General features: G+C 42.6%; 2 protein-coding genes and 1 long non-coding RNA gene across 38 annotated transcripts; 1 reads left to right on the forward strand and 2 right to left on the reverse strand.

Annotated features, from left to right (window-relative positions):
• Positions 1-1,383: 1,383 nt before the first annotated feature.
• EMSY (EMSY transcriptional repressor, BRCA2 interacting) lies at positions 1,384-54,071 on the reverse strand. 18 transcript variants are annotated; one of them, XM_074816458.1, is made up of 25 exons: positions 53,933-54,071; positions 52,730-52,838; positions 49,126-49,225; positions 48,412-48,486; positions 45,975-46,150; positions 44,648-44,800; positions 40,968-41,227; positions 36,213-36,486; positions 33,885-34,202; positions 31,629-31,778; positions 29,912-30,085; positions 27,522-27,658; positions 25,798-25,971; positions 24,692-24,890; positions 23,378-23,542; positions 22,965-23,120; positions 21,146-21,205; positions 19,951-20,105; positions 18,273-18,836; positions 16,889-17,401; positions 7,761-15,326; positions 5,777-5,893; positions 4,110-4,259; positions 3,180-3,207; positions 1,384-2,991 (listed from the first exon to the last, which is right to left on the reverse strand). In XM_074816458.1, the coding sequence occupies exons 2-21, from the start codon at positions 52,797-52,799 to the stop codon at positions 15,132-15,134; spliced, it is 4,068 nt and encodes a 1,355-aa protein (XP_074672559.1). In that variant the 5' UTR covers positions 52,800-52,838; positions 53,933-54,071; the 3' UTR covers positions 1,384-2,991; positions 3,180-3,207; positions 4,110-4,259; positions 5,777-5,893; positions 7,761-15,131. The 18 variants fall into 18 exon arrangements, with proteins under 18 accessions (XP_074672559.1, XP_074672563.1, XP_074672555.1 ...); XM_074816462.1 differs by having other exon boundaries at positions 16,889-17,257; positions 22,965-23,123; XM_074816454.1 differs by having other exon boundaries at positions 1,384-1,836; positions 22,965-23,123.
• A 7,643-nt stretch (positions 54,072-61,714) lies between these two features.
• Positions 61,715-63,838, reverse strand: LOC141919922 (uncharacterized). Its single transcript, XR_012622169.1, has 2 exons — positions 63,776-63,838; positions 61,715-63,688 (listed from the first exon to the last, which is right to left on the reverse strand). It is a non-coding gene; the product is annotated as an uncharacterized LOC141919922 (long non-coding RNA).
• Positions 63,839-64,121: 283 nt separating this feature from the next.
• On the forward strand, positions 64,122-108,227 carry THAP12 (THAP domain containing 12). 19 transcript variants are annotated; one of them, XM_074816477.1, is made up of 16 exons: positions 64,122-64,284; positions 69,612-69,732; positions 71,292-71,399; positions 72,416-72,452; positions 72,737-74,620; positions 80,638-81,003; positions 81,297-81,436; positions 88,775-92,928; positions 94,248-95,998; positions 96,644-96,734; positions 96,823-96,913; positions 98,699-98,797; positions 100,287-101,464; positions 101,708-101,882; positions 102,744-103,022; positions 103,146-108,227. In XM_074816477.1, the coding sequence occupies exons 1-6, from the start codon at positions 64,196-64,198 to the stop codon at positions 80,667-80,669; spliced, it is 2,271 nt and encodes a 756-aa protein (XP_074672578.1). In that variant the 5' UTR covers positions 64,122-64,195; the 3' UTR covers positions 80,670-81,003; positions 81,297-81,436; positions 88,775-92,928; positions 94,248-95,998; positions 96,644-96,734; positions 96,823-96,913; positions 98,699-98,797; positions 100,287-101,464; positions 101,708-101,882; positions 102,744-103,022; positions 103,146-108,227. The 19 variants fall into 19 exon arrangements, with proteins under 19 accessions (XP_074672578.1, XP_074672577.1, XP_074672580.1 ...); XM_074816476.1 differs by having other exon boundaries at positions 88,775-95,998; positions 100,287-101,186; positions 101,272-101,464; positions 103,146-103,327; XM_074816479.1 differs by having other exon boundaries at positions 88,775-95,413; positions 95,818-95,998; positions 103,146-103,327.
• The last annotated feature ends 35,952 nt before the right edge of the window (positions 108,228-144,179 follow it).

A 144,179-nucleotide genomic window follows, 5' to 3' on the forward strand; every position in this document is an offset into this window, starting at 1 on the left:
ACTGCCTTTGCAAGCGTAGCCTTGATGCTGGGGCCAGGAGGAAGGAAAATTAATGTTATCAGCAGCTAATAAAGCCCAATTGCTGCAAATGTTCCCCAGAGGACCTTGGCATCATCAGTTGCTGAGCCATGCAAACGACCGTGGTGCCAGGGGAGAAGCAAGGAATTGCTTTCATGTCCTTTCAGAAAGCAGTACGCTTAACCAATCATTAGCTGATGTACACTGCTCAAGATATATATATGCATTTAGATATATATATATATAAATATATAACAGTTGCCAGAAGTGCTGCAAACCTGGCTTCTAGCTAACAGCCCTGAAAAGCCCATATTCTCCTATAGTGTATGCATGTGCGCAATAATCTCCTTCTCATTTGAAAAATAAATCTCAGCATATAATTAATTGGAATTGAGGCTCTTGAGCAGGTTTCAACTAGTGTAGCTCTACTACTATCAGCACATGCTGATTGATGTACACCCCCGTTTGAACCCAGACAAATCCTCTTGCTTGCAGAACACTTTATCTCAGAACTACAAACCTTATACTTCACTCCATGGTAATATTCGTATAGTTGTAGCTATGACTTCTGAGGATTCTTCAGTCTAACTCATAATTCTGGCCTGGAATTAGGCAATAGAGATTATATTTTTATATATAAAGATTATCTATATGTATATATACGTAACTTAATGGAAAAATAAGGCTAAAAATGAGCACTGCTCATTATCAATGTCATAAGCTTCCTCTGAGGAGCAGACGGTGTGGGGAAAGCCCTGGAAGAGGACGTCAGTCACGTTTTATTGTTCAGGCATCACCCGGGGACCTTGCGGGGAAGGGAGGAATCATGCTGGAAGAGGGCAATGATTTGCCAATTAAAAGCTGCCAATTAGGGAGAGAAGTTGCAGGGCCCTGTGGGGAGCTGCTGAGCAAGGACAGTAGATGAGCAGCAGCTTGGGATAGCAAACTGGCCTGAGGAAAGACACAGCAGTTGGTTAATTACATGAGGAGGGCTGGAGACCAAAGGGAAGACTGTAGAAGACACATTTTTCTATTTATTTATTTTTTATTTAGCCCTAAATCCACACAGTATCTAAGCAACTCAGAATCACAAATGGATTTTATCCTTACGCTACCCTGTGGAGCAGGGAGATGGCCAAATGCTTGGAGAGCCAAGGCAAAGAGCAGAGCAAGTGATTTATTTGCCTGGGGTCATAGAGACCATCTAACCCAGATGATGTGAGCCTTAGATCAGCATCTTCACCACAAAGACATGCTTTCCCCAAAGAAGGGAAGCTGGTCAGCAATCTGCTGGTATTTGAGAAGAAAGGCCTGAAGATATGCAAAACACTAATAGAGGAGAGAGAGAAATTTCTCACACACACACACACAAATCACCTTGTATTTTTGCCAGTGGAAACGTTTTATAACATTATTATATATGTCCACATGCTGGGGAGAAGCTCGCAGCACACAGCACTGTTGGGTCAGCTCATGAAACAGGGTAGTGGGATGGGTCCTGATGAGAGGCAAGACATTGGTCCACTACGGCCATCCATGGGTTTTTTCCAGAGGCTTCATGAAAAAAAACTTCTGCATCCTTCCTGACCTGGAAGCCACAGGTTTCTCAGCTGTGCTTTGCATTATCTGAACAGCTTGGTGAGCATAACACATTTTCCCCAACACAGAAGCACTCCCTTGTGGTTTTTAGACTGGCTGCTTAGTACTGATACAAAGCTGACCATTTCTGGATGATCTCCTAGCCACTCAGATCCAGTACGGTCTTTCTTGCTTCAGCGAAAGGCTTCCATGCTTAGAGGCTCTATTATGAAAGTTCACCTGAAAAAGCAGACGCATCATCTATGCAAGAGTCATAATTAGTCCTTCTCCACCATGGCTGCTCATCCGCACTTCTTCATAAACAGGAGTTTTTAATTTTCCTCTCCCACCAACATTTTACATCACCCTCTGAAAAGTAAGCTGGATGGCAACCATGGAAATGTAATGATCACCAGGACACTAACCATGGCATCCTCATGACTCACAGCAAGTTTTGCATTGGGTTCCCTACAGGACCTCCCATGGTTTTGCCCTGCCCAGGAGTCTTCACCACCACCTCTCCTTAGAGACCATTAGAATATAACAAAGTGCAGTGGACTAAATACCAGGACATATTATCTTTGCTCAGTTCCATCTCTTGAAAAACTCTGTGATGTTCACCAGGAGAGCTGCTATACTAAGCAAAGTTAACTTGCCGTATACAGACAAGAAATTATGATTTCCCTAACTGCATTCCCTCCAATCCTCATTCCTCTTATATACGCTACTTTCAGTGGTTAACATAAGCACTTAATTCCATTACAGGAAACTACCATCCTTCCTCCTTCTCATCAGGACAAATAACTGAGGATTTTCCACAAATATTTTAACCAGTGAACTTAATCCCATTGCAGTTTCTTCAACTGTGGACTTTGGAGAACAGTCTCTTCAAGATGCTTCTGAAAAGAATAAGTTTTTGATTCCTATGCATATCACTTAAAGGGTAACATTTTATAAGAGTTGCAAAAAAACATATAAAGAATTAAACTGGGCTTTCACCAGAACCTTTTTTTGTTCAATCTTGGACATCACTTCAAGTGTCAAGGCATTAACAACAGAATAAGAAACTAAATGCAGATCAGTAAAAAGCATCATTTCTCTCTTCCAGCTGAGTGTGGGAAAGAAGCAAAGAATTCACATTTATAATGTCATGGTACATGGTGTGACCAGATTAAAGAATTTTTGGGTTTTCTGGTAGTAATTTGATTTTTTGAGCTATTTCCTTTGTCAAGTGATCATGAAGGAGACCAGTCTGCCACCAAGCTCTAAGAGCAACATAAAAAAGTGATTAAGTATTATTGTTCTTCACAGGAAACTGTGTTTACAGCGGGATGCAGTTTGTGCTGTTCCGGCTTGGGTTCGCTGTGAAACATCTGCATAGGATTGTTTATGTTCCTGCAAAACAAGAGCAAGCTTGCAGCATGGCTGCAGAAGCCTGGCTTCATTCCTAGAGAGCTTCACACAGGTGGCATCCGATAAAGACACCTGACCCTTTGATTTGTCTTTTACGTCAATAAGTACATGTTTTTGAGGGCGGGGGGTGGGGGGTGGAAAATCATATGTTTAATTCAAAACTCATGTACATTTTCTGCCAGCTCAGTCCTTCAGTATCTATAAAAGAAAAACACAAACATACAACATTATGGGCTCATGTTTCAGAAATGAAGCATCCAATTAAACGAGTCAGTCTTTCCCAAACAGCAGTCTTTCTCCACTCCCATTATAATAAAGTTCTATTATTTTGTCAAAACAATTTTTTTTTTTTTTTTTAATGAAACAATAAATTCTCAGTAGCTGAACCTAAAAGCAAACAGAAGTTGAAGTTGTGGTACAGAAACCCATGGAAATGCAAAGTAACAGTGGCCTTTAGTTTCTTGGTTTAACCCATTCACACTACACACGGCCCTGAGCTCCTCATTGTCCTTAGTGCATTAGAAATCTCAGGGACTCCTTGCTTTTTGACTACCACAAACCAGCAGTATCTTATGTAGTTCAGAAGAGACTGCTTCCACCTAAACAGTAATGGAAAACTAAAATTACGTGCTAATACAAGACTGTAGGGGAAAGGAAACAGGAGCAAGTCCCAGAGTTTATTTCACAAGTCACAGAGTTTCTTTTGTGGTGACTCCTCTCTGGATCAGATCAGCAGATGGATCCATCAGGATCAGCACAAGGCACTAACGTTAAGAGGAAGCTTTTCAAAAACGGATGGTTTATGGAAGAACAGGATGAATTCACACACACCATGACAGCAAAGTGGGAACATCACTGCCACAAACTTGGAGGAACAAGGCTGTAGCCAAGACACTATGCTCAGCATGGAGTGTGTTGTGTCAACACACAGCTAGGCTGGGTCCCTGCCAAGCCGACCAGAAGGTATCTACACTAAGCTCTCTTGGGTTGGATTATTTATGTTTTGGTATTAAAATCTGACAAATAAACCTAACAATATTTTTGGCAAGACTCCAACAGCAGCAATAGTAAGTGTTATGTTAACATAAGTTACTACTTACTACACTGCAGTTTGCAACACATCTGGTCACAGGAAGCAGAAGACAAGTCTGCTGGACAAGTCACCCCAGAGAGTGTGGATTGCAGGAGCGAGGCTGCTCCATTTCACTGGGCTTCTTGGAGTGGTTTGGTGGCAACAAGGGACACGCTCTCTACAACGAAGAGTATGATGAACAGGATGGGTGGAATATAATAAATGAAGGGCTCAAATCACAAGCATTTGCATTTTGATAAATCATCGAAACAGAGATTTAGAAACAGAACGAAGAAATCTTAAGTCTGTAGGAGAAACAATCACCATTTTTCACAGGAACAAAACCCAGGCTCTCCAGGGGCATCCTGGCATTCCCACTGCCTGTTATCTTCTAGGATTCATGAATGATCTCAAAAACCAATGAAGGAGCTGTCATTACTTTAAGGGACATTGCCACAGGATGCTGTGGCAAATGGGGTGTCTGGGAAAGGGTGAATGTTTTTGCAGTGCAACCTCATTCATTTGAAGAGAACATCACCAAAGAGCACACAGACAATAAACAAGGTGAAGGATGAAGGCACGTAAGATTCCTCACAGGAGACTCCACAGGTCCTTGGGAGCTGGTATCATTTCTATCTTCGCTATTGTATGGTAAAATTTCATCACATCCAGGACTCTTCGCACATCCCATGGGACAGTGGTAGTGATCGCATGGTTGATGTCACCACACTTCTCGATGGCATGACCGACAACCTGACATTTGCAAGCTCATGTGTCAATTCACCTGCTGAGCTCACCTGTCCTAGGCTACAAAAGAGGTCCCCTCCCTTCCTTCCCTCCTTCCTTCTTCTCAATGGCCCCATGAGCTTTATCTACCTGTGGGGTAGCTCATGCATCTCTATCAAGACAACACACACGTGCAACACAACATCAACACCTCTTTGTGCCATGCTGTCCACATGCCACACACACTCTTCCCAAATGTCCTGTCCCACAGTAGGCCTCTCTTCTGTGTGGTGCTCTCCAAGGTATGGGAATTTAGATCTTCTAGACCTATGGCGAGAAAGCGGCCTCATGTTTTTCCACAGCTGTCCTAACCAACTGAGCAATTTCTTGGTGATTTCCAAGGGGAACTTCACTTAATTTGACCTGAAAACCTCCATTCATTACATTACAGACATCCTGCTAATCTCTATGTTGTAGAGATTACTGTAGCATGACCAAAAGTCCGGCAAGAAAAGGACAGAGAAGGGAAAGGAAAACCATGAAGTCCTTTGGCAACCACACAAAGGACATCCCTTCTGTCAGAACCAAGAACAAGGGTGTGATTTATGATGAAAACAAACCTCACTTTCATAAGAAAGTTGTTGAACAGGAAAAGTGATTTTCAGTAGCTTTAAGAACGAAGTTGGGGAATTTAAAGTTTATTTTCTAGGGGTGGAAGGTGAGGAGGAATGAGGTAATGGGGTGCTTAGTCCACCTCAGTCAGGAGCTTGACAGTTTTGTTTTCCTTTGAGAGCTTTTGTAAGCTTTGCAAACAAGTGTGCCACCACAAAATCAACCATCTGGGTGCAAACCAGGACTAATCGTGTGTCACCGTAACAGGAGCTGCAGTTCTGAGTAGGGGATTTTGGTAGCTCCCCTCCAGTTGTCCTGCTGGCATCTGCATGCCATCATTTCCCACATCCCACTCACCATCTGTAGATACCACACATGTCCAAGGCAAGTAATTTCCCAGATCACTTCTCCTGCTCAACTCTTGCAACGGGACTAAAGCTCCAGGGCCCGAGTTGTCCTTGTGTCTTCCTGCACCTTGATTGAGAGAATTGAAATAGTCCAAGTTACATTTACCCTCAAGTTCAAAGTTTGCAACCCCCATTCCCCCAACTCCAGCTTATTTCAGCATGAGGTTCCTATTTTATTTCCAAACATGGCCACAATAATCTTCCATAAAGCAACTGTGCTAACCTTAACCCAACGGTAACTCTGAGCTCCATGGTACATTCACAGTGGCTGATCAGACCAGGAAAATGCTGAGTCCATCCACTAATATCAGTCTAACTTCATAACAATTATTTGTAATAAAGCCCTATCCTGTGCCCTCTTTACTCAGCCAGCTCTGGTTTGCAGCATCTTCCTGGGTTCTTTGTCTTAAGATGCTTTGGCAAATCTTTATTATTATTTTGGTCTCCTCAATCCCATCTATCTCAGGAGAACTCATCCATCCCTCAGGACAAATTCAGAGGGAGGCACTGAAGCAGTATCAGCAACCAAATGAGTTTGTGTGACCTCAAGGCAAAGCTAGCCAGGCTCCATCCTGTCCAAAATCACTTCTTTACAGAGAAGGCAGCCCTCCATTTCTCAAATTAGTCCTTCTGGGCTTGCATGTTGCATATTTGCATGGTAAGTTTGAGCAAAAGCCATATATCAGAGCTAAAACTGTGTTGCAGTCGCTCATGGATCTCCATTATATATTTTCATGCAAGAAGAGGAGGCTGCACAGCGCTCACTAACAGCTATTGCTTCCAACCGTAGATTGATGCAGTTGAAAAAAAACATTTCTGAGCACCCAAATCCTTCTCCACACACTTTTTCAATATTAAGAAATACTAGAAAGTGGGAGCTCACTACAGTGCTTTGTTAGTTCTCTGCGTCACCGCAGTCCAAACGTGGCTGCAGGGAAAATGTACGAGGAAAAGTCCAGAGAGGAAAACAAATATCCCTATTTCTGGGAACACTGCAGCTACGAAACTTTGTTCTCACTAAACTTGTGCTACTTCCTACTTCTTGTGGTTTGTTCTCATGCTGTTTTTAACCTCTTCTCAAACCAATATAGTATTTCTATTTCATGTCCAAAACAAACCAAGGAAAAAACAGAAAACACACCACATACAAAAAACAATTGAACTGAAACCTTTTCACTCCCAAAAGGATTTTAGCCACAATTTAGGTCAATTCTTTTCTTTTTTTCATAATGAGTTCACATGTTCCTATTTTAACTTATTACAAAAAGCAGCACCATAGTGCCTCTAAATAAAGAATAGGCTCTATTTTCCAATAAAATAACAAAAGTTGGTTTGGGGGAAAAAAAAAAAAAACACAAAATAAAACTGAAGATAAATTTCCAGCTAGACAGTCTGCTTTAAAGGTGATTTTTCTTATGTCATTTCTACATTCTCATATTAAGTAAAATGACCAGATGGGATGAGAAGGGGATGTCCCCCCACATGCTTTGAGAACCTGTGAAACCGATGTATGCAGAGAGCAAATGCTTTTTTAAGAGCTATTGAAGCAGCACTTCTTTTTCTTGACCCTTGACATGGGATTTTAATTTCAACCACAGTGGGATCCTACTCTTGCAGGCACCACGCACACTCCAAAGTCCCTTCAAGCTCAGTCCTTGTTAGGCTGGATGCCCCTTAAGGATGCCCTTTAATTCCTGAGTGCAGACTGCTTGCAGAATTTGTTAAGCATCAGAAGAGACATGGCAATGTAGGACAATAATTCCTATTATCGTGGACTATTGAAATAATTTCTTATTGCTCAAATAGCTGTTGAATAACTTCTACATTTTGATCTAAAAGCAACATGATCAAGTGAACGTGAACCAGCCGCATTCCCAGCTGTAGCAGTAAGACACATCCAGTCTTCACTGTGACAATAGAGGGAAATAACTTGCATTTTTTTCTTCCTGCGACCACCCTTCTCAGCAGATGCTAACAGGAGAAGGGCTAAAAACTGATGAAAGAAGAGAAGGTCTCAAAGGTGTAACTACAGAGGGAAAAGCATCATCTTCAACCACCTGTCAGGACAAGGAAAAAAGCAATCACAACAGAAAAAAAAATAAATCTCACTTTGGCTCAGGATCAGTAATGCTTTACACAGTCCCAGTGTCCAAAACAGCACTCCCCCCTCCCTCACAGTACCCCAAAATAACTGTTTATACTACAGGCTCTGCTTTTACTGCTTATTTCAAAACAAACCTTTGCCATTTCCTGACCAGAAAAGTTGCGCTTTTAATTCTGTGCTAGAGACTTTGAAAGTCAAGATGCTGCTGCTTTCCACTATAAATAGCCCAGGCTTGCTATGACATCTCACTGTGACATTTAGTTCAAACAAAGAAAAAAAATCTTGACAGGAAAGAAACAAACAAAAAAGATACAAAAAAATAAAAAAAAGAAAACCACACGATAAACCTGGGAGAAATTAATTTCTGGATAAATCCATAACCTTGAACAAAATCCTGTTTTTTTTCCAGTCTTTGGGACATGTAGACACCTCATAGGAAGTGCCTGATCCTGACTTTGGAGGAGGCAGCATCTTCTCCACGTGATACACGACAGGGAAATCTTATTCCAGCCTCTCTGGATACAATTTCAAACTATATCCTGGTGTTATTTTCACACTCCCAAAAGCCCATGGCTATCATCCCTCCAAGCTGCCTTGACAATGGTTATAACTGCATTTATTTCCCAGAGCCCCACAAGCAGCGGATTTTGCACTGCTTGCAGCTGAAATCCTCCCACCAGCGAGGACTCACATCAGAAGCTGAATATCCCAAGACAAGTGTTATGCCTTGGGCCAGCTTATTGAAAACTTAGAAGTGATTTCCTCCATGTATTTTATATCACTGGCTTTGCAACCATTCAGGTTTCTGGGCATAAGGCTGAACAGGGATCTCCTCCACTGATGGGGGTGTAAAGAAGACGGAGCCAGATTTTTTTCAGTGGTAACCAAGGAAAGGACATGAGATAATGGGCATAAACTCAAAACCAGGAAATTCCATTTAAATATTAGAAAAAAAAAAAAATGAATGAGCGTGTGGTCAAACACTGGAACAGGTTGTTGAGTTTCCATCATGGGAGATTTCCACAAGCCCAACTGGACATGGTCCTGATCAGCCTTCACCCACTGACCCAGCTCTGAGCAGCGGGGTTGGACCAAACGATCTCCAGAGGTTCCTGCCAACCTCACCGACCACGTGAGTGCACTGAGAACCGTTCCCAGACCTTTGGTGTATTCAGGTCTCAGGCACCGAGAAGTTTCTTGCAAGGAAGGGGTGCGAGCATTCTCATTCTCTCCAAGGAAATTATGGAAATTATACACAGCTTGATCTTCTTGCAAGAAGAATGGGAGATAGCAGGGCAGGTTACAGGTCTGAACTAAACTTACAGGGAAAGCAGCTTCCTAGGAACAAAGAGAATTAGGAAAACAGAGACCTGAAACAGAGACCGAGCAAAAGATACCCTTCATATTGGCTTGCTTTGCTTTTAAAAAAGGCCGCACTATCAAAGAGTAATTTGGCAAGTAAGGATTAACTAGTCTGCAGGAAAATTCTGGCCAGACCAAACATCCAGCTCAAAGGGTTTATGCTTACGGAGACAGCCAACAGCCATGGTGACGGCTACAGGACAGCAGTGACGGACTCACTGCCATCTCTAGAGACAACCAGCCTGTTATACAATCCATATGTACATATTTTTAAAAAGCAGCATCCTTAACAGCAATAAAAGCCTGTGCAAGAGACTTCGAGTCTTTAGTTGGCCTCTGGTAGAGACTGACGTGAAGAAAGTGCCAAAGTACTGGAGTCCTACGAGACTCCGTGACAGTTCTGGCTGATAGCTGCGAAAACCTGGATTTGTTACCACAAAGACAGCAATTCCTGAACAGTGCTTCTTCTAAGAAGTAACGAATTAGGCTCTCACACTAAGAATTTTCAAAGTTTTAGCAAAAGCTCCATCACAGAGGATTCATGTTGGGTAGTCTGGGCATTCAAGGTGCATGATTACATGCTCTTTAAAAGATCCCTTCCAACCCAAACCATTCTATGGAGTCTAAATCCCATACGAGGTCCATGAGAGGCTGGCTGACATGCCTACCACACTCTGAAGGGTTCAAGCATAACCCAAAGAGCCCATGGTCCTAATTACCCACCCCCAGTTAGGTGATACGAGTATCTTTTCTTTATGACAATAAAGGCAGGTACAGAAAATGGGATCCCAGAAAATTGTGAAACTCCTAAAAACTTACTGAGAGATGGAAAGCTGAGAAAAGCATCCAAGATATCACAAAAAATTCTGTTTTTCAAAAGCAGCCAAGTACTGGGCAAAACCAAAATCATGTAAGTTTTGAGTAGGCCCTGATCTGGAGCAGTATTTATTGGACAATTCTAACAGCCCTGGACTCCAGAAATTATTAAAGGCCATGGTGTTACTCTTCAATACTTAAAAACTTCTTATCTTTCCTGACTCAAATAATTCAAAGACCCTTTTCTCTAGAAGTGATGAACAAGTTCCCAGGTACTCATTATCTTATTTACAACACTTCAACTTTTTACCCAAGTGCAGTGAAAGAGAAAACCCACCACCACAACCCACCCAAGATCACCAATCACCTCCACTTGCCAGTCACAGCTCTAGCTGCCTCAAGGTACAACCAAGTACTATTTTTTTTTTTTTTTGCATAGTTTAAAGCCTTGCTATACTGATGCAACTGTCTAGTTTAATTGCCACTATATGAGATATGAGGTCACTGGATTTCAACCTGCAGCCTCTGTGCTCGTTGGAGAAAAAAAAAAAAAAAAGACTCCAAATGACAGAAAACACAACACTCCCTGGTAACTCTGATTAATTATCCTCAATCTTGGTATTGATTTTTCCAAGTTTCCATTTCTATGCCTCTATACCAGACTGAAATGCCCCTAATGACGATTTCTTCTTGCATAGGAACCCACAAATACATCTTAAGGTACTTCTTCCCTAACTTTCTCTTCGATAAGCTACGTTAAGCTCTAAATTTATCGTAAGATATGTGTTGCATTTCTATTAGAAGAAGCTCAATTCACAGATTTTCAGGACAGGGTAGGGGAAAAACCTCTTAAGTCCCACAGCACCGAAGGAAACTTTGCACAGGCTGTTCGCATTCTTCATGGTTTACATCAAACCTAGGGAGAGGAGCAAGTCCTGAGCCCAGCATAGACACACAGGCACTAAATACACTATTCTTCCAATAACAGCAAATCTCTAAATAGTCTGATTTTTCCAGTTCCTATCTTAAATTATGATCAGATTGAATATTGCCAAGGTGAAACCATCTGCTTTTGCAGGGCACCTTTGGGGATGCATAACCACCTTCATCTGTGAACCTCTTAGACTTCAAGAACTATTTATACACTAGAGACAAAACCATAGTCTTTAAGTTTCACAGAATCACAGAATCATCTAGGTTGGAAAAGACTTGAAGATCATCCAGTCCAACCATTAACCTAACATAGACAGTTCCCAACTACACCATATCCCTCAGCGCTATGTCAACCCTACTCTTCAACCCCTCCAGGGATGGGGACTCCACCACCTCCCTGGGCAGCCCATTCCAACGCCCAACAACCCATTCCTTGGTGCAACTTGAGGCCATTCCCTCTTGTCCTATCGCTTATTACTTGGTTAAAGAGACTCATCCCCAGCTCTCTGCAACCTCCTTTCAGGGAGTTCCCTGACTTTTGATTTTTTTTAAAGGTCTTGGGTGTTAGGGTTCTTAATTCCCATCTATTTAGTCATGCATTCTGTTCAAAGGGTCCTCGACATGTAAGACAGCACAACTGCAAGTAACTTTTTTCTATTTTGTCCTGAAATTTCAAAAGTTCATTTTGTCAATGGGAGAAAGACCGAGACTGAAAATACTTCTACACCAATGGTTAAATCTCTCCAGAAAACATCTGTCATTACACATCTTTAAAGTGTACATAACTTCTCCAATGCTTCAGTACTTCCTCTAACTTCATTTCACTTTACCATCCTTTTTCGAAAATTCACGTATGTACTACTGCAGTGCCAGAGCACATTTGTTAAAATGTGGAATTCAAAACAAGTCTTTAATGCTGTTTCACTTGCCAATTCATCCACAGCTTCCTGCCATGTTACAAGCTAATTTCTAGTACCAAAGATCACCATCACCACCATAGCTCACCCTTCTTCTATTCCAAAGAGGGACATCAAATTCATTTCAGGAGGGAAGATGCAGCTTGTTAGGGAGAAGGGATATGTAAACGTTATCTTAGATACTGATGTTTTATTTTTAGCAGCTCAGTGATATTTATAAGGCTGTGAGGACTGGATACATGGCTGCAGTAGGATGAAGTAAGTATCCCAGGGGCAGGTATGAAAAATCTGCCCATCTGCAGGGCAGGACAATGAACAGACAGTGCTGCCTGGAGTTCATGAAAAGGGGGAGAAGGCCAAATGCTCCAAGCATATCTTCTTACAGTTGTTCTCAAAAATCAAGTAACTAGGAAAAAAAAAATAACATCTTGACCCTAACTTTTAGTTCATCTTGTATATTACTTATTATTAAAGGTATTTATATGGTGAAGTCCTGGAACAGACAAATTAAGTAAGAAAATCTGAAAAAAATTTAGCTCAATGTGGGAAAGCATCAAGACAGGAGTTTCAAAAATGAGTGATTACTCAAAAATAATGATTATTCTAAATTTCTGACATGACCCCTAGATACCCCCACCATGTGCTTCAGTTTGCCAATCTGAAAACAATTACCTCTCATAGCAACACTAAAAGCTTTCATGTTTTTAAAAAGAGATTTGCTGACTTCAAGGAACCATCAAATAGTTCACTGTAGTTGCTCATACCTTTGCCGTAAATTCATCACGAAGATGAAACATAAAACATCAGAATAAATTGGACCAGAACTCAACAACACACTTAATGCATTAGGAGCATTGAATTCACCTTACGCCATTTCTTAGTATCCCTTTTTGGCTGGAGAGAGCATACACTTTCACCTAAACCTGACACCATAATTTAAGGCAAAGTTCTTGGGCAAAAACACTTAAGAGAAATCTTGCTCTATATTCTCATGGCCTTTCAGTCCTAGATATGCCAGGGACACTCAAAACACTGCAAGACCCCAGGTGACAATGAAAATCTGATACAAACCAGAAGAACTGTGTGTCATCTGCTCTGGGCTTTTCATAACTGCATATGGAAAACTACAGACTATGCCTTATGCTGGCATCTGTGAAGCACAACCAACTGTCCAATCCCACTGGCAGTAAAATCTGTATTAAATCACTTCTTGTCATTCTGCAGCAATGTGGAACTTTCAGGACTTAGATCATGGCTTGGTCACTCTTGTTGGTCACTGTTATTTCACTAAAACACAAGTAAAAAGCTCCCAAACAACTAGCAAAACCTGACCCACCTAGAATGGCATATTGGTAGGGTTATTTTTTTTACTAGAGAAAGAAATATGGTATGTTTCATTTCATATGTATTATTCTCTTCAATCCTGAGCACTAAGTACAGCAGAAACAAAACCAATACCTATTCCAACATAAATGTAACACGAAAGTAATTAGCTTCCTAACCCACTAGTCCCATATTTGTACACTGAATTTATCAGGACACTTCTCCACCGTAATAAAGTACATTATTTTGAAACTAATGCTGATGGAAAAGAAAACAGAAGGAAAAAAAAGTGTATGAAAGTCATAGGGACTTAGTTTATAAAATAACTGAGGGTAGATGAAAAAACAACAGCACCATCTACGGGTTACTGCACGTTCTTACACAGGTGGGTTACTCAGGACAAGTAAGAAAAGTTTTAGGTTGTGTATTTTTAGTTTGAGTTACTCTAGTTGGAGTTTTATCTTAACTACAGTATCAACAGTAAAATCACAGCTTAAAAAAAAGACTGACGCAAAAAGCTGTATTAGACTTTGGATGAAATCTACTTACAGTAGTACTTCAGCACCAAAAAGTGGGCAGTTAGGCTGATAGATGTATATACAATTAAATGATATGTCAAAGTCTTAAAATGCTTAGTTATTTATAATGAAATCTATACAAAACAGTTAAAAACGTGTTTTTATATACATTTGGGAAAAAAAAAAAAGTATTGTCTTCATTAGCAGAATGTATTAAAACTGGTTCTCTTATCCCATGTGAACCCAAACCTCTCTGTGGCTTGTAACCATCACAAAAATCCAATGTATTGCTTCAACAAGCCAAGTCATAAGGCTAATTTCTGAAACCTACCACTGTATACCAATTTAAGCTTTTAAACTCCCAAAATGGTCACTTTAAAAACAGCATGTAAGAGTAAAATACAGATTTTTAAAAGCCTTAGCTCACTTCTAAATTCTGAGGTTCAACTTAGAAAGATGCTGAACCACTTATCCCCAATTTTGAAAAACTGATTTATAGCAAAATACAGCCCCCCCACTATTTGTATCAGAATGAACACACCTGCCTGTTTCACAGGAACTTTTTAAACAGCTAGGGCTCACTTTAAAATTTATATTTAAATAAATAAGCAAAGATTAACTAGAGTAGATGAGCATTTCATGTGCTTATGGCACGAAGAAATGCCTCATACACCGTTACCCTACTTCTTGTAAAGCATGAAAACAAAAATCCACTAGCAAATCCCCTTTGCTACCACTTAGCGATTTTGCTTATTTCCAAACATTCACCAACAAGAATTTAAAAAAAATAAACTATGTTTTTAGGCTTATGAAAAAATCTTAACTCTAAGTGAGCACAAGTGCAAGAAAGCTAACCAATTCCAAAATTCCTGGGGCTTTTCCAGCACTGTCAGAGACACTTTTTCTCTCACATGCTATTTAAAAATACAAATATTTATTAAACATTCTCTGGTTTTGATGGTGTTTTGCTCAACAGCTAACAAAAAGACACAGCAAAATAACGATCCCTTTTCACTGAAAGCTGCTTCAGTATCTGGGCAAGGGCCTCAATAGCACGAGCTGTAGAATTCGCTGCAGATTTGTTTTTTAACAGGAGTACATTCCACTGTCACAGGTTTACTAAATCTTGGTAACTACACCTTTTTTTTCTTTTTTTGAAACAATTTTTAAGATGCAGCTTTTGCAATACCGTCTTGTTAAAACACACTGATGCTTCAAGGGTCCAATGAACAACTCTAATAGGCAAAGTGCTCTAAGACATCACAATACAAGGGCATCTTGGATACTCAAAATCCCAAGATATTTTAAAGTGCACTCCAGTGTCCCAATTCCTTAGGATTGTTCAGTAGAACTTCGAGAGGGGCTGGGCTCAGTGCCGTCCTCAGTGCTACTGTCCACATCTTGCTCCATTGCTGTCTCCTCATCGTCGAGGCGCTGACTGGTGAAGTTGTTGAGCTCCAGGAGCCCGCTGGGTTCCACTACCACATTGGAGCTGGAGTGACAAGGGATGGAATAGTGAGGGATAGTCTGAAAGAAAGAAAAGATTTCAGTTTTAACGGGCACAGTTCTCATAGGTAAAGGCGTCTGCGCAAGCGCAGGTACTCGTGGAAAAGGGGTATTTTGGTTTCCAAGAGCAATTTTCCCAAGCTGAGGCCCGCTGCATGTTACGTTACATTACCTAAAGCTTCAAAGCACCCTTTCACTGGATTAGGTTGTGAAAGATAAAATTTGAATAATCTTGCTCTGAAGGCACTGATCTTGGCCTTGGATCCCCACTAAAGGTCTGTGACAGCATAACCAACAGCTAAACCACCAATGCCCACCATCCATCGTTCCCCAACCACAAAGCAGAGATAATACTTTCTTCAGCCTTATCTTTTTCAGGCAAGACATTCAGGTATTAGGACTAGCTACGGGGTTTTTTGTATACAAGACAGTACAAGCTCCAGCCCTGCTCAGGAGCTGCAGCAGCACAGAGGCTAAGGAAACACAACGGATCTAAGCTATTTATTTCTGCTTATGCTTTCATAGGTTCTAGAAACTAAATCTACAACTTTATACAACTGAAATTCTGGACAGTATTTTACTTTTGAAATGGTTCGTACCATACCACAATGATAAACAATACAGATTCTGAAAATATACAGATTTGAAGTAAAATAGAAATCTACCTTTGTCTATTTAGGGAAATGAGGACTAAAAACGAGTACAAAAATGATGATTTCTACAAAAGCGAAGTTAGCTGCAATGAAGATTTTACAAAGTAGCATGAAAAATCTGAAAGCTCTGTACACAAATTATTTCCCACATGAGAAGCATTTTCATTGTAACACAAGTATGATACACAATAAAACCATTTCAATCCACGCTACCATTTGTGTGAACATATACCATGCCAACTTGTGTACAAAAGATTCATATTATACCACTATGAGTCCTCAGATGACTGAAACACTTCCTCAGTTGATATTCTGACCATGTATTACATCATAAAACATCGTATTTAAGACAGCAGAATCAATGAAAGTTATCAATCATCAGTTAGTCAATGACTCAAAGCATTTAGGCTAAAGATCAATAGTCATTTTATCTCCGAAGTAGTAAGACTGGTTACAAGTGAAGTTAGCAAGCTTTCTTCTGAATCCAGACCTTATTTGCTGCACTTTCCCAGTAAGCAGAACCCCACTACTTCATTTTTTTTGTGCTAATTTTATACTCAGAGGTAACATTAACAGATACTATAAAAAATTCTAGATCATAGTTCACATTTTAAAGGTCACATTTTAAAGCATTTCAAATATAAGTACTTTAAAATTAGATGAGCTTGGTTTGTTTTCTTAACAGGAAAAAAAAAAAAGGAAGACACCAAGGACACAGTGAATGATACAGTGCTAGAGAAACTCGAGTTCAATTTAAGAAGAATTACACACTTTGAGGTAGTAATCCATTACAAGCGTAAGAGTAGAAAAAGAACCAAAAACTGGGGAAGGAAAACAAAAATACTTGAACATCGTTCAGTTGCTATCATCATATTAGACACGAGTTTGCTCTGCTCAATCTTTGCCTTATTTGCTCTGGTCTTCTCTTACCTGGATAACAATTTCTGATGAACTCTCTTCAGCTTTCTTTTGTGATATATTCTGAATGTGTACAAACTGGTTTGTTGTAGGCATTCCTTGTGCATCGAGTTTCCTCTCTGTTAAAGTAGGACCAACAGCAGGAGGACTTGAACTGGATTCTGCACGTGTCTGTTGCTGGGGGATGGAAGTTGCCGTCATCCCTACTGCAGTCACCCTCGGCACCTGGGTACAAGGTGACGACTCTGCTTCGCTAGCGAGTTTACTAGTGGACATGGCCTTGTCTGGGGGATCCACTATCGTATGTTCTATGTTTGTATCAATCTGAGCTTCCACCATAGACACTCTCAAAATATCTGCTACTGCTGTCTTCACGGATGCCTGCATGGGAAATAGGTTGGTAACCGGCAACGCCAGTTTGGGCACAGAACTGCCACCTGCTACCTTTGAAACAGAAGGAGGCTGACGCCCCTCAAAAGTTATCTTTGTAACAGTGGATCCTTGCGTTATAATTGGATGCTGCACCTGAAAATCAAATTTTTGTTGTGCATGTTACAGCTAGATTATTTTTTTTTTTAATTGAAAATCTAATCAATATTTCCAAGGACAGTATGGCACAAACAACATACTTGCTATTAGGAAGACAGTTGAAACTCAGTGTTTTAACAAAGGAATTAGCAATGATATGGTAACAGTTAATTGAAGCCTGGGGAAAAGCAGCTTTTTAGGCTGCTAGATAAGGGTTGTAGCAGTATAATACCACAGCAGCCTCGTTTTCCTTTGGGATTTACATCCCCATGTGATGTTTGTAAACCCTCTTGTTTTCACATGTATTCCTGAAAGGGCCAAAGAAAAAAAAAACAATTGTACTTTTCCGAGTTAGATAAAATACGTATTTTTTTTGCCACGTTCCTCAGTCTTTACATTTTCCCCTCCCAAGGAAAAATCAAATTACTCCTGTACATGAAAGCCATATAACTTCAGGAAGATGTAAACTACAAAGGAAGACGTACAATGGAGAGCCTTAGGAGACTGCAGTGTATTCATCTTTATTTCCACAGAAATAAAAAGTGCTACGGGAACGGAAATTAATAACGTGTCATATCTAAAAATTAAAAGAAAATAATTAGGGACAAATTCCATGCACCAGTGGTGGCAGAAATTCATAAAAACTGTCCAACAAAACACGTTTGTGAGCTCTATGGATTTTTCCCCTATAACATGTGCTTCTCTCTCCTAGTGTCAACCTTCTGATGGGGTAATTAATACCAGCGGAATGAGGAGTTCTCTCTTGCCAGGACAAAACACTGCTACAGCGACAGGGTTGGTGTTTTGATTTTTTTTTTTTTTCCTTGAACAGCGACGTGTATTTTGCATGCTATCAATATTCCGTTACCTGGCTTGCTGGCTGTTTCTCTGAAGAGGCAGGTAGCTGCATTTGACTCTGGGGGGGTTGGGGTTGCACGTAGATTTTTTGTGCCGTTGGTGCCTGTTGCAGTTTGGGCAGCTGCTGCGTGGTTTTTACTGCAAGCACCTGTACTACAGTTTGCTGTGGCTGTGCCACTAAGGTAGGGAGTTGCCTTTCTTTGGCCATCATGTGGTGTGGGGGGTGCTGTGCATCTGGTTTGGTCTGTGCTTGCTCTTGCTGCAGGGGGGTTAGCTTTTGATGCCTTATAGAAAGCTGGGGCATTTGTGGGAGTTTGTGCTGGATTTGATCGGCCTGCAGGTGGATTGTCTGCTTCTGCTTAGTCTGGAAACACTGCAGAGTTTTCACTTGCAGTTGAGTCTGTTCCAGCTGTGGCTGACTCAGTTTTTGCTGTTTTTGTGCCTGCGATTGTGTCAGGGCAGATCTGTAAAACAGGCCAGTCTGAGGATCTAAGGTGTCCATTTCTTCCACTTCTCCTTCCTCAGTTCCAAGTTGTTCACTGTGTTTGGTAAATGCAGTGTGACTGCTTAAGGCCTTAATAAGAAGAAGTTAGAGCAAGTTAGTAAAGAGAAACATAAACTATAAGAATACACAATCTAAACATAATTTGTAATGTTTCAACTGGACTACTTCAACTGGACTACTTCAACTGTTACAGACTCCCAATTAATATATATAAAGATACCCTTACATGGAGATTCCAAAATGCGTGAGCAATCAACAGCTACTTTTATCATGCTAAAAATGTGGTACATCTCTACATGACAACATTAACTGCACAATTAAGCCTCAGCGGAGATTGTGTAGCCCTCGCGTGTGTCAGGCTAAGGTTCAAAGGCCCTAAGGTTGCATGGCAGTTAGATATGAAGCAGCAAGGATCAGCAGGTGGTTGAACCAGTAGCTCCTCATTAAAGCCAGAGTCTCTCTGCACAGTAAATTCTTGTTCTGCCTCTTGAGACCCTAGTCATCTTCTCCATGATTTTTAATGCAGCTCCCCATGTACCTACAGTCTACCCTATTTAAACAGAGATCCTCTCTTCTCCTTCCTTCCTCAAAATTTTATTGCAATTTTTCTTGGGCACTGCACAAATGCTGTTTGATTTTCTGCAGGATTTGAGGGAGCAAGAGATCTCCATTACTATGCTTTGTATACCATAGTATAAAGGTATTAATAAATGGCCTTAGCAAGATGAAGCAGCCTACCCAAACACCTGTGAAAATGCACTCTCTGAAGTGAGTTTATAACCCTAACACAGTACTGTCCTGTACAGTACCCTGTCCCTACACTAACACCAACATAATCTAAAGAGCCTAGGCCCGTGCAATACAACATATAGAAAAAAACCCACTTGTTGCTGTTGAAGAGATGACATACAGACAGCAAGAACTCATCTAGGAAGCGCTATCTTTTCCCCAGTGGCTGTTAATACCTCTTACTTAACAGTCTCAAGTAATCTCATTAACTGCTTCCCTTTTATCCGACCACCCTCACCATTAAAACAGGAAATATGAAGCGATTAATTTGCCCTTACACTTAGCATTTTTAGTGGCAGCAACATGACACATTCATTCAGAACAAGCCCTGGTCCTATAGAATTCATATAACCTACTGGTGTTTATAGACTGTTGGGAAAAGAAAGGGTACAACCTGCTGCATGATATGGGTAATTGCGCCTGTGGAGGATGCGGGGATAGATTTCACCACAACAGAAGTCTGCGTTGCTGTCTGCGACTGAGCCACATGCTGCAGCAGAGTCCTCTGGGGCTGAGATGACTGCTGGTGGGGCTGGGACCGATGACTGACTGAAAGTAAAGAGGTCAGTGGCACTTCTCCAGAACTAACTGCAGTAACTTCCACTATTTGCTCTGCATTTAAGCTTCAACTGAAAGCATATATGAGTGAAATAAAGATCTGAGTATGAAAAACATCTTTTACTGTATGCTAGCTTCAACCTTAAAGTGTAGATCTATTCTGAGAAGCCTCTTAAAAGTAGCAATTCAGGGGGTTTGCTTTTGTCTCTGTTTCCTAAGTAATCACGCTTGGTCCAAACCTCCTCTGGCCTCCCTCTCCCAACACACCAACTCTGCAAACAGAATTTATACTCTATTTTCAGCTGGGTTCTTTATACAGCACCAGCATAACACTGTAGAGCACAAGTTATTCTGTGGCTTTTACACTGTTAAAAGCACCTGCACAATTGACTGCAATTAAGAACAGCAAGCCTTGCTCACTGAATTTCTACCACTGATAAACTGCAAGAAATACTCTCCAGAGCATAGGCTAAATTTGAAAGATTAGCAATTAGAAAACAATTGTGTATCATGAAAGCAAGTGAGGTTGATCAGAAATCACAGGCCAAAAAATGGAGACCTCGCCATGGGTCTACGTCACTTTTTAGAACAGATCCAGTTATGGAGCTATGTGATGGCTCTGTAATTAAATAGCGGACTGACAGAGAAATTATCTTCTGCTGAGAAAAAAAACCACAAACCATTCTATATTGCAGTCACTGATAAGACATGAATCCAAATTACTTTATGCCTGTCCATGCTAATATGCAAATATTTGCTTTAATTAACTTTTTAGTTACAAAATAATCAATAACTGAAGGAGAACAAGCAAACTTTAAATTCAGTTGTAACATAACTTAAAAAGTTTCTAGTGACCTTCCTGAAAGTTAGAAGAAAGGTCATATTTTGATTAATATAATTTTACTTTCCTACTCCAAGAAAGGAGCTGGATAACATCAATACCGGCCTGCATGCTGTGCCAGATCCATCATGGATATCCCCCAACAGTTCCTGCACAAGTGAAAACTTCATTTAAAAATAAAGTTTCTAACCTATATGGTTGTGTAGATATTCTTCCGAATGTGAACCAATACAGTGTTGTCTTCCTGAGTCTGCAGACAGACAAAAAATGGTGACACTAAGATGTGTGAACTGCTCCCTTCATCTCACGAGGAAGCACATGCTGAATCCCAGCTCCCATATAGATTAAAGTGTGCCTAATCCTTTGGTCTAGGCGCATGCAGGAGATTGCACAACAGATTATGGACTGTTTACTACTGAATTTTTAGCAGAAGATATAGCTACACAGATTACTGATGAATCCCGAGAAGCACAAATTAAACCAGAAAGGAACACTCAGTTACCTGCATTCCCTGGCAGTGTTCACAGAAACTGGGGGAAGGGACAAAAATTTAAGAGCAAAATAACCAGTTTCATGCTGTAGCATAAACTGCTGCTCGTCAGCCCACAGCAGCCTGCACTTCTCTGGTAGATTCCTGTATATCAACTCAAGGTTTATAAAAATCCCAGTATTTCAAATAGTAATCACAGCTCAGGGAAATTTTCAACTTTTGTACTTTGTATGGCTTCTAAGCTGCAGAAGAGGACTTAAATCTACAAAGATACCGACTGTAATTTCCTATCTCCCCTGCAAAGGCCTCTATTTTACGTCAACTTTTACAGCAAGACCCAACAAAAACTAGAACTTTGACTAGAAGGACAGTAGTAACTGTGTCAGTGAAACTGACTGTTAACTGGAGATCACTTCACCACTATTTATTGTACTTTTGAGTTTGTTTTAAGAGAGATCTAAGGGAGCATGACTCAAACATTCAAAATTGAAGCCAGATACAGTAAGTGTTATTTAAAAGAATAACAATTAACATCCCCCCCCAGCTTCAATTTCACACAACTTAAATTTAGACCATACAAGGGATGGAAGCGAGGGGAGAAGGTGCAGAGCAGGCAAATGAAAAATGAAAATATCAGATTAGACTTTTAACACCAAAAACACTGGAGTTATAGATATGTACTTAGAGAATTTAATATAAGCAAGTTTTATTTCTCCTTTCAAATTGTGTATTTTCAACATACTTTTCCTTTCATTTTCCAAATAAAGTAGGGAGACCAATAATGTGGACTTAAGAAATTTAAATGGAAAATGGGTAATCTGATCCTCTCACATGTATAGGAAGTGGCTCGCACCTCGTATTCTGGGGTAGTAGGGAGCATCAGAGAGACGGGGGAGTCAAGGACTTAAACAAAATGAACAGCCAGATAGGAGGAGTCAAGAGTTTAAAAAGTTAAGAGCTGAATCCCAACGATAATTTCAATTTGAATAATTTGTTTAAAAAGTGCAAATTTATCAGTTCAAAGCCTTATAGCAAATGAAGAAACTGGGGACTACATAAGCATGCTAAATGCACATCTGCTTTAAAACCCACTTAGTCCTGGTAAGCAAGTGACATTTTGCAAATATGGATTAAACTAACTCAAAGTCTGACTCCTCTGGATATGTACCAGAAAACCAGTATACAGTCCCTGTAACTTCATCATCTGCTTTTGTCTTACTAGACATTTTCCTTAAAGACAAGTGGGACAGTCTGTCCTCTCCATCAGATCACGGAAGAGAAAAATCTGTTCAACTAGGATGTCTCGAAGCAACAACGCTCTGTTTCAGTTAGAAACATCCTCCACTATGTCCCAGAAAAGCAGATGCAATCTCTGTCCCCTGCACAGGGTCTCAAGAGTGGAAGAAAAGACTCATTTCCTCTACAGCAAATTATAGTGAAAACGTAAAAACAAAACCCTTTGTAAGAAAACTCCAAAATTAAGTCCCCAGACTTCAACTGCACTACCTTAGTCACTTACCAGTTGTGATATATTCAGCTACTAATTCTGACTCTACGACAGCAATTGAAGGACTTTCTGGAGAATGCCTCTTTTCTTGGGTCATCTGGATTGGGACAGCCATTTGGCTCAAGTCAATGGTAGGCTGCCGTGGCTTTGATTCTAACTTTTCCTTCACTGCTTTAGAAGAAAAGAAAAATTTAAAATAAACCTTCAGTATATAAACCTCCGTAATAAAATAAACCTCCAATATAAATGCGAAAGTTTAATTAAATAGATAGTGAACATTTTATAATAGATTCAAACAAACTGTTACATGATAAGAAGAAAGGAATCAAGCTGATTTGAGATAGGTGCTTTTTCAATTACAAAACTTTTTACAAACTGCTGCTTAAGCAGCACGAGTGCCTAAACAACCACATGTGTTTTCACACCTGTTGTCTGCTGAAGTTCCAGCAAAGCTTTTATCGTGGAAGTAGCTGACTGAGATTCACTGGATACATCCTGGTAAATTATTGTAGGGCTTGTGTCCACAGCAATTTCATGTTCCGACCAATCTTGACTTCTTGAAGCAATCACATGGACTACAGGCTGAGAATCTGTTTGCAAAAGAACAGAGGCACATCAAGTCATCCTAGAACCATTTTACATTGGAGGTCTCCTGCCCAACTTCTTGCTTTAAAGCAGGGCTATAGTTCAAAATTAGTCCAGATTACTCATTATCCATTACCGTTTTGAACGCTGCCAAGGACGCATACTTTCATTCTGCAACACTTTAGTTTTTACTGCAATTGACTTCTGAAGTAAAACACTGCTGATGTTATGAACAGTTTCCAGAAAAAAAAAAGATCCCGTATCTTAGCTGTTTGTGAAAGCCTTGGTTTGAATAATCAAAGTTCAGCAGGTTTCTTTGTAAGCTGAATTTGTCGTGGACTGAACTCCTTTTCAGAAGGTTTTAGCAGTTCAGGTGATCAACATGTATTCAGCATTCTGAATTAACAGCTCCTAAATTTTGATAAGTTTGTTGAATCTTCAGAACTTTTTAAAATTTTCTTAAAATGGCAGTATAGACCAACAGTTACAGAATTATATAGAAAAGGCGACTGAAAGGGACATAAGTACACATTTCACTGGGAGACATTTGCTTTTATTTGATGCAGTGATACACCTTATGGTGACTCCTGACCAAAGGCTGGTGTTATTTATGCTGTATTATTTATTCTCCTCTACCACACAGAGCTGCATCCGTATCATGGCTTGAAGCCATGGCAGTGTCCCCATCAGGACTGCATGTTTGATATACGTCCCAATGCACGTATATAAAAGCACAAAATTTATGTTGGTCACACGACAGCTTTCAGTCATGCAGTGGAGAGATGCTTCAATACACTCAGGAAAGAGGGTGGCAGAGCATGGGCTGCCAAAAAAAAAACCCAAACCACCACACCACAACAAAACCTACCTCTGGCAGACTCGCTAAGAAGAGGGAACAGGCTGCAGGCCACAAGCATTGTAATAGCAAGTCAGAGCCCAGCAAGAAACAATTATCCCCACTTTTCACATAGGAAATGGAGGCATATAGTAAACAGCTCATAAAAGATAAATAAAGCCATAAGGGAAGTGAACAATGACACTCACTGCTAACAGGTTGGGTGAAAACCTGTGCTAAAAGGAGACACAGGGAGTTATATGAAACTAGCCAGCATTCTTGGGAGACAGTCTGTATCTTCTGCGACACCAATACACACCTTGGGAGCTCTGGGAGGACTCTGTAGAAGAAGAGCTGCTATCGGTGTACGTTTGTGGTTCTTCTTTCACTTCTGGGAGAGATGAGTTTCCTGTCTCTGCTACCCTTGATGCCTGCTGTAACGTCTCAGTCACCAACTGCCTAGTTTGTTCACTCACAACTGTTGCCTGAAACGTCACTGGCTTTGGTTTTATGAGAACCTAATTAGAAAGACAAATTTTGTGTATATTAAGAGCACTCAAGCAAACAGATCTGAGCAATCAGTACAGGGTGCCACTAAGATAGATAAACGTCTAAGATCTATATAATATTAATAATTTACTGAAAAAGTCTACCTGTAAATTCAGCAGCTCTGATTATTAAACCATAAAGCCCAAGTAAATAGCAATGCACAAGAATGTACTTCTCAGTAATTTGGAGTACTTAACACAATAAACCACTAAACAGTAATTTTTCAGGGCTGGATACAACTATTATGTGACAAGAGAAAGCTACACAAGTGAGCTGGAACATGCACGGCACTGATAAGGACAAGCACCTCTCTTCCGCAGCCCACAACAAATACAGTCTTGAACAATCAAGACAGGCAAAATATTACATCTGATAAAAGTTTAGTTATTTTAAATACTAAGTGCAACCAGAGAAAAAGCTGAAACTGAAAGCATCCAGAAATAAGCCAGATTCTCTGTATGCAGCCCCACCAACTAACAGAAGGTTGCAGGAACAACTGGAACATACATTAACTGGAAAATAACTTCAGTAAAAAAACTTCAGATTTGATGGATGACCTATGTCCAGACTCTGCGTCTTTATTTCTCATGATCTAGCCATTAGCTGTAGGTCTTAAACAGGCATCTAGAGCCATGACCAGACAATTTCAGCTATGTAAAAGGCTTAGTAAATCCCTTTAGCTTGCTCTAGGCCTCCAGAAACAGCTAACAAATGCTCAAGAAATCAGAATCAAGGCCACCTCATTACACCTCTAAGTCTCATTCCCCATAGACATATATTAATCCTAGAACAAATGCGGCAACACAGTGAAAAATTATTTACTTCCCATTAAAATTTAGGGGTACATTTCAAGACAGAAATGGGTCCTCACTGTACCTGCGTTTTCCCTTGCTGACCATAAACAATTTTAGTTGGGATGATTTTGGTGGCTGGCTGGACCGTGGACCCTATTCCTTTTGGCTGTGTAACAATCATTTTTGTGATGGGTCTTGTGGCAGTGATGATAGCAGGTTTTGCTCCTGCTGGCACTGCCTGAATAGTTTTCTCCCCCTGTAGAGAATTCAAAGTTTACAGGTTAACTTAGTGAAATTCTTCAGAGAGACCCACTTCTCTAAAAAAAATACAGTTATAGGTGAGCGTGTGTACCATGACAACAACCTGCTCCTGCTGCTGCAACTAGACTTATTTGATACAAAAATCATTCAAAGACCAAGAACGAAAAACCTTACAGCTTTGAATGGAAAAGCTACCAAAATCCCCTTGTCCATTACTTTACCTTTTGAGCAGCTCTGAAGGGGTGAACAAAAAGGAGTAACTAAAAGACACTGACAGGTTTTTTGAAGTTGCTTCAGAGAATTCGCTTAAGTTGGAACTTTCCTCAAATCCTTTGCAAATGTTTTTAATACTCCTTACTTCTATTAACAGTAACTTTGGCAAGACACCTACAAAACTTGAATTGAGATTCTAAAAAGAAATTATGATCTTTATTATCCTCATGACCAAGACATTAATTACGTATAGACTTTTTTTAAAACTAAAAGTTCACCTAATAAAAAAAAAAATGCAGATTCACAGCTGTTTCACAGGAAACATTTGACTGTGGAATACTGCTGACACATGACTAGACTCCTGACAGCTTAAGACCAGCAAAGATATTGAGCATGCTTTTTTGTCGCTCTGCACAGTAACAAACCAGATGAGGAACAACATTAGTTGCGAATTCTCCCAGTATTCCTACCAATTCTCACCAAGTAGCTGAAAACCCCAAGAACCTTACTTGTTTCAGAAATATCACCACATTCCTGTGGTTCCTACTGTTAACATCACAAGATTTCCACTTGTGTAAAAATACAGCTTTAAGTTTTGTAAACTAGGAAAGTTCAGAATCTTAAAAAAAAAATGCTAAAAGATTTAAAAATAACCTCCCTACTCAACTCTGCTACTCAAGTAGACTTTTAAAGATTACGTGATTAATGCATTAAATCTCACAGTTCTATCTAGGAACATAAAGCACGTTCATCATTCATATTTACTAGCACTTATAGGTAAACCCAGTTGAAGCTGAAAACTTGATTTTGTTCTTGGGATGCAACAGGTTATCCAAAAAATAATTCAACACTATACAATACTCAGGAACAGGATGTTACAGTGTTACACACCACATAAATTGAAAGGTGGTACCCTTACTGTGAAGGGACAGTTTGGTTTTGCCCTTTACATCCAAAAGATAAATGGTTGGAGATGCAAGTTTATAACACAAGAGCCGTGGTTCTCACTAGAGCACAAACAGACTAAGATTCTAGTAATTTTCTTCTACTTAATCCCTTCAGGATTACAAAATCATTAATCATGGAACAAAGGCAAGCTCAAAAGTTTCTATTTTCCTTTAACTTTGAAAACATTCCCAGCTTGTTTAAGCATCTTTCATACCCTGAAAAACATACTTGCTTTTCAAACATCCCTGACATTAAGGCATGCTGTAGCTGTTAAGGAGCTCATGCACAGTTTGCTTTTAATAGGGACTTTAGCAGAATGAACGCAGCAGCCACCACACAGCCTGTCACTTGGCTATCGATTTGAGACCTTGAACTCTTACTTACCCCAGCGTTCAACAGCGTTGTGACAACATTTTTGCCTGGAAGCCCTTGAATTGTAGTTCCTTTTCCAGTAGTCTTTTGCACAACAATCACATTGGGTTTGGATGTCATTGGAATTGTAGTGATTTTGGTTGTAGTTCCTAAATTATTGCGGGAAAAGAAATAATGTGCAATTTGTCACATGTACATTTCCTTCCACTGTAGAAGTTGGTGAGCTATACAGGAATCACTGTATTTAAATCTGACAGCACATCAGAAAAAAAAAGGGCAGCACCTGGAATGGGAATTTATGTTCCTCAAGTCAACATATAAAGATTAGATGCCCACTCTACACATCTTCCACCTACAGTAAAAACAGGCATGCCCAGGACAGAGTAATTAATTTATTCTGTATCAGGACAGTCAGCCCTTTCTCACAAATTACAGGGGAGACTAATACAGCTTTCTCAGGCTAACATGTCCAACTTTTCAAAGGCTAGAATTAGAGGGGGATAAGGACACCACTAATGCTCAGCTCAAGGTCCTCTTTGCACAAATATTCTTCTACAGGTAACCTCTGCAGAAGAATCTACATATCAAGAATGTATGTCCTGTCAAGAGAAATACCAGCTCTTTCTGGCACTGAGCTGTTGTAATATGAGTGACGATTAGTGGATTGAAGGAAGGGAAAAAGAAAAATATGTCATTGTTACAATCAGTTCTTAAAAGTTGAGCTTAGAAGTGTGTGTGTGTGTGTGTGTAGGAGTGGGTTCTTTTTTGAAGAGCTGTGTTGGCTATTTCTGTTCCTCTCCCAGTATTTAATTAGTTCCATTCCCTGTATCAGGTTTTTGTTTACCTGCAGCGACAGGTAATTCTGCTCAGCCCTCCAAAGTCTATGTGACTACATACACCAGTAAGTCATGAGTTACCACACTGACATTTCAGTATCTACTCAGACCACTTTTTATCAAAACCTTCCACTTTCTCCTTGAAAAAAGTACCACTCAGTCACAGCAGAGCTGTAAACCCAAGGATTTCCCTCACGACCTTCTACCTATTAATCATGCCTGTAGATACTTCACTACATATTTCAGATTAATAATTCTAATAATTCTGGGAAAGGGAAGACATGCCGAGACAACATCATGATTTACTTAATTCTAGTGACTTCAGAGGCATCTAAAGACTGTTCCCTTAGTAAAAATAAAAAGCAAACAAAACCATCAAAAAACCCAACCCAAAAAACCCCACCATGAAACAGCAACAAAAAGAGCAGGCATCCTTTCCAAACTTTTGTTGTTTCAGGACAATCATTATCCTTATCAGGACCAGCCAAGTGTTTCCCCACATTAGCTGGTGCTCAGGAGAATAACACTTGCATTTGTGTATAAACTCACTAGTAGATCTAGACATCTTCTTCACAACTCATCATATGCACAACAGGCTAAAAAACTTACTTGTTCCCAAAGAAGCTACTGTATCAGCCCTAAATATCGTTTTGTAGAAATCAGGATCTGAAAAACTGAGGTACCTCTACCAGACTACACCCCAGGGTGGGTTTACTGGATTGCTTGTGCAGCACCTGCCAGTGACAGGAGCTGGCTGGTACCATGTCAGGTCTTTGCTGAGCATCAACAGCAGGACCTCTGAGTAATTTAAAGATATTACTAGACTAGGATAAACAGACCCAGCAGATCTTGCTGTACACGTGCACCTACCTAGGAAATGAGCAGACCTTCCCTGCATTAGCACTGTTAAAGTCCAGAAAAGATACTAAGAAACTGTGACTGGTGTGAGCATGCTTGGTTCTGATCCTAAAGAGACCAGGCTATACTGGCATCAAGGCTGGTCAACAGACTAACAAAGATAAGCAGCAGGGTTTGCATGATGTTGGGAGTTAAAACTTAGGTTAGAACACAGCGTAAGGGAAAGACAGGCTGACACTGACAAAAGAAGATAATGTGGAGACTTCACAGCTGAATTTAACATACGCAGTTCACTTTATTCTGGTTCTCTGGGCGTGTGATGGAATATAAAAGGGCAGCATCCAGATTATAAAATGCTTTCAACTGGGGCTAATACAGTTTTCTGATCTTTCTGCCCTCTAACAGAGGACGATATAGTAGTTCTCCTTCCCCACATTTCTCTTTTCCTCCCAGGCTTCCCTCACATTAGATATTTCCTTCTTAAACACAAGAACTACTGCAATCCTTAAGAACACTTTACCTCTGTAAACTTCTACCCATTATTTACTTCTTCACCCTCAGCCATTTTTCTTATGAATTAACTTCTTCTTCAATAAAGGTCCTAATAATCGTTTGAGCATATAACCCACAGAAAAGCCCTGAACAATTAGAGCAAGTCTAAAGTTACTTTTGAAATAAGTCTCGATATTAAAGTACTCATATGCCTACCAGAAACAATATTACTGCTGATAATCTTCCCTCCCAGCGTAGCCAGTGATTTTGGTACTACAGTAATGATGCTACCACTTGTAGTTTTCACATAAGTAGCAGCCCCTGGAGTTCCAGCCATCCGAGCCCCTATAGAGGGGCTAACCGTTGGCCGCGTATACGTTGCTTGAGTTCCTGTTTTGAAGAGAGAACAAGAAAAGCTCACTGTTAGAACACGATCCTCTACTAGTATTTGTGGAAAAATAAGTTAGTTTAGAAAAAAAGCATTGGATTTTATTCAAAGAGACCTCACAGTGCAATTTATTACCACCCTTAACTATTCTCCTAGTACTTTTTAAACCCACAGAGGAATACTCAAGTATATACCAACATTAAATTACCATAAGGTTCTTCTGAAGTATTTTACGAAATGATCCATGACTGCTATATTTTAATTCACGTCCTTGTACCTAAGATTTTAATTTTCAGTAGTGTTTAGATTTTGCCTGTATGTTTGCCGCTCGGTCCCTTAGATGCCCAAGAGTTTAGGCATCTGGTGACACTAGCAGAACTAATCTCATCCTTTTCTGAAGACACCTATACCCTCCCTTCTCCTGTACGATAAACTGTTTATAAAGAACACCACCAATGACCGGTCTAAATATCACTCTAAGAGAAAAATGTAATTTACAATGATGATGCAATTTTATGGATTTAGCATTTAGCAGTACAAAAGAAACCTCCCGACGTGGTATAAATGCTGCTGATTTTTCAGACCAGCTCCTCAGAATGGAAACAGAACTGAGTCCACAAAAGAAACTTGCTCAAAATAATAATACAAGTCAACAGCTACATGAACATTGTAATTCCACTATGCTTGTACTGCTGCAGATAGTGCACTACAGCCCTTAATCGCCAAAGATCAGAGCAAAACAGTTTGTTATAACAAGAATGCCATGTGTTCAAATCCAGGAGAGCACAATATAGGTTTTACCAATTAAATGAACTGCAAAACTGCTAGATTTTTTTAATGTACGTAACAAAAACATTAAGTACTTCAAAAGTTAAAAAAATATTATTAACTAATGGTTAATGCTACAATTCCCAACCCATGCTAAAAATTCAGGAAGCAAGTTAAGAGCTTTCTGAAAACTAGGATAAATCTGCCTTTCAAGTTTTCCTCATACAAGTTTACAATCTGAACAGCCTGCATTATTTCTGATCTTTAATCAATAAGAAAACACAAATACAATTAGATCCCCAGAAAAACACTGGGAGTTTAGAATTCAATTTACTGGCCTTTTTATAAATTCATTCCAGGACTATGAGCAAGTCACCTGTCCTTTAAAGTCCATATATGTAAAACAGGAATGATGCTGACATATCTGCTTGAGGTACCTAAAAAGTTAAATTAATGTAAACTGTCTAATACAAGGTGCTACAGAAGTGCAAAGTATCTGTATAGGTTACAAGAAAACTTCCTTTAGAATAAACCCAGTGGGGAAGGAACGATCATATTTTTGTGTACCAATGCAAAGAGATTGTAAGAGGAATAAAAGAGCACTCAATGCAAAAATCCTAATCTAAAATAATTATCAACAGGATTGTGAATGTGCTGTTGTGCTCACTGTTCACAAGAGAGAAGTGCTTTTTTTTTTTTTTTTACCCTAATAAACCATGTTTGATCACCTGTAAGTCTGGGTTTACCCTCCCTTCCCTTCTCAGAGCCATAACTTACCAGTGGGAGTAGTGACCAGTTTAGTTGTCATGATAGTCCCATTACTGCTAACCACCATAATAGGTGAATTGCTACTGCTGGGCAAGGTCGCTGTAACTGGTTTGGGAAGGATTTTACTGGGCTGCACCTGTTGAGTGATTATTTTAACACCTAGGAAAGGAGAAAGGTCACTGTTAAAATACAGGCACGAAAAGTTACTTTCTGAAATGCTTTCTCAGACCAAGCCCTAGTGGGCAAGTAGCCTCACAAGGCTTCTATTCTGAGCCCATATATTCTTGATCCTGAAAAGAATTTTTTGTTTGTTTAGGTTGGTTTTTTTGCTTGGTTTTTTTTGTTTGGTTTGTTTTGCAAATAACAAGACAGTCATCATCTTTGCCTTTCATGTGCCTGTTTCAATTCCTAGACACTCCCACTGAGGCATGGGATTGCATTCCATCACTAATTTGTTGTAGTGATTTTTAACCTTTTCTGGTCCATGATTCAAAAAATAGAACATTTCCCAGGAGCCAACAGGTTACAACCAATACTGAATTGGCTCATATACAATGAACCATCTAAAAGTGAAGTAGTTCTTCATCAATTTAGTCTGTAGATTCTAATGTGTCTTAATTAGCCTAGTTGAATTTCATCCCTCTGAATAAATTAAAAAAAGCTGTCTCCACAAATTATTAGTGAGTGTAAGGAAACAACTGTGACACTGACTAGGGAAGGCTGCTTTAAGTAAACTGCCCTCTCTCCTCTTGATTTATTGGTTATCTTGAAGTCACAAAGGAATTGGGCTGAAACAAGTTCTGAGCAGAACCAGCAAGAACAAAGGATGAGGACACCTTAGTACAGCAAGGACTCTGCTCCCTCTCTCTTGATTTGTGTAGGGGAATGGGACCTCTGCAAGATTCACTCCTCACCTGCAAACCAGGAGATTCATCTGTTCAAAAGTATATCCAGGACACCTGCATCTTATGGTTTGTTCCATGGAGAGGTAAATGAATTGCATTGTCTTGGTCAAATGCCATGAAACACCCAGACTGAATTAATCCCATCTAAACATAAGCATTTATATATTTGTACACAAATTATTTTTAGGTGAACAATTTGGTCCATTTGGGATGTGAAACATCCTCCAGAGATGTTTTCTTCTTTCTACATTCACTGCAAAAGCAGTATGGAGCAAGTAAGCTCCGTACTTAAATAATGAAGTTAGGAAAGAAAAACTGAAGCCTTTGTATCATCCAGACACAAAACTGAATAAAAAGCAAAGCCTCTGTGAAAACTGATTCACATCTTCCAGAAAGATTAGGTATCAGACAGTATTTCCAAAGACACTTTAACTAAAAAGAACATTGAGCCTAAACCCATGGTAGAAGGCAAGGAGTGAAGCTCTTATTGGTCAAATATTGTTCAGTGACTGGAGGATGGAGGCCTCTTATCTGTCTTCATTAGTGATAGTTTTTCAAGGACAATGGTCCTATAATCCAAAAGGAAGTTTATCAAAGGACAGGAGTAGGGCTGTTTACTTTTTCATTCTATGGTCTATTTTACTTTGATCTAAATAGTATAAATATAAAATAATATTTTTACTGACATGATTAATATAAAATATGGACATAAAAATACTTTGCACTTTCATAGCACTTTCTCCTTCGTAATTAGATAACTTTGCAAGCATTACTTCTTACTACATCTTATGGAGATAGGAACTATTCTACAGCCAACATAGAAAGATTACACGACTTGCCCAAAGTCAACTGAATGAATCAATGTTACAAAAAGAATCCAGTCCAACTTCCAGTCTCAGATCTAATTGTATTTGTTTTGACAAGTACCTCAAAAGTAGGTTTTGATTTCTGGACCCAAGAAAAGAATTAAAACATGGATTAACTTCTTTTTCCAGTTGATACAGTTGAACAGCTCTTGGATCTTCAGAAAACTGGTGTCTTCCAGGTTGCCAATCACTTTTGAAGATATTTACATACCTTTCAATCTCTAAAGATAAAACATTTATTCCTAAAGCATGGTCTGTATACCTGAACCAAACAAGAAGAGTGACAGAACCAAATTCTTCAATTATTGTTAGCTGAAAACATTAAGACATCCTTCACCATCTACTTATATCCAGGCTTAATGCCAAATCCTGTACTCAAGTAATCATGCCTTAATTATATCTCCCCATGCACAGTTTGGGACAGAATTCTGCCCTACCTTTCTTCAGTTGTGGTTAGACCTCACCAATATGACCCAAGATTAACTCCCAACTACCTGATTCCTGTTTGATCTGAATGGTGGGCTTGATGCCAGGTGGCAACTGAGATTGCTGTGGCTGCTGTTGAGCTACAGAAGACTGCACCAGCTGCTGTTGCTGCTGCTGCTGCTGTTGTTGTTGCTGTTGTTGCTGCTGCTGCTGCTGCTGTTGTTGTTGCTGTTGTTGTTGGGCCTGTTGTATTTGGTGCAGCTGCTGTTTGGGTGACTGCTGATGCTGTTTGGGAAACTGTGCTAAGATCTGAGTTGGATTCCCAACCAAACCTTTTGGGGAAGGTAGTCTGGTAGAGGCAACTTTAATTGCCGATGTAGACACACCTGTGAAAGAGTAAATGGTTTAAGATTGAACAGTGCAACACGAAAGAAAAATAATACAGTTTCTTAAATACTTTTGCATTTAAACTGCCTTTACTACTGAAAAATGCATAGATATACATGAATAAACAAAGCTCTCACATAGCAGAAGTGCTCTATTCAGAAGCAAGGGAGCTTTATATAGACTTTCAATGTGGCAGCAGAACAGCAGCTAATGGAAAGACCACAATCCCAGTCTACTTCCTGCACCTTTTGTGGTACAAGTAATTCACAAATATTTTCAAAGCCTTATCTTTAAGCTTCAAGCAAGCAAAATATTTATGGTGAAAATCATTACTACAAAAAGTTAGGGATACGAGGATGACAAATATCAAACTCATCAACATTAGAAGGGAGTATCTGTTAGTGAGCACAATGTTATTTTAAAAGCATGAATGCAGTAACAGTATGTAATCTAGAAAAGTGTAGAACGCACACTTTTTGTGCTGATAGGTGATCTTACAAGTAATAAAGTGATTAAAACAAGTTTGCAGTAAGATGGAAAGGCAAAGTTGCCAGATAAATCTTAATACTTATTTCTGTCATTCCCTTACATAGCTGTCACAACATTCTAAGCAAAATTTGGCTTCATCTAAAATTCTAAATTGCACATCCATAAGCAGCAAAAGAGACAAACATAATGTCCATGTCTTGGGAAGGCACTTTTTAACCAAGTCCCAGTTGTAGCAGAAAACAGAAAGAAAATCTCTTCTCTTACTTCTCTACATTTACAGATGGCAGTGATAATGATAGACACCATAATAAACTACAATTCTAGCAATCTAAGTAAGCAACCCTTTTCTCACTGCATCATCTAAGATTTCTCCCTTTCCTTGGTCAGCTGTTTTCATTCACGCATTTAACTTTCTTTGGAGTGATTATCAGTTACATCACAAAACATTTCACCAGCATCTTCTGCAATGACACCAACAGTCTTGCAAAAAAAAAAAAAAACAAAAAAAAAAAACCATTGTTGGAGAGACATTCCACCTAATATATTTTAGAATTATAGCCTCTTCCATGATCAAACCCAACTAAAAATCCACAGTTCCAACGAAATGAAATTCTGCTATAAGCCCTTGTGCTCTGTAGATTAGTATGTTCAAGACCTGATTAACAGAAGCAATATGGAAGGCAAAATACCTCCTCAGCCTTGATTTGGTTGCCCAACTTTTTGTGGAATGGAACAAATGAAACAAATATGGACCAGGAAAAACTGCCATGTGACACTTGTCATTGTTGGGCACAGTATTTTTCAAGTACTGCTCACTGAAGCCCTTTCATTCATCCACAGCTTCCCTTACAAATGTTAGCTAGTGGCTGTGGAGGTGAAACAGTCAAGCTGGCATACATAGCTGGAATTAGCAATCAGAAACCTAGGAATTTTAATCCAGGCCCACTCAGGTCTTAATTTTTAAGGATCTGAAAAGTGATATGCTGATAAAATACACAGATAAAAAAAGTGTAAACACTTCTCTACCTTTCAGAACTGTCATCAAGTTTAGTTATCACATGAAATGTTCTAAAGACTAGGCATGCCAAGCATAAATTATATTTATTTGATGTCAACTTTGCTGCTCTTAAAGCCTGATTTACAAAACATGCAATCATCTTCAAATATTGGAAACATCAATATTCCATGCACCAGAGTTCCTAAAGCCAGTCATTTTGAGGCTATACTGTTTTAATGCTGCAAGTAAAATCTTTTCAAAATAAAAATCTATGCCACACCATCTCACCACATTCTCTTTGAAAAGAGGATCTGCACATTAACTGTTGAAGCAAAGAGGGAAAGAGTTCAACAAGAACTTTTGTGGAGTCTCTTGCATTTGTTTCATCAGTAGACTTCTTTCACATCTCCTGTGCTTTACTCATCACATGTAAACATAAAGTGCATTTCTCCTATGTTATTCTCAAAAGACAGTTCAATTGATCAGTGAAAGACCTTTTATAAATATAATGTTATTGCCATACCTTGTGCTACTGTTGACATAACCACTGACGGTGTTGATGATACCACAGCAGTCACAGCAATAGTATTTGCAGTACAGGAAGGAGTGGAACAGCTACTGCTGCTGCTGCTACTGACCAAAGAAGACTGAGAAGCAGTTATAACCACCGGTTGCTTTTGAGTAGTTGAGGCAATGACTGATGTTGGGACAAGTTTCGTAACTGCTGCATAGTTGTGGGACTTTGAAAGGATGTTGGGTACAAAAGTTGAGCTTGGAGAGGTGGTTACTATTATCACCTGAAAGAAGAAAAAGAACAACAAGAAATTCATTTGTTCTTTGCATTTATTTAAAAGCATAACATTTCAGTAATATATCTGTCTGTATATTTATAAAGTTTTAGAGATACATGTTTATTAAGACCATTTAAGAGTGTCATAATCGCATTTGCTGGCAACAAAAAAATCTCAATTAGTGTGAAGAAGTGGTGATAAACATTTCCTTAAAATTAAATGGGTTTTTTTGAAGAAAACAACTGCTATCTAATTAAAGTAGAATTATCTCACATCTGAAGGCAAACAGACAGGAATGAACTGCTTGGCTTCATTAAACTGGGCCAGGAAGACTGAAGCCCATTTTAAATGGCACCAAAGGGATTTCCAGCAAGTTTTAAATACCATTCTCCCAAACCTTGCACATACATCAAGAAATGGCCATGAGAGAATAATGATTTTTTTTCTCTTTAACAATTAACAGTTGCCGAGTCAGTAACGGGAAAAATTTTTTGATCCACAATGCTGTAAACAATCAATATTTCATCAGTGAAAAAAATGATTTAGGTTTGAAACAATTTCTGCTTTAATTAGTGCTTTCAATAACAACAAATTCTTTCTTATCTGTCTGAAAACTATTTGTCTAAAGAGAATAAACATTACCCCTAGTGCGAGCTGCAATTACAACACCGTGAATCTGATCTGACATAGAAAAACATAGAATTCATTATAACATTGGAAGAGGCCTGTTCTTATGCAACTGACCTAGAAAACTACGCATTTCTTAAGTACTGAATATGGAGACTGTTTACATAAAGATTCCTTTTATTCTGCTTATATGTACCTCCTTATACTTACAAACACATAGTTAAAATAGAAACACACAGCACAGAAATACATCTTTTCAGATTACCATGCAAGAATATTAAGAAATTGTTTTAATAATGCAATTGTCCCAATAAAAATTTCATTTATTAAAACCTTGAAAATTTAAACTTATTAATGATTTGATGTAACAAAAGCAAATAGAAAAAAAAAGGTACAGAGGAGCAAAGACAACCTGGGTCAGCTCAAACCAGAAGTCTTACACTACCCAAGGACTACTGAAACCTTGTCTTACAGAGAAAAGAAATAATATGATAATGGCGCCAGAAACAGACTTAAGTGACAGATCAAGCAGTAAGAGACTAAGAGTTTATAATTTGTTTAAAAAAAAAAAAAAAAAAAAAAGAGAGAACCACATAGATAGAATAAAAGCATCAGACTTCACCACCATGGCTGCCTCTGCCTTTCCTTTTGCCCCACTGCTTCGTTTTATGGTCCCCACTACTTAGCTAAGCTGTTAATAACCTGATCTGAGGAAAACCAAAACCTTACCACCTCCATGAGCTACAGCAGGCTGACCACAACTGACCAGTGCCTGAAGGACAAGGTTTCCACATCCGCTGTTCTACCACTTCATTGCATTCTCCAGGGAGAACGTTTTCTCTGTGTCACTCTTATTTTTGCCTTCCGTCTAACCTTGATTTAATCAAAATACCCTTCTGAAATTGCTCTTAGGTTACAACCATGCAGACGATCTGAACACAACACAGTGTGATTCTGGTACGAGGCTTGCAGGTGAAAAGATTCTACGATGTGCCTCTGGAGTTTTATCCTGTTTCTTAAATAGTCAGTTAACACTAGAAATACTTCCCAAGGGTTTGAATTTTAGGGCTACCTCCATCCCACCTAGGATAACTAATTTAGGAATACAGTCAAGGGGCAACTTGCAGCTAAAAAAGGCAGATTATTCACATTAAACTTCCTATATAATCTGTAGTGCAACGGGCCAAGTTCAGCGACTCAACATACAGATATGTAGGATGAATCTGGGCATAATCACAACTTCTGAAGACCATTGTTCTTAATTCAAAGACAGGGATAAAACCATCAGTTCAAGATTATCACTTAATAACACTTTATTTAATCACACAAGGAAAAAAAAGCTTGTAAAGCATTATAGTTCAACAATGATTGCTGTCCTGTGACTAAGCAGGTTTGGGTGTCTATTCTATTTCACATGGAAGAACAAAGTTTAGTGATCTTCATGTACAAAGCATATCCAGAAAACAGATTTTTTTTGTGTAAAATTTAGAAGTATTAAAGCTCAAATCACGACAATTATATTTTTGAGATACTATTTTCTCACGTATGCAGAAATGATCAAAGTAACCTCATCAATGGGTACCAAAACTGTATCGCATCTTTTACAGCAGAAAGACTGACTGATTTGAAGTTGCTTTTTTGTTGTTGCTGATTTTAATTGTTACAGTAAAAACTAATTCCTAACATACACTGAAATTAGTCCTGTCAGTTCTATTTTGAAAGACATCAAAACCTAGCCCCTGAAGAAATAAAGGCATTAACTGCCAGAAGCTTCACTAGCTAGACTCCTTCTGTGTCCTAGTCAGAGGACTTTATTGAAAGAGAATCCAGAAATGGGAGCTGTGACATTATTAGTTGTTACGACAAATCTTCCTCCAACCTACTAAAATGTCAAAACAATTCAGAAAGCTGGCATGCAGAAACGAAGAATTTCATTCATATCCAACAGCTTCACTCATATCCAACAGCACTTGTTTAAAATAGTACATTTCCAATTTGAGTCTAACAAGTCTGACATTTAATTTAAAACTACTAAAAGGGATTTCTCCCACCAAAATGATCCAGTTATGTATTTTGGCATATCTAAATCCAGCAAAAGAGGGCAGTGTGACAAGTTCAGATGCAAACACTACTATGGCTCCCTAATGAAACAAGTGATGATTTTCCTATCGTTGTAAGAGTTGTAAGAGAGTCAAATAATACTATGCAAAGCACACCCCAAAATTGCCATGTCAGAACAAGCACAGGCACAACTGCAGAAAAGACCCTATCCATAGTCCACTCTCGTCTTTTTGGAGATTTAATACACTTCATCTTTAACTACCACGATATATAACACTCATACTTAATACAGCACTATAGACATTTACAGCAAAAAAATTCTTCCTGCACAGAAGATGAGCCCTAACAAGAACAACAGGATCGGTAGGTTAAGCTCTATCCTAGCTGTGGATTCACTGCATTGAATGCAGGACATTTTAGCTGATGGTTTATGCTCACTCACGGATTTCTATACATGTATTCAGAGATGAAACTTGATTAAAGACACTGTTAAAGAACAGTGAATCAAATGAAAGCATCAAAGAGCTCTGAAGTGGGAAAAGGCCAGAAAGCAAGTTCTTCATTGCACATTACTTCAGTTAATCTTCCTTGGTTTTAAAGTTTCCAAAAATCAGGACATGGGAACTCTGCTAATCCAAATAAGAGTCATAAAACAATTAAGAAGACTAATAGAACAAATACCGTGTGAAGGTTTGAGCTCAATAGTCACTCTCACAGTTGGAAAAAAATGCTTGTTAAGTGGCCAGCCTACCATCAGTCTGTCGGTATCAAGGCCAAATTAATTCCACAGACCACCACCACCCCCCAAGTCTGCCTTAATTAATAACCGTACGAAGAATGGACTTGGTCTGAGCCATTAATCTTTTTTTACATCTTAAGAACAAAAAAGTAGACACATCTGAAATGCTTCCTAAAGCATGGGAAAGTAGTCACACCATAGATCAGGCACGTAAAAATCTGAGTCCAGTACAAAACTTCAACACGGAAAACCTTTTCCACACACTGCATTCTGGTGAAAGCTGGGCACACTCAGCTGAAATAATGCAACTGATTTTGACCACTGCAACACTGTTAACGTAGAATGAGAAATGGCACACTGGTACTGAATGGAAAATAAAGCCCCCCAGCCTTTGATCAGCTCCAAGAATAAGCTTTATAGATCCCAAAAAACTAGTCTCTAGACAAAAGGCTTGGCAAAGGAAAGCCCACGCCACCTCTCCTGGAATTCTACTACTGCAAAGAATAATTATAAATAAGGAAAATAGAAATAAGAAAGATTACCTTTGACCAATAGTTGTTACCATCTGAAGGCTGTTCAGTGGCCTATGTGATCCAGTTCTCAGTGGACTAGTGTCCATATCACAAAACCCAACACCACAAATGGTACTAACTGGCAACCTTGTTGGCAGTCTCACCAGAGAGGCCAAGAATTGAATGAGCATGGAGACTGAATCCCCTCTCATCCCTAGAAGTGGTCCCTTCAGGTCAGGGTTGAGGCACATTGGTGGGGCAGTCTGGGGGAAGCTTGCACTCCCGCTGCCTGTGCTGTACCTGTTCTGTGGATAAAAAGAGGGCTTCAGTCTCCACGGCTGTCAATCCAGGTCCTTTCACACACAGGTGAACTAAATTCATACAAGAGTTTGGTTTTCTCTTTGTTCGCTTTAAAGAGGGATTACCTTATCCCCAGTGCAATCCTTAAAAAACAGCTAGACAGTTCATAGAAAGGAAGAGTCAAACATCACATCTTATTCATTGATAAAACCAGAATAAAGTAACATTTGGCAGCTTCCCCCACATACCTTCTGTGTTGTCGTGTTTGTTGTCTGTGTTGAGGGCTTAGTGAAGGTTATTTTCACAGGCGACATGTGTGGTGGTAAGGAGTTGGCAATGCTCTGCATTATATTACTCATCTTGGGGCTGCCACTTACAGGCACTGTGATAGTTTTAGTGACAGGAGTCACTGCCTTCGGGACTTCTTTCAGGAGAACAGGGGAAGAACTAGAAGAATTCGTTCGCCGTCTTTTGCGGGGCTTTTCATCATCATCTGAGCAGCTGACACCTGGAAAAAAAGTACTTTTTCTAAATTATACTTTTCCCATCTGTGGCTCTCAGTGCTTTCTAAAACACTACAAACTTGATGAGTCTTACACCCACTTTCGAGTAAGATAGAAACAAACAGAGGATAAGTTACATTTTATGGTCACAACTAACCTGGATCACACCACAGATGGTCTTAGTCCTTGATATAGACCACACTTACAGTGCCATAAAGAAACAAAACACCAAAAAACCCAAGCTACTCAGTTGCTGGGTTATTTCATTCAGTTTAAGAGATTAAAAGAACATAAGAGGCAGTACAGGGATTTCATTCTGCCTCCAGAAGTTTGACTAATGAGACTATACACACAAGGGGGTTGGGATAACGTTATGCATAGTTCAGTTTAAAACTTTACACTGCTGTTGTTGCTGCTGGTTTTGTTTACAGCAACTAGACTACCGAAGTTTATCCTCCCGCAGTCTTCTCTGATTTCAACCTTTGTACCTACTTTCATGCCACGCTTATCATTACAGTACCCTTCTCCCTTTCACCTCAACACAGCAGCTTGAAATCCATTTTTTTTATGACAGACTTTAACTATGGAGGTCAAACCTCACTTTATCAGCTTCTGTCTTGTTTGGTGTGTTTTGTGCAACAGATACAAACCACACAATCATAAAAAAAAAAAAAAAAAAGTCGTCCGGCCTCAGAGGAGTTCATTCTTCCTCACAATCATTTACTGCACACATATAAAAAAAAATCTGCTGCAATATTCAGCTGAGCAAAGGATAACAGCAAGATCAATGGATCTTAAATCCATATGAAACTTTCCAAAGTGGGCAATAGGTTCATAAATTGGTGTACATTACAGAAAAACAGTTTAATAACCTTGAAAATCTCTTACAGCTATTGAGTCACATTTATGTTTACCAAATTAGCCAGCATTAAGCAATTAAAAAAAAAAAAAATATAAGCTGAAAAGACGCAATGCCCCTATGCAGAAAAAGACTGAAGATCTTGTTCTGTACGCCTGGGGCTTAAAGACAAAAAACACTGTCACGACAAAAAGCAGTCTTGCTGGTGACCCAAGCAAACTTTGTTGGCAGTCAATCCCTAATTAGGGTCAAGATCTAATTACGGTCAATCTCCAGTTAAAATAACTAAATATTCTGGCATTCAGAAAGTGAAGACGCAGGAATTAACATGGACAAGAAAGTGCCCAGCAGCACAGCAAGTGATTTCTGAAAAATGGGATTCTCTCTTAGTACGAGTACCAGCTGATTTGCAGGTACACTTCAGAAGGCTGACAGTTGTATCCACACAAAGATGGGAAACTGAACTAGAGAAGCAAAGGCTCTATTTTAAGTTTGCTTTGAACTCCAGAAAATAGTTTTAGCTGCCTGTAGCAGTACAGACGAAGCGTGGATCTACAAGTCTGGATTTCAAAGGTCTAATCAACAATTTACTTTATGGCCCTGAACAAGCCTAACAGTGATCTCCATCTATAAAGCAGAGATTTGGTTACGTGACTTTAAGGTCTATTACGGACAGGCTTTTAAGTATTGCAGCGAGTGCACTATGCAAACTTGTAACTGTGAGGTCACTAATCACATTGAAAACGTGCAGGAATTTCAGAGTCTCAAAATCCATTTGAATCAAAAATTCACATGCAGCTAGGATGTCTGGACACAGCTGCTACTTTGGTGGGTCACCAAGAAATAGTGAAGAGAAAGCTCTTTGTTTGTGGACCTCATCCACAAAAAACACCACAAAAAAACAAAAAAACAAACACAAAAGAACGAACACAGAAGTAAGAAAGTAAGATTAAACTAGCAGAACATTATTTTATGTTAAATACAGCTCAATTCATCTCCTGTTTTCACTGCTGTGGTTCTGCAAGAAAGTTATTCCTGTAATTTCATGTTAGAAACTACATTTGTACAAAGTTTTCGACAAGCATTTAGCTAAAAGGTAATACAGTTCAACTATAACTCACACTTGACAAGCAATGAAGCAGAGGCACGGAGAGGTTAATGGCTCAATCAGACTGTGACTTGGATGAGGTCACACAACAAATCAGTGGCAAAGTCACGACTGTAACTCAGGACTCCTGAGTTTGCTCTTAAGCAGGCTTGTTAAAACTAACATGACTGATATATTCTGAAAGACACGATTCCTTAAAAAAAAAAAAAAGAGCAAAACGAAGCACGTGAAGTGGAGAAAAAAATGAAATCTAGGGATGGACAGAATAAAAATGAGAACCTTTCATCCCTCTATCGTGTGTCTAGACTAGTTTTATACTCATTACCATGTAACAATTCAATAGAGGTCTAAATTAAATTTTTAAGAGGTTAAGAACATTTTCCCCTGAATCTTTAAACTAAAGCTGAGTGATTAGTGCATTAAATCAGAAAAATGAAAAATCTTAATGTAATGGGTTCTGTGGGCTGCTATAGCCATTAAAGATGGTGGTTTGCAGGTAATGTTGTATTTATGTACAATGTGACATTTATGACTAGCTAGAAGTTTATAAAAACATGCACATATAGCATAAAGATTAAAATAATTTTTTAAATATTGAAACTATCTACAGCAAGCATAAAAATAGCACTTATCAACTTCACTATTAATCTGTCACCTACCCTCTGATAAACACCAAATAATGACATAAGGAAACACTTTTACTTATTAAATAAAACTACCTTTGATGAGCTGGGCCTATGTTATGAGGACATATTCTGCTTTTAGAACTAGCTTATTTATTAGCCAAAGAAAGAAGCGTGGCGGGGGGGGAGTGGGAACAAGAGAAAAAGACTGTTTCTAGATGTTATGCCCTGGGATTTCCAAATTTAAATACATGAAGATCGGTATCTGGTGGGATTTCCTATGGAGTTTTCACAGTTGCCTGGGAATGCAAGCCTCACTAAGCTTCGCTTCCAAATAAATCACAAAATGGCCAGACATAGTTAATGTAAGCATATAAATGCTTGCCAAAGTACTGTATTCTAAAAAAGCCTAGGTCAACTGTGAAAGTGGAAATGAGACACCTTTCCTAACTCAAATAAGTGACTATTATTCATTATTTAAGCAGAAGGAAGAGGGAAGTCCTCTGCAGAAGCAACCAGCAGAGCCACCTTAAAGACAAGTTCTGAACAAGCTGTATTAGAAACCCACTGATATACAGCAGTCCCTATATTTTCAAAATACTTTTCACTCTTGTCCTTGCCAGTACTGCTCCCTGCAGCATTTTACAGTGAGTGGATTTATCCTGAACACAATTTCTCTGAAAAAGGGAGGCAATAAATTCATTCTTTAGACTAAACGAAGGCATAAGGCATTAAATGACTTGCCCAAGGTCAGAGTGTTTAAGTCAGGCCATGCTTCAGCCACAAGACTGTCCCTTTCTTTCCCTTTTGTTAATCAGTTGCTAGTATCACTTACTTTTGACGTAAACAGTACTTCCACTTGGCAAGACGACTACATTGGAGGCTGGACTGGCAGGTCTGGGGGACTTCACTGTCGCTACACTGCCACTTGGAACAGGGGCAGATGTTGGGGTTGAAGTGGTACTTGTGTAGGAATAGCAAACCACCACTGAAGAGGAGAAAAGACACCTTCCATATAACTGAAGTGCAGAATCCCATTATTCTATCACTATTTTAACAATTGGATTGGAAGTCAAAGACTTATTGGGTCATTATCCACATCTTTGCCTCTGCAATCCTGTCACTGTTGAATACTCCCCAGCTTGTCCTAAGCATGGCCATGGAATTAATGGCCTCGAAAGACAACACAGAAGTCTAACCTCCCCTCCTCCCATCCCCAGAAATCTGTGCTGCTGAATCTACATTTTTTTATTTGTATTAATCTAATGTTTTATTTTACAATTTGTTATTTTTCCCTTTAGCATTCATTCAGTATTTCTATTGTTTTGCTTTTCTGTAAATGACCATATCTAGACTGGTAACTGACAGAAAATAGCTACTGCCTCTCCTCAACAGTGAGTGAGCTGAAGAAACCAAAATATACCTTCAGTAATGAACAACTGATTTTGCTAATCAGCTTTTTTGAACTGTTGCTTATAAGTAGTAGCACAACGATCCAGTATTTCTCACAAAACCAGAATAAAACAGCCTGTTTCAAGAAGTGTTACACATTCTCCAGTTATATGAAGCATAATTCGAGCCTATTCAAACAAGCTAGATGGAATGCACACTAGCATTATTTAAAAGGCATAGAGAAAGCAGAAAGCAATCCTTTAAATTGTTAACTTGGTATTTTTATTCTGAAGTAAAAAAAAAAAAAAAAATCAACAAAACCAAAACAACAAAAAAGAAAAAGAAAGTAAACCAACAAAATTTTCTTTACTTTCACCAAAACCTACTTACATTCTTAAGATATTCTGAAATATCTTTCATCACTCACAGAACTTTACAAAATCTTAAGCTATCAGTACAAGTTTTTATAGTTTACAGAGTTTAACAAGTTAACCAGTGAATTTCCCCCTCATTTCCTGGCAATTTGTTTTTTTCTTTTTATTTCAGTTGCTAGTGTGCTCACTAACACAAAGCTGTCAGATCTGTGCTGCAGATGCTACAAGAGCATCTTTTAAAAAAATTTTTTTATATATTTCTATAAATATTGTTCAATAAGAAAGATTCACAACTTTTTTAAAATATCTAACGCTTAAAATCTAAGATAACCATTTATACTGTGACATTATTTTTATATTCCCACAGACTGCAGTAAAATTCCAGCTTTCTCTCACCTTCTTTGTTTCCAGTTTCTGCAGGAACTGGAAGAGATGCGTTGTGCTGAACAGCTGCATTGGCAACAGCATTAGCCGTAACAGTAAAAGCTGTTTGTGGAACAAGCCGTGGCATCAGCGGCACCAGTCGACGACCTTCTATAGACCATTCGGAAGAGCTATTTGGTCCAGACATACTAAACAGAAATGCACATTCTGTGAGTATTCTGCCGAGTTTCCAAAATACTCAGTACACTTATTTAAGTGCCTTTTTTTCCAACAGTTGAAGTCTAAAAGGAAGTTTCTAAAGACATACTAGAGCAATAATCTTCAACTTCCTTCATTTTATGAAAGCCCTTACATTTTTCCCACCTGACGTAGAAATCCTCCCATAGAAAATTTAAGAATTGCTGCTTCTTTTACTGTTTTGTTTTACAGAGCCCTTAAAGGGCCAGATGTGTGTGGATGTCACACTCAAAACCCCCATATTAGTTTAGCTACTGTTCAGGTAGAGTTGGTATACTCTACTTCTGGATGACAAGAATACCTAGACATACAACAGATTTCATAAAAGACTACTGAAATGGATTACGTTACAGGGAAAAACCCTCAGCTTCTAATGCAAATCTTGTTTTACCTGAACAGGAGAGTTTCTCAGACTTATTAAAGTAGTCCCAAACAAGGTAACAGAACATGAAATGATTTAAATATACCCTGAGCATCTTCCTTAACAGAAACCAGCCTGCTTGCTCTGGTTTTCTCTTAAGGACTTACACAAAAACTATAATGCTTCCAAAAAATGCTGTTCTTATCTAGATGGAGAAGTGATTCTGTTTATGACTGTTTTACATGAGTCATTTGTCAAATCAGCAAAACCAAAATGGCAAATTATTTTTCAATGCTGTTATGCTCTTAAGCAAATCAACCCATTTAATGTATTAATATATTCTGAAAAACAACTTCTCACATGAACTATTGCAAGCAAGTTGCAGCAAAAGCTACCACAAATTAGTTTGTAAAATGCAGAGGATCTGCTCTGTTGTTAAATCCTGATACGCTTCAGCATTCTTCATACATATTCATATAGTACAAGCCGAGCTACATCAGCTGAGGTAAAAATACATTTTTAAAATCAAAAATAAGACTACAAATGTTGCATATAGCAAAGCTAGCAAAGTCGGCTTTCCTAATGAGTTAGAGAATTATTTAAGTCCAAACTGTATTACCATGACTTACAAAGAATTACGACAGGAAAAATAAAGAGATGCAGCACTTCACAATTGCATCTTGTCTGGATTATAATATCTCATCCATTCGAAGTTCAACACCTCAGGACAAACTTTATGCTTGTTCTGTAAAATGCTAAAAAGCAGAACTACTACTTAAAAAGGAGACTCGATTCAAGAAAAGAATCCTGATTTGACAATTAAATGCTTATTTTTCATTATTATTTCCCCTTCCTTTAAAGGAGTGTAAGAAAATTGGTGGGTTTTGTTTAATAAATAGCGTATTTCTAACTCTTTAAACTTGAACACTAAAACACTAAAACGTTAAATGTCCTTCTGCAGCACTAAAACAGTATGCTAATTTTGTCAAGTCTTGGATCAGACAACTGCTCACTCCAAGTGGCCTGCTATTTGTATGATTTCCTTTTTTCCTCCCCGTAACACCTAAGCTATAGTAGTCAAACTTAAAATCGGTGGTTGTAACATAGAAAAAGAAAAAAACACAGACACTTACAAGCCAGCTCTGTTTAAAGAGAGTTCTTAATAGTAAGACTGTTAAGTAACTATCAAAGATACATAAGCACTTGCCCTCTTGCTCCTCTCCACCTCTCAAAATCATGTGGAGCTTGCGAAAGCAACCGCAAGGAGGAACCAGCCCAGTTGATGCCAGCACAGCAGCCGCATCAAGCAGAGAACAGTGGACACTGATGTCATCAGTCAGCTTGCTGCAGCTTTTTTACTCTGACCATTTTTTCCCCTCTGTGCTGATACACTGTTTTCCACTAATCTCTGCCACCTCTTTCCCTCCCTTTGTCTTTCTATGTAGTTAAGTCCCTCTTAATATAACCTTTTCAAACGGATTTAAATAAAATCAAAGGTAAAACAGAAAATAATAAAGCTAACATGTTCATCCTGCTCATGGATTTCTCTATTTTCTCTACTCTCTAGTCTACCTATAGAAAGCTCTTCATGACAAAGGACTGTTTCTTATGTTGTACTGGGACACCTCCAGATGCAAAATGCAATGGTACAAAGTAACTGTTTCTAGCTCCCTGATGTAACTGTTTCTAGCTCCCTGATGTAAATCTGATACCATAATTTCTTCATCCATACACTGTTTTAACTACTGTTCTTTAAACCACCATCAATCTTCAAAGTTCTATCAGTTAAGGCATAATGGATTTTCCAAAAGGTACCTTTGGAAATCATGTAGAAAATGACCTGTAACTTACTTGTGTGCAATAGTCGTTAGTCGTTCATCATTTACTGCTCTTCGAACTTCAGCACGATGTCGCTCCGTTGAAATACTATTAAAAAAAACAGCAATACATTTTAGTCAGAGGGAGACATGAACATTTATCTAAAACTTCTAGCTAAAATTAAACATGAATAATCTACTCAAGAGACGAAAGGGAACAGGCATTTACATTTAAGAGACTGTCACTTAACTTTTGCTATCACAGTGAGAAAGAATGAATGTATTATTGTTCAAAATATTACTGAAGAATAAAAAGAACACTACTGTTCGCAGGGTACCCCTGCAAAACAGCTAGAATCCAACCTCCTAATGAGAGCAATAAATTTAAAGCATATGGCAGAAAAAATTGCACAGAACATGGAGCGCTTTCTTGATGTAACTTGGGCCCAAACCCCTTGAAGTCCCACCCTGACGAAACTCCAGGCTAGCACACACTCATGAGGTAGCTGTAATCCTTTTAACACTCAGTACCTCACAAAACACCAACAAAACAGTAAAGCTTCAACCACAGAAGCACAGTTGTTTTCCTTACTAAAATCTCCAAGCAGAATAGGAATTAAAACTCCGCAAGATGAAGAATCACTTCTCTGAATTAAAATTTGCTTTGTGATACTACTGATAGAAAAAGTATGCAATACTTTAAAAGAAAACAGGTCATTGGTTCTTATTTTAAAAATGCCAGGGTTACCTAAGCACTTTAGAGAGTTCTCCAAGAAGATCCTTCTTCTCTTTCGTAAGGTCTCCCTGTGCACGTAAGGCACTGATGACACCTGCGTATGCCTCCAGTTCTGAAGAATTAGAGCAAATAGTATTTCTATTTAATGCTCACAGCAAAGGGAAGAAAAGAAAGTTATTTTCAGTATTACTGACAGTATTCTATTAATTTTCAAAATCATTAAGAGGAACATGTCTTTCAATTATTTAGTGCTTTTCAAGAGAGATTGATGATTTAAAACTCTCTCAGTCAATTACTCTGCAGCGTACAGCTTTTCTATGAAACAACTGTATAATCACAGAGGATTATCTAGTTTATAAACCCAACCGAATATTTCAAGCTCCCCCTTAGCTGACAGTTCAGCCACAAAGCTTGAAGAAACAGTCCCCAAATTTGGAGAGTAGCTCAGAATTCTCTAGAAGCAGGAGAAGAAAATCTTTAATGCGTATCACTATTAAAAGTTCCATGAAAAAACTTGGCTTGAAAAAGAAATACACTATGAAATGAGCAACTGATTTTTTTGTAATGCCTTTCCTTAATTAGCATGGAAAGTATCGGCTCAAGTTTATTAAATACAATCATCACAATCTTTTATGCCCATTTACTTGATACGTACAACTGCTTGAATCTGAAAAGAATGCAACACACTCAATTAAACCTGCTCAACACAAAAGAAAAAAATCCAGCTATTCTTAAATGTAGAGCTATCATGGAGATTAACTCACAAAAATACAACTTTGATTTAACGTAAATTTTTAATTCCAGGTGACCTATGTAAATGTCATGCCATCAGTGTTTTAAAAAATAGAATAGTGAAAGGCTACTGAAACTTCTGAATTTTGTTCTACTCAGCTGGGTGAAAATACACCTAACGCAAATAATGGAGTCTGCTAACTTGCCAAAGAATGACTTGCTATTCTAAGCTTAGCACAGTTTAAGAAAACGTTACTGAAACTCCTGCTTTAAACCAGAAACACAAATTCCTTCGACACTTACATAGGTGCCTTTCATTAGGCGCCCCCATTTCAGCAGCCAACCCAAACCAAGCCCACAACAGATCCCAGTTAACCAAAAGCAAGAATAAAAGGGGCAGGCCAAAACCTAACACCTCTGAAGTTTGCTGCAAAAGGAAGACTGATGCTATTCTGAAAAGCTTTCAGTTTAGGATTCCAAAGAGCTCATTTACAAATCAAATCAAGGAATTGTGTTGAAAAGAAGTCCTGCTCTCCTGTCCTGATTAAGCAGACAAAACACAAAGCAGAGTCACTTTGGTTAACTATGCAGCCTGCACAGGGATGCTGGGTGACCTACAGAAGCATTTACAGCTTTAGTTATAAAACATTTGCTAATTAATGCAATGGTTATTGCTAATATCAACATTTATTTAGACAACCATGTGACAATATTTAAGATACTAATTATTTTCCTCTGTTAACAACATAAAGTAATTCTCAGATACAACCGTGTAATTATTTAGCAAGGACGGATTTTTTTTTTTTTCTCCTTTCTTCATTTTTTAATAGAGATCTTCTACACTAGAGCTTCAAAAATGCACATTATGGCCTTTTGGAAGCTAGTAGAGATTACAGAACAGCTGTAACTAGCTTACTCACCCTTATGTCTATGTAGCAATCACTAACTCACTAATCGGTGCCTCTCTTTCCAACACAAAACACATCAAACAGCCAAAACAGGTTTCACAAATATCATTATCTCAAGTGTAAGGTGCTACCATCACCCCCTTATGCAGTTATAAGCCACGAATGCCAGGTATCACACACCTCAGGATGCATTCCAGCCTCACCTACACCAGTGCATTTCACTCACGATGGAGTAACCCACTATCGCTCTACAGTCAACCAAGATGTTGGGCTGAGAGCTGGAAAAGTGGGACTCTATAAAGCAGAGGAATGTTGCTGGATATGACCGTTAGACAGCTATTCGCTCCCACTGCCCGTGCTCCTTCACCCTCTAGTCTTGTAGTGTGCGCATTTAAACTGAGAGCTTCTCTACCGGAGGAGAGACACGGCTGCTACAGGCGCTGATCCTCTGTTACGCTGGCAGGGCCCCCTTGTGGGGACACAGCTCATGCCAGCAAAAAAAAAAAAAAAAAAATTTATTTTTTTTTAATTTTTTTTTTTTCCTGTCAGCCTAGGTTATGTCATTGAAGGAGGTGTAGCTGCAGTTCTGTTTGGCTCAGCTGCACCAGCGAGGTTCTGCCAGCACACCGCCGTCAGCTGGGGTGGAAGTTTTTTTTCCACGTTCCTAGCCAGCAGAGCTACGTTAACAAAATTTAGTAGCACAGATCCGGTCCAAATCTTTTGGCATCCTGCACTTTCTCCTAGTTTTCATACTTCTTGAGCCTCACTTAAGACCTAGGGCTGTCACCTTAAAGGATGTACAGCTTAGTTGCAGTGTTGTGTGCAACATCTGTGTCACTGTTTCAACAGAACGCAAATCCGATTCCCAAGGAATGAAATAAAAAGGGCAAAGCGAGAAAAAACAAATTCTCAACTCTCAGCAAATAAAGTGGATGGCTTCATAATGTATGAGAACCTTGGCACAGTTAAGAAGTACAGCACATCATCGTTTAACATTCAAGTAAAATGAGAACAAGAAAAGCTGTAACTTGACGGTCACAGGAAGTTATAGGGAGTCTCAACTTTCCTCCTGACATCATCTCCTAGATTATGCTCCTCAGAAGAAAGTATGAAAAGAAATCTAAGGGGTTTTTTCTTCCCTTCTAGTATTATGCATCATTCAACTGGCCAAAAAATCTTAATAAAAAGAAATTCAGCTCTAAGAACTCAAAAACGACTGCGCAAGATCCGATCAATGGCCTAACAAAGGATTCTCTCTCCTGCAGTAGCCAAAACTGGATGCGTGAGGGAACAGCAAGTACTTTTTACCTTCCAAAATACAAAAGTATGTCTCCTTGTACATGTATATTTACAAGGACAGAGCACAAAACAATCTCCAATATGTATCTATTGGGCAGGGGTCTCAGATATTGAACTGCATTTGAAGCAATGCAAAATCCTGTTGTTAAGCGAGAACATTGTTTTCACATTTCCCTGATAATCTGTGTAACTGCAAACCACAACCCATCATAATATTTTCTTGTTTCAAGTCTTTACAATAGTACCTTTACTACTTGAACTCCATCCCACAGCACCAGTTAAACCAGGGTTCCATTTTTTTTTTTTGGTACAAAAAGGTGTCTAATACAGAACTGAGAAACAAATGAAGACCCTCCTCTCACAGAGTATTCTGTTGCATGTTAATAGCCGTAAAAAGAACAGCAATGCAACACTGCAACATCGAGGCAGAGATGGACTAGGACATCCATGAGAGATTCGACCAAACCGAAACAATTCTGCTCTATTCATTTTGCTCAGGCAGAGAGCATCTGCCAAACATCATTTTAAGCCAGGGCTGTCAAACCAATGACACATGCAAAATGCAGGAAATGACTTGGAAGTTGCCTGTAGACATATTAAAGTATTTCATGGAAGCAGCAGGCAGGCAAATCTTAAAAGGGCAAACATACAGACCCACAAATTGTATCTTACTGTACCCAGTTTGCGAAGGATCCTCTTGCATTCATCTCTGCTGAGATCCAGAAGAGTTGGCCACACCACAGGCATCTTTCCCTTGTATTTGTGCTCCCACAGAGCTCAGCCTCGCTGAAACAGGAATATAAATGCAGTAAGTGCAAGTCCATCATTTATCGATTTCCCAAGCCGATAGATATAAACTCTCCTCAGCCTGCTCACAACTCCACCGACACATCCCTCCCATCCCTGCTCCAACCTTTGTAATGGCATGCCTGCCATGCAGGAATTCAGCAGTTTCGCATGGGCACGGACCTCCTACACTCTCTTGCTCAGATTCATCACCGAAGCCTTTTTACCGAGTTTCCTATCTCCTTCTCAAGCCTTTTTTTATGCTGAAACGCTCTCCGAATTGATGTTCAAGTCTCCTCCCTCTCTTTATGCACAGAGCACCTATTATAAGAACTCCTCCAGCTAACCGCACGCTCCCCCTTCCCCCCGGGGAATGCATTTAGCACTAGCCTATTATATGACAGAACGGCAAAAACACCGTGAAAATTGGCTTTCCACGTACCAACACCAGCCCCCAAAAAAACCCAAACACGGGAACACCCCCTCGCCCGATCGCATCGCGGCGAGATTCCGGGGGTGGCGGGGAAGGAGGGCGCATCTCCCCGTTGCAACGAGGATAATAAAGGAAAAAGAGGAGCCGGAGGCGAGCGGGGCGAGCCGGCTTGGGCCAGCCCGCGGCCGCGGCGCGCTCCCCAGGCAGGGAACGGTGGAGGGGGGGTGGGCACCGGGAACAAAAGCCCCGGCGCCGTCGCACCTTCCAGCGTGGGGCTGGAGGGAGGATCTCCTACAAGGGCGCCCGGAGGCAGCCACCACCCGGGGACTCCCCGCCCGCCCTTCTCGGGGCCTCCACGGCCGTCGGCGCGGGGGACCGGCGGGAGGCAGCGCCGCTGGGTCCCCGCCGGGCTCGGGGGCGGCCCCGCCGACAGGAGGGAGGGAGGGAAGGAGCGGGCGGCGGCCGCTGCTTCCCCGCGCTGGGCGGAGGGGCAACGCAGGCGGCCTGCAGGTGGGGGACGGGGCGCTGCCCGCGGGCCCGGGCCCGTGAGGGGCCGGCGGGTCCCCGCCGTCCGGGGAAGGGGAGCTGCCCCTCTCGCCGAAGGGTAGCGCCCCGGGCAAAGCGGGGAGACGCGGCGGCGCTGCCGGGGAGCGGGACCCACCTGCCCGGCCGTGCCTGGCACATCGAAAGGCTCCTCGGCGGCAGAGCCCCTCCTCCCCCCCCGGTGCCGCTCTCGGGTTTGTTTAGTGGCGGCGGCGGCGGCAGCAGCGCTTCCCCGGGCCAAGATGGCGGCGGGACACACTGCCCATGCGCGAGCGCCGCGGAGTACGCCGGGAGTTGTAGTCCCCGCACCCCTCAGCCACCACCCTCTGCGAGTGGGGAGATGGAAGAAGCGGGTGCCAAGATGGCGCGGGGGCAGCGTCGCGCATGTGCGGCGGCGCGGAGCACGCCGGGAGCTGTAGTTCTCTTGGCGTTTGTCGACGCGGTGGGACGCGGCGCCGGCCGTCCCGCCATGGCCCGGCGGCCGGGTACGGGCAGCGAGAGGGGCCAAAAGTCCCGCGCGCGTTGCTGCGCCGCCGCTGCGTGAAACCGCTCAAGAGTGGCGTAGTTTAAGCGCATCCCCCCCGTACCCCTAAACTTTAGGCATTAACGGCTGACGGCTGCTTCTGCAAAGAAATCTGGCAGGGTTGACATCAGCCGTGACGTCATTTGGCCGTCTCCAGCTTTCTGACTGAAAACCGGCACAGGTTACGCGCAGTGCCGTGTAGGGTTGTAGTCAACCACGCTCTGTGCAAACAATAAGGTCATAAAATCCACGCCCTAAAGCCACGCTCGCAACCGCTTCGAGGTGTTTTTGCGCCTTGCTGTAATTTGTCGGCGAGCAGAGAAACCACCTACTCCCAAAAGCCACAAGTGCCGATTTCAGAGCCCTGGGCCTGGTAGCTATTTTATATATCACAGCAATTATAACTTTTTTTCTGTAGATTTCCAAGAAAAGCAGTAAGTTATATCTCTTTAAAAGTCCTCAGATCAGATGAGAAATAGAAGACATCTCCGGGATGTAGCTGAAGCTTAAAAACAACGTATTACCTGTTTGTGGCTGCGTGTTGCAGCGAGAAAGCAAAAAAAAAATCTGATCCATAAAACTGTCTGTAAGGTGATCGCTGGAAAATCGTACTAAAGCCCCTTCAGGATGAGCTTTTGGTTCTGGGTCTCCATCTCACAGGGCTTCATTTTTGCCGCAGGCACTTGTTTTCCACGCTTCATCTTGCACGCTTTCTGATTTTGCAAAGCAAACAGCCGCCCTGGGGACAGACAGTTTGATGAAGAGGAGGGAAGGGCTACTCCTTATTCTGCTCTCTCCCAGAAAATCCTATTTTATAGCTTGCTTTCACTACACCAGAAACAGCTGGACATTTGCTGAGGTGACGGCAAGGCAGATGGATGGTGTGCATTAAATCACAACACCTACTTCCAGATCTTCAACTGCTATTATTTCCACCTAACTATAAATAAAAATGTTTCTTCCCTGTGATCATTGATGAACATTTTCTCACTTGCAGTTTCCTATTGTTCTTCACAGTGGTATAAATCTCAAGTACTTGAAAACAATTATGCTGAACAGTACAGGAGAGCTAGTACAATTTTCCTTCTTTTTTTAATGCTTTCCTAAACAAAAACCAGCTGAAGGCAAGTAGCATCATCTCTGCATAGTACTACCTAATAAAAATAAATGCCCTAAGCTTCGCACAAAACTGAGGAAGATGCAGACCGGGTTTGTGCCAGAAGTTGAAGTTTTCCTTTGCAGGTCAGAGACTCCATTGCAAACTGATCTGGAAATGTGTCTTTTAGTTTGATTACTCTGGTCAATAGGAACAGGCAGGACAGCCTCGTCACTTACCAGAATAAAATAACTTCTTTGAGGTTTATTCATCAGTCATAACTGTGATGGTCTAGCAGAGTATCGTTTTTATTGCATCTGAGGTGTTTAACAGAATAAATCATTTGATGAGCAAGAAACTACCGAAACCTTTTTTTAAACAAAATTTATCTACTGAGGCGTAAATTTTAGCTGAATATTTGCTTCGAGTTTGTGTGTTTATTAACGTACTCTGTTCTCATACACGCTCTCCAGTGAAGTCTCTGCTAACAACGCAGCTCAGAGAGAGCACAAATACATTTTCTCAGCCCTGCTCAGCAGCTATATTCATTAAACCGCATGAGATCAATTTGGTATTTTTTTTAGATCTATTTTTTTCAAATGTGGATGAAACTGGCCGATGGGATCAAAAGTTATTATGGGGATCAAAGGTTATTATGGGCAAGGTAGACAGATGAGTATTGACACTCACGTACGTACATATGTATGTACTCAACAAAATGGTATACGCTTCATTTCCTTCGGCACACAGAAGAGAGATGTAAAAAATGAGCCAGTTATGTATGAAGTGTCTGAAGCTGCAATTGCTGCATTTGTACAGATGTTGTGAGATGACTGTAGAATGATGATTGGTGGCTTGGACGGGTGTACTTTTTGCTGGGTAAAAAACTGGCTGGATGGCCAGACCCAAAGCATGGTGGACAATGGAGTTAAATCCAGCTGGCGGCCGGTCACGAGTGGTGTTCCCCAGGGCTCAGTATTGGGGCCAGTTCCATTTAACATCTTTATCAGTGCTCTGGACGAGGGGATCAAATGGGATGGATTCACCAAGGTTGTCCCTGCAGAGAAGCAGAGATAAGTGCCAGCAGATGCCCCAGAGCTATCCCTGAGGCCAACAGACTCTGGTCAGGAGCATCTTCCTGAGTCAAGAAGGCCTAACCAGTCCCAGGAGCAGCATGGATCTTCCCATTTTACTAAATGAAGCTTATCTGGACTCAGGATGACTGCATGTAGCCAGCTTGGATCTTCTAGCCTAATCCAGGGAGGTCACCCGAAGGAGACTTGACAGCATTTCCTTATGTCTGATGAACAAATGTCAGGAGTGTTCCAGTTATAAACTAAAAAAATTAAAATAAAGACAATATGATTTAGGCTTACTCCATTAATACAGAAAAATGGTGAAATGTCCCACAGGGTAATTTTTTCAGTAAATTCATATAAAAGAAATGGATTCATTGTGAGTAAAGGAAGAAAATGCAGAATGTGAAAATGCCAGCGTTTTTTCCAGCCTTAGTTGCCTTCCGGATGTTAATCACTTTCTTAGTTCTGATTACCTACATCCTTGGTCCCTGAATCATCAGTTAAGGAGGATTAAAGTTACAGAGCACTTTCTGACTGTTCAGAAAGCAAAACGACAGAAAAACTTGTTGACAGCAGTAACATTTCATCATTTCCTAAGGAGGCAAGGCCCAATGGTGTAAAAAAAACACAAGGTAAAACTAGTTTGTAATAATCCATTTTATTTTGTGGTTGAAGTGTTACCTGAAATAAAGACTCTCAAAACCAGAAATTAGTTTAGAGAGGAGATACTGCTTTATTCTGCACAGGGTGGAAAGCATCCACAGATCAAGCACACCACACCAAAGAACTTCCAAGTATTTATACACTCCAAACTACGTGATTACATATTTTCTATAATGATTATTGGTTAGTTGCTTATCGCTCCTATCCCTTATTGGTTAGTAACATACAGTGGGTTTGTCAACTTTCTGCACAAGCTCGAAGGGTAAGGGCCTGTTATCCAGGCAGGTGTCTTAAGCATATTTGCTTAAAACAATTTTAACAAGCTTCCATGTCCCAGGATGTTTCTCGTCTTCAAGGACGGTAGCTCCTGATTAGAAGTACCTTACTAATTATTGCTGATGGTTTGAAGAACAGGCTGACCTATCTGGTACGTCCAATTTGTCCTTGTGTTTGATGAGAAAGACTTGTATGGATAACAATACCTACTAAGTGGCCTTGGGTGTGATGAGAAGCATTGTGGGGCCTGCAATGTGCGATGAGAAATGGTTTTGCGGCCTACGATTCCCAGTAAACAATACATTCTTTCCCATGGATAACAAGCACATACAGTTTAAGCAATTTTTGAATAAGGCCTCTTGTTCCAGCAGCAAGCACATAGAGTTGGAGCAAATCTGAACAAGGCCTCTTGTTCAGGGTAACAGAGGCAAGCTAAGAACTCACGTAATTAAAACACCTTCAAGCAGTAAATCACTGAATTTTTGTAGCTTGGTCACATTAGGCTGATACCTTGCTCTAAATGTGTTAACAGCAGCTCACCATTAGCCTTCCTGTTACAGTCAGCAGAGAAGAAACTGGGACTCATTGGGACCTGCAGTAGCCTTCATCTGATGGTGACCTAGCAAGCAACCCTGCACACGTCGTATCACTTCTCCTGTGGCTCCGCTTCCCACTTTTATAAAGAGCATTTTAAAACCTATTGACAGATGGTGATATACAAAAGCCACGCATTATTATTTAAAACAGCATTGCTGCTGGGTATTTTTAAGAATTTGCTCAATCATATGCATTTAAGCAAAATTTGTTCCTCCTTCCAGTAAGGGAAAGAAATATAGTGACCATCAAGCCCTCCTACTTTATGTTCTCCACGACCTGACATCCTCAGATCCGCCATCAGCTTAAATAATACAATTCTCATCAATTACATGCACTGGTCTAATTAATTCAACTTTCTGGGCGCTAACAGAATAATCTGTGTCTCACCACACTTCCTTCTATCCCTGAAGACAATGGAAGGGGAAAGACAATGAGCTTGGAAGCATCAGTGGTGGGATGGCCCAAGGGAGGAGCAGTGATTTTCACGGGGAGGTGGTGATTTGTATGCAGCCCAGGTCACCAGGACAAAGCTGCGCTTCTCGGCGTTGCGGGGGCTCGTAGGAAACGAACACAAGAGCCTTGCTGTGGTTCTTGCCAGTTTATTAACAGCATCTCCACTTGCATCACTATAATCTGATTGATAGAGACTCCAAAATATGCTTTTTCTTCTGAGCAGCCTCTCCCAGGTAGAAGACAGGCCCATCAGCGTGGTACTACATGAGAAACACAGCTACTGAAGCTGCTGCCTTTCTGCCACGAACAGTGAATTTTCAGCTTCCAAAAGACTTATGCTGGTAATTTCAAAAGTAAAATTGGAAAATCAAAGAAAAAAAAATTATTTGTATCAGCCTGCCAAGCAATTGAGAAAAGAAGAAACCCACTACGCTTTTATACTGAGTGCAACATTGTAGGTAATTTATATCTGTAGGGAATTTAAAGATGGTTTAAAGTACCTTCTATGTCTTGCATAAGAGAGAACTAGCCTAGATTTTTACAAAAGTTAAATTATTTTTTGGTCTTTTTTTTTCTGAGTTAACTGGCCAAACCAATGGAGTTTCCACTTCTCTTATAAGGTTATTCAGTGACTCGATACGCTTTCATGACACGAGCATCTCTATTTTAATTTCATTCTATCACCCTCAGACCACTCCTAAACTCTCTCTTCCTCCTCAAACACTTTCCCAGCACATTTTTATTCCTGGCTAAGAGCAGAAGACTCAGCAACGTTTAGGTGCTGGCAGCTTGCCAGAGGAGCCTTTTATATACAACCTTGTCAGATACAGGGATTGTCACCCAGGACTATTTGTATTTAAATCCATAAAGATATTTCAACTACTTTCACGAAGATAGCTTTGTATTGCCAGTTAGTAGGGATATTTTTTCCCCCATTATAAGTAATACATATTATATTCAACATACCTATTTATTTTACAAATCATAAGAGCTTCAGTGCTGAAAATACCTAAATTCAGCAAGGCTTAAATCCATCAAAATGCCACCGTGCACTGAGTTGAGCACCTATTTAAGCACTTTGCTACGCTGAGGCAAAAACTTGATTATATAACCTCAGATAATGAAAAAACCCCTCCATTGTGTCATTCTGCAGCATATCAAAGAGCAAAATAAAGTCGGAACCCTCTGCAATCTGGGGAGGCAGATGCAAACCTCCATCCTCTTTGTAGCTGTATTGGTGAACAATGTATAAACTTGAAGAAAGCAAAAGCACTTCTTGTTACAGAAAGCGTGGGAATAGGGCAAAGTATTGAAGTTACTGCCCCACTGAGCAACTATGTCCTTATCTATGGTCCCATATGCATATTACAAACCATCGGTAACTCTAGCATACATCTGCAATTCAAAGAACATATCCCAGATTAGCATTTAGCAGAATTCCACGCTAGGATCTGATTTGCACTGTATTTTAGGGGAGCTTGCAGGGTCTCCCTCGAGTTGTGCTTCTAACCCACCAACGCACTGCGTGTTGCTTCAAAGTTTGGGACAACTCATTAGTGAATAACTTGCTCCTGATTTTGACTAAGTATTTTTACAAGGATGGATGTGCTATAAATGCTGGGGAAGTGAGGGAACATACCAACTGTAAAGGATGTATTTGATCACTCTTACGGAGACCTGACAACAAAGAAAGGCAGCTCCACAGACAAGATAAACAGTTAACAATCATAATTACTTAACGACCAATGAAACTAGGCATTTGCTTATCTGGACAATCACCAACCTTGTTTTCCCAGCAATATCATCATTTATAAACCCTTTATGCCCAACTGTTTTTGAAGGATCCCATTGATTCTGGGACGCCTTGCAAATGAAAGTTTACTTAAACATACAGTATCGTTGCAGGGTGAAAACAGCAGCGGAGAAGGAAAGCAAGCTGGCACTGAGTTTGCAAAACAGAAAAAGTAACATTTTTGTCACTGCGCAGCCTTCACCGAAACTTTGGGAAAAGTTCACGTACTTTTATTTAAAAGGTTGGTTTTAACACCAGTGGTTAGCAAGGCTTGTGCAGCGAAATAGGGACAACCTGTCACTCCTGGGCTGGGGCAAGCGAATAGGGAAAATAAAAGGTGACTCAGATTCCCTCCCTTTAACTCCTTCATGGTGATATAAATGTCTGTCTTTCCGTTCGCACCCGCTGCCCACGGAGCAGCACAGTAGCCTGCCATCACCTCCTTGGGCTGGCTGAATGCTTGCAGCAGCTCGGGTGGAAGAGAGGACTAGACTGGGAGCGGTTGCTTGTAATTTAGAAGGCTGCTTTCCTGTGCAGGGAGGGAAGTAGCTGTAGGCCAGAATACAGATTGCTGAGTAAATTGCTTGGTACAGGTCATTTGGAAAGCTATGCCGCTGCACAAAACCACGTCATTTATTTGGGCAGACCCCAACATGAACAACACCCTCGTGTACAAGTAGAGTGCTGCAAAGCCAAGTGCTCTCTGGATTTCCTCATATTGAAGACCTGATGCAAAACTTGTTAAAATCATAGAATCACAGAATGGTTTGGGTTGGAACAGACATTAAAGCCCATCCAGTTCCAACCCCCCAGCCACGGGCAGGGACACCTTCCACTAGACCAGGTTGCTTAAAGACCCAACCTGGCCATGAACCCTTCCAGGGAGGGGGCAGCCACAGCTCCTCTGCATTCATTGAATTTGAATCAGAATCATAAAAAAAGATCCCAGTGAAACAGGCAAAATGCAATGGGAATTGGTTCCGATAACCCTTGAACATCATCACAGACATTGCTAACTTTCATTTGCAAAAAGTTAACCATGAGGGAGGAGCCAGGATGCTGCATTACTCCAACTTAGGGTTGGAGTTGTTGCACATTGGTCACTAGTACTGCATACTCAGTGTGCACTTGTGTGGTCTGAGGTTTGCACTCACACAGTGTGCAAGACTTTGTTAGTCCCCACCTTTGCCTCCCAGTTCTCCAGAACTCTGGGCAAGCCCTAGACAGAAACATCTTGTTTTTCATCCTGTCATTGCGAATTTCAGCACGTGCGGATACAGATCCACAAAAAGAATCTATGGGATTAACCTGATGTCCATTTAGTTCTTACAGACAGGTTATCCCAACAACAATGGGGCTGTATGACTTGCAAGAGAATGTAACAGTAGTAAGAGTCACAAAAGCATTTCAGACTTCAAATATTCTCTTGCAAATAAACTTTTAATAGCAGGAAACAGTACAATCAGAAAATAAGGGCATACCGACTTCCACCCTGGGAAAGAGACCTGCAGTTCATTTCCAGAAGTACATTAAAGGTTATTGTACAACTGATAGAGAATCCTGGATTTAAGATACAGCTGACATTGAAGACACAGCGGGGAAATAAAGCAATTAAAAAATCCACAAGAACACAGAAAACTCCATTAAGAATAATTTATCTGGAGAATACAGATTATCTGTACAACATTACTAATACAGTCCATAATCCCCATTCAATGTCAACAGACAATAGACAAGACACGCTTGGAAATACACTGAACAATACTTGGAGGATTATTCAAGACACAAAATCATCAGCATACAAATTATATACATACACTTCAAAGGCTACTCTGCAGGAAAAAAAGGGTTTTCGTGATGTGGTACTCTACAACAGAAGTTAATTTTTAGAATTTCCAACTAAGTAGTAATGTAAACTAATTTTCTTTAAAAATCATGTGCTTCTAGAAATATTGTTGGGTTTTGAAAATAATTAAGGTAATTTTCTTTCCATCATATAGGAATCACTTAAAAATTAGTCTCCCCATAAAAAACATCATCCAGCAGACTTCCATAAATTCACTTTATGCATAAGCCACTGCATTCATTTCATTAGGAAAGCTCATATGCAAACATATACACATTTAGAAGATAACGGCCATAACAGTCTTGTATAGTGATTCAAACGATGCAGTATCGACAGAAGCGTCAGTCAGAAATAGCAGTTCAGAGATATGTGCCATGGTTAATTTCTTTTTAATGCTGTCATAATGTTCTGCTTTGGCTTGTTCAGAACCCCGAGGAGGAGTTTCAGCACGCACGCGCTTTTGTTTGGCAAATCAATTTGGAGGAGAAAAGGTCCTTCAATCTTGGGCGAAATATATTTAATTAATTATTTAAGGGTGAAGAAGTATATTCTTCCCACTGAAATAGGGTTTAAGGGTTTTAAAATTCACACTACCATTATGCAGTCACTGCAATCGGAAATGATCCTGCTCTCGTGTTCTCTTGTGTCAGCATGAACATTTATGCAATCTGCACAGCAAATCAGACGGCAGTTACCTGAATTAAATCTAACCTAAAGGTAAATGAGTGTATTCAAAAAAGAGTTACTTATCTGATCAACTCTCTTATACAGTTCACTGTACACGAACGTTGGCAATTACCCAGTAAAGTGACAGCAGCCAGGTGCAGATAAACTTATCTTTAGCATTGGCTTAAATGACTATTCAAAACTACTTATAAGGAATGAACTCAGCTACATGCCCGATTTAGAATTCTGGAAAAGAATTAACACCAAATAAATCAATGTCACCGAAATTAGTCCAACGAAATATGCTTTGAGACTCCTAGTTTGAAGGGCCCTTGCCGACAATGTTTCCTCATGGAAAAGACAGCTTTTGTCCTACTCACATGAAACAAAAAAGCTTACAAGTTTTGAACCCAGCGAAAAGGAATCAAATGAGTATTTTTTTTGTTGTTGTTTTTCCTTCATGTACTTTTTGGAAAAGACACATACTTTGGCTATTTCATGTACTTGGGTTATGCTTCCTAAAGCCCAACAAATTTCCACGTCAGGACACTTTTCACATGATTTTTAAAGATGTATCACAACTGAATTCTTACACGATAGCACTATTACACCTGAAACAATTATCACTTGACATCAGCATTTATAAGTTTCACAGCGGCTAGATCTACTTCCTCAAACTACTAGCAGGCCACTGTTGGTGAATGAATCTTTTTCTTCTTCCAACTATCCAGTTTTCTGTTTCCTGTTTCTTTTATCTTTCGTTTTTACCTGTGACAGACCTAACAATATCTTCACGCTAGGTATACTCCCTGTTTGATTACTTTATTTCTTAGAGCGCTTGTGGTTTCTCTCATTATCCAGGCTGTGTAGTAACGACACCTTCCTAAAAAGTAAAACAGAAGAAAACAGGCAAAAGAAAAATATTATGACCTCGCTCTACACGCTCAGGTCATTTTTAAGGAAGACATACCCAATGTGCCACATGCATACTCGCTGTTCTCCACCCCGAAGCAGCCCAGCGGAAGACAGGCCCGCCCGGCCCTGCCCCCCGCGCCTCTGCGCATGCGCGGCGCTGCCGCGGGCCGCTCCCCCACGCGCAGGCGCGCCGTCGGCCCGCGCGCGCTCGGCGGCGGCGGCCCCGCCCCGCGCGCGCATGCGCGCTGTCCCGCGGCCGGGCGCGGTGCATTGTGGGAAGGGGGCGGCTCTCGTCCCGGCGGCCGGTGGCGGTGAATCCTCCCGGCCGCTCACAGCAGTGTAGAGCCGCTTCCCCCCCACACCCCCCTCCTCCCTCCCTCCCCCCCCGTCCTCCTCCTCCACCCCACATACACCCCCCACCCCCCTCCCTCCGGCCCGCGGATTTAAAGGGGCAGCGGCGCCAATCCGGGGGACCATGCCGAACTTCTGTGCGGCTCCCAACTGCACCCGCAAGAGCACCCAGTCCGACCTGGCCTTCTTCCGCTTCCCCCGGGACCCGGTCAGGTGAGACCCCAGCCGGGCACTGCCGGCACCGCCTCAGGAAGGCAGCCCGCGCTGCGGAGGGGCGGGTCGGGGGGGGGGCGGCGCGCTCGCCTCTCCCCTCAGGCCCCGCAGCCCTCCGCTCCGCCTGAGGGGACACCGCGGCGGGGAGGCGCCTCCCTCCCTCCCCCTTCCCCCCGCGTCCCCGCTCCGCACCTCCTCACCTAGGCCGGGGTGGGGGGGGACACGACCACCGCAGCGCGGGACAGGGAGGGTCGGCGGGAAGCGGGCTGTGAGGGGCCGGCGGCCGCCCGGAGCTGCCGCTCTCCCGGCGGAGGCCGCGCACGCTGTGGCGCCGGGGGGGCGGGGCTCCGCGGGACCCTCCGGCCTGCGGCGGGGAGGCGGGTGAGCAACTGCGCATGCGCCGGAGCGGCCGCCTCTTCCCCCCCCACACCCCCCCCCCGCCCCTTCCCTCCCGCCGGGGCTGGGGTGTGTGTGGGGGGGAGGGGGGGGGGTGTTGTGGAAAGGGTGACAGACGGCGGTGCCGCTCCAGGGGGGTGGGGAGTAGGGGGCTGCTGGGGAGTGAGGGGCTGAGGGGAGTGAGGGCCTACCTGGCTGTGAGGGAAGTGGGGGGCTGCCAGGAAGTGGGGGGGTTGAGGGAGTGAGTGGCTGCGTAGTTGTGAGGAGAGTAGGGGGCTGCCTGGCCGTGGGGAGCTGCCTGGCCGTGGGGGACTGAGGGGAGTGAAGGGCTGCCAGACCGTGAGGGGCTGAGGGGAGTGGGGAGCTGCCTGACTGTGAGGGAAGTGGAGGGACTGCAAGGAAGTGGGGGGCTGAGGGAGTGAGTGGCTGCGTAGTCGTGGGGGGCTGCCGGGGAGTGAGGTGCTGAGGGGTGTGAGGGGCTGGAGGGGCTGTGAGGAAGTGGGGAGCTGAGGGAGTGAGTGGCTGTGTAGTTGTGAGGAGAGTGGGGGGCTGAGGAGGTGGGGGGCGCTGAGGGAGTGAGAGGCTGCCTGGCCATGAGGGGTGTGAAGGAGTGCCAGGCCCTAAGGTGCTGCCTAACTGTGAGGAGTGTGGGAGGGTGTGAGGGGGTACGGGGGTGTGAAGGAGTGCACATCTGTTAGGGGTGTGGGGCAGCGATGGGGTGTATGGCTGTTAGAGGTGTGGGGCAGCTGGAGGGGCGCAGGAGCAATGGGGTGAGGCAGAGGAGCCTGTGGGGAGCCCATGCAGGGCCAGTGCTGGTTCAGGTAGTGGAAGTCTGTCAGTCGTGCTGTGTGTGCTGAGGTGACGTAGTGCTGGACGATGAGGTGTGTGCGAGACAAATAGGACACTGGTGTGTGAGCCAGCGCAGGCAGGACGCAGGAACAACCACAAAACCACAGATAAAATGCAAAGAGTAAATTTATTCCCGTTATCTCATGACCCGTGAGATCTCCACAGCAGCACCTGGGCAGAGGCACGCAAGCAGGAACGCAGGCAGCATGGAGCTCTGTCCTTGCTAGTCAGGAAAAGGAGAAGAAAGAAAAGGTCTTGGGCTTGCTGCTTTTACCTGTATGTATCCAGGATTTTTGCAGGCGTACTTCTCCGCTGTCCTTTGATCCACAGCAGAGCAGGAATCTCAAGGATGAGGCGCCTGTGAGTTTCTCACAGGCCTGTGTTATCTAAGTGCAGACATTCTACCCGTCAAGCATGCAGAGCTAAACAACAATTAGTGTGATATATGTGTTTTTCAGCACCCCAGCTGCAAGTCACTTGAGTGTGTTTACAGTCCTCCTTGCCAATCCTCTGTTGTATTCCTACATATTTTATAGTTTTATACAGTCTAGGCAGTGATTCCCACTGTAAGATCTGTCTGTTTAACCTTCATCCATGTTTCTGACTCTGTTGTGGTGGTTTGAGTTAAGGTGAGGTGTGAGTATTTAGAACAAAATGCTTCTTAAGCAAAGAGGTACTATTCTGCTGCAGCTGACCAGTATTGAGGTAACGTAAATGGGTTACGGTCTATCCGCATCTCAATAAACTGCCATTTGAGCTTCCATGAGATGTCAGCAGATCTCTGAAAATGTAAAGTTTGTGACCGAAGAAAACCTTAAAAGCTAATGAGCAATACCTAAGCAGTGGTGTAATATATTGCATTGACATGACTTTTAATTTGTGCCAAGTATTTTGCAACTAAAGCACTTGTGCAACAGTATGCAGTGTGCGTTAGTTCAATACCAAAAAACTGGAGAAACTTTTATACATAATTTTACTCTAAAATATTTCTAGTTGCTGCTTGGATGATGCCATGCAGAGCTATGTTGGGTGATTTTGGGGGTCTGACCTCGTTTTGCTTTGTTCTTCCATTCCTCGGAGAGCATTCCTTTTGGAGCCAAACTTGTAGCAAGACTGAAGGACTGAATCCAGACTCAGATGGAGTTTGCATGTTGGAATCCAGTCGCATAACCTCCACCATCCCCTGCTAGTCCTGTAGCTACCTGAGGGGATGTCAGCGCTCCAGCCCTTGCCAGTAGAGTTTCCTAGATGTCTAGAGTTCCAGTGACTTATCCGCTGCTCCGATGGGGTGAGGAGCTTGGTGCCCGTGTCTGATCAGGATCCTCAAACTGCGGCTCTGGAGGCCGAGGGCGGCTTTTGGATCGTGTGCTCTGACAGTGTTGACTTCAGCACAAAAGGCAGCGGCCACAGCCACTTTTCTGTAACTGTAGGAGAAGTTGGGAAGGGAGAGCAATGTTGGGTGGTTCATTTAATCTTTGTGAGACTCATTTCCTGAGTAATACCATTCTGAAGAGCTCGTGCTATCTTTTGCTGTCACGCATTACTCTGATCTGGTCCCTAGCTGTTACTAGTGTCTACTTGTTCTCTGGTTGGCAGCAACATGGGCGGTGAAGGGATTCAGGCAGATTTTTGTCTGACCTTGACAACTGTGCGCTAGTTCTAGATGCACCATTGCTGCCACCAGTTTGTCCCTGTGTGGTTGCCAGGAGGTGATTTAGAGGAGTTATCCTTAACGGATAGAGCTCTGACTTGGCTCCCTGGTGCTCTTCCTCAGCTTCCCTGAGTCACTGAGAGAGGCAGGTGAGACCATGAGGGTCAGGCTCTTCCTCTGAAGACCCCTCTGGACTGAAACCCTCCCCACTAACTGCAGGGAAGCTCATCAGCATTTGTGACAGCCCGATGCGATTACCTTTAATGAGTTATCTAGTAATTAACACCCGTTTAGAAAGTAGGAGAGCCAGATTCAATATAACCTGCGTGCTAAAGGTCTCTGGTGTAAAAAGACTGTGTTAATACCATTTGGGTAAACGAAGGACACTCTCCCGTTCTCTTGTTGGGGTGATTGCACTGTCCAGGCAAGAGTGCAAGATCTGCGGTGCCAAAAATCTGCTTTTTTTAAACATTTTTTTTCTTATTTTAAGTCATTATTAAGGATACTATGTGTGGATCTCAGAGAGCAGTATTAAAAATGATTCCTGTTTTATGGCACTTACTGCCACTGGTATTTTGATATTTTGATATTTTGCAAGAATGAAAAATTAAGATGCAGAAGCGGTTCAGCCAGCAGAGATCAGAATCCAAGATTCGCCCCTTTCATCTTCACAGCTGCCCTTTACTGCACTTGCTTAAAGTAGAGGTGATGGTGAATCCACTCAGACCTGTGGATTGCCTCATGTGGGCTGCCCACCAAAACATCTGGCGAGACAGCCTTCATTCCTAAATTGGTGAATAATCATTAATTATGTTTCTTCCTTCTTGCTCCTATGAGCAATAACTCAGTATTTGTAGTCAAAAACAACAGCAAAATTGCTTTCTTGTAGCTTCTAGCTGTTTCTTGGGTCAGAACCCATCTTCTTTTTAATTTAGGAATAAAAGAGAAGATTTAAAACCTTTTGTTTTTAAGTGGACCGAGTAATTTTTTCACTTTCATGAAATTCAGCAATGATTGGGTTGTGGGGAACTACTGAAAGAGTAGACTCTTCATGTAACTTCTCTGTGTATGTTCCTGGAACTTTGTGGACATTGCCAACATGTACCAATTAAAAAAAAAACCAACAACGCAACACTTTAAAATATCAGTCTGTTGAAGACTGATGGGTTGTAAAGTAGAATAAGTCACTGAGACTGTAGTGAAAGTTCCTTCTCCTTTTTGCTGTAGAATCATTGTAATATTACTGTAATTCTTTATAATGTAATTGTCTCTGGCGTTCTTGAGTTTGTCTGGGAGAGAATTTAACCCTAAGAGGAATGAGAGCTTGTGTAACCACTCTGTACTGTTAAATAATGAACAAATCAGTTGTGTTCATGTGAATATTTTTAGCCGTCTGTATTGTATTTTCAGCTCTCTATTTAGTTATGTGTCATTGTAAATTAGTGGCTCTGTGATGCCACGAGGTGTAAGCAAGTGCATTAAAATAATGCTGCTTCAGAGGATTATTTTTGCAGGAAGGAAATGACTTTTTTTAAAAAGCTTTTAAATACAGAGATATCAGTAGCTGCTGGAGTCTTGTTAATTTTTATGTATATGTATTTACTGCATAAATAAAATAGCAGATGAGTTTTACTGGAGTGGCTGTGCAGAACCAGTCTAGGCATGTTGCTCAAAAATCCATAGCAAGAAAGTGATTGCATAGACCCCGTTGGGGGAAATATAGGCTGACTAATGCATTTATATCAATTACTGCAAGTGTTTTACTCACCAGAGGAAACGGTATCTTGCATGTCTAAAAGGAGCCCTATTAGTAGAAGAAATGTTTCTTCAGCTTTGTGTTGTATCTCAGAGAACAAATCCAAAGCAGAAGTAAATGTAAAAAATATACATCTAACAAAAACATACTTCAGGTGTGTGAGTACTGTCTGTAGAATGATTGCTTTTTTATTTTTATTATTTCCCTCTTCAAATATCTGCTCTGAAGTCCCCAATGACCACAATAAGAAAAATGCTGTGTTTTGGAAGGAGGTGGAGAGGATAACTATTTTAATAGCTGCCTTCAGAAACTTTATGACTTTAGTCTATGAGCATATCTCTTAACTTCTCTTTTTAAGATTAAATTCTTAAAAATTAAATGGTCAGGTTTCATTGAGCAACTGCGTTACAGTCTGTTGTGTGTGTGAGACAAAGGCAGGAATATACAAATTAAGGGAAGCGATTCATGAATTTGCTGGGGAGGTGTTAAGTGATGAGCAAAAGGAGAAAAATTTTAAAAAAGATTTGATGGTACGTTACAACGGAAGGTGTACAGAACTTTTCTTAGCCTCACATAAAGGGCAGGGCTCGCTGCACTCCAACTTTGAGTATGGTTTGAAATTGCAGGGGATTTTGTTTTATCTTAAAACTAGCTAATTCTTTTGCTTACATGCAGGTGTCAAAGATGGGTAGAGAACTGTCGAAGGGCAGATTTAGAAGATAAAACTCCAGATCAACTCAACAAACATTACAGATTGTGCGCTAAACATTTTGAGACTTCTATGATATGTAGAAGTGTAAGTAAAACCAAGCATTTGTTTATTGCGTCTTGCAAAATGTGACTAACGTTTTTCATCAGAATGCTGAATTGTAATCTGTGATCCCCTGGGAAAATTAATCTCTGAGTCTTAATTGAGATCATTGTCATGGTCCAGGGCACTGCACAGGCTCGCAGATGTTGGCACAAAGGATGAGGTGGAAATGAGCAGTTGGGGAAGAGAAAAGCAGAGCTGCTCCTGCTGGTTTAATATGTTTATGGAACGCTGGTCTTCACTGCAGTTCTCTCCTCAGGCAAAGCAATGCTCATTTTGTTTATTGTCACTAGATGTTACTACATTATATAAATTTATTGGGTGTAAGTATGTAAGTTTGCATACCTCTCATTACTTAAAATCATTAATGTTCTGTTACTGAAGTGTATGCGTGGGGTGATTTGGTTACATTACACTGTGTTGTGGCCAAGAGATTTAAACATTCTTTGTATCTGTCAAGCTTTTGGTTCCTGTTATATTTTATCCAGCTAAAATCTTGGCACTGTTTCCTGTTAATAAAATAATAGCTTTCAATTCTTGTTAACAAGATAGTGTTGCTTCTAGCAGCTTACATAACAGCACGAAACGTGGACTTGGGACTTTGTATCAGGTTTTAATTTCTAGGCTGAATTTCACTCTTGATACATAGGCAAAATCAGTCCTTTAGTTACAAAGGATAATTAAAATGCACAGGTCAGACTGAGCTCCTGGTGGTATTACACGTGGCAGGGTCTCTGATTAGCCAGCATCCCAGAAACAAACAACTGAATACTGGGAGTAATTCTGAATCTGAAATGAAACTTTATGAAAATTGGTTTGTTTAAAATATGCTTCAACTTAGTGACAGGTATAAACACCATCAGTTAAAATTTCGTACTTACTGGAAATTAGCCAGTTTAGACAACATAAGTTCACAGTATATCCAAATATAAAATTTTACTTAAAATATTTTTATTTAACTGCTAGAAGCATTGACATGACCATCTAGAAATCCTTTCTTTCTCCTGCACATTTGACAGATAAATTTTCATTCAGTATGGTCTTTCACAGTAGTGGTTTTTGGAATTCATAAGTCTGCATAAAGAAGCAGTTGAACATTTTTGCAATGAACATGTTTCTGTGATTGTTTCTAGAATTGTGAAACAAGTGATAAAAAACCAAAGCACAATAGTAACAAAACATTTCCTTTCTGATGCATAAATGTATTTCTATCCAGAATGTTTATAAAAAAACATAATGCTGCAGTAAATTAAAATTATTGCATCTGGGGTCTTTGATGTGAAGATAATGGGGAGGAAGAAGTATTTGTGGTTTGGGTTGGGGTTTTCTTTAGTATCTCTCTTCTCTTTTTCAGTGTTACCTTGATATCCCTGAAATGTGAATTGCATAGCTTAGCTTTCTGTTTGTTTTGAAACATCAGAAAGTGAAAATACTTTATAAAAAAAAGAGAATGGCATGGCATCTGAAATTCTGGGGTTTCTTTGTGCACACACGGTGAGATTTTCCCAAAGAAATCCCTAATCTAGATGTCTGTCTTCTTACAGAGCCCTTACAGAACGGTTTTACGGGATAATGCTGTGCCAACTATATTTGATCTTACAAGCCACTTGAACAATCCCCACAGCAGACACAGAAAAAGGATAAAAGAACTGGTAAGTTTTTCATGTAAGGTTTGGGGTTTTTTTTTAATATTAAAACAGTAAAGGCAAGTAAGTTCATGTGAAACTTTTATATAAGTGTCAAATAATATTTAGCACTTGAGTGTTTGCATTTTCTGTACTGCCTATTCTAGTATCTTTTTGTTGATTATAAGTTAAATGCCCAAGTATTCTGCTGATATAGATTTTATTTACTAAGGAAGGTTTAATGAAATGATCTGGAAAATGAAATGTGTTGAGCCAGAGCTGATTCTGTCTTCCAAAGAAATTTCATAGCTTCCTTTTCCTTTGTATTTGGTTAGCGCTGTAATAACAACTTACACATGGTACCCTGAAATTCTTGCTACGTATTGATTGTGATCTTCGGTTCACCCGTTTAACTTCTGAAGTCTGCACCCCTTCAGACATGCTTGTTTTAGCTTATTCTGAAAAGATGATCCATGTATAAAGCCAAGATCAAGAAGTTTTTTGTGGAATTGTTTTGTCGATATGTTTTGTGTCACAGAAGAAGTGTCTCTAGGTCTCTGTAGTTACAAGTATACTGACAGTTAAGAGGAATTAAACTCCTAAACTCTGCTTTTATGTTGGAAAATTACAGACAATTTCTAAATATTTCTTCATGAGTTTGAGTGTGTTTATTGACTGAAAATAGAGTTAACGACTGTTCTGTTTACTGACAGTGCATGTTCATATTAAAACAGAATTCTTTAATGGAATCGACTTGCTTATAAAACACATACTGAACAAACTCCTAATACAAGTACAGGAACCTCAGCAGTAGTAGCAAACTATTCTCATGTAGTTAGTGGATATGTGTCATGACAGCAATAAACTACCTGAAGAAACCTCCTTCTCTTGGACCTTCTCCTACTTTTTGGTAAATATTAACACTCTTAAAACTTTCTCGTCTACAATATTTGTACCTGATCTTGATGTGTTTTAATATTTTTATGGTCACGTGCCAGACGTTATCATCAATATAAGTTTGTTCTCTTTTTTTTTTTAAAAAGAGTGAAGATGAAATAAGAACACTGAAGCAACAAAAGAGTAAGTGGGCAAAATAATTGAGTTCATAAAATCTTCATTTACTAAGGGTGACAAGATAATACAGGACGCATAACTATAAGTTTACATATATGAGGAGGATAGTTGAGTTGCTGCTTGATTCAAACAGCCAGTTTAAACTCTTTCTGAATTATTTATTCACTTTTAAACTGGAAACATTCTTCTCTGGACCCCAGTAACTTAAAGGTAATGAGGATAGTAAGGGGAAGCAAATGTTATGTTTTATTCATGTTTTCTTGACACTGACAGTATTTTACATTTTGTAGTTGAGGAAGCTTTTGAACGGGAACAGGCAACTCAAGAACTGAATGAAAGCAATGAACGAAATACTGTCTCAGAGGAAGGAGGGGAAGAACAAGAGGAAGAAGCAGTCCCCTTAACACTGGAGGAAAGAGAAAACAAAGATTACCTTAAATCTCTGTTTGAAATTTTGATCCTGATGGGTAAACAAAATATTCCTTTGGATGGCCATAATGTTGTTGAGCTTCCAGAAGGTATTTTTACTTCAGACAACTTTCAGGCTCTACTGGAATATAGAATAAATGCTGGAGATGAAGTTCTGAGGAAACGATTTGAGATGACTGCAGTCAATCTTGAGTACTGTTCAAAAACTCAGCAGAAACAAATGCTTGAGATCTGTGAAAGCTGTGTTAGAGAGGAGACACTGAGGGAAGTAAGAGACTCGCACTTCTTTTCTATTGTCACTGATGAAGTAGTAGACATAGCAGGAGAGGAACATTTGCCGGTGCTGGTGAGATTTGTTGATGATTCTCATAATCTGAGAGAAGAATTCATAGGGTTTTTACCGTATGAGGCTGATCCTGAAATTCTAGCTGTTAAATTCCACACAACTATTACTGAAAAGTGGGGTCTAAACATGGAGTACTGTCGAGGTCAAGCCTACATTGTCTCCAGTGGGTTTGCTTCTAAAATGAAAGTTGTGGCTACAAGAGTCTTGGAAAAGTATCCCCAAGCTGTGTATACGCTGTGTTCCTCTTGTGCCTTAAACGTTTGGCTGGCAAAATCTGTCCCTGTTGTTGGTGTTTCTATTGCATTAGGAACAATCGAAGAAGTTTGCTGTCTTTTTAATCAGTCTCCGCAATTACTAGTAGAACTGGACAACATGATTTCTGTTCTTTTTCAGAACAATAAGGAGAAGGGTAATGAGCTGAAGGAGATCTGCCGTTCTCAGTGGACAGGCAGGCATGATACTTTCGAGGTTTTAGTGGACCTCATGCAAGCATTGGTCCTGTGCTTGGATGCGGTAAGCAGCGACTCATCCGTCAGGTGGAACAACTTTATTGTCGGTCGAGCATTTGTTCTTTCAAGTGCATTAACAGATTTCGACTTCATTGTCACCGTTGTAATTCTGAAAAACGTGCTGTCTTTTACAAGAGCATTTGGAAAAAATCTCCAAGGACAAACATCAGATGTGTTCTTTGCAGCTGGCAGCTTAACAGCGGTGTTGCATTCTCTGAATGAAGTGATGGAGAATATTGAAGTTTACCATGAATTTTGGTTTGAGGAAGCAACAAATTTGGCTACAAAACTGGATGTACAAATTAAACTCCCAGGAAAATTTCGCAGGGCGCATCAGGGGAACTTGGATTCTGAGGTAACGTCAGAAAATTACTACAAAGAAATCCTTAGTGTCCCCACAGTGGAGCATATTATTCAAGAATTAAAAGATATATTCTCAGAACAACATTTAAAAGCTCTTAAGTGTTTATCATTGGTGCCCTCAGTCATGGGGCAGCTCAAATTCAATACGTCTGAGGAGCATCACGCTGACATGTATAAAAATGACTTGCCTAATCCAGACACGCTTTCTGCTGAGCTTCATTGTTGGAGAATAAAGTGGAAGCACAGAGGAAAAGATATTGAACTTCCAGCTACTATTTATGAAGCGCTTCACTTGCCCGACATAAAGTTTTTCCCTAATGTTTATGCATTGCTTAAAGTCTTGAGCATACTTCCAGTGATGAAGGTGGAGAATGAAAAATATGAAATTGGACGAAAGCGCTTAAAAGCATACCTGAAAAACACCTTGACGGAGCAAAGGTCAAGCAACCTAGCTCTGCTGAACATAAACTTTGATATAAAACATGACCTAGATTTAATGGTGGACACCTACATTAAACTCTATCCAGGTAAAGTGGAATTTCAAGAGGACTTTATTCCCTCAAACAACTCTGAAGTAACAGAAGATGCTTAATTTTTTTAAGCTCTAACCAATCTGTTGAAACAGCTTTTTCTTAATCAGGTTTCAACGCTGAGGAAAAAAACCTGTGAAATCTAAAAAATTACTGCAATTTTATTTCTATTTTAGGTCTCAGACTGAAGAAGCTGTGGTCAGCAACCCAAATTATGTTTTGTTAGTCTGCATTAAATGTGTTATGCGAACAAAACCAGGCCTGAAAAGAAGCTTGTGCTCTTGGCAGAGGTGCTTGTATGTCTGATTGACTTTAGGTGCTTGCTTATTTTATGGCATCTTGGAAAAAGTACATTGTGATTGTAGATCTGGTGGGGCTGTTACATATTCGCTCATGAATTAGGATAAGAAAAAAAACCTCAAATATTAAAAAGATTATAATGAATTTTGGTTCTGTTACATAGGGTTTTATTCTTTTTGAAAACTTTTTTAAAAAAAAAGTCTTTGATGTATATTTAATTGGCATTTTGGAGAGAGCACTCAGCTGTTGCACGATCCCCGTGCTGTGGACTGTTCTAGGTGTAAAGTGATTGTTAGTGATACAGAGGTACTTTACAGTTTCATGAAAGAATCAACCTGTTTAATCTCTCAGTGACTGTTTACATTCCTTTGTGTGAGACACAACTTTTTTTTTTCTTTAGGCTTTTAACAAGCATGGCAGGAATACTGAAGTTCTTAAGACACTAAAATCTTAAAATTTATTCCGCAAACATTTAAATCTGTTCTATCCTGACTCTGACAAAATCCCACGCATCTTATTGTCTATTTGTAAACTCATGCAGGAAAGATTAAAATAAGAGTTTGTCTAGAAGCAAGATTGAAAATATTGCTGTTATTTTTTGGCAAAAATGAAACATTTTTGTACAGTTTATTGCAATTTAAAATAAAATGTGAATTGCTTTTTACATAGCACTGAATTTCGTAGTAAAGCTGTGCCTCTCTGAGAGTGTGTATTCTTTTGCAAGGTACCTTTTAGTTTTGGCAATTTTTTCTCTGTTGTTTTGGCAATCCTAGTGAGTGACATTGTCTTAAGACATGGGAAACTGTGTAATAGCGCTTCTGATCTGTATGTTCTGCTGAAGGTTTTTTAAAAGTATTTTGAGATAGCACTAAATACAGTGCTTTTAGTTGTGGAAGGTTCTGTCTAACTGAAACAGGTGAAAATAGATTAAATTTTGAATGGTTGAAAAGTCTTGCAGCTCTCCTGATGCATGCCAGTTTTATAACTTATTTACAGTTGTCCTTTTATGTACTTGCCAGTTGCAGTGGGAAAGGCCCCCAGCAACAGAAAATTGAATAGTTATAGAGACTATGACAAATACAGCTCTTAATGTTTTAATGCAGTCAAAAAATAAGAATGAATTTGAAAAAAAAGCCAACCTTTTACTAAGTAAGCATAGATATTAAAGTGGCTATGTATAGCTTAAGAAATGTTTTCAGGGTATTTTATTTACATTGGAGTAGTAAAAATTACTCTTAAATTAAAAGTATTATCTTTTCTTTCCTCTGTTACTTGTATATGCTTTCTGGCATGCTTTCATATTAAAGCAATTGTTACCTCAATCAGTAAAGTGTTTTAGCTAATAGCTTGCTCTGTTCCTCTGAATATATGACAATAGCCCAAATCTATGTTAATGCTATTAAAAAAAAAAAAGGCATTTTTAAATTAGATGTCATATGGAAAATTGTCTTTTTTAAAGAAGATCTCAATTACAATTTTAATCAAATAAATGTATTTAAAAAATCTTTCCCATCCTGGGAATGTCTGTGAGTTCCCCTGTTAAAGACAGCAATGTGAGGTGGTTGTGACCTCTGAGATTGTGAGCCCCAGCCTCTCAGTGAAGTCAGGCTGGGTGAGCCCAGGCTTACAGGCATAATCAGAGAAGGAAAACCGGCACCCAGGGCCATATAATTGGCCAAAGGAGCTGAAGACTGCTTTCTGACTGTGTAAATGAGATCTTTTTGACTGATGTACTGAGGCAAATTGAAGGGAAATGCAGTAAAACATTCCTTTAGCTACTGGACCTCAGCTGAGACATACCGTTGTGACTAGTGTTGCTAATTAGCTGGCTCCAGGAGCTTTGATGGCTTGGTGTGCTTGATCATTGCACTGCTTTTCACAGAGATGCTGATGTCTGTAATCAGTCAGAAGCTCCTCATTTAGCCTGTTTGAATTGCCCTGTTGGTGAGGAATGCCTCATTTTTTAGGCACATCAGTGGGTCACTTAGGAACCTGTAGCAGGTAGTGTGCATGGTGATAGCTTGGCAGGATGCAGAGGAGCAAAGGAGTGGCAGATTGCAATGATAGGTACCCCTTTAACTTAAAAGATTTGTGTGGTGGAAAACCATTTACTGAAACTATAGTGGCTCCCATCTTATTTCTGTGGGTGCAGAGAAAGGATGTGACTCAAGTGGAATGCAGTAATACCATTTTAAAGAGTGACAGAGAAGTGTCTGAAAATGGGACAAATAATCATAAAAGTTAAACTTTGATTCCAATTTTTTAAACAAATTCTTGAGGCAGAGGGAATTACCATCTTAAATATCCTGCCAATTCAGGGCAGTATGTTTTTCCAAGGTGTATCTGAGGTACTTACTTTGCTTTGACCTGGCTTTTTGGCACATTCTATGTAATGAAGCAATATGTCTTATTTAAGTATCACCGCGGAGATATAAATAATTCTCGTGAAGGTGGATTTTCCTTAGCTGTTCTGTGAAAGCAGTGCTTGCCTTAATACACAAACCCTATTTCCTTTTCCCATGCAGAGTTCCTGTTAGAAATCACTATTGCTTTTTCAAAAAGTGGCATGTAGCGCGCTCTCTCCTGTAGTGCTATTTCTGTCACTGGCTGCAGAAATCCTGTGACTGCTTATTTGCCTGCCAGGATCTGCTGTACAGAAGCAGAGGACCAGAACCACTTAATGATTCTGGGTGCAGCTCTCCTGTTCCCCCCATGCTCTGTTTCTGTGCAACACTGCAAATCTCAAGAGTTGCCAGAAACATCCCAATTACTCTGAGAAGATGAAAATAAATCTCTTTACTGGATCTGTTTCAAGAAACGGTTGCTAACCTAGAATAACAATAGGTGTTACCCTAAAGTAGGCTTAACATTCAATAATTTCCAGACCTCTAATGCTCCCTACTTTCCCTAAGGAAAACAGTTCTTACAAAGAATAGCACTCTTCCCAACATTTTGTCTAGGTATTAGTGAGACATCAGCAAAAAAAAAAAAAAAAAAAAAAAAGAAATGGAAGTTTTAGATCTACAGCAGTTTCAAAATATGTTCATTGTAAGTTTTGTTTACTTTACAAAATAACACTGTTAATCAAATAGAATTCAATGTGCATGTTCTATAATGTAGTAATTGTTCATTTTATTGTTGCCATAGTTGTCCAATGTTTCTATTTATTTTTTGTAGCAAGCTTGCTTTTTTCTTAAACCGTGCCTGTGTGTCTTCTGTTTTAGTTGGCAACAGTTACCCCTGGAAGTGTCCTTGAAGGGAAGGCAGCTACTAGAAAAGTTTGTTCAGGGAGGCTGAGAAGCAGCCGTGCTGCAGTGACAGAACAGGTGCCCACGTAGTCCCTTATTCCTTTGTTTTGTAGTGTCCCAAAGCTGGAGAGGGACATTTTACAAGGGCATGTAGTGATAGGACAAGTGGTAATGGCTTTGAACTGAAAGAGAGGAGATTTAGATGAGATCTAAGGAAGAAATTCTTTCCTGTGAGGGTGGTGAGGCCCTGGAACAAGTTGCCCAGAGAAGCTGTGGCTGCCCCCTCCCTGGAAGGGTTCAAGGCCAGGTTGGACAGGGCTTTGGGCAACCTGGGCTACTGGAAGGTGTCCCTACCTGTGGCAGGGGGGTGAAACTGCATGATCTTTAAGGTCCCTTCCAACCCAAACCAGTCTGTGATTCTAAATATGTCAGTAACTGTCCATGTGACTGCCCATGGGATCTTACAGTAGATGATGCTCTTGTGTTGCAGTGGCTACTGCACAAGCGTTTTGTATAAGGCTTCCGGTGTACCCCTCATGCATATTAATTGACATCAGTACTCTTTAGGAATAAATTAGTTTCCTAGTTGTAGAACTGGGTGTACAGACTGAATGATGGTTTTTACCATCCCCTAAAGCCACCCGTGCTATCCACAGACCTCCCACAACCTGTTACGCATTCATGACCATGTGCTCCACCAGCAGCAACGCTATAACAAAGCACTTGTGGGGGCAACATGGGGTCCTTCTTGGTGAGAAGCTGTGCTGTGAGCCTGCGGGCATACCTTGTGGAGCCCAGACTAGGGCACAGGCTTCCCTTGCAGCAGGTAGAAGAGAGGGTCCTGTGACAACTCTACTAAAAGATACTCAGCAGTACTGATTTACATTTAAAACCAGATCTCTGTGAAAGCCAGGGCTGGAGGCAGTTCAGCACATCTGCCAGTAGTTTCAGGTGTCTCATGGCATCTCTCACTGAGCGGTGACTACTGAGTCTCTGGTTATCTGTGCTGGTCTGTAGTTAGAGCTGAGACTACACACGACTGCTAGAGCCTGAAAATTAAGCTTCTGTTGCCTCTTCAGACAGCAAATGTCCGAGGATCTGAGGACAGGGCTATGTTTCCTTGCTCCTGGAAGAAGCTCTAGAAGGTCTACTCAGCTGTGACAACACCTGGCATGGCCTACAAGCCTCAGTGGGATTTTCTAGCAGGTAGATTCTGGTTACCAAGAGACTTCAGCATCTACTGTCAACAGGACATGGTGTTTGAGGGGAAGAACTTACCACCAGCACTTTCCTTTTTTTCCTCCCTCGCTCCCAGAGCAGAACTTCAAGCTTTGTGGCTGTTTTCTAGTGAAGCAGCAGGGCACTTCTAGTTAGCACCTCCTAACTTGGTGAAGGAAAGATGTTTATGAACTATTGGGAAGGAGGGCCATGGGTTTGGGTCATGAGGGGAGCAGGAGAGAGGTGGAAGATACATGAGAGAGCTGGCCAAGGGCAACAGTTTGTTGGTAGTGTGATGTCCAAGCCTGTGTAATATATAAGCCCAGAGCTAAGCCCAGATGGGGCCTGGTCTTCTCCTCCATCCCCATCCACCAGCCTGTGGTGGTTTTGGGCTGAGCAGATGCAGGCTGGAGGGCTTTGTGCTGCTGACGGAAGGGTTACCTCGCACAGAGCGTGGAGGAGAAGCCGGCTGCGAGGGCTGACAGTGCTGGGGAGCTTGGATCCGCCTCTGTCCATGTGGGTCCACCATTGCGTACACAGCCAATGAAAGGCACACTTGACGTCCTTCCTAAGCTGGAGGACTTAACATGTTGGAAGTGAATCATCTGTTTTATTAAATCAGAGGCCAATTCCAAGGACTGCAGCCCAATTATGCCACATGTTGTACATATCGTGGAGAAATAGGATCCATATGGGCAGATCCTTACTGGTGAGCACGTCCCGCTGAAGAACAGCCTTGGGTATCTGCCTGCAGGGATCAGGCTTAGCAGGATTCAGGCCTTAACTCTTAATTTATAGTGTTGAACAGCTCTCAAGAAGAGGGAGGGATCTGTAGGAGGTACGGTACAAAGTGGATGGTGCTGTGACATGCGTTTCCCCCCTAAGGAGCGAGGCTTGCTGCCTTCGCCTTGGTGAGGCTCTGTGCTTGAGGAATAAGCAGGAATATCACGGTCTGGCCTGAATTCCTCCCTGGAGGAAAGAGACAGATGATATCATTGTTGGAGTTGTTTGGACATCATAAAGGTACTTATTGAAATGAGAAAAATATGGTTTTAATTCCTTTTTTAATAATGAAAAAGCAACGGAAAGCTACGAGTGCCAGGAACCTCACTGAGCAAAGAGTCTTTGCACCCTGGAGGACTTCTCTTTGGCTAATGAATAAGCACTTCTAGGTCACTTTTTGGTTCATCTTTTGTGTGTGTATATAAAGTATGCAAAGCCAGATGAAGTTACTTGTTTGTCTTGCAGATGTCAACCTTGCTGAGAAATGCTTTGATTAAGAAGAAGCACACCCAGTGTGAAAGGCACACGGCTTACTCCTGGGAGACTCTCCACACCGTACACAGCTCCTCCTGAACCCTGTACCCTAAGATCCAAGTGCACAACTGTTAAATTAGCAAAATACATGAGCCTAAGCACATGCTAATTATTAGATAGTTTCCACTCCACTCTGAAAAGATTAAGTGGAAGTATGCAACTGGGCATTGACTTTAAGACTTTCCAAGTTCACCGTACAGAACTACACCTTCCAAATCAATGCCGTGCATAAGGCAGGGTACCCTGTTCAGTGTCTGCAGAGACGGCAGAAAGCTTGAAAGAATTACTGCTTGGCAGGTGAGCAGACCTCTCTCTGTTTCGCTGTTCTTATAAACTTTAATCCCCGTAAGTGTATCATCGTTGCAGAAGATGTGTTTATTGAGAAACCTGTGGCTTCAGTGTGGATTTTGGCATATGCAGAGGCACCCTTCTGTGTTATTATAAAAGCTGGATTTGGAAAGTAGTTGTAATACATACAATTTAACATCAGGTATTCCTGTATTTTCCAGACTATTTCACATTCTTATTCTAACAACAGGGGATAATGGAACAGATTCGCAACTCTAATCCTGACTCTTTACACCTTTCAGGCAGGACAATACAGCTAGAGCCTGGATGCAATTTTCCATCTGAGAGTGCACCATTGCTCCTGGGAAACCCTTCAAGGGGAAAAAAAAAAAATGCTGAAAATGCTGATGCAGCCATTTTTTGCGCTATTTGCTTCTCCGAGGTATGCATAAGCTACTGCACACCTTGCTGCTACACGCTCCTTCAGGTCTCACTACTTCTTTTCTCCCAGCACTGATACACAAAGAGCTGCAAGGAGGACAGGTCTTTCCAGGGCTAGATGCTATTTTTCTGCCTTTGTATGGCCTGTAGTTTTGTGCCTAGCTTGCTGTCCTCTAAAGTCATGCTCTTCAAAGGTCGTTGTTCTTGAATGCTTGTGTTTTATATTTCTCAACTGGAGATGCATTGAAAGGCTGTGGGTTTTTGAAAGTGTTTAGCATTACCTCTCTCTGGAAAGGAGCTTTAAAGTGGTGTCAAGCTGGGCATGCACAGTTAAAGGCAGGAAAATGCACAGATTTTGAAAATCTCCATTTAGGAACAAAATTGAGCATCTGAGTAGAGCACTGGGGCTGTATTTGTTTAGCTACCTTGTCATTACCTTGCATTCCCCAGCTGGCTTTCAGTAGATACTGTGACAATGAAATCTTTCTAAACAATTTAAAAATTGGCCTTTTTTGATACATCCCCTCATTTTAATTGTGGTTTGAAGAATAGAAAAAACCCCATTGTATTCCATTTCTGCTATTACATATTACACATATATTTTTTCTACTTTACTCTATTTACTTTTCCCTTTCCAAATTCAGACCAATAGTCTTCCATTTTTTTTTTTTTTTCTTATGAAGTTGCATTCTCTTCTCAATTCAAGTTCACATTAGTCATTGCTTCTGATCTTTACAAGACTTTTCTATTCTGACCAGGACATATTGCAAGATGTATCGGGCTAGGTTTACTGTTTAAACAAGCCATCCATTTTCTCACCTAGCCTCCTGTTTCTCCCCCTGTCCTAAAATGCTGCTTTAATGGATCCCAATTGTAGAAAAGCAGCAAGTACCTATTCACTTTTCTTCAAATACCAGTATTCTTCAAATATTAAAGATTTGTGATTTCCTTCTGTACCTTTGGCTATGCAGGGAGCCCAGCCAAGGGAACTACCCTTACAGTCTTTGGGGAAAAGGTGACCTTAAAACAGCTCAAACTGATGAAAAATGTTTCTAGGCTTTACACTGGCTGTCCCCTAAGTGTTCCCTCAGGTATGAGTGCAGGAAACAGCCCTTACTACAGTAAGGGCTACTTTAATCAGTAAGCTACGATCCTAAATAGCATAACCCCCAAGGGGTGATTTACACACAGACTGTAGCAGCTGGTACAGTCAGAATCCACTTGCAACAGCTACTTACTCTGTTTCCTCTTTCTTGAGTTAACCAGCTTGTTGTTGGTACAGTCATTACCTGCTGTTTAAATTAAATACATAGCAAGCCGTCACAGATGGCTAAAAAGTTGCAGTGTTTCTACTGTTTCAAGGCCAGGTTGGACAGGTCTTTGAGCAACGTGATCTAGTGGAAGTTGTCCCTGCCCGTGAAAGGGGGGTTGGAACTAGATGATCTTTACGGTCCCTTCCAACCCAAACCGTTCTGTGTTTTTGTGATACTGTTTCTTTTCTCACAGATCAAGAATGTTATGAGATGTGATTGCCACACAGGCAGTCAACTGCTGAGCGTGCTTAGCAGAAGATGTTCTAGCAATAAGGATTTGTGTTAGATACCAGATTGTATGGATCCATACTTTGCTGTTGGATCAGGTCATATGGATCCACACACTTTACTGTTGGCACTTCTTTATCTTCTCTGCACTGACTCTCAGCTTTTAATTGATTTGTATCATCATGTTTCACTCCCTATTACTCTGCATGAATGGTAAACCTTGCTGATCATGGCCTGCTCTGATGTCGTGCAGATCTCTGGTCTTTGCAGAGTAAAGCCCTGTGCTCTGCCCATGCTCTGAGCAGAACAGGGAACCTGCAGTTGAAAGCAGGACCAATGCACCCTCCTGAAGATGAGAAGATGGTTCTAGGAAGGATTCCTTGTTGGCTAGGGACACACGTGGAGTCACTTTCTTTTGTATGCAAAAGACCATGTAGATATAATCATGGATAGTCATATGACCCCCATTTCTGGAGTATTTTCTATGTTGTCGATCTATTTATTCTCATAAAATCTCTGGGATGTAAGGCCCAGTTATCAGGTATCTGAATTGACTATGGCCTCCATTTGGTCACACGAAAAAGTTGCAGTGAATCAGGACACTATGTCAAGGTCTCCCAAAGCCCTGCCCAGTGCTGTAAAACAATGTTTCTAGCCCAGGAGACTCACAGATATGACATGATGAGAGACAGCAGAAACAAGACAAATGATACTTAAAGAGAAAGGGTAGCAGGGGTGAGTTAGTTTGAGGTAAATGAATGTACAGTCCATGGTATTCATAAAAGCTAAGAAGACAACCCCTCCTAACATCAGTATCCATTTGGATTCACGCTTTGTCAGCAGTGGACAAGGAAGGATCACCAGCAGAGAAAGAATCTTAGAAACTCATCCCATATGTTTTTGGTTATTTAGGCATCTTCTTTTCCCGTAACAGCACCATCTCCTCTTGCAGTGACAGCAGTTTATGAACGGTTCCACTTAATGTCTTCATGCCAACACTCTCACCCTAGGACTAAGCATCTCTGCAGAAAAGAAGGTGGGAGCAGGTTGGAGACGGGAATGTGAGTGTAAGGAAGGAGCATAGGTGGGCAACATCCATTCAACAGATTAAATACCCACAGCTGACTCAGCCTACCTCCTGTACTTACCTAAGTACAAAAAATTAATCTAGTAATTTCTTCATTTCCAGCAAATCAGTATTTCCTGAAGTATTGTGATACTTTCCTTGAGCTGAGCAGAGCTCCACTAGGATTTTAATTTACAGACAATTTGGTAATATCTTATTACATGTAAGAGTTGTGTTAGGTCAGATAAAAATGTGTCTTGCATTCCTTGCTTGTCCCAGAGCTGCTGCACAGTAGATGTTTCAATGTGCTAAAGGCATAAAGAGTTATGAGAGTGCAGGTTTAGAGGTTTTTTTGGTAGGGATATTTGAACATATCACAGCCTTTACAGAGTAACTGCTTCTCCTGGGCTGGGAAGGAATTTGGGAACAGAGCTATAAAATAATTGGTGGTTTTGATTCAACAATAATAATGAATAATAATAAAAAAAAGAATCTTTTAAATAAACAGTCATAATCTGGTGTGAAACATAATTTTATAAATTTTTAGTCATCTCAAGATTAAATTGAAGACAAATTAAGACAAACTTGTGTGGTTAGATGTCATCAAAATAAAATATTTCATCTTAAAAACAGAGTTTCATTCATCGTGAATGAACCATGCAGGAAAACAAAGCAATTCACAGATCATTTTCCCATCTTACAGAAAGTTTCAGCTGAAAAGCTTGGATGAATACTATATAAAATCATGTCTGTACCACCCCAATCTAACTCATTTTCATAATAGATAAAGACAAATTACATCTTCCTTTTGTTTTGTTTTGCTTTCCAATTTATTAGATTGTTTATCTAATTAGAGTGAGTGCACAGCTGAGCAGTGAGCAAACCTTTTGTCTAGAGTTGGGTTTTTTTGCTTACTTTTATAGATAAGTAACAAGTGTTGCTGCAGCAGGGTGAGGGGAAGAACATTTTTGGCATTTGCACAACTTGGTATTCCTTTTCCACATGGAATAAAAATATGTGTTGTATTACAGAGTGGTCACCTTAGACCTGACATTCTTACATTTCCTTCCTGTATTAAAAAAAAAGCAAAGAACAAGAAGGAAAACCGTACACTAGGAAAAAAATGGCAGAAGCAATTTTTCACTAGGAATGGAAAGTGGGCAAAGAAACTTTGTTTTCCACACAGGTGAGATCTGAGATAAATGCAAAATAGTTGTGTATCTGCAAATTTCCTGGAGTCCTTGAGATCAGAACAGACTTTCCAGATGCTGCAGTTAAATCTTAAAAAGTTGTTCTGCAACATTATCCCACATTTATGATTCACTACAAGCTCAGCAGAACTAAGTGGGAAATGAGCTTTTTCTGTGCTCTCAGCACTTCACTAGACTTGTATCTAATATGTAAAAATGATGTTCTTGTGTTCATTGTGTGGTATTATCTCTTTGTCACGGTAGAGATGGACATGGCAAGCGATTGATGCAGACAAGATGTCTAACCTATCTACGCTCTTCTTTTATATCTGCTTCACAAAGCCGTGTGCTCATTTGATTGGTTACATAGTCGTTTTTCAACATTGCTATTGGTTAACTTTTACTCTTCTTCTCTGCTCCTTAGTACATGCAGAATTGCAGCTCCTCCATGCTACTCCCTTGCTCAGTTTCTCTTGTTTACCCGGCAAACGTTCCTCCTTTCAAAGGTACACTGGAATCTTGTCAAGGCCAAATTCTTCTTCAGTCAGGCTGGTGGCAGACCCGCTGCCTCCCCCGACAATTCCCCCTTTTTGTATTTGTGCTAGAAATATTGCCTGAGCAGTCCTCTGCAGGGCCCTTTGCAGAAGACTGACAAGACAGAGCAACATTAAAAGCACGGTCACAATTATCAGGATCACTACCCCCACAGTTTTGACCAGAGATATCAACCATCCAGACAGCCCCCAACCTTTAAACATCCTTGTTAGCCAATCTAAGCCATCATCTTCTGTTAAACGCTTGACACCATCTTTTAGCTGCTGTATGCTTTTAAAAATAGATTCTGAGTGGTCAGACAAATTCATGCAACACATTCCATCAAAATCTTCACACCCATGAGCAAAAAGTCAATAGCAGCTCTATTCTGTAAGGTAGCCTGTCTAACACTATCAACATCAGTTAAAAGACCACTGAGGGCTAATGAGGTAGCATTAGTTTGTTTGCTAAGCCAGCACCCTAACTTCTTTAAATTTGCTAAAGCATTTGCAACACCAACTCCTGGTGCAAGAATGGAGGATGCAATAATTTCACCTGAGTTCTAGAATGTTATTTGGTCATTACATTCAGAGGTAAATTGATAAACAGTCCTCTGGATTTGTTTCCGATGCCTAGCTACATTCAATATCATTGTGGCATTTGGTGTCAAAAGGGTGAGACAGCCGAGGCTGCATGGACCTCTGTTTAATTTGGAGGGAATACCTCCCCATGCTCGATCTCCTCAAATTAAAAAGACACCAGGAGGTAGAGCAAGAGGAACAGCAAAAGACCATGAGACGTTAGTTGAGGTATAATTGCACCAAGCGGCTGAGTTATGATAAGCAGCATTAGTTGCATTAACATTTTGCCCTCTTTGTGCGGAAGTATTATAAGACTAATTAAAAAACACACAAGCATCCATTATGACAGAGCCTAGCAACTCTAGTTCTTGGGGTTCTTGCATAACCTGTGGAAGGTGACTATATATACCATCCCACTTATCTGTACGCTTTTTTGGAGAGTTGCAAAGAGAGAAAGGCTGAAGGGTTTCTGGGTTTGGCCATGTGTCTACTGGCAATCCCACCAAACACATGGAGAATGGATTTTCAGGGTTCGCAGTAGAGAGGCACAAAGCTTCTTGATGTGTCGTGTTTGCCAAAGTTACCCAGACATTCTGCTTGGGTTGTGGAACTACCCATCCTTCTCCCTGATGCAGGTTCCAGCACAGGCCGAACACACCGAGCAGGAACCCAGCGAGGGCCGGCATCTGTAGAGACACAAGCATAACCCCTGCCCTGGGTTTAGCTCACATGGTCCACTCCACTGGCCAGTACCTAGATCTCTTAACATGCACTTTGACGCCCTTTTGCAAATCCTGTTTCGAAAAAAAGAGAAATGTTGAAAAAGAGGAGGCAGAGAAGAATTATCCCCATAATGGAGAAAGTTGAGAACATAAACGGCTTTATCTAGACGTGCCTGGGGGGGTTCCCCAATCATTCCCCCTTTTTGTTTTTGAAGCCGCTGCTGCAGCGTGCCATGCGCACGTTCAACAATTGCTTGCCCTGTGGGGGAATGGGGGATGCCTGTAACATGAGTAACACCCCACATATCAAAAAACGTCTGAACTTTCTTCGAAACATATGCAGGGCCATTATCTGTTTTGATTTGGCCTGGTACCCCAAGCATAGAAAAAGCCTTCTGCAAATGTCGAATCACATCTTTTCCTGTTTCTCCATTATGTGCTGTTGCTACTAAGGCATGAGAATAAGTATCAATAGAAACATGAACATATTTCTGTCGGCCAAACTCCTGCACATGAGTAACATCAGTTTGCCAAATCTGTAAGGCTCGCATACCTCTGGGATTAGTACCAAAGTACACTGGTGTGTGAGTTCCTTGGCAATCAGGGCAGGCAGCCACAATGGAACGAGCTTCAGTATGAGACAAGCCGAACTGCTGTCGTAGAGCTCCAAATCCTTGGTGAAAAAATTGATGTGGTAATACAGCTTGTTGCTTTATGTTAGGAACAGTACTCAGAGCCGTAGCAGAAACAAGAGCGTCCGCTCTGACATTCCCCTCTGTATAAAACCCTGGTAAAGGAGTATGGCTACAAATACACATGACAAAGTAGGGTTCTTTTGGTTGTTGAATAGTCTCCCAGAGTTCCAGGAGTACTTCAAATAACAATTGATTGTCTGACATAGTTAAACCTACTTTGTCTAGTCGAGCAACCAAGTTGGCTACATATGCTGAATCAGTTACAGTATTTACAGAAGTAAAACTAGAAAAGACACCAGCCACAGCACGTAGCTCTACTACCTGTGGAGAGCCCTTTTGATGTACCACCTTGTTCTTCCAGTCATGGTTTTCATACCATACCACTGCTGCTTTACCTGTTTTTCCTGAACCATCTGTAAAAACAGTAAGGCCATTCACTGGTTCTGGTTGGCTTAAATTTTTCTGACCAAATGGTACTTCTCGAGCAAATTTCAGCAGCGGGTGTGATGGCAGGTGATATGATATCTGTCCCTGAAAGCCTGCCATGGCTGCTTGCAGCTCATAATTATTTGCCCGACACCATTCAAAATACCAATTTTGAACAGGTAAAACGATTGTAGCTGGGTCATGCCCTGTTAGTTCTAAAGCACCAAATGGCACAGTTTTGTCAATTAGTACAAAGAGTTGTACCAATTGAGACAGATCTATTAGAGGAACAAATTTCTTGTGTATAGATTGCTCCACCATGTGAATTACATTTAATGCTTCCTTGTTTAGTATTCTGGGTTCTGCTGGATCACTGGAATTTTTTAATAATTCCAATAATGGTTGTAATTGAGAATTGGTAAGTCCAAGACAGGGCCTTATCCAATCTAAGGATCCCATCAGTTTCTGTACATCATTGAGAGTTTTAATTTCAAGGTTAAGTTTCACAGGTTGGGGCACAGCCTGCTTGCTTGTAACTGTCATTCCCAGATATTTCCATGGTTCTACCTTTTGTACCTTTTCAGGGGCAACAACCAATCCATAGTGTTGTAATGAATCTCTGGCCAAATTCTCCATGTCGTTCAACTGCTCCTTGCTGTTTGACGCTAACAGGATGTCATCCATGTAATGGTAACAATAACTAGCAGGAAATTTTTCCCTTACAGGTGACAAAGCTTGCACTACAAACCATTGTCAAATTGCTGGCGAATTTTTCATGCCTTGTGGCAAAACCTTCCATTGATACCTGTTTGAAGGTTCTGCTTGATTTACAGAAGGCACAGAAAATGCAAATTTCTCTTCATCTTGGGAGGCCAATGGAATAGTAAAGAAACAGTCTTTTAAATCCATCACAATAATTTCCCAATCTATCAGGATCATGGTAGGTGAGGGTAGGCCCAGTTGTAGGGCTCCCATCGTAGCCATGACAGCATTAATTTGCCGTAGGTCATGTAAAAATCACCATTTTCCTGATTTCTTTTTGATTACAAACACTGGGGTATTCCGTGGGCTATGAGAAGGTTCAATATGTCCAGCAGCTAGCTGTTCTGCCGCCAATTCTTGCAGGGCTTTTAATTTCTCAATTGACAGGGGCCACTGATCCACCCACACAGGGTTATTTGTTAACCCGGTTAATGCAAGTGAGGGTTGTTTAACACCCTGCAGCACAGTGGCCCCCGTCAAAAATCTGTGGTAATTCTCACACCCCACTGGGATAAACAATCACGTCCCCACAAAGTTAAAGGTGTTACTGTGATGTAAGGTCAAACTGTGGCTCTCTGCCCCTCAGGATTCACAATCATGACTGGAAGAGCAGAGAGCTCACAACGAGACATTCCTCCCAACCCCACAATTCCTGTGTCTGCTATCACTGTGGGCCAGTTAAGTGGCCAGTCGGTGCGACAGACAATAGTTACATCTGCTCCAGTGTCCAGAAGTCCCGAACTTCAGCAGAGGGAGGATGACTGTCTCAGTTGTAGATGGTGCATTTCATGGATGGATGATGCATCTCTATGGGTTGTGACCAAAAGGCCATCAGTGATCCAGTCAATCCGAAGTTGCCATCCCCACAGAGGCGCTGCTCTGCTTTCGGGACACAACTCAAAAAGGGTATAAGTTGAGCAATACGACTTCCTCGTGGTATAGTTACAGGTGGATAAGGAGTAGAAATCATAGCACAAATCTGTCCAGTAAAATCGGCATCAATAATGCCTACGTGAACAATGAATCCATTCAAAGTGCTGCTAGATCTCCCGATTAATAGGGCACTCAACCCCTGTCCTATAGGTCCTTGCGCATCGAGCGGCGCTTTAACAATGTCTTTTGTTAAAAGTGTTACTATGTCGGCAGTGGATACATCCAATCCTGCCGACCTGACAGTTTCGGCTGTGAGCTGCTCACAGAGGGGCGGTGAGCTCCTAACACATGGGAGGGTTTTGTGTCGTCGCGTGCCCTCTCACGCTCCTTTTCTTTTTAATAGGGCCTTCCATGTGGACAATATTGTTTCTTCCTCTTTTGTTATTTGTTGGCCCATAACTATAATCCCGTTCCCGGTGGCTCACCTTATCAGGTGTCGAAGTTCAGGTCCGGACCAGGCAGATTCCCACTGCTCTCAGCTTCACCGGGCTCCGTCTCCGCTGCACGTCGTCCTGCAGCCCACACAGAGTCTCTCTGTGTCGAAATCACGTCACCTTCTCACGTCTTTGTTAGAATGACTTCGGGGTCACCATTTGTCGCGGTAGAGATGGACACGGCAAGCGATTGATGCAGACAAGATGTCTAACCTTTATTATCTACGCTCTTCTTTTATATCTGCTTTACAAAGCCGTGTGCTCATTTGATTGGTTACATAGTCGTTTTTCAACATTGCTATTGGTTAACTTTTACTCTTCTTCTCTGCTCCTTAGTACATGCAGAATTGCAGCTCCTCCATCCTACTCCCTTTCTCACAGTTCCTCTTGTTTACTCAGCAAACGTTCCTCCTTTCAAAGGTACACTGGCATCTTGTCAAGGCCAAATTCTTCTTCAATCAGGCTGGTGGCAGACCCGCTGCCTCCTCCGACATCTCTTTGCCACTTCTTAATACATGATTCAGCTCAAGCATTTGGTTAACTGTTCCTGAGCATGCAGATTGACATTGTGATGCAGGGAATTATTAAAATGAAACCCTCACTATGTAATGAAGGGCATTTTAATGCTCAGGAGCAGGTGTTCCTACAAGTGTTTGAAAATGACACCTATTTTGCAGCAACCTCTGAAGTACACCAGGCACTGCACTAGTGTAGTACTTGGAGGCCAAAGAGACCAGTGCTGTGTTTGACAGCTCTAGCTTGCTCTTGGTTTTATTTGCTTTTACTTTTAGGAATAAACTGTGCCCATATCTCATTAAGGATGAAAAATTACTGATGATTCCTTTTGTTCTTTGCAAAGTGTTGCTCTCTCACTGTCATCACACTGGATCGGGGTAGGAAATGGGAACGGAAATGGGGACTGCTGCTGTGACCTCGGCTGCTCGCTAGAGAGCTGCCAGGAACTTGCAGAGCTTGGCTCCCTCACCCTGTACAGGCAGAGATGGGGCATGATCTACACATCTATTCCCATGTCCTCCACCCATGCATGGCGCTGGTAAAGAGGTTCACCAAGAGGGTACCAGCTCCCTTACACTGCTGTGAAGACATCTCCCATCCATCCTCCTTGACTCTCTGTCCGTAGCAAGGGGTCCTCCAGACCTCACAAAAGCGTGAAACCCCTGTCTTCATCTGCATATCTAGCCCCCTCATGAACGTATGACATCATGTGATGGATATGACATCATGTGATGGACCACCATGTTCAGGCCTGTGCAGAGCATGAGTGACCGTCGCTAAGCTGCCACTGAAGGAGATGTCTTCTGGATGTGGTTTCCCTTGGCCAGGCAGGATGCCATCACCTGCCTGCACCATTTTGGCATGGGAGAGTGGACCCAACGCTGTGCCACTGGTGTAGAAGAGGATGTACCACAGCAGGAGGACGTGGAAGGACCAAAGGAGTGAATGTCCTATGCAGCTTGTGCTATTCCTTCTAGTTTTTTTCCCCATTGCCTTCTCAACAGCAGTTAGATGTTTAGGTGCACGATTTTGTTGCAGTAGGAATGGTCACAGGGAACTTCAGCAGAGCCCTTCTCTGCCTTTTTTTTGTCTCCTAAACCACCAGGATCCCAATTTATGTGTGACTTTTTCCATAATACACTCCAGCAGAGTTACTTTGATCCTACCCAGTGGAAGGATGGTCCACAGACCTCAAAATCTGTTTGCTCAGGTGTGTTCCCTTTTTTTTTTTTTTTTTCACAAAACCCTTAATTTCTCAGTCTTTTTGTTTTAAGGAGAAAGATTAGTCAAGTGAACTTCTACAACAGGTTTTATTTGGCTCCAAGTTCAACTCTGTTGTGGTGCTGCTGATGATCCTTTTATTTTCCTTCTAGAGTGGTTGTGACACGTTGGAACACCTAATTTGTGCAAGCAGACAGCCCAGAAAATAAGGAAAATGCAACAGCTGGAGAAATCCAGCTCCAAAAACTGGAATGGTTTCCTCATGCAGATTTCTCCAAATCACAGCTAAGAAGGGGCATGGCTTGCTGAGAAAATGTGTGCCCTGTAAAATAAAAGGATTAGGAAACCACTTTATAGCTTGTGAGATTTATGGGTTCAGAACAAATGGTGTAGTTCACTTGGCCTGCAGCTCTAAAGGAGGCCAAAACAAACTGCTTTAAAGCTTTGGTTCAAAAGGAAGGCTCAGATCCCCCCTCACGTGGGTCTTTGTAAACGATGGGAATACGGGAAAGAGTCTTGTGTGTCCTGCAGCACCTCTAAGCTACCACTTTATGTTGCCTGAATGTGGTAATATTGAAAGGCAAATTTGTTCCAAATGTCCCAACACAGTGGAAATGTCAACCTGGAAACACAGTGATGGCGCAGAGATTTTAAAAATACGTGTTACGGGAAGAATTGCGGAGGAAGTGTGCGATGTGACCTTTTTTCTGTCTCGGAGAAATACAAGCAAAAGGCATGGCATCGCCCTGCTCTGTTGAAGAGAAGAATGGAAGTTGTTTGGGGATTAGCAGAGCCAAAGAAGCTTCATTTCATCTTGATTTGCATTTCGAAGGGGAGCTTGCCAGTGTGGATTCTCTGATGTCTGATAAAGGGTGAGCCCACATCCAACTATACCCTGTAGTGAGGGGAACTTAAGGGTCTCTGTCTCCTATAGCTCTGCAGGACCTGTCTTCCTTCCCCATATTTGTATGAAATCAGCCAGTTGATTCAGAGGTACTAGTGGAAGGTTTGATAAGCTCACACAAATAACCCAACACAATTACAGGGTTTTAAATTTTTTTTTTCTCTCAGAAACTGGGCTAAAAATATCAAGTCAAAGAATAGCGTATGTAAGAGCATGCAGAATCATTAACACCATTCTGTCTGGAAACCTAGTATATTCTAGCAGACAAACAGGGTAATTAATTTACTTTTTTTCTATTGAAAAGCTGGGTATATTAGCATTTTTTTGGTTTTTAAATGCAATACATAGAATTGGATAACATACTGAAGTCTAGATGAGTAAACTTGATTATCCCCAATAAGCAGCTCAAATTGAATTTATTCTGAAAGATTCAGTCTTCCAGCCCAGTCGCATAAGGACTCACTTTAGCGTGACCAGAGCGATTCTGGCATCGGGGTGTTTGTCCCTGTCTGATTGCTTCAGATTCGTTCTTGACACTGGGAGCCCAAAAGGACTCCCAGGCTGCTGACAACCTTTATCAAGCCCAGCTGCTGAGGAAGGATGCTGATTGTAGGCAGCCCATAGTATGTCATGGAGAAAACATTTCCTTCTTCTGTGCTTTCCAAGTCACTGAGGTCCTTCTGTGCAAACAGAGACAACGCTAAATTCCTGCTTGGCAGCCTTCAGCATGGCCCTACGGAGTCGTCTGCCTACCACAGAGAGCCACCTGCATTTAAATATATTCACCTTATTTGCATGAATCTAAATGTGCTCAGGAGCAGTAGGGATGTGCAAGGCAAGCCAGGAAAGAGAGCATCTGTCACCAGCAAATGTGTCCAGATTTTCTAATGAGACTGGTGATCCTGGATGCCTCAGGTTTCAGCTGGTAAATTTGCAGCCCCTGCCCAAAAGGCTTTCGGGCGGTATGTTTGTGGCCAGTGCCTTTGAAATCAGGTGCCATCCAAACATCTTTCATATAATTTCAGATTTCTCAGTACTCCAGCCATTCCAAGAAATTGTGACACTGAGAGACCATCAAAGGGATTGATTAAAGATTTTAATAATTGGGTTTACTGGATTAAAAATTAGAATAAAATTCTTGTTTACTCACCTTTCAACAAGTGTTTGTATGCTTTGGTGCTTATATCAAAATACTTAGCCAAATGGCCTGATTTTGAAGAGATTGTCTCAAATCTCCCATGCAGATAGCCTTGCTTTTTGGACTGACTTTTTGCATTATTTCAACAGTGAAAAGCAATAATTTGGGAGCTGGAATTGATGCCAAGGAGCCTTGTAGAACCTATGAGTCTTCCACTCTCTGGCCAAGCGTTTCCTTCCACCTTGTGGGTTGACACTGAGAGAGCAAGTCCAATAATGCTGAGAGAAGAGAAGGAGAGGTTTCTGGGAACAGCAGCCAAGTCTGTCCTGAGGAAGTCTTTAGGGCTTGATCTGTTGTGGATTTGAGCTCTTCAGGCTTGCTCTGAAATGAAATATCAAGTGACAAGAGCCACATTCACTGGTTCCTACATTACAGCAATAGTACAGAGAAAAAGATCTTCCCAGTTCTGCGAGCTGAGTAGTTACTTTTAGTTTATCTTCCCCATTCCCAAAAGGGAAGACACTGGACAACTCCTCTGTTGGTTTTTTCCCCTTCTGGGAAATGATGGACTTCCTTGGTTCGCAGCATCACTGAAATTGCCATTCTGTGTAAAACTGCAGCTCAGTATCTTGCTGCAGACACTGACCAGACCCAGCACCACAGGGAAAACTGCAAAAATCTCTTTAGGATGTATTATGAGGTGAGATGCCTGAAGGAAAAGCTTTCTCCTGGCCTCTTCCTTCTCCCTAGTAGCTTGAGGTTCAGCCACACACTAAGCCATAGGTATTTATAGCCTCCCTTAAGCCTAATATTACTGATTACAGCTCTGGATAGTGTTTTCATCCTTATACAGCTAATCCTTCCTTTGACGGGTACTGGAACTAGCCAGGACCAAGGCATGGACCATCTACTGTCCTGAAATAGTCCAGGTTGTGTAGTTGTGCCTGTTCCCCAGCGTGGTTTTGGCCATGCTCTCCAACAATTTCCAGGGAAGGCACAGCCCTTGGGTCACTCTCAGCAGGCAGCGTGGTTGAGGCCACTGTGTTTTGGTGAGTATTTGGGTGTGTGGATGTGGGCTGTGCTGTGCAAATGGTCTTCCAGGCCAGAAATCAGTCCCTGAAATATCTTATTTATTAGAAGAGTTGTAGCCACTGGTATTCATGTGGCTTTGAGCTGCAGAGACACTGGTTGTCCTCTTGTTTTTGGGTTACTGCCTGCCTACAGAGAAGGACTGGTGGAGTTAGTAGGCTTGGAGATGAAGACTTGATGGAGAAGGCAGCAATGTTCAGGGTGGAAGAAGGTTGTTTTCAACAGGGTGAGTAATTAGCACTAAAGGAGGTCACTAGAAGGCAGGGTGGATTCTTCACCGCATGAAGGCTGCAGAGTTAAATTAGATATTTTCCTGTAAGATGATGCTCCAGCTGGATGCAGGTGTTTTAGTGGAGACAGGGGCTGTAGCTCGCGCCAGCAATAGCCCTGCCTCACGGGTGCAAGCCTGCAGACCACGGGAGAGTGGGTGCTGTTTGCTGTTCTGTGTGCGGGGACCTTGCGGTCTGTGTTGCACGGGAGGTCAGGAAAGGGGACAACAGCAGCCCCTTCCAGAGGTGAACATCCTCCTGAGATTCATTTTGGGTGATATCCCCTTGTCCCTGTGAAAGGTGGTCCTGTTCTGCCAGCACAGCCAATGCTTGGCAGATGTTTTTTGTGTCTCTTCTTCAGTCATGCTTGGAGGTGGAGAGGAGACTTTCTCTACTGGATGTGACCAGTCAAAAGGAGAGGAGGAGTTATGACAGTGAGGAGACCAAGGTATTCGACAGAGCACCTATGAGCACAGCTGAAATGTTGCAAATGATTTAAAAATGGTCTTCACTACCAAAAAATCACTACCAAAGTTGAAAAGGTAACAAAAAGAAGCTCATATTGCCTTCTTTTTCCACTAAATCCTCTAAACCTTTTAATGTTTCACAGCTGGTATGAAGCCACATCAAATATCTGACCCCAACTGCTCTGGAGTTCCCTAACTGTCTCTTTGGCCCAACCAGCGGGTGATTAGGTGTTTTAGTGTCTCACTTTGCAATGCCTAATTGAATTCAGAGCCTAAATTCGTTTTTCCAAACTGATATACTCATGTAGGAGCCTGCATTTTACTGGCTTTCAACAAAGTAAAATATTTAACGCTCCAAGTGGGTCAGAGTAGGACCGCACGCGTAGTTGGGTACCACAGCCCAGGTGATGAACAGATTTGCTAAGTGGGCTGCTAGGTCGCTCACTTTAGCTCTTGATTGCTTACGATCACGTCTTCACACTCCAGTGTTCCTGTAAGTCCTTTAGGTGTTGCAGTATTGAACACTGCTAAATACCCCTTAAAATCTGGACCTCAGTCTTTTGCTTTGGGCAACTGTCTTGCTGTCGCAGCAATGATCTCCGGTCGTTGGCCAAATATCTTTCATGAGATGAAGATGAACCCTGTAAAGTCATTATAAAAGTAAAAATTTCTACCTAGACTGGCAGTTCTATGTTTACATCTTTCATCTTTCATTTGCAGCATTATGTTTAATCCATTGTCTGTGACTGTAGAATAAATCCAGAGTAAGGACTACAGGATTTGATGACGATAAGCCAGTTTTTCACTGCAGGTAAATTGGCAGTCTTACCTGCTCCACTGAGAAATTGAATTTTGCCATTGCTTTGTTGCATTCTTAAAGGTTGCTTTTTTTTAAACAGCTGCCAAAGCTGAATAGTGGCTGGTTTGTGTCCAGTGAAGAACAGACTTGGACTAAATGGAACAGCTGCACAAAGATGTTCAACATAATAGGTAATGTGAGTCTTTAAACAAAACCCAGTGCCATCAAAGCCAAAATCCGAAAAGCTCTTAACAAAAACCATATTTGTAAAGAACAGATGGAAAAAAAATTGTTCTGAGCTGTATAACAAGATCACATCAATCAGCCCAGCAGCAATGGCATACAGAAACGTTCACACATGACCAAAAAGCATAACCAGAACCAGACACGATACCGATATCTCCAACTCCTCAAAAAGCAAGAGAGAGTCAGGGTGAACAACATCCTGGGAGGCTGAAGACAGGCAGGAAGCACATCAGTTATAGAGGTGTTTTATGTCCATAAAGCTGGGGTTTGGGAGATTTAGGAAAGCATCATTCCAATACATTTTTCAACAGATCAGTTAAAAATACAGCCTTGAGCTCTCAACCGGTCTTTTTTATGCGTATTAGAAAGCCAGCGATAATTGAGCTGTCCGAAAGATGAAGCAAACACTCCAGGATATTTCCCTGCATGTTTTTATGATATTTTTGCCACTAGATGTCTCTGCTGACCTCACAGTGCACCGGACGAGCCGCTTTCCCTGGTGAACTGGAGAGACCAGGGTGGAAATCAAGCTGTGGCAAAACCTGCTTGTGACTTTAGTTCCTAGGGTTTTGCTTCTGATTAATAATTTCTCCTGTTTAACACAAAGATAAGAGTCAGCTGAGAAAGCTCTCACAATCTCATTTTCTTCAAGTATCAGAATGGGAGTAAGACACTTGCTGTCATCCATCGTTGCTCCTACTTCAGAGCACTTGTTGCCTACTCTGACATTTTGATTCTTGTCCGCTTCCCATCTCCCTGATGGTCTCTTTGCTTGTTTCCATGGGGTTTGTTCTCCTTGGATCTCATTCGCACCCACGAGCGTTGTGGACTAAGAGCAGCGATGTCTTGAAAGCACCCTGTGGCCAGCACAAAGGGCTGTGGGACATTGTGTAGAGCTCAGGGTGTCTGAGCAAGGCACCATTTCAGTAAGTGCTAATGACAGACATGAGAATGTTGGCAGGGAAGTCATAGAAACAACCCGTATGATCAGGTGTGAATGCTGACTCCAAGCTCCTGTACTCCAAGATGTGAAGTGGCTTGAGGCTGGAAGCCATGTCAGATGGTGCCTAAGCTGTGCAGCCCAAGGACTGGATAAAATGATGACAGCCATGGCTACGTGTCCTCTGGAAGAGAACTGATGGCCTTCTGCTGGCTCACAGCAAAGTGGGTGAGCTTAGTGCACCCTTTGGCCATGGCTGCAGGATCGCCCTCAGTGACTGACAGCTTATACTGTGAGTTGGGGAACAGTTGCAAAATGGAGGTGCCGGAGACTGTAGCAACGTTGGTACTATAGCTCTTAAGATGTAACCCAGCTTAGAGATGAAGCAATGCGTGCCTGAGGTCAAAGCTCCAGAGGGTTACTCATACTGCCCTTGACGCTACAGCGGTGCTGTGCCTGAGGTTTCCGATGGCCCAAGCAAGAGCAAGCCTGGTGTTACGGTGATGTTTTGCACTTGTGACTTTAGCAGTCCCAGGACTGCAGTGGAAGCCACTACCAGTTGCCTGAGATGTGAAACTTGGTCCAGAATGGTTTTTTTGCCATTAATTTCCCTACAGGGACTAGCCCCTGCCCTAAGAGACCTTCTCCCTTCTTGGATAGACATGAGCATGCCCTGGGTAGGATTTGTGGGGGAACGTGAAGTCTCAGGGTTATAATTTCTTCACTATTACAATGAATAGATAAACTCAGCAAGACTTCAAAAAATCTTCATCACTTTTCCTTTTTACAGCTCACCACTCCGTGTTCCCATTCATTCCTAACAAAACTGAGAAGCTTTCAACACCAAATGACACCTTCCCAATTCCACTGTGTTCCCACGACAGTTCAGGTCAGTATCCAAGTGCAAGGAAATTCCAAGGATGTTCAGAGCATATCTCAGGGGAGGAGCCTGGAAGAAAATATCAGAGAGTTCATGTTTTAACAGGCTACCCTCAAGATAATGGTGAGAATTAGAAAGTTTTGTCCCCTTTCCATTATTTAGCTCTGTATCTCTGTAGCAATTATCAGAAGGGAAGTGCTGCACGGGATAGGTGGGGCTTTGACAAACAACTGTGCGATATAAATTCTGTCTGGCAAATATGGTCAATATATCTTCCGAACTCACATGACAGCATGCTCAGTCTGAGTTTAAAACCAGTAACTGCAGGAGGAGAAGGTGGGATCCAGAGCTTGGGCTGGTCCCTGAGTCTGATATGGCATCTCCACATAACAGACCTGAGAATGGGAGGATATGTGACTCCCTCCTCTTTTTACCTGCTCCCGCTAATGGAAAAGCTGTGCCTAGAACTGATGTGTGTTTGAGTGCAAATCCCTTTTCTCCTTTCCTCATTTATTCTGTTTGCTTTCTTTGTTATGATTTGGGTCAGCAGTAAACCTTGGCATAGAACTCAGTGCTGTTTTGAATTGCAAAGGGATGCATTCCCATTCTAGGTGAGGTAACACACTTAACATCTCTGTTCCTCGGTTTGACTATCTTAAAAGTAGAGAATAGCAATATTGACCAAAAGAGGTTGTGACATTTAAATGCTTGACAAGTGCTGGGGGACAGAGGTGTCACTGAACTGCATGAGCTCCTGTGGCACACTGAAGAAGAAAACTAGTAAGGTTATATGTGCAAATCATGCTCCAGCATGGAAACTATTTTGAGGAATCCAATAGTTAAACATACAAAAAAATCTGCCTTAAACTTGTGATTGCATCTGCTGAAATCAATTATTAAATTAATTATCTTTGCTTTGTCATAGAGAACTGATAATGACCTTAGTACTTAGTTACATGGGGACTTCTTCCTCTATTTGAAGCCTGGATGAGTCTACCTTAATTATCTAGTTTGATCTAATTCATCATCTGGCTCGTTGACTTTCATTCAGTGCTTCTTACAACATGCTCCAAAACCTGTGGTGCCTGGACTACTTTGATCATAGATGGAGACAGGATGTTACAGCCACCGGTATGAAGAAGCCAAATTGGCTCATTACTTCATTAAATCAGGGCAGAGAGAAGAGCTGGATCCCAAATGGGGATACGATGCTCTCTTTTTCTAGTCCCTATCAGCTCATCAATCCAGTAGCTGCCATCTCTCCCACTGACTCTGGACAGATATCGAATAGGCTTTGTGCAGAGCATGAATGTCTGGTTTATTGATGGTACCAGTTACACAGAAAAGGCCATAAACACAGTGTGAAAGGAAAAAGATATAGGACTGAGTTTTTTGGTTTTGTTTTTGTTTTGTTTTTTTTTTTACCATCTTCCTTCTCCTCATAAATAATATAGCTGATTAGGTTTTCCTTTCAGTCTTGGTCTCTCTTTTCTTCCAGGTGACCTCCTGAGCTGAATATGAACCCTTGATCCTCACTCATGGAGTAAGGTTGGACCTTGCTTGGCCAGGGTTCCCTGATGAGGCTGGGGTACCATTGATCTTGGAAGCAAATAGAACTGACCATATCCGTACTAATAACCAGCACAGGTCTCAGCTGGCCATACAGCTAAATTTTATGTGTGGTCCTTAGAACAGTTTTGGCCAGTCCCAAACAGTCCTGTAGTTGCACAGGCCAGATAGCCTTCCTGGTGACGAGGAGGGATGTGACCAGCCTGTTCTGGAAAGCAATAGAGATTAATGATAAAGGTACAGACCCTTCCATCTCATCTGGCAATGCTCATTCTGCTGGCATATAGAGAACAGAGATACTTAAGTGTCTGCTTTAGAAGATGTTCTGGTAAGATGAGCTGCACAGGTCACGGTGTTTCAGCTTTTTATGGGTTTGTTCAGTTCTGTCCCTTCCCGTATATGAAGTGCATTTGGGAACTTAATTCTAAAGCTGGCAGGGGAAGGGATGGGGAGGGAGCAGAACAGGTTTTATTGGATCACTTTTACTTGGGGCTCATGTCTCCAGCTTTCCAAGGACACCTTGCATCTCACTGCTTTGCTTGAAGTGTGAAGTCAAGGAGTTTGGCAGCAGTTGAGCAGTCACTCCTCTCTGCTTTAAAACCTTCCCTAATTCTTTGTTCCAATAAGAACCACTGTATTCAAAGTGGGAGATCATATCCAGGGTGGATGCTGAAGGCAAAGACGTAGACAAGATTTTGAGTAAAGTTTACAAGCAGCTTCTCAAATGGCTTGAAATCAGTTCCGTTGGCTGATTTCAGTTGTTTCCCCAACTCATCCCTCCTTTGCCTTGTAAACTGTTTGTACAGAGGGACAGCTACATCTATACTTTGTAAGTATTGTGTTCTAGTTCTGTATCACATTTGGGTCAAACCAGAGATGAGATTTCCAAACTGCAGGTAACCCACGTTTTTCAGTAAATAGGTCTGCTATTAAGAACTTCTTACCTGGTGATTCCTGGGACAGCGTTTCCAAACAAAGCAGGTAAAACCCCTTTCCCTAAGCTGAATCCTCTTTCTGTAAGAGCAGTCTTCACCCCCAGGCAGCTGCAACACCACATCAGAGCCCAGCTGTCAGCTCCCACCAAACAGCAGTGCTCATTGAAAGCAGGTAAGAACCAGGAGAAAAAGAGAGATGATGAGTAAAGGGGATGGGGAAGATGAGGAAGAACGATAACCAGAATGGCTCTAACCCCATTGCTACAAATTGCGTCTTCTCCCAAAAGCCTTATTTTATGAACAGATGCTGGGGGAGAATGTTTAAAACATAATAGTTTAGCTGTATTTAGATTTAGGCTACATCAGATCGCCAAAGTATTTCTTATTCTGTTTGCACTTTACATGTGTTTTACAGTGCCAGGAACTACCCATGCCAAGAGTCAGTGATACGTGGACACACAGTCTGTGTGACATTGTCATAAATTAACAGTGATTTTTATCATTACCTTGCTGCACACAAGGACTGGTGCCGGATCAATGCAGCAAAGGGAAGTCATCCATGGAAATGCAATCTGCGTGGCTGAATGTGGGTAAGGAGGAGACAGCAGGAGTGCTGCACAGGATTGACTATGCACCACAAATTACATATGAGGGGAAGAAGCCAGTGAGATTTTCAGACAATCTCTCCTTGTGCAGTTAGGGTGGAGTTAAGCTCAAGGACTTGGCAATGCATTTGATTGCAGAAGCAGCAGAAGTATGAAGGCGAGGAAAAAGGTGGAGGTGCTCATCACTGAGGGCAGTAGGAGGCAGATGGGACATGTGTACATTGAGATTCAGGTCAACTTTAACCACCTAAGGGCTTCCAGTAAACAGTTGACTGGACCCTCCCTGTGGCCCATGGGAATAAGAGGCATTTCCAGAGGGTGGCTGTAGGACTATGTTAGATGGCTGACTTGGGGTGGGCTTGCTTAACCCTGACAAGGCCCCGCTCTCCCTTTTCCCTGTGGGAGAGCACTAGGTGACTATCTTGTGCTGGACTTAAGTCAGTGAAAACTCCCCCTGCTCTTACAGAGGAAAACCCAGGAAAATGCAGGCGTGAGTGCCCAAGTGACAGCTTGTAAGAGACACGGCCAACAATCAGCTGCAAGTGTGAGAAGGGTGAGAACAGGAGGCTAAAAGAAGGGCTGCCTGGGGTGCCAAACAGGAGAGATTATTTTGAGTGGATCAAAGGGAAGGGAAGCAGGACATGATAATGTGGGACAACCCTTTTCCAGGACGGGATCTATTGGGCTGCAAGCTCACATCTGCAGGGAAGCAGCAGGAGCTACCAGGTCTCTTAAAGCAGGACTAGATGAAGAAGCGATACATGTGCTCAAAGGAGCAGTCCCAGAGCAGGCAGGAGACATCTGTATCGAAAGACATCTCCAGCTCTTATTTCATCATTGTTTTAGAAGGAATAGTCGTTCATTTGGAGACTACTAGGATTATTGTCAGAAGTAAGGCCGTAATCCATGGAGCAAATCCCCACCTGGCCTTACTAAAGGAGGTGACTTCACTACAGTGAATAAAGCTGCTGCAGCTTTTCTCAGAGAAGGCTGTGGAGATGCTTTTCAGCCAAAGTGAGTCACGCCGTGCATCCGACTCCCACTCCTGATCCCTCCGGCTCTGGGGACCATGAGATGGCGCAGTTACCCTGGATATCAGATCGCAGCTGGCTGCACACTGGCCAGGTATCTTCCTAAAATATGTGTCTGCTCCCCAGCTGCACAACTACAACCATGTGTTAAGGAGCTGCTGCTTTATACACTGTATAGCTACATCACCTAACCTCTTTTTTTTTTTTGCCTTCCCAGGGAGTCAGTGAGGTACTGTGGGACAAGAAATAGCAGTCAAGCATATTGCACTCTCCTGTTAGTGTCTCCAAGTGTGCCCCTTGCAGGGATCCCTTTCCTCTCCTTTTCTTAAATAGGGCTTTAAAAAAATAAACTAACGGCAAATGCATTTTATGTTTCCCCCCTGGAAAGCACTACAAGGACATTGCTTGTTTTATTAGCAGGGCAGCAGGATGCAAAATAACAGACACAGGCCACATGGCAGAAGGTGTTGGCAGTGACCACCCTCCTTCCGCATCTCCAGGAGTGGGAAGAAAAGGTCTGAGCGTTGTGTCCTGTTTACAGGTGGTGTTCATTGCCATCTATCTTTGGGTCCCTTCTGGGCTTGTGAAGGGGTGGTAGCTCCAGTGCACTGGCTAATTTCCAGGGAGGGATGCTGCCTTGAATCTCCCTCAGGTTCCCCATCATTTTGAACTGGATCCGGGTTTTTTTCCTGCTTACACTTCCCAGTGGTTGGGTCATCTTGGTGTGTGCTCACAGACTGCCCCAGAGGTGATGTTTTTCTGTGGAAAATCTGCATCTGCTCATGAACTGGCACACTCAACCTCATGCAGAGAAGACAGCCTGAGTCCTGCATTTCACATGAGCTTCATCCTGGGAATAAAAATGCTTTGGGATGCAGAGAGCATTTCCTCCCTGGGATGCTGTATTTACCAGTGCAATGGCTGCAGCTTCACTCAACCTAGAGTTTGCCTTCAAAAGCTACGGTGAAGCTGAGGCAGATGATGGATCTTCTTCAGCTCCTGGCAGTCAGCATGGCCATAACATGCATGTGGTGTTACACACATGGGTGCAGTATGGTGCTGCATAAGCGCCAGTATGGAAAACACACCCTGTCAGTAGGTTTTGGTATTTGTTCCCTAGAGCGTCACTGATCCTGAGCGTGATACGGTGTGAACTCACCCTCCTGCTCCACAGGCGCATTTTGCTATGTCTATAAATGCCCTCCTAGCACGTCAGGCCCTGATTCTTATCACCTGTACACTTGAGAGATCAAAACAGCCGTAGAAAGGCTTATCCAGACTCTGCTGTGAGAGCCCCTGCCTGCCCCTGGCCACATTCCAGCACCACACTGGCACCATCTCCTCCCTTGGCCAAAAGTGCAGATCTCCAGCTTTTGAGGCAGACCACTGCTGGCCAGAAACCCCGACAAGTGCAGATGCTGCCTTTGGCTTCAAGGAGAGAGTGGACAAGCAGCCCATATAGAGCAAGGAGCAGAGAGGCCACTTGTCTGGGCATGCCCACCTCTTTTGAAATGCTTTTCCAGTTGCTTTTCAAGCTTAGTAGGGTGTCCACCATATCCTGCCACAAGCAGGACCAGTGTTTTGGGAAGGGTTAGCACAGAAAAGCCCTTTCGTGGCACAGCTTCACCCTACAAGCACTGCATTGAAGTGGCCAAACCATGAGCCTGGCTTTCCTCTGAGCACCTCAGAAGCCCAACTAAACCCCCATGAGATCTGACTCTCCCTTTAGGAGTGCCCTCCTCTACCCGTCAGGTGCCCAGGGTTCCTGAAGGAACACCCTTCAGGGCTTAATTAATTATATTTAACATTTTCTTTGCCTTCCAAAATTGCCTCCCACCTTCCCTCGGCAGTTTGTGTGACGCTGGTTCCTGGACCAGCTACCCAAAACCTGCTGGGTCTCCCACTTGGGTGGGCTGAGATGTGGAGATGTGATGCTTCCAGTCCTCCATTTCATCTCTGGCCTCGGGGCAGTGTGTTGGGATCAAGGATGGGGACAACTGCTATAGCAGGCACCTGGCCACCCTTGACATCTCCGGTTGGGTTGCACTTGAGCTTTCCCCCACGCTCCTCTGATGCCCGACCCAGGCACCGCGTCTGCTTTTGCTATCAGCTCCTTGTTGTGAGCTGAGCCCGGCAAACCTACGCGTTCCTCCTTGCTTACACACCACAGCTTTGTTTGTTTTAATCAAAGGGGCCCCTGATAATTATTAACATATTTAATTATTTTTACTCTGAGTCACTCAGCTTGGGTGTGGAGTGATCACAAGGATTGCTTTACTACAAAGACCCAGCCCTGGAGCATTTGCACCACCAAGTAATCGCCCTTCGCAGATGGAGCTCCCATTGATGCCTGCCTCACAGCTTGCCTTTCCTCCCAGTTTGAGCTGTTTTTTGCTTTGCTGGGAAGTGCTGGCCTCAAAAGGAACAAAATTGGGCACATTCAGACAATTTGCAGGGCTAAGGCTTTGCACGCTGAGGTTGCTAACTCCTGGACAGAGCTGACAGGGCATGATGTTCATCTGAGCTGTGCTCCAGCCCCGCACCTCATGGGGGGATGTTAGTCCATCTGACCCCCATGAAAATTGCACCACCCCATCCAGTACCCCCCTCCCAGGCTCACCAGTGAGTTACGTGACCTCACACCAACAATCAGAGCACACTGCAATTAGCAGTATTTGTCTGAGGAAACTCATAACTCTGCACTTCCACATGATTTATGAGGTTCCCCAGCCTGGGCTGGCCTGTGAGCCGCAATCATTCCCAGTCCCGGCGGTTCACGGTGAGGCTACCTGGGGTGGTCTGGGTGTTCTTCCTCTCCTGCTGTCCATGGGGGCTTTGCAGGGAAATGCTGCCCTTGGTCAATGCCTGCTGTGAGCCCCCGAGGTCCAGGGGGTTTGGCTGGGGACCAGACCCATGTGCCCAGGGTGTCTTTGGATTGAGGTGCATTCCTGCCATCCTGAGTGAGCTTGGTTCCTGCTCCCTCCTCTGTGCCCCAGGACTTTCTCCCCAAAATAAAACAGGACGCTGTGATCATGGATCCCACAGGATTGACTTGGTTCTGAGTGTCCAGCATCCAGGAGAATCCTTCTGGCTGGTGAGCAAGAATTACTTCCATTCTGCCTGACCAGTGATGCAGGATTGCATTAGCCAGATTTGTAGACACAAGAAAATTGAGGGAGGGACTCAAGGATGCACAAAGGAGGCCTTGGCAAGGCTGGGAATTGAGCAAAAATCTTCAGACACCTTAAAGAAGACGTTTGCTCTTCTTGAAATCCATATTTAAGAATAAGTTTTTGGTTAAATACATACATAAATATTTAGACACAGAGAGAGAGGAAGAGGTGGAAAGAAATAAGTTTCACAAACCAAAAACTGCACAATTTTAAACAAATCCAATCTGTTAATAAAAACCAGAACACTGATGCTACTTTAAAAGGATATAAGATAAGGGCCAGTCTCTGCTTTCCTTTGAGGGAAAAGATTGGAAAATAGTGATCAGGCTGTTCCTACTATGGTTGGGCTCTTGCTCAGAAAGCCTTTTTTTTTTTTTTTTTTTTTTCTGCTCCGAAGTGTTTTATCAGCATTTTCGTTAGCTCTAATAATAGCAGCACGTCTTTTGTCTTGGCTGTTTTCACTGAAGACTCCAGGGAGCAGAGCTGGTGTCCCGGCATTTCTAGTCTCGATCAGGGCTTTGGTTGAGCAGTGATCACCCCAATGTCCTTGTATTTTTGGTGTTGTCTTGTCACTCTAAAGTCTTTGCGTGTGTCTCCAAGCAGCCCCCAAAAGCCACATGGTGGCAAGCTGCCTGTGAGACCCCATAGGCAGGAGGTGTCTGGGGAGGGGTCAGAAGAAGGTGTGTTTGGACCTGATTTTTGCTTCTGTGCCTTAAGCACAGCCTGGACCCTGCGATGGGCATCCAGCACCTCTTGCCAAGCACCATCCCAGCATCACACCCCCTTTCCTGTGGGTGTTTAGCAGCTACAGTCCTGCTTGCTTTGGATGCAGCAGAGAAAAAGCAAATGCATATGTGGGGTGAATTCCCAAGCTCAGCTCCATCTTTACCCAGTACAGGGAAGAGTTGGGCTTGTGAATGTATAATTACAAAATAAGAGGGACTCCTCTTGTTTAGAAATTCTGCAAGCTGAGGTGAGTGATAACTGGGAGAGTGGTGCCCAGCTCCACCTGTGGATGCTGCCACCAAGGAAGATGGACTTGCCCGAAGTGGGAGATGACAGCAACTGGAAAGTGCTGTGGGAGGCTGGAGAGAAGCATGGGGAGAAGCACCTGAGGACCCAAAAGTTTGCAGGAGGTGGGAAGAAGCATCATGAAGAGCCATCTCTCCTGTTCCAGTTGCAGCAGCTGAGCATCATCGCAGGACATGTCAGGATCTCAAAATCTCTGCATTACTTGAGCCTGGGTTAGATCTGATCCAGATAGGCTGCCTAAGCTAATTCCCAGCTTGCACGAGCAACTGTCCTCACAAAATGGAATGATAGACCATGAGTGGTGACTCTCATTGCTGCTGCTGCTGCTGAGAACCAACCTGTGCCATTGTAGCATCCTCTGCTCCTCAACGCTCCCCATCCCCTCCACAAACCACCAGACAAAGCTCCTTTATTGCAAGGCCAGAGAAGGGAGGGGAATAAGCAGGACCATTAAAGCCGAGACTATATTAAGCTACAGAAAACCACAAAAATAAAGTTCCTGCACTCCCAGCAGCGCTAAACCTGTCCGCTGACTTCCCCTCCAAAATCAATCTCGACCTGACCCGGGTGGGAAAATGCCTGTAGTCGTAACCACACTGTCGTGAAAACACAAAGCGAGGCATTTATCTGAGTGTTTGATTGCACAGCTCGGCGCTGTGATTTGCTCTGCTCTGCAAAATAACAAAGCCAAGACGCTGCAGGTAACAGTCAGGCCAAGAAGTCTGCGAGTTTCATTCCCTACAAGTGAGTTTTGGCACAGTAGCTACTTCACACCCAATTAATTACTTCAGCACCAGATTATACTTGCAGGCTCCAATAGAAGTGATAATAGGAACCAATTAAATTAATTTATATTTACTTTGTAAGCATATTTTCCTTTGGTAAATCTTTGCTTTAATTTGACAGATTGGACTCCAGCATTTTGTTTTTGTTAGGAGATACGGCCCTAAATCCAGAGGAACAAATCCAAACCTGTAAAATCAAGAAGTCCTTCCCTTTCAAGATTCAAAAACATGTAGGACGTGGAGTTAAAAAAAAAAAAGAAGAATGTATGCACGTGCCCGGACTAATAAAAACATATCGTGAAATGTGCAGGGAGGTGCCAACACGTCTTGCTGGAAGAACATGAGCGTGAGCTGGGTTGGAGGCAGTGGCTGGTGAGATATCCATGCCAGAGCTCGAAACGGAGATAAGCTTTCATGTCACAGCGGGCCGGCTCACAAAACAGCTTGAACGGGAGAGAGCCACGTTCTGCTGTCACCTGCTGTTGGAGAACTGGCTTGCTAAGTGCAACTGGTTAAAGTGGGACATTATATTTTGGCATAAACCTTAAATGGTTAAATACTTTTGTGCTGTAGTAGCATATGAATGTCTGCTCCTTTTGCACCCAGTTTGGCTGTCGATACATCTGGGAATAGCTGAAGGCCTTTGTGTCTTTCATGAACTCCCTGTAGGATGTCTCAGAAGTGAATGATTAATAAACAATTGCATTATCTTATCCACATCTTGGGGAATAATCCTAATAAAGTATAGTACCAGTCAGCTAAAGAGTGGCCTGCCAGAGACAGAAAAAGCCATGAAACCGGACCTGTGCCCCAGCATGTGATGATGTATATGTATATCCCTGTTAGCCTTCCCTATCCCACTGGCAGCCCACCCTTCCCCCCCTTCCCCTCTCCAGCATTGTTCTCACTAGACTCCAAGGGTTCATGAAGTGAAGAACTTCTTGTCACCCCTGTGAAACCATTCCTGAAATGTTCAAAGCGCCTTCTGTCATTTCTTCTCCTCTCTTCTCCTTTGAGCATCTATCACAGGAAAGTGCAACTCTAGCAAAACCGTCCTTGGAAAACCAAACCTGGGGACCTGCCAGAGCCCTCCACTGCTGCAGGACAGGCTGATCTGGTGTTTTCCCACAAGCTTCAAGCAACAGACTGGGAGTTGTCCCTTGTTAAAAACCTCCATCAAAGTGGGTAGAGTCTTATTGGTGGGTTCCACTGATGGCATTAAATCATGGACCCCATTAAAGGTAGCAGGGCTAGGGACACCCAAGATGACAGCGTGGCCCTGTGACTAAGAGATCAGGAGAGAAATTTATTTGTGCTGATGATGGTGGGCTGGACATGTGCAGGATGGGAGCAAATACATGTCCTCATGGACCCTCACTTTTTCTACATGGAGAGGAGCTGGGCTGAAGTCTCTGCCTTCCTCTGAGCTGGCAGGAATGGGGACATCATGGGGAAAACCTGCCCCTTTGTTTCCCTGAGGGATGAAAGGCAGCTCACCAAAGTTGCCAAAGAGGCTTTGGGGACATTTTAATGCCTTTGGAAAGCCGTTGAGCTCCTTCTGGGCTCTGGAAATTTGCTACTTCCAATGTTGCTGTTTTCTCAGCCTAGAATAGTGTGTGGATTTTACAGCTGTAGAGTTGCTACTCATTTTTCACCCTCTGGATGGTGATTTATGGCTTCTGGAACAAAGGTTAAACCTTCTTCCTCTCGTTGTTAGTGCTGTTTCACATGCTTCACACAGATTGGTGCCGTTGCACTCGGAAGAGTTCGTTGGCCAAGGTCCCATAAAATCCAATTTTCTCTTCATTGTGGATGTCCATGCTTTAAGTCTGGGAGATGTGTGGGTATCTCATCTCTGCAGACCTCCAAACAAGAAATCTTCAGTGCAACACAGTGGAGAAGGATCAAATAAAAAAAACCGATCTGCAAGACAACACAAGTACTCCCATCACCTCTGGTGTATACTAGTGAGGCAGTAACATCAGGCTGCCACAAAGTTCTGGGTAGGTCCCTGTTTTCTTTGTCGATGTGAAGGAGTGTTGCCCACTCAACAGCATGCTGTGAAAATAGACATGCATTCGGCAGGTCAGCAACCTTGTTTGCGCCCCTCCAACTCTTCTGCAAAAAAATCAAGGAAGTAAGAACATTGTGTGAAGTGAAGGACATGCTGCATCCTTGCAGTCTAGACTTCTCAAAACCTATTTTAGCTAATTCCTTTTTCTGACTCATCATTTTCCCTTTTGAGGCTCAGCTTGCTTTCTGCTGGTGACTGTGATGGAGAACTGCACGTGGACAGTCTCTGTGGCATTAGCTGCTGCATTCCCACGAGGCTGGGCTGTAGACGGGGGTCATCACTGACAGCCAGAGGTTGGTTCTGAGCTGAAGGCACCAATACTGATTTGTGCATCCCATGACCCATCTGCCAGTGACACGTGATGGATGAAGCTGTTGCGGGTGGTCAGTGTCCTGAAGCTAGAGGAAGGCTCCAATATACGGTTCTTCGTCCGCAGTGAGACATTTAACTGCTTTACCACCACACCCCATGAGCCATTGTTATACTTGGCTTATTCTTCCACCAGATGCAGGTTTTCTGTTTTAAAGCAAAACTTAAAAATGAAAACTATGCGAGGAGAGATTTACGGCCTGCGTTACCACTGGGCCAGGCAGTGAGGGCCTTAAAAGCTGAAGTCAGTCTGCACAAATATTCAAGTTCTGCTTTTCACCCTCCGTGAACTCCATCAGATTGGCTGAGAATAGCCTCTGTGCTCTCCTGTCTACTGCAGTTAAATTTGGACATCCTTTAGAGCAAGAGATGACACCTAGCCAGGCTGTGCCAGAAGAACCTCGGAAGGGAAACTGTATGAGCCACCATTTCTGGGACATGCTCAGCAAGCCATGAGGATATCACATTATCATTTCTGTGCCTTCTCCAGCCCTTCCCCATCCTTAGTGGAAGCCTCTCGTGAGCCCTGAAAGTGTCACTGCTTGTTCCTCTGGCTCCCTCTGAAAAGCTAGTTTCTGCCTTAGTAATTTTAGGAGAGGAGACGATGTTATCAAACAACATGAACGTTTTAACACCATCAGAGACCCACACCAGACTGAGAAATGAGACTCCTGGGTTGTTAGAATTCTTGCCTCTTCACCCCTCACCCTTCTCCCTGCTTAGGTCCCTCATGTGCATTGACTACATCAATAAAAATCTAGTTTGTGAGTTGTCCAAGCTATTACTATGTCAACCTATTTTGAAAGGTCCCCCAAAATAGTGAAAAATCACAAAAAGATTCAAGAGTCTAGGAAAAACAAGTCTCATGCTAGATCTCCACCTGCTTCACTTACTGAGGGAAGGTCAAGAGGAGGCTCAAGAAGGGTAGAAGTTCATCCTCAGGAGAAAATACCCAGAGGCAACAGAGCCTTGTAGTCTATCAGAGGTCCAAGGCCGGAACCTAAAAGCAGACATATTTCATTTCAAAATGAGGCCCAGTGCTTTAACAGTGGGAATGATTAAGTGTTGAGACAAAATACCAATGAAAGTAGTAGATTCTTCCTCTTCAGATATTTTCAAATTGTGAGCAGATGCCTGCTGAAACAGAGGTTTTAGCCAAGCACAAGTTATTGGGTTCCTTATTGGAGTATGCAATTTTATGGTCCATATTATATGGAGCTCAGAATAGATGATCTTATGGCCCACTGTGACTTTAAAATCTAAGAAATAGGTAGTTCTGGATCGAAAGGAGCCAGGTTTCCTCTGCATTTGTGTCTTGAGGCTGACTGACTCTGCTGCCTAAGAAGACACAAAATCCGATTGAAGCTTTTCTCATTTAGCAGCCGTGCTGTTAAAAACGCAGACTCTATTTCCAGGTTGAATTTGTCTGGCTTCGGTGTGGTTATGGGTCTGCCTCTCTCTGCTTGACTGGCTAGAAAACCTTGCTCTCAGGAGGATACCAAGCAAAGCCTCTTTGGCCTCTGATTTCCTTCAAGTGGTTGAGCTTGGCCAACAGAGTCGGATGCTGTTACAGTGGGAATGGACAGACATGAGCACGCGCACACGCTCACAGTCTGACAGAAAGAAGATTGCAATAGCTTCATTTCTTCAGGCTAAAAATAGAGAATAGTGAAGGTTAACATTAAATTATAGGAAAAATTATCTCTTCAGATGGAGGTTGATATGTTTGAGAACATCCTTTGTCAAAGCGGTTGCTCTGATAGCAGAGTCAGATGACCCTGAAGACCTTGTCAAGTCTTTTGGGATTATAGACTAAATATTCATGTCAGCCTGACTTTATTTATTCTTGGATTTGTAAAACGTGAGAGTCATTCAGTGCAGAAATCTGGTCCCTACTCAGTTTTCATGAGAGGTTGGCAGCTCACCCTCTAAAAATAAAAGCTCAAGTGGTATTCACTGTCCACATCATCTGAGCCAGTTAGGATTCAATTAAGAGCATTTCTGGGCTGTATTTTAGGAGTTAGTGTCTGTCAAGATTTTACCTTGGGGTTCTTGGGTTAAACCTTCCTGTCTCGGTGTCGTGCTGTGTGGAATAGCTTTGCTCTTTGAAGGAATCCATCTGCCCTGTCTTTCCCCCCCACACCCTCCCACAGACATGAGGGTGAGCTGATTTTTGGTATGTAGTAATAACAATTTGTCAGGATGCCAAGTTCAAAGCCTCTAACCTACTGCCAATGCGAAGCCCAAGAGTGAGGTCACAACTAATCTCAGACTTCTGACCTCCCCGTCACATCCACCATTACTGGATCAGAGGAGAGAAGTGGAAGGGCTTATTTTGAAAGGTTTTAGATTTCAGGTGAGGTCAACAAAAGATTTGCCCAGATGGAAGAAATCAAGAGGATAATATGGAGCATATTAGGGAAGATGAAAGGCGTCATGTAAAGCAATCTCCTCTTTAGCCTGGAAAGGAAAGTCTAACTACCAGGGTAACCTTCCGGTAGTGGCAAATAAGCCCAAGCCATCAGAAAATGTAGCAGAAACCAGGCATTGTCCTGGAGAAAGCAATGCAAGCTTAGAGATTCAGAATGATGCTGCTGGGGTTTTCAAAAGCTCCTAAACAGAGTAGGCTTCAACCTCTTAAGTCAGTGGGATTTAGTTTCCCTGATACTTTTGAAAAACGTGAGGCATTTTTTCGCATTTTGAGGAGTGCACATAGCTCGATAACCCCAACACGGGGGCTCAATTCGGTGCAACTCTGTATACGAACATTTTGAAAAATATGGGCCATATGAAAATAAAAAATATTTGGGGACTTCACCTAGAAGAACCAGGGCATTCATGCAGCATCCAGCCCAATTCCAGCTCAGTCACCTAACAGACCTGGTGTTGCCAGGTTATTCTGCAGAGAGGTGTTCACAGCCATGTTGGGTGCCTAAAACAGACTTGGGAAGAAAAAACAGCTTTCCTGACTGCCAGCTCTGAGCCATCAATAAAATTGAGAAAGAACCAACAAAATAGATTTCTATTTCGGGAACCACCTTTTGGACCAATGACAGGATTTCTGGTGAACTGAATTTTTCTTTAGAGGGAGGCAGGGAAATCCCATAGAGATGTGTCTGAAGTCCTGGGACATGGGTACAGTCCTCCCCTCTTCCAGGTTTCTCCCTGCTGTGGTACTCTTTGCCCCCATATGCTTTCTTCCAGCTTCTCTTCCACCTCAGTTTGCCCCAGTCCTGATGCCCTGGAGGAGTTGGAGTACTAGTGAGTCCGTTGCTGGGGATACACCACTTGGACTGGAAGTGGGTTGTGTTGGCATTCAAGTCTGTATTTCATCTGCTAACAAGATTGCATCAATAGAAGACTGTGTCTTGGGCTAAAAGGAAAAATTATACAGAAAAGAAGTCAGCACTCCCATTACAAGAATAAGATGGAAGTTTTGTTAATCTGAGGTAATGGAAACGTGAGCATTGGTGGACAAACAGATCTTGGGGCTTGGAAGGGGATCCAGCCCCAAAGGGCGTTTGCTGCTCTGTTCAATGCACTCTGAAAGGACTTGTACGAGACATTCCATGTTCCATTCCTTGGGCACTTTTGTTATTGTTTTGGACACAGAAAAGGAAGCAGAGATTATGCCATCAGCCTCTGTGCACATGGTCTCTATCTGGAGTTAGCTGGGCCATTTTCATCTCAGAGCGGATAACTGCACTTTATGGGAATACTATATATGTGTTGCATTTATTAGTATAAACACAAATGTTGTTACAGGCATAAATCAAATTAAAGTTTAGACTTTTCCATACAAGTTCCAATGTGTATCATAGCCAGCATCATAGTTAATTCAATTGTTTCCTGGAGTTTTTGCAGGCCCAGGGTAGAAAATAAATCAAATTTTGCTACAGACAGAATGGGACACATGAAGGCTGCAAATGTCTCCCAGCTATCCCTGTGAAATCTGCTTTTAGCACCTCTTCCCCTGACTTCTTGTGGAGCAGCCCCCAGACAGGAGAAGGGTGTGATGCCTCTTGCATGAAAATAATCATCTGTCAGCGAGGAGCATCGCAGGTGGTTTGCGTACAACTCCTACGCTGACCAAGACACTCTCCCGGGTAGATGAGCCTACCACGTCTCAGGCAGACAACCACTGGACGTACACCAGCAAGATAAGCAACATGTTTTCTGTTGCAATCCAAAGAACCTTCAACCCGCTGTAGAAATAATACTATAAATTATAGTGGAAACGAGTCTTAGCAGGAAATGTGGGTTGCTGTGTCCAAAAATAACAGCAATAGCACTGTGAAAACAGAGCAGCTGATAGGAGGGGAGTACTAGTCGAGATGTGGATTTTTGACTCCCGTTTTACTCATCCTATTGGATTTCAGTGGGAATATTGTTAGGGTGAGGAATGGTTTGTCATTGGGAGCAGCCTGGAGTCCTGAATCATCAGGGGACAGGTGCACGTTCCATCAAGGCATCGCTCACTGGGCTCATCAGATGGAGCTTGTTGCTGAAGAAGTGAACCCAAATCTTTGGGGACAATTCATCCTTTATATAACCCAGAGGTATTTTTTTTTTTTTTTTCACATTACAACCCACTGCATTTCACTCCATTTCACTCCAAGTGCATGGGGACCCATTTTCTGTAGCTTGTTTTGTCTGGTTGTTTGTGTCAAAGCTTTTCCCAGTGGTGGCACACAGTCATCTTTCTTATAAATCTGGTATTAGATGTAAAAAAAGTCACATATTTTTATATGGCAAAGTTCTAGTGAACTATCTGAATCCATTTTTTAGGAAGAAATTATGTCCTGCACCTACATGGAGTGCAGTAAAAGGACAGTCCCTTCGATTGCTGACTTGTGGCATCTTACAGCATTCAAATTCACATTGCTATTAAATAACAGCAACTGGTCTTTACTCCCTTCCTGTTCCAAAATATTGTCTACCTTTGAAATGATAATCATAACATAATCATGAGAGAGATGGGGGAAAAGTCCAATTACAGATAATTAGTATAAGGACATATTCTAAAGAAAATCCTCACCCAGGGGAAAAGCAGTAGATGATGTTCCCCTGAAGCTTTGACCCAAATCTTCAGTCTTCAGTTGCCTGTCTCCTTTTCCACCTGCTTTGATCAGTGAAACCATTTACAATATTAATATTTTATTTATAACATTCCTTCATATCTGCTCAGATGAAGAGGAAGAGGTACAATCCCCTCCATTACAACTGTGTATTCCTAGATTGATTTTGCTCAGAAAATAACTTGAACTGTTTTTAGAAAGGCAAGCAGAGAGGGATTTAGGTTTTCCCATTAAGAAAAGAAATGTGAATTACTGAGTTGTTATAAATTAGCCTAATTTGGTCTAAGCAGAACAGAGTGGAAATTAGGACCTGTCACTTTTCTTCTTCCTCAGATATAATGGAAGATGGAAATGACAAAATAAATATAAAAAAGATCAGATATGATACAACAGAGATGCTGACAGAATTAATCCTCAGTCGCGCTGGTTATTATTATAAGCAGCTTTAACACTATAGAAAAAAAGACTCCTACTTGTTTTATTAATTTTTCAAGTTCCAAAATGTTAAGAAAAAAAAAGTGAACCATGACTGCTGTTATTCAACCAGTTTCTCTCCATGGGAAGCCTTGAGCACTTCAATCAACTTCCTCAAGCACCAGTTTTTGAATCTGCAAGATCACATTTCTCCACCTCAGAGCAAAGAGCTGGACTGAAGGAAGGCCACCTCCCCAGCTCTGAAAAGCTCAATTTGGGGATTTTTTTTCTGAATCCAAGTCGATGTTTAAAATGAAAGTGCTTTGAGCAATATTACTAAACCCAGATCGCTCCAGAGATATCAGAGTGAGAAGGTCTGGGAGACGTGTGTGCAATTCTGCGTTACCGTCTGCCTACCCCCACTGACGGCTCAATTTATAAAGGCAAAATTACTCATCCCATAGCAATATGTTTGGCACGAGTGAGAGGAACTCACGCTTCTGTAACCAAATGCCCTGGCGAGCGCAGAGGCATCGGGAAGGCTCGGCTGAGTGATTTTTGCTTGGCTTCATTTTGGCACCCATCTCCAGCTCCCGCTGAGCCCACATTAAATGGAGCAAAAAATCAAACTGTTTCATACTTGTTTCAAAGGAGGCGAGTTTTCACAGCTCCCAGGTGATTTCTAACAAGCTGTGCCTACAGCGAGGTCCCTTCTGGTTCTGGCACAACTGCTGTCAGCTCTTCTACCAAAAAACAGTAGCCCATGACTGATGGTGTATAGAATGAAAGGTTGCTCGCTCTTTTCCTTGGTTTTCCTTGCTGAGTGCAAAGCCTGCTGTAGGCCCCTTTGTTCTCAGCAACAATGGAGATTAATCATTTTTAAAATGAAAGGCAGGATTTGAAAGACACGCCCCTTTGAGATGAGCTAAGGTGATTGCAGAGTGGGCTCCACGAGCAGTGGGCAAGCAGTTTGATTTTTTTCTCCTGGCTATATGCTTTTATTGTATGAAGGAGACACTTGGGACTGTGCATGGTGAATCTCAGCCAGGCTGAAATTAGTGTTTTCACCAACTGAATATCAAGTTGCGTCTGCTGAGGATCAGCATTCAGCACTGCCACCACGAATTTCGCAGCACATTAATTAATCTGGAGATCCAATCAATATATCTCATGATCCTGACAGTACTGCAACAGCATGCTCTGGCCATCTGAACCTGAACTCACCAGAATGAATTAAGCGATGCATTAGCTCCTCACGTCATTTCAGGCTTTCCAGCAAGTGTTTGCACTCCACAGATGCAACAGTTTAACACCTGAGTTACTCAGGTGACTTCTTCATAGAAAACATCTAGGTCAAGGGAGGACTATTTTTAGGTGTAGATCAGCATAAGCAAAGCCCAGAGGCCACACTGGTTTCCCCCAATGAACTAGTCCAATGCAATCTGACATTTCATGCTGATGCACCCAGGACACAGCCCTCCTGTGCCACTGATGGTTCTGAAAATATCATGTTGATAATGCAGGTCCTGGTGGAGCCTGTTGTGACCAACACACTTCCAAGGAACCTCAAAAGGTCCACAGCTCCTGCTAGGCTTCTTGCTGTTGCCTGGTTGACCTTAGCTGAAATCCATGGGCAGAGCGTCTGTCACCAGCTTTTCCCTGAGTAGTTGAAGGTCCTTGCTGTGCATCTGCATTACGTAGGGTCAATACCACCAGATCCAATCCTTCCTTTCTTTTTGCGTGCTCCCTACAAGGAGCAGATGGATGACCCGTCTGGTGATGACACCAATCACTGTCTTGTTATTTCTTAACTGGAATTTGTGGAAGGAAAAAGCTACAATAAACCAACTTCAATTCTCCTCCTGCTATCTTTGGGATTTTTCATACAACGTCAAGGTCTGTCCCCTGTTGGGATGAGACCAGTTCGTGGGAAGTTTTGGACGTCAACCCGAAGTGTGATTCAGCCTTTCCAGTCCCAGACCAAGCAGCTGCAGCCTTCTGTGCCAGCAGCATAAGCTCCCCAAAACCAACCTCCCACCCCCAACAACCAGCAACACAAAACAAAGGAAGTCCCTGATGAAAACCTAGTGTTAAAAAAACCCTCTCAGAACTATAAAGCACTGCATTATCATCCTTTAAAAACAAGGACAGGAGTTGAAAACTTTTTAAACACTTTCCCATGCACAAAGGTCAAAAGCTTTTACAACCCACAACTATAATGAAAGCCAAATATTGGGAAGCTAAGCTACATAAGTGGTGCCATTTAATCATAGTTTAAGATGTTCCCAGCCCTCAGTATTGTGGTGGTGATACCAAGGTATCCAGGTTTGCCAGGTGGCTTAGCTCTTGAGCTTTATTTGTCCTAAACATGGGTGTTATGGTTATGGAGAGTTCAGAGGTTAATGGTGCAGATACAAGGCACAGGCTTATGTGGGAAATCTGAAAACTATTACATATATTTGGGCTCCACATCTTGCCTGGCCACACACAGGCCTGTTTAATGCCTTCACAGACCAGAGTCTGCTGCAAGACAACTGGAGTCAAGGTTTGCAGTTGGGTAATGGAGATCCAAGCCTAGAGGCAGTGATCTAATCTTTCACATTTTGGGTGTCAATGACCTTGAGAAATGTGAAGTAACAGTGGATAGCGACCATTGCAGGTTTTTATGTTAACACCTGGAAAATAAAAACGATACAGGAGGAGGAAAATTATTGCTCCAAAATGGACTACCTCCTTAAGGTGCTGGCTGATCGCATACATCCATACTCTGCAGTGCCAACTCCTTCCCTTCATGCAGTTGTATTTCCCTTTGGCTTTGTTCCCTAGTGTAAATCAGCCAGAGTCTGGCTCAGTGCTGGTGTCAGGTATCAGCCCAGTGCTTGGTTTCAGCCCAGCTCCTCAAAGCTTACCATAAATAAAGACAGAGTGGTGTAGGAAATCAGCAGGTGGATGACATTTCTTCCCCAGACCTTTGGCAACTAGCTGGGACTCTTGTGATAGGGTCTTCAAATAGTGTTGAAAAAAATCCCCTTCTGACGACAGTAATTTTAATTAAGTAACTAGCTTGGAGAATATCAGAAGACACACAGTTGAGATAGCGATGCTTAAAGATAATTTAAACCTCAATTAAAATGCATTAGAGTTCCTGTGTTTTGGCTGTTGTTTTGTTTTGTACTGGTTTGAGATTGGATGGGAGGCTTCTTTCATAGAGGAAACCCAGTGTATGACTCAGGTCTGGGAGGGCAGAAGGCATTTGATGAGTTTCTCTTTCCTGCTCTCTCTCTCTCCTTCACAATATTTTTTCACTAAAAAATAAAAATGCCTGAGGAACCAAAACTCTCTCCCTTCTCCATCAAACCATCACACTCTCCATGTACCACCAGTGATAAACTCCGTCTTTTTCCCATGGGAAATAATCATCTTACCACCCTCTTCCTTTAATTACTGAACAGCTTGCACTTAACTTCTTTTTTTCCAGTCAATTAACACATCTAGTTCAACTCCAAGCACTTGCTAGCAAAATGTAACCACCACAGAATTTTGTTGCTTCTATTTCAGACCTGCAGAAGGCCTGGTGTGATGAAAACCTTGTCTACTAATCAGTAGCAGATCGGTGTAATAAGAAATGTTCTCCCTACCACAGACGTTGCCTAGCAGGAGACATCCTTACAGCAGAGCTGGGTGTGAAGACTTTTGTCCTGCTTTGTGCCACAAATAGGGTAGCAGATTTGGGAAGCATCTGTGGTCCATCACTACAGAAATGCCATCTGCAGGGTTATCATGACTGCCCATGTCTGGGTGTCATATTTATTGTCTCTGCCCCATCACCCTGTCTGTCCTGGCCAAGGGAAGTCCTTTAACCCTGCCAGCTCTGCCACTGCAATTCAATAGCCCATGGGCTATTGAAGGAGGATTTATCTGGGAGCTAACCTGTATGGGGTCCACCACAGGAAAGAAGAGAGTTGAGGCTTGGGTGGTATCATCCAAAATGATCTTCGGTTGGCCTTTCTGGGACTGGGATCTTTGATTATCGCAGAGTGCAAAGGGAAATCTACAGCTTTAAGAAGGTGAGAATGCAGAAGAGATGGCCCAAACCAGTACCAAACATATCTAGGACCACGGGAGTTGCTGTGCTACTTTGACCCACATTTGACATATTGTCTTCAATAGCAGTCACCACCAAACGCTCCCAAGGAAAGTGTAAGAAACCCCATAGCTATGGGACTCACCCACTCCACAAAGACCACACAAGTCTGAGATGGAGTGTAGCTCCCAGGCAAGAAGACCTCTATTTGTTTCAAAACCTTGATGATCTCTTCGAGGAGGCAACCACTCAGCTCTGAACTTTGCTGAGATCTTGGAATTAGACAGCTGAAAGGGGAAAAAAAGGCAGAATTGAAATGTTTGAAATATCTGTGGCAAATTCCTGCCCCCAGGCTGGTGCTCAGAGATGGGTCTCTGCTGCTACTTGTCAACTAAATTCTTACTTGAATTATTAGTGAAGTTCATTTCCACAGGTTAAATCTTCTGGAGGCCTTTAGCAGTTAGAGATGGATTGGGCAAGAGGGTCTCACAGAAGTAGCCTGTGCTGATAAAGAAGGGGATGAGGCAGCAGACCATGAGAAAGGGGTGAGGAGGAGCTGACAAGAGGAGAGCAGGAAAAAAAGGAGGAGTATCTGCCCTGAATGGCAATAAGTTGAAATATTGGAGATTCACAAGCAGCCAGTAAGCTTGATTAAAGGCTCCCAAGTCCTGACATGGGGACACCTGAGAAAGCCCAGGGCCATGTTAGTTGTGACCGGTGGACACTTAGTAGGAGAAAGTCAGCTCTGCAGAAGACATGGTCAGAAAGTACTTCCCCACAAGGATTGTCTGTGATCAAAGCCCCTGCTGCTTGGTAAAATTTATAGGTGGATCCAGGCAACATCCAGATCCATCCACAGCAGCCATTCACAACACAGCCCAACAGACCCGAGGCTGCTGTGAGCAGGGCATGGGCCATCACAGCCATTGCAAACCATGCATGGGAGGTACATGGTTTAGAAGAAGACATGCACCTGCTTCTGTGCATTTAGCACTGATACCCTGGAGCCTTTCTCCACCTGGGATCAGCAGCACCCAGTAACTTCATCTACCCAGTAACCCACCAGGTACCTAGAGACCTCTTTCCTGCTGGAGACAGAGGGAAGCTCTGCAGGGGAAGGGGACGATGCTGTCACCATCTCCTTGGCATCCCAGTGTCTCTGCAAGGAACAGTGCTAAGGGAAGGCTGGTGGTGGCCGTGGATTTCTGACCCACCACAAAGTGGATTGGAGATGCGTTTCCCACCGAACAACACTGTGAGCTTGTGGTCATTTTGGGTAAAGATATCTTTAATTTAATTCACAGGGCTGACACTCACATCACAACATCCTGCAGAGGATTTTATTTAAAAGAGAGAAGCAGCATATTGCAGAGCAAGGGTTGGGGGAGAAGACGATGTACTTGCATGGCATTGAAAGTCTATGGTAGATGCAAGGAAGTTAAAGAAGAGGCTAAATTGATTTCCTAGCAGGAGAGCTGAATAGCTGTGAGATGATGGCTTTGCCAGCCACAGGTTTGCATTGTTATAACTCTTCTGCAGTTGAACATTCTGGTGTTACAGGTAGTTGACACAGATGTAAAAGTTATTGGTTGAAACCCCCCAACGCCTTTCTCTATTTCAGCCTTTTCCTTGTTGCGCTTCAAGAATTTTTTGCCTTGTTCTGTTTATTCAGCCAGCTTCAGTGTTGGATGTATTTGAGTTTCTTGCCGTAAATGCCTCCCCGTTTAAATGTCAAGACTGACTCTTTAGGAGATTATCAGCCTCAGGAAGAAATTAAACATGCTGTAATAATGTGCTGTGACCCTGCCACATTCTTGCCACGGTAGTGGGTGTTTATGCAGATAATGAGACCATCAGAAATTAAAATAATTGGTTTTCATGTTACAAAGAAGATCCATTTCTGAAGGGAGGTAAATCTTCATTCTCCAGTACAAACCTGATATGAAATTCCAATTGCTTTTTTACAGGGAATGTTGATTTCTTTTTAATGTGTTCTGGTGTTTTTTCTTCAAGGGTGGCAGGAGGATTTCTGAACACAGAGACCAAAAATTAAAATACTTGAGCTTTCTTTTCAGCAGAAAAAAAGACAGAACATTTGAATAGAAGCAAACAAAAAAAAAGTGTAGTTTTTCTTTTTCCATTGAAAAGCATTTTTAGTCCCCCCAAAAGGTCTGATGAGGCAATATTTGTCCATGTCTGCTCTGGGGGTTTAAGTCAATATTTGCTGGAAGTTAGAAAGAGATTCCTGCTATTGATCTGTGTTTGCTTATTTTGGATTTTCTTGCAGTTTTCCTGATGCATTTGTTCCTTGCCAGAGTCTGAGACAGGACACGGGATTGCTCAGGGGTCTGGTCCAAACTTGGCAGCCCCCCTCACTTAAGCACACTTTGCACGCCACAGTCAGGAGGCCAAAACAGGGTCCTGCTGGGTTAAGGTGGATTGAAATGTGAAGGAGAGCTCTGGGGGTGCCCAGCTGAGAGTAGAGCTCAGTCTACGCAGCTCTTGGGTGGAGGATAAAATCTTGTCCCCACTTGCTTCATGCCAAAGCACCTGGCTGTTCCCAATGACTGGACTGGGCACCACATCACCCCATCTGCATGCTCCCAGGTCTACAAACCATAACGTTGAGGCAATCATCTATAAACGCTTGCCAGGAAGGAGTTCAACATTTCTAACACCCTGGTCCATGGACTATTTCTTTCACCTGCCATGTCTTTTGGCACCATCCTCTTCCATCCTGTTGGTGCTTAGAGGCTCCAGAGCAGAAATACAAGTGCAATCACAAGAATTGGAAAAGAAACAGATTCAGCCCACTTTGCTGAGCTCACTGCAGAGGACGGGCTTGAGACACCCACCTGGAAAGTCTTCTGAGAAAAATATCGACTGCTTGTGCCCCTTGCTTAATGCTCTTCATCTGGAGAAAGTTAAAGAAATCCCAACCCTCTCTCAAACACAAGAATGTATTTAACAGTTTAGCAGAAGGTCAAAATTAATTTCTCTGCAAGGAAATAATGTCCCACACATACAAGCATTTTGCTTCCCATAATTTTTGTGCTAATTGGACTGTGCTTAGCTCTGGGCTGCAGCTCGTTCCTGTGTTTACATGTAGCAAATATGGACAGACCCACATTGAAACACATCCAGAGTTGTTTTCTTTTCTCTGACTGGACCCAAGAGAAAGCCTCTGCTCCCCAAACCAAGAAGAGAAATAATTCGTAAGAAGCAGCTGTGGGAGGTGGAATCTGGCCTTGGTATGGAGAGATGAACATAGGCCAAGGTTTGAGCCCAGATATACAAGGCAATGTGTCTACCACGTTGAGAATTAATCAGGGTCCTACAGTTGAACGCCTGTAACTTTTAGCATCCCCATGCCTGTGATAATGAAATACACAGTTTAACCTGATGATCCAGAGAAGACCTTGGACTTGAGGACCTTAATAAGAAAAAATGGTTCAATCTGTCACGGGTAGGGGCAAGTGAATGTAGTGCAGAAGTCAGGGAGCAACTCAGGTTGGGGTCAAATAAAAGGGTAGGAACATGACAAGCCCCTCTTCCTCTCTGGCTACAATCCGGGCAGCTCAGTGTCATCCAAATTAGACCAAGTGCCCTCTTTGTTACAACCACTGTAAATCTTTCATTGCTTTAGGCCATCAAGCTCTGGACTATCTCAGAAGACCCAGGTCACGATCTTCATTTCCGTGCCTCTCAACATCCCTCATGTAAAGCAGGACTTATCTCCTTTGAGATTTCCAAGAAGGAGGAAGAGCTGATGACCCCTGCTGACAAAGGTGCTGGGCTGACACAGAAACTGGGGGGAGTTTAAGCAAAGATATGTGTGAAGAAAACTAGTGAAGGGCTCTAAAGGAGGCTAGACGAAGCACCCTGTCTGAGATGTACCTCTGGAATATGTTCCGTTTGGCAAGCCTGGGGGAGCATCCTTCATTTTTATCACTGTCCTGAAGCATGTCTTGAATCCTGCTTCGATGACTGGCTTTGGAGACAACATTTAGGGTTTGCCCATGGGATAAATGATGTTGGGATGTGAGGGGCTGCCAGTGCCCATCTGCCCACAGCAGAGTAAATCACACTTACAAGACTGGGGAAATGTTTAGGGGGACAATCTCTGGCCACAGAAAGAATCAGGAGCAGAAGTAGGAAGAGCAAGGAGCACAGGCACCACATCTGCTTGTGTAGTGCCTGTACTCCATGCAGCATTTTTAGTTGGTGAGGATCTCAAAAACTCCAATTTGCTCAATTTCTTTGTGAAAAGGTGGGTTACAGCACACATCTGTACAGCGATACATCTTCACAACTCACATCACAAAATCATGGGATGGCTAAGGTGTTGGGACTGTCTCCCTACATGTTGCTTTTCACATTCAGCTTGCCCATCTCTTCTACTTTGGGGATAGCCAAGGATATCCCCACTGCAGGTGACTGCACAAGGTGCAATACCCTTCCTGCTCCTCTGTGTGGTGGGACTGATATATGCATCATCAGTGCTTATCCCAGGAAGAAAATAAGACTCCAAGACTCAGAAAGATTTTACCAAGGATTATAAGATAGGGGGTACCCCGCTTTCCCAAAAGCAAGGGCTGCCCTTGACCCTATGATTGTGTCCCACTCATTTGTGGTGACACCAGCGAGTTGTGAGTTGCTTTACAGGGCACACTTGCTCCTCAAGTGGCTCCAACACAAGGGGCAAATCTTCAGTCAGGGTAAATCTATGTGACTCCATGGCACAGAGACATGGAGAGCTATAAAGCATCTGGGGTCTAGGCTCAAGTTTCCCAGCAGTGAGAGCTGGAAAAGACCTAGGAGAATTTCAATCCATTTGTCTTGCTGAGGCAGAATTGCTCCTCATAGTGTATTTTCTCTTGCTCTGCCCTGTTTTATTTTAAAAGCAATGGGGTGCTCCCCAAGGTGCTTTTGGGGGGATTCTTTTCAGCCTGCCTTGTCAAGGCTTTTGAAACAGATGAACACAGTGGAGTCAATTGCCAGGAAACCAATCAAGCTCCTTAGGTGTGGAAACACAAGGTCGGACCCCCCATGAATGGGTCTTTTCAGGGAGCAGTGTTTTGCCCTAGGAGCAAATCCCATTCCCTCCCTATATCCCTGCTGGGTTTGAAACTAGTGATTTTCTTTTTTTTTTTTTTGTGCATGGCCCAACTGTCCCATGTCCCCTTTTCCATTTCCTCCTGTTAGAGCTCAACGTTGAGTGCTCCAAGGTCAGGGCTGCTGAAGGAAATACAGACTTTATTGTTTTTTAACATTATAAAGATAAATGTGCCCATCAGGATGGTTCCACTCACCACTGCTAACCCTTCTGAGGGCATGCAGTGGTGGCCATGAAAAGCCCCTGCAGTCAATGGGGAAAGAAGCCTTCTTTTCTTCTCTGCATGAAAATCTACACCACAGATCTATGGCATCCGTGTCAAAATCTGTGCCAAGCTATGTTGGCTGTGGGGCAATAGGGGTTTCAGCCTTCAGTCCTTGTTGTTTGTGCTGTGTTAGACCCCGGCCTGCTGGATCCAGCACTTATTAGGGTGGACGAGAGGGGACTTGCAGTGGTTCACATTGACTGAAAGAGGATTGGGCCAGAAAAGATACGGGGATGCCAACCTCCCAGAAAAAAACAAGCCCCCAAATTGTCTTAGGGGGTCTGCAAATGAAAGCACGATGGGGAAAAATTAACCATCTTGTGAGTATGCCAAGGAATGTAAGGGAAAATCAGAGGGATATGGAAGGACCCTGGGTTTGGCTCCATCATATTAATCAATAGTCAGTTTTGGCCTCCTGTATCCTCTTTGACCCTGAAACAACCCAAACTGTTTCTTTCTCATGCACAAATGTCACTTTGTTCACCAGTCAAAGGCAACTTTCTTGTGACCCCATTGTACAGAACACAGCAAATCTGGAGAGCAGATTGAAATACAAAACAAAGAAAACTTGACAGCAGGAATTGGAGGAGGCAAAAATGTATCTCCCCCTGGAAATTGTCTGAAGGACAAGTCTGAGACTGACTTTTCAAAGGGCCACATGAGCTAACAGTCTGTGTTGGGGCTGCTTTACAAGACAAGGCTTCGAAACCATCAGAAGGCAAGTCTTGCATTTGTGCCGAAATAGAGATGGGAGATCGTGGCACAACTGCTGCTGAAATACCCTGATTTTTTTTTCAGACTAAGCAGGGTGGATCATTTGGAGAAGTAGACACATTTTTGGATACTTGTCAGCTCTTGAAAGGCTTATGGCAGTTCTTTGCAGCCCCATTTTCTTTCGAAGGCTTGCACTGGAAAGTTATAATGGAAGACATAATTCTAGATCAATGAATTTCTGCTGCTCATGTGAATATATTACTTTGTGTGTCCTCTACTCATGTGGATATATGACTGCTTTTTTTAAGTTGCTTTGGAACCAATTTCTGCTGAAATCGTGTGAGTGTGTCTGAAAAGATCTTTCGGGGCCAGAAGATCGGGGGATAAAAGCCCTCCCTGCAGGAACAGCAAGTGGTTGTGCTGGTGAACGAATGTGTAGCACATGGGCACACTCATTTCTAGCCTGGGGTCTTCGCTGCATCAGTTAAACGCTGGCCTGTTGGCGTGATTCAGAGCTCAAGTCTTGGCCGCTGCCAGGGACCACAGCAGGGTTCTGGTGAAATCCCAAACTGGGTAATGAGAATTTTGTAAGCCACAAAATATCGCTCCTGCAGACTCAGCTGAACCTGGGCCCAAGCTGATGGAGAATGCACCGTGGCTGCACCCCACCAGAGCAGCTGTGGCTTTCCAAGCCCCGACGTGCAGGTACATGCCAGCAATGTACCAAATGAGCCCCTGCACCGTGTACAGGACAGGCTATAAGGTCTGGGCTTGGTGTCCCACCAGCAGCACGTAACAGCTGGTTGTGATGGCACATCAGCCAGATCAAGGTCTCCTGCCTGATTTATGCAGAAATTTGGAAGGGTGATCTACCCCATCCCTTTGCATAGTCTTGAGTCACTCAGCTCCTCTTTGCTGCCCTAATGCTCTCCCATGCTCCACCGCCTCTGCAGATCACTAGTTACTCACCTCTTCCAGAGCCCAGGGAGGCATCACCACGTGGTGAGCCAACAGCATGTCCCCTGGGGCTTTTCAGGCACCTTGTGATGGTTAAATGGTTTCCTCCATTCTCTTTGTTTCCAACTGAGAGATTAACTGGGTTTCAGGACACGGTTTTAATGTGGTGCGTGAAGTAGCCGGGGGTCAGTGTTTGTGGTTTGCCTGTTTTAGCAGTCTTATTTGATGATCAAAACATGAGGAGGCAGGCATGGAGGGATTTATATACAGGAGGTTCATTGCCAAGTTCTCCAAACTATACCATACTGAACATCACTGCCTTCCAGCTTTATTATGCCTTTACTAACCTTGATTTCATGTTTTTCTTTGCATTGCTTCCCCTTCCCATTCCCCTCTCTTCTCCCTTCTCCTTCTCCCCCTTTCCACTAGTGGCAAAAAATGCAAGGCAAAAGGGAGACATGGAGCAGAGACAGGGTATTGTTCTCAAAACCATACTTTAAAGCAGTTGATTGTTGTCATCTATGGGTGAATCAGTGCTTTCTATTGCCATTGCTGGGGCTGTACAGCTTTGCAGCAGCTGACCATCTTCCCTGTTTCAGTGCAATAACACTCAGGAGTGGTGTGATACCTCTGAATATTGTGAACATAAGGATGGAGATGGTGAGATGAACATTTCTGTCTCTGAAGCTGGCCAGGCCAGGGAGAGGTGGCTTTGCCTGGGGAGGACACACTGGAGTTCCTGATCAGGACACTTAAAGCAAAGGTAGATAAATAAATGGCAAGTCTTGAGGCTTGGACAGACAAGTTTTGATTAAACTCAGCCAAGTAATGCCATGAGTGGAGGAAGACCCTACCTGCCTCAGGGCCAGGCTGGACACCACTCACATATCCTAGCAGGAGCCCTGGCTGGGGATGCTATAGCCTCATCATGAGCTAAATGAAGCTAAATAAAGTCACTGGGAAGTCTTGAGGCATGGTTAGTCTGATGTTGGGGCAAGAGAGGTGGTAGGTAGGGCTTCACCCACCTGGGTGTTTTCTGTGTGTGTCCCACAGCTCCTTCAGCTTTCCAAAAATCAGTGTTGTGGGTGGAGGAGGCAGGTCCAGAGCTCCAAATACATGGTGTCCATTCTGGGAGAAGAGTTTTCTGGATCCTGTGGCTGTTCAAGTGAAGGAGCATGACATCTCAAGATACTTCAAGCCATGGGGACTTGTTTTGTGCCTGGGGTGGAAAGGGGGAGGTGGGATCCCAGCCCTCTCCAGGCACTTTGCCCATTTCTTAGCTCTCTTTACTCAGGCAGCACTGATCGGCTCTGAATCAAGAGAAGTAAAGGGCAATGGGGCCAGTTTTAAAATTAGACCTGTAAGGAGCCCTTATCTCTAGCTAAGCTTTATCAGACGGGCAGGCAAGCCTTATCCCAACCTGTAATCCCCTCTTCTGGAGGCTCTTGAATGCCAGTGACAACAAAAATGTGCTGTGTTGAAATCATCGCCTGAGGAAATATGAAATATCACACAAGGGCTCCCCCTTGCCCCCCATCCTTGGCCACAGTCATGTTTCATCAGTGGATAATCGCTCGCTTTGCAGCAATTGTTTCAGAGAAACCAAAGCATCTTCCCTCTTCTCCCAGCTCACCGTCTGCAGGGCACAGGGAGATTGTCCTGCTGGTAGCCCCCTTCAAAGAGCTCATTAATGTCACCAGGGGATTTTCCTGCTCTAATAATGCTGGTGTTGTTTTAAATCCAGCCGTATCCGATTCTTAATGTTTTACTTCAGATCAGGTGCTGGAAGTGTTTGATGTGGTGCCAGCCACAAACCAAAATGTATTCTGCAGAGGAAAGGGCCGGAAAGGATAAATCCTACCCTGAGATGAGGGTCCTGAATGGAAACCTTAGGCCCAAATGGCCTGGAAAAAATGAATTTAAACATTATGCTTGGCCCTGAGGCATCTAAATAAAATCCTGAAACCAAACAACTCCCCCTTCTTACTCCATTTGCCTTCTTTTGGAGTACCTCTAGTTTTGCATCGTGCACCCTTGCACTATTTCTCCTAGCTGGGGGGGTCACATACATCCCACGGGCTTTCTCCAGCCTAGGCTGGTGGTTGAAGGTGAAAATCAGCCCATCCATGAGTTTGGCTTTTTAATTTAACTCTCTCTGGCACCTTCTCTTTCAGATGCTTAGCATGGGTCAGCAGTCCAGCCCCAGGTGAGGTCTTGGAGCTGCAAGACTTGATGAGGTGAAGGTTTCCACCTCTCTCCACTACAACACACGTTATGGAGCCGTTGTTTGCTTACAGAGCAGCTCTAGGATTCAGTAACTTGAACTAACATGCTTCCTACAGGCTCTTCACATTCACACTCCCTCTGCTTCTATATTTTTAATGAGCTCTTGACATTTTTACTCTTTCCCTCTTTGCTGCAGGAATGAGTGTGCGATCCGCAGCCCTCACACTCTGCAGCTAGTGGGACCAATTTCCAGGTGTCCCGCAGATAAAGTGGTGTAGGAGCTGTAGGATCCTCATCCATAGACCCCCCCCCGGCCCAGAGCCTTCAGCACGTGTGTCTTGTAAAGCATGTTGTACATTTCCAGGGCTTCATAAACAGCAGCCAGTGGCTGCCAGAGAAGCAGAGATGAGAAATCTTTCTTCCCTCCTGCTGCCTTCCCTCTGTGTTGAGATCTGATTGATAAACCAGCAATATACAAAGTTACGCATTTACCTCACAATTTCTCTTAATCACCTCTGATAATGGGTGGTGTTGGCTTGAGTTTTTTTTTTTTTTTCTTTTTTTAAGAGTGTGTTATTATGTTCTGCTTCTCCCCCACTGTTTACAACTTGTTTTTTGCCAAGAAGGCTCAGAAATGCCTCCTCCAGGCTTCATGGGTAATCGTCTAATCAAAACCCCAAGGAGGAGAGGGAGAAAGAAGGAGAGGGAAGGAGCCTGTTTTGGTTACTGTAAACAGCTCCAACATCCAGTGGTCAAACACCCACTGTCTCATCCCACACGGTGGATTAAGAGGGGCACGAATCTTTTGAAATCCCCGAGAGCCTGCGTGCTGGTGGAAGGGCCGGTCTCTGCTTGGCACAGCCACAGGGTAGGCAGAGTCACGACAGTGATTCAGAGGAACAATTGTGCTGGTGACTTTATTAACTGACCAGTTTAGTGGAAACAGCTTGGCAACAATCAACTGATAACCATCTGGGGAACAAATAAAGGCACTTTGGCGGTGGGACTATTCCTAATAAACCGTCAATGATCAGCCAATCGCAATTCAACTCCTACAAAACTTATACACATGAATATATGTAAGAAAAGGAGACAGAGAGCAAAAAGAGGAAAGAGAAAGAGAGGAGGAGGGGATAGGAAAAGGGGAATCACTACTGTTGTATCCCGTATTGTCACAGAATAGCCAGCTTGGTCCGTAGGTGGTGGGTTGACAAAGACATATGTGGGGTGTTGCCTCTATATAGTCTTTCTTGTGTATGTGCAATAGGTTGCTTCAGAAAGTTCTCATTTTCTCTGGTTTGTACCTGTGCAGTTAGGCAAGTTCGGTCTCTGAGCAACAGGATGGAGGAGGAGAGAAATGGTCCATCGCCCCACCTCTGCAGAACTCGCTCTGCTTCTCCCCCACAGGGCATCCCACTCGAGTTGCTTGAGACATCCTCTTTATGAACAGTTCCTTGTTTATGAATAGTTTGTGACACCCACTGTGGTCTCATCCAGCATCTGAAGACCTAATGTGGTCTCCTCAAGATCCCTCTGCAGTCAGGAGGCTCCTCCAGCACCTTGAAGCACAGCCTCAGCAATGCAGATATTTGCCTTTACCAGCAGGCAACCTTTTGGGATATTCTGCTGAACAGAAAGCTGGGCTTTCATCTGTGGTCCATGGTCCTGCCACCAAGTCAGTCCCCCGGCTCTCTGCTTGGCCATTCATTTCCCCAGACTGAAATCTCTTTTCACTCCATGCTCCCCTGTGCCACAGAGGAAGAGTAGAAGGAACAGGGTCAGAGAAATACTTTATGTGCAACGCAACCAGTATGGTTTTAATGGGACATGTGAAAAAGGTCCTTGATGTCCTGTTGGCACAGGTCTGCCTGAGGCGAGAGGGCTTCTGCCAGGTCCTGAGACCCTTCTGCCTCCACCTTGGAAAGACAAGCAGTGATGCTGGAGGGTCCAGTGCTTCAAAGAAGAGGTTAGCTGCTTCGCAGGGGGTTTTGGTGCTGGAAGAGACCCCAGCAAATACCTAGATTCAAGTTTCAAGCTTTTCTAAATGTATTCAAAGGGATGGGACCTGAGCTAAGGTGCGCTGGCAGCAGGGAGAAGAGGGACTTTCTTGTGCACAGACATGCAAACATGCAACAGGAAGGTGTCTTGCTTGACACAGCCAGGGGCTGGGGAGGGTGCTCTGCACCCGCAACCTGCTATACCCTAATATATATGTATTTGCAGTTATGCCAGCTGCAATATTTATGCGACACGGCTGGACGCCTGGAGTCTGAATTACTCCAGCAGTGGGAAGCCACAAGTCACAACGCTTGGCACAGTGGGTACATACTTGCAGCACAGAAGTCCCCGCAGAGAGAGGAATAGGCTGCCAGCTGCCCTTGCAGTCTCTTCGCTGTTAGGAGCCCTGTATAATTTGAATGCAAATTCCCCTCAGATGAGGTGACACTTTGCTTTCACCCAGAGGCAGATGAAAGATCTGCTTGAGCATGCAGACGGAGACGGGGGGCCTGGCCCACCCAGCTCAGCGGGAGCTGCAGGACGGCTGGCTTTGTGGCCGAGGGCAGCCTGTTTGCAGAGGGGAGCGATGCTGGCATCTCCTTCAAACGGATTCCACTCACTCCAGCCTTTTCTTAATACCCGCTTTGAGCTCTAAAGAAGTTAAAAATCTTTGGGTGCTCTTTCTGAACTGACACACGGAGCAGAGCAGGCTCCCAGCTCCCAAGAGCAAAGGGATGCTCAGACAGTGTGGGTTTGTTTCGTTTCAAGGATGTGTGCCTGGATCACTCCCAAGCGAGACAAAAACAAATATGCAAAGTGCATCAGGACAGAAATGAAAGCGGCAGTGGGTCATGGCTTTCCCCACACTCAATGGTCTGAAGATCTAAGGCGTCCCTCAGATTAGCTTGCAAGGAGCACTGCAGTCCATGAAGCACCCCCCTCCCAGCCCAAAGATTTGATGACTCTGTCTCTCCCAAGCTATCCCATTCACACGTTGCCAGCTAATTTGGACAAAAGGCTCTGTGAAATTTTAACAGAAAAAAAAAATATCGGCAGTTCTTGAGCTTTCTGCTGAGAGTTTGAACTGAAAATTTTCTGGGATTTAAAGGGAGAAGGCTAAGAGAAATACATGTTCTTATCGCGATCTCAACATGAATTATGCAGGGCTAACTAAGAGTTTTTAAAGTCACGAGAGTGACAATGAAGGTGGAGCACAGGACAGCAAGGAGCTGCAGAGTTGAGCAGCTGGGGCTGAGTGTGCCAGCTCAGACACAATGCTGTGGGAGTCCCACTGTACCCTTAAAGTCCCCTGCTTTCCCTCTAGAAATATTGCTGAAGCATTAGGAAGCCACATGACCCAGCCCAACTTACTGCAGCCACCCCATGCAGCAGAAATACAGCTCTCAAACCTGTAGTGACCTGCTGTACCTGTGGTCTGGTGGTGCATACCCTGGCCAAAGCCATCCCTGGAAAAGGCACCAGTGGGAGGAAGAAATGGCCCTACAGACATGACAAGGCTGACCTGCAGTCACTGCAGTTGCCCCTCGGGTGGGTGGAAGACAGACAGTCCACAGCACAGTTGAGCCTCCACCACTTTGCCACCACCTTTGACATGGCCAAAACTTTCCCCTATATGTCAAATCAATCATGTTTCTCATATCTCCTACTCCACAGACCCTCTTGGGCCAAGTCATACCCCAAGCTATTTGTAGGTTGAGGGACAGCTAAGGCATACAGCTTTCCTCTGGGCTGGGAAGTCATGTAAAACCAGGACCTGAGATGGGCTGGACTTCATGCTTTGTTCTCAATATCTCATTAGCTGTTCAGCTGGGAGGGGTGTGTGAAGGGCATTGCATAAATCAGGAATCTTCCTAATATCACCAAGTCTAGCTCCCCTTCCCTCTCTGCTGGAAGAAATAATGATGCAGATGGAACCTTTACTTAAAGGTCATGCCGATGGCTTTGCTGTGTCCTACAGAAGTCCTGAGGCAGCAGATTTCATAACTAGAAATCAGCAGGGGCTGTAGATGGAAATTTGCTGAAAAGGTTAGCCAGAGGGGAAAGGCTGCCTGCACAGCTGATAAATATGCCATCTGTAAGGGTGTAAATCATCCCTCTAAGGCACGACTCTGTAGAAAGCTTGTAACACTTCTAAATGTGTGTACCAGTTGTCCTTTCCAAAGGGAAAATTGGTTAATGGTTATCAGGAGCTGTGTGCCTCTGCTGTGCTCTCTGGCTCCTCTTCACCTGGTGGTCTTGGGGTAGAGAATCAACTTCATTTCTGGTGATGCTTCCCCAGATTATATCTCATTTCTTATGCTTTGGATGTGATCTTCAGCATATGACTGGTGTGTGATGAGAGAAGAAAGGAGGGTAAGGATTCCCATGTTCTACAGAAAGAAAGGTAATTGCTTTTCTGTGTTACAGACCTTGGGTGTTGGACCTGGGCACCTAAATCTACAGGTCAGAGATTCACTAAGACCCTCCACTCTCAGCAGATGTGTCTATGCTACAATCTTTAGATGGCAAAGTTATGGCTTTCTGAGATGTAGAAGTGCAACTTCTGAGTTGGAAAAGAGTTGGTGATCACCCAGATGAGCTGCTCTACTGGCAAACCTGGATGGGTGGAGGGAGAGCAGCTGTGGGTGGTCTGGAAGAGCATCTTCTTCCACTAGCACAGCTACAGGAAGAGGCTGTCCCATGGCTAGTATTGCCTGGTATAATGACCATGCTGATGGGATGTTTCTAGGGTAGAAAAAAAGGTGACCTACCCAAGTGGAATCACCTCCACGTTGAGAGTGGTTTCTGCTGTCAAAGACAACGTTTGACTGACTTCATCTGACAGTGATGGATGGGGCATCCTAAACTGTGGGCTTTATCTGTGTCCCCTCACCCTTCCTGCACTGAAACACCCTGTCTCCCCACCTGAGACATGCAGGATGGAGCTTCTGCTCTTTGCTGATATCCTTGTCAAGGTTGCAGCAACTTCTGCTGTTTCCCTGCTTGTTTTACCAACCTCTGTAATAACACTCTGCTTTTTCCCTGGGCTTACAACACCTGGAAAGGCAATTAAAGTCCTGCTCTGCCCATCTCCACCTTCCCAGATCAGTAATGAGCAGGTTGTATAAGTCCCAGGTTCACTTTCCAGGCTCTCCCAACCCTGAGGAATGTAAGCAGAAGGGGACAGCATCATGGGGGTGGGGAAAAGCCAATCTCTTAAATCTCTCTTGCATCCCCCTCTCAGGGTGGGTACAGCCTGACTCAGTCAGTGCATCAGAAACACCAGGAATAAATGGGAGTGGGATGCTATCAGAGCTGGTCCACGGAGGACTTTCTGGTCTGCTGAGCCTGGTAAGCAGTGACATCATTTCCATTAGCGTCGGCTCCATGGAGCTACAATTCATCAGGCACCTCGCTGGGAAAGTGGCGGGTTCCTTTGCAAGATGAAGCTGAAGGCAATGCCTGAGCTGTAATCGTAACCAATATAAATTACTGTGCGTGTATCTTTATGATCTATATCTAATGCAAATGCTGACTGTCTCCAAGGTAGTAAAACATCTCCCCCAGAGGAAATAATAACAATTATCTTACATTATCTGCAGCCAATGTTTCTGTTAAAGCTTAATATTTAAGGAACTGTATAAAGTAGTTGCACATTTATAAACCAGAATTTTAACACTTATATAAGACATTTCTAAATGTTAATCAGTTGATCCTCACCACTCCAAAAAGTCTTAATTGAGTGGTAAATAAAGAGAATTTTCTTTATGCCTCTAAGGATGGCCATAGAGGTCATCACTATTTTTAGCAAAGGGACTGAAACTCAGACACTTGATGTTAATACCACAAGATACCATCACAGTCATGGGCTCGGTATGTGTAGGTAGACACACATGCACCTATATTTAATGTAAGCAAGATGCTAATGGGACGAATGCATCATAGTGCACAGATGTGGTTCTGACATGAAGAAGTAACAGAGGTTTTGGCAAACGGATAATCTCCAGACATGCATATGTGTTCATACATAGGTGAGGTTGGAGATGAACCTTGCCATTTCCCACATCCCACTAGGAATGCCTGAAACTGCCCTTCATAAGTAGGTCCGTAAAGTTCAGGAGAAAACATGGACTTCCCTTGTGTCAGAAGCTTGGATGCAATGTCAGAGCCATGACTGCAGTGGAAACACAGAAGCAAACCTGACTTGAGAAAATAAATAAGTGCAACTGATTTGGAGTGCTTGAGTCATATTAATTTCATGTGCAATTCTCTTGAAAACAACCAAGAATGGCTCAGAGCCATTCTGTCTGTAACAGATGTTGGGATCTCTTTACTAGTAGTTGAATCTCTTTGCTGTTGAGTGATCTTAACCCACTGCTTGTGGGCCAGATGCTGCTCAAGGTCTTTTCCTGTCACTCGTGGCTGGGGAAAAAAGAAAAAGCAGTAGAGGTCATGTGTGCTTGGAAGACACAGCCCAACAGTAGTGCCTGACCACTATCACTTGCTCTGGATTACTTGTTTACGGATCAGCAGGGCAAGGATGGAAAATGGGGGAGGCAGCATCTCACCGATCAACATGACATTATCCAAGCTGTTTGAAAGCTAGATACAAACAACCCTCATACCTCTACATCTTGCTTTTCAGAACAGGTCTTGAAGACAAAGACAGGGTTTGGAAGAGCAGGTTTTACTCTTGTGGTTACGAGGTTAAAAGAAAAAAAATTCCCCCCCAAAAGAGGAAAGCTTTACTAATTAAGGCCCAATTGGAAACGACTGGTTTGCACTGGCACGCTGCTGCTCCCAGAAAGAGCTGGACTGACGTGTCTACAATCACTCACATGAGTAAGCACTACAAAAACACAGTTTGGCCTGGAAGGAGCTAATAAGCACACAGATAAAATCTTATTTTGAAAGCAGCAACAAAGGACACTTGATTTATATCTCAGTGGGTGACTTCATATGTTTTGCAGAGTTTCTCCAAAATATATCGGAATTCATAATTCATTTTTACAATGCATTAAATTAAAATAATAAATGTCAGGAAGTTTTCTGAGAGGAAGAAAACTCTGTAAGCAGCACTGAGGGATCAAAAGAGATTTTGACAGGGAGAGACTCCTGTTGACTTGAGGGGCTTTGGATCAGGCTCGAGATTGGCAACAAAATGGACAACAGTTAATAAAAGCGTGCCTGTTAGACGTGCTGGAGCTTGGGTAAGTCAGAGCAGATTGGGAGCTGACTGTGGCGTCTCAGTGTGAGTCGCAGGGATCTGCGTGTTGGCCGGAGCCTTGCCCCAGTGCGTGTTGGGATTCCGTTGCTCATCTAAATGGCAGCAGCCGCAGATGAGTCAAGACAAAGGAAGTGAGAGTGGAAGTGGAGGAGAGAGTGGGGATTAAAGGATTTAAGGAAAAACAATGTTCAAGGGGAGAAACCATTCCAAAACCTACATTTATCCAAGGAAAAGAACTGTTGCATTAAAAGGCCATATATCATTTCTGGAGTTATTCATTTCCTTCATGTTGGAAGAGTTATTATCTCTGTGTGTTTCCGTTCTTTTCCTTAATGCAGGAATATATCACGTGCTTCTCAGCAGAGGTAGCATTTCATTTTCTTATGCACATTAGGAAAAGCACGGGACAAAGCCTAACAGGTAACTCTGCTCACCTTGTCTGTAGCACAGCAGCTTCAGACATTTACAGGACTTGTGAGCCATCATTTGAGTTGGGCAATGTTGTCCCTGTCTGTACCTACAAGAGATGTGTTTTGCTGCAAAATGCCAGTCATGGTTGGTAGGCAACTAGTGCTTCTGTTGAACCAGGGCTGATGGGCACTTGAACCATCAAGCAACTTGACCCCTTTACAATCTAAATTACAGGAGTCGCTGTCTGTCCTACAGCAGTCACTGCCAAAATGCTCTATAACCAAGAGAAAAACAACACACGTCTCTATTAAATGGATGTCCTATCTTTTGGTGCTATTTAGGCAAGATACGAGCTGTATCCTCTGGTGGTCTCAACCTTTCATCAGACTCAAGCATCTCTGACACTTCTTTTTCAAGATATCCATTTCTTTGTCTCTCATAAGTGTGTGATATACCCAGTTAAATGCAAGAACTGCTATAGCCACCCCATGTCCCCTTACATGGGGTCAACAGGCAGCTCTACCTTGTGCAACACCAGTGAGAAAACATTGCTGTGGTGCAACCCCCCAGCACTCTCAACCTTTGGGAAAGGTTAGATTCAGCCCCAGCCCCACAGCTCTCAGTGATGCCTGTGTGTCTCAAGACCTCTGCGTCCTCCCACACAGGGGAACAGAAGTACAAATTTCTGTATGTATATGATGGTTTGCATGCTTTAGTTTGCACTTTTTCATGAGGCTGTCATTCTGTCTGATTCTGTAAGATGGAGGGCAATTGCTTGGCAAATGGGAGGACTGGGTTTAAATGTGAATTTTGGCTCTATTAGCTTCACAATTTGCCTAGAAAAAGGTTTGTGGCTGAGTCCTGGTGCACAGTAGGAAGCGGAATAAAATTCAGATTTGGAGAATCACAGAATAACAGGCTGGAGGGAACGTCCTGGGGCTGTGTGTCTATGGTCTAAGACCCACTCAAAGCAGGTCCAACACATCAGGCTGCTTGGGGCTGGACTCGCTCCTATTTATCACCATCTGCCTGGTACTGAGGAAGCCAAACTGGACCGAAACGTGGTGTCTAAACATAGTCTCAGGTCCTGAGCAAAGGGGAAGATTCATGTTCTTCAGCCTGCTGGTTGCCCCCTTGCTAATCCAACCCTGGATATGATCATTGTGTGTAGCAAGGGCACAACATTGGCTCGTGGGCACCTCGTAGTCCACTGGGACCCCTAGGTTTATTCAGCTTGTTCCAGCCAGTGCTGCTGTGGGGGCTTATTCCACCCCAGATACTGAACTTTAAATTTCTCTACATTGAACTTCATGAGGTTCCTGCTCATCCATTTATGCAGCTTATTTCTTTGAAAAACATCCCTATTCTCCAGTACATCAACCATCCCCCTCTGGCTGGGTATCCTCTGCAGGCTTGTTGAGAGTGGCAGCCTGTCCCATTGTCTAAGAATTGGTTGAACTTAATGACAACATTCTTCAGAAATGTTCATCACTTCCTAGTTGATCAGCTGGGCTACACAACCTTAATGGTACAGAGGACTCCATGCAGTTTCAAGACGTCATCGAACCTGGTGTAAGACCTAAAAGCCCACGTGGAGCTTTAATATCATGATGATTTATGGCTGCGATTGAGACTTTGTCCAAACTGTTGATCCATTCGTATAAACCTTTCAGGCTGATGGAGGACTCTGCAAATGAAGTCTCTGACTTTTATTTAGATTCTGTGAAAACTGAGTTGTTCACAAGTGACCCTACGTCTCACCTCAGAGTGGTGAATATTCACAGTCATGGAGCGTGGATTCATGCAGATTGACGGCTCGGTTTGTAGATTTGAATCAAAGCTATTCCGAAAGATTTTCCCGGGGGGAACAGTCATATGTGGATGATAAAAGTGAGCAAGTTTAATGTACTGAGAGCATATCTTCTTGCTGCATTTGCTCAGAGTGTCTGTTTATGATGAATGTAAAGCAGATCCAAAGGCAGAGTTCAGGCAAGGGCATTCCCATTTATGTGCTGGGATTTCATGTCTAACATGGCCTGTTAGGCTTTTGAAAAAACAAAACAAAAAATTGTGCCTAGTTTTTAAAAACTGCATTACTACATCATTCTTCATATTTTAAACTATTGAAAAAAGAGGAAATTATATATATTATTTGTATTACATTAAGCCCCAGGAAGAGCACATACAACCCCATTTATATTTACTGCTGTGCAAGCAAATAAAGTTTGTGTTGGACTGAATAGCCCGAGAAGGCGTCGTTGGTCGTTTCTGAGAACTCATCAGCTCAATGTCTTGCTTAAGCTCACGTATGAAGTCTGTGGCAGAGCTGGAGCTGCAGGCAGAGTTGTTTCTGCCAGGAAAACCAAGATTGGATCAGCCAGGTGGTGGGTGCCTTTGAAGTGTGACGGATAAGCAGAGAACTGTGAAAAGGTTTCTGAGAAGAAACCACAGGGGTTTGCTGGCCCAGTGCTCCCTCAGTGCCTGAATCCTCCTGCTGTTGATGTTCCTGGAGAGAGAAAATGGACAGAGATGACATTTCCTAATTTTTGAGGACTGGCTTTGCAGCCTGGCCCATCTTTTTCTGGAAGCAGTTAATAGTCATAGCTGATTCCCAGATGTGTGGCTAAAATAATATTTATTTGCTTTTACTAATATTTGGATATTAGAAGCTAGAAATAAACTGGTGTTTATAAAGACTTTATGGGCAGGCTAGTCCATGTTTTCTTGCTTCTTCCCCTGAAATGTTTGTGCTGGCCCTATCTGGAGACAGGCTCCTGGACATGACCTCCATGCTGGGTCAGGATGGCGTTGCTTACCTTTGCCTGGCCTAAAGTGACCATCCCATCATCTTTAGTATGTCTCCCCATTGCCTTGTGAGGCAATCACTCTTTCAAGAGAAGAGCACAAGGAGGATATAGTTACACTCATAGCTTGATCATTTGACCAAGTCACTGTGATGACTTAGAAAAAAAACCTGTAACATTTATGAATTGCAGGTTAATTTTATGAAAGCCTTCCAAAGTTTGCATTCTACAACTTGTGGGACCCTTAGGGTGATCTCTGATGGGTGCAGGTGGGGACATCTGGTTGAGTTTGCATGTCCTGGGCAGTACAGGAGGGCAGCACTCTCCCTGGTGGTCTTCTGCACTGCTGCCCATGGTCCCTTCCAGGTGAGACAAAAACCTCCTTTGAGACATGCCAGAGAGAGCCAGGACTGCGGAGGACACTGAAGAGGCTTCAGGGCACATGGACCTGAGAGGCTGGACCCAAATGCAGCCTTTGGGGGGTCAGGGAGCCAGTGGAGAGGTTTTCCCGTCCTCCCTCTATATGTTCTTATCCAGACTAATAAACTTTGCTAGAGTTGGCTGTATTTCACTGGTGGATGAGATGATTTCTCTATCTATGTCAGTTTAAGTTGCTAAGTCTCTGTAGGATTGAAGGCACCTTAGCTCTGTGAGCTGGTATTATTAATAATAATAATTTATCACATAATTCCCCTCTTATTTCAAATACAGACTTTTATCACCTCTTCCATCTTCTCAACCCTTGGAGCAATTTGCCATTTGTCAGGGAGGAATGGGAGATGAAGCTGTTCTTCCTTGTGCTGCAACTGCAGGGGCATACCAGAGGTGGATGGGAACTGAAATAAATCTCCCCCATCCAAAGCCCCGAATCTCACTCTGTCCTTAATAATAAAGAGATTTACTCCAAGCCTTTCCCAATAAAACTCTGTGTGTGTTGTAGGTTAAAGGAAAACCTAAAAGCAGAGTGAGAAGTAAAACCTTGTAAGTTTGCCTCAGATAATTTGTAATGTCAGCCCCAGCTGTCTGACCTTACCAATTTATTATGTCTTGAACCAACTGCTTTTGGGTTTGGGATTTCCAAAAAAACCTAGGTTTTCACTGTACCTGTGTGAAGGGTAGAGCTGGTCCATGGGTAGGTATTAAAGACAATACTCTGGGTGCAACCTCAAGCTGAGATAGTCCGTAAGCATGGCCAGGGGAAGGGTCCCTGATTTATGATACCCTTTTCCCCAGCATGGGCCAATGTCAGAAGTGAGTTACTGGGACAGATGGCCCCTTTGATATGTCCCAGCAAGGCCATTCCTGCATTCTTATTCTCATTGGTGTTTATTACAAATAACACCACATCCAAAGAACTTCACAGCTGTAAAGTCAAGATCTAGGAAATGCCAGTGTGAAACCTCATTTTATAATTTTATTTCTCATGATAAGACTTACATTGACATAAGAATAATTCAGCCAGAGGCTCAGCTTTCACACAGACTATTTTAACCAGATTAGTTAAAGACAGACTATCTTATAAACTATTCTTTTCAGAAATCTGCAGCAAAAGCAGGAAAGTGAAGTGCAGCAGCACCGAGTGTGCTCAGCATTTATTTTTCAGCCTGATTTCCGAAGGAAACTATATTTATTTGATCATGCAATGTGTGGATATACCTATGTTCCCCTGTAGAGCTTTGAAACCCCTGGTCATTTTGTCCAGCTCTGGCAGAGCAAAAGAGAGCTCAGAGAGATGAAGTCTGTGTAAATTCTGCAAAAACTGATGGAAGGGAGAGAATCCACCATTTCCTGCAGTAAAGGAACTGTATTGCTAGACAGCAGAGAATCCCCATTACAAAAGCTATTTTGGATATGCTGATGGTGGGAAAACTTTCAGCCAGAGCTTGGGGCTTATGAGACATGTAATAACTCAACACCAGCTTCCAGTGGCTGCATGCGTCCTGCAGCTCATGCAACGGCTCCTTTCAACAGGGCAGCAGCTCTGAGGAATGAGGTCTCCATCGTGTCCATCTGCAGTTACCTTTGGGTGAATCTGGGCCAGGCCTGGGCTCCTGGCCGTGGGGATGATTTGCAAAAGCAAAAGATGATGGAAATGTCACTTGCTGCCAGCCCCCTCTTCCCTCCCTATTGCCCTGCAGCCTCTCCTGAGCCAACACTTACTGGTTTGGGGAAGCAGTCGTGCCCCTGAACTCCCCACTCAGCTGTTTCAATGAGTATGAAGACAGCTGCTGGGTTTGAAATCTTGTCTCTCTTCCCTTTTTTGGAGACACTTGGTTTTTGATTTCATGCCCAGGAATCCATCCTACTGACATCTGCCCCATGCTCTAGCAGCCCAGGCTCCAGTTTTTTTCTTTAAGTGCATCATGATCAAGGGAGAGGACTGGGGGTCAGACATCAGCTAGACTCTGCAGGACTCTTTCTGTAAGCATCAGTGGCAGAAGGAAGGTAGCATTTACACCCTGTCCATCTGTTGGGTGTCCTCTTGCCCCCCAAAATTCCCCTGCCTGGTACAGCGATGCCTCCTGAAACCCAGGGAAGAATCAGCCTCCACAGCCAGGGCTGGGTGCTTGCAACGGCTGCCCCATCCTGGCAGGGAGGCTGGGTTATTTCACAGGCAGAGCTGGACAGCAGATGAGCAAGAAGAGAGTCTTAGCATCACAGCCCACATTGCACTAACCGAGACCATAGAAAGCCCTAGGGGAGGGGGAAAAAAAGGCAGAGAAGAGAAGAAAGGGGACGCTGGCACCAGCAGTGGCTGCCTGCTCTCAATTTACTCCCAAGGAGTCCTCTAATAACATCAGTGGAGGCCGTGCACGCTTTACTGGGGAGCTTCAAAAGTGTTTATGGGATGATTTGTGTGGAACGGTTACACTGGAAGCAGTTTAGGGAAGGTATGCTGTTATTAGAGGATTTTTTTTTTTTTTAAGCTCCGTTTGGACACTTCTTACCATTATATACCAGCAAGGAATGAGCCCAGCAGCTGTTTGCTATTTATTAGAGTCCACGGTGGAGTAATGAGGAGGCAGGGAGGGGTTCAGCAGCTTGGAGAGTTCTTCCTTCTCCTTTTCTGCAGGTTTTCTGCAGGGTCATGTTGAATCCTTATAATTTCCTGCCCCTTGCAGACATCACAGGTGAAGAGCAAAGCCCTGGAGAGCACCCAGGGAGTCAATACCCACATGTGAGCTGGTACCTCTCAAACCCCAAACTGCAGACTCAGGAAGTCATCACTGCACTGTTTACACTCTTTGTGTTTTCATGCTTATCTTTTCTTACCTTGAATTTCTGGCTTTGGCTGTTACTTAGTCCTGACCTGTCTCCTGTATGGCAAATGGAGAGATATGACGGTTTTATGACAATAATAGGCAGAAATTTCTAGTATATCTCTGCACCACAGACCTGGTCCAAGCTGCCACAAAAACCTTTCTTCTGCTCTGTATATAACTCCATGTAAAGTTTTCCAAACACAATTACAAGTCTAACTCTGAGTATGGCTTGTGTCCAAACTGCAGGGTGTAAAATTGCTTGGCAAGGCCAGGAGGACTCAAGGGGTTTCAGCCCATCAGTGGAGGATCTCTTGTTCCTGCCACGTGGACTGTGAAAGGGAACTGAGAAAAGTGAACCCCATCACCGTGAAGGTGCGATTTGCTGCATGGGGGTCCACGCTCAAGCTGGGAATATTTTTGGTGCAGGGATAAGGCCACTTGGGGAAGGTCAACCTCAGAGTCTGCTACATTGCCACAGTTCTGCAAAGCCTCACTCAGTGGAGGCAGCTTTTAAAATACCTTCCCCTTCCTGATGAAAGATTATGCGGTGTCTCTCAACACAGCGTTTGAAATCTCACTCATCTCTCTCTTCACCCTCCCCTCAATGATCCCTCATTCAAGCTGTTATGGTTTAACAGCCCTGCTCTGCTGTATTATCAACATATACAGTAACTCACAGGTGACCTTTGCTCTTTCTAGCACTGCAGAGCCAGGAAAGCTGCAGGGAAAGGGAACAGGATCTCATTCTGGTTCATGCATCAGCCACAAAACCATCTGCTGAGTGTGGAGCACAGGAGTTTTATTAGCCGTGTGATATAGCAAGCAGAAAGGGCTCTGCTGTGTAGCCATATGCCCGGGAACAGGATAAAACTTTTTTCTTCCCTCAGAGGAATTCAAGCAAGCTCCATCAGACTCCCTGTACTGAATTTCATTCCTCTTCTTCCTTTTGCTGCAGGACCACTGACAAGTTCTTTCACCCCAAAAGATCTGTGGGAACCATATGCAAAACCTCAATGAAAAGTGTTAGGCAAAGTCCTGGCCCTGCTAAAGGCAACAAGAATTTCGCTCCTGCTTCCATGATTTCCCTCTTTCACTGCTGCTTTAGTGCATGAGCAGGGCTTTTATTTTCCCCGGAGCCTTTATTCTCCATGCAGATGGAGAACAGAGCTGCAGAAGGGTTGCCAAGCCGAGAGGCAGGTATTCTGCAAATCCCCAGTGCCATGTATTTTACAAATCCCCCTACCTAATTTTTATTACTAAG

The sequence above is a fragment of the Strix aluco genome, chromosome 2 (assembly GCF_031877795.1).
Source record: "Strix aluco isolate bStrAlu1 chromosome 2, bStrAlu1.hap1, whole genome shotgun sequence".
Classification (NCBI taxonomy): Eukaryota; Metazoa; Chordata; class Aves; order Strigiformes; family Strigidae; genus Strix; species Strix aluco.

Bases quoted from the DNA above. Each gene is read 5' to 3' on its own strand.
- THAP12 (XM_074816492.1), top strand. From the start codon at position 64,196: ATGCCGAACTTCTGTGCGGCTCCCAACTGCACCCGCAAGAGCACCCAG. The intron at 71,400-72,415 runs GTAAGTTTTTCA...TTTTTTAAAAAG, and splicing joins GAAAAAGGATAAAAGAACTG to AGTGAAGATGAAATAAGAAC. The intron at 72,453-72,736 runs GTAAGTGGGCAA...TACATTTTGTAG, and splicing joins AACACTGAAGCAACAAAAGA to TTGAGGAAGCTTTTGAACGG.
- EMSY (XM_074816457.1), bottom strand. From the start codon at position 52,799: ATGCCTGTGGTGTGGCCAACTCTTCTGGATCTCAGCAGAGATGAATGC. The intron at 30,086-31,628 runs GTAAGTTATGGC...TCTTCAAAACAG, and splicing joins ACTGGTCACTACTCCCACTG to GAACTCAAGCAACGTATACG. The intron at 17,402-18,272 runs GTAACGGAATAT...TTTGATTTTCAG, and splicing joins AGAAACAGCCAGCAAGCCAG to GTGCAGCATCCAATTATAAC.